Source organism: Tinamus guttatus, unplaced genomic scaffold (assembly GCF_059628265.1).
Source record: "Tinamus guttatus ecotype Peru unplaced genomic scaffold, ASM5962826v1 Tinamus_guttatus_pri_ptg000188l, whole genome shotgun sequence".
Taxonomy (NCBI): domain Eukaryota; kingdom Metazoa; phylum Chordata; class Aves; order Tinamiformes; family Tinamidae; genus Tinamus; species Tinamus guttatus.
Window position 1 is genome coordinate 1,755,375 of NW_028288722.1, and position 121,509 is coordinate 1,876,883.

Genomic DNA, 121,509 nt, shown 5'->3' on the forward strand with positions numbered 1-121,509 from the left:
GACAGGATATAGAGGTTCTACCATAAACGTAATGAGAAAGCTTTTAAAGTAAACAAAACCATCTGAGAAATTCTGTCACAGTCCCTGTTAACCAAAATAACACAACCTAGAAGTTAATATTGGTGATAAAAAACGTGGCAGATGTAAAAGGCTTAGTGCATTTTTGAGCCTCACTAAATGTTAGGAGTGGTTGTGCTAGTTTTACTGTATGTACTAGTTTACTACTGCATAGTCATACCACGCTGAAGGAAAAGACTACATAATTTGTGAAAACTTTGCTGGGCTGGACAAGGAGCGTGACCGTCGGTTAACGTTGCTGCTCGCGCAGCGCCGCGCCGCCCAGCGCCTCCGCGTCTTGCCGCTTCGCTGTCCTGCGGCCGGATCCTGGCGGAGCGGCCGCTGTTCCGGGCTGCCGGTGCTGGAAGTCATCACTGCTTCCTTACCTCGGCCCTTTTCTGCTGGGTTTTCCTTTCCTCTTTTTTGCCTGTTCCCATCTCTTTCCCCATTTATGCTTCTGTGTTTTCTTTCCTTCTTCTTGTAAGAGTTCTGATCCAAAATTTGATTCAGATTCTATGAATCTGGAAATGAAAACCTTCTCGTTATCTGAAGAAGAGTAGATTGGGCCCTTGGGACTGCACTTTGCAAGCATGTATCATAGAATCACAGAATGCTTAATAATAGCATTTATTATATTTTTTGTACTTAATTTAACAAAATTTTCTTAATAGTAGCATATCAGAGCTATGGTAAGATATATTAGTAGGTTATGCTCTGATAGTAATATATATTTAAATGACTTTGTAAAATATAGCAGAGGAGAGTGACTTAGCTCTCTGATGGCAAAGAAGCGTCTAATACTGCTGCAGTACTGACTTGCACTTGATTTTATTTTCAGTTCTATTTTATTTCAGAAAATAATCTGCTAGGCATAACTAGTCTGCTCTACTACTGCTGGCTTATTGAAGGAACAATGTAGAAGTGAAGGGGTTTATTTTTTTAATATTCCTGTTTGCTTTATTTTTACAGAAAAAAAAAAGGCAATGAGAATTTGGGCCGGAAAAACACATGACAAATATATTGACATACCAGTGCTGTACATTAACATTACATTAAGGAGTGTACATTAACAAAAACTAACTTTTTAATGGAAGAAAGTAGGAGGTAAAGAAAGTAAATACAAGTGTGGTCCTGCAAAGGCTTGTGTGACTTGGAAAATCCAAATTAGACTGACTGCACCTGTGTCCTTCTGCTTTGCATGGTTGTAAAGCCCAATACCTAAAAAGTTATATTCAAAATGCTCAAATGTTTAGACTTCTTTTTCCAGCTTTACATGGTATTATTGTGATAAACAGTATCTTGAAATTAGTGTTATTCCAAGGAGATTGATTACAGCAGACACTAAAACAGCTTTTTTGTTTGCTACTCTGTAAAAGGTTTCCTTTAAAGCTTGTATTTATAACATGTATTCAATTTGAATTTAATTCTGTGTAAACATAATACAGATAGTTGTTTGGGTTTTTTTTCTTTGAATTTGGGCCACAATGTGGTGAATTTGTCAGCCTATGCTTGTGACACTGGGTATTGTAATAGCAGAAAAGCAGGGTGATGGTGCTAGGATCCAGCTGACGGCTGGCAGATCCAGGCCTGGCGAAAGGGTGAAGAGCCTGAACACTTTTAATTTCTTATTTACTTTATTTATTTATTAAGGGGAGCGCCAACCCTGGGAGCGCCTCCCTGTCAAACGCAGTATCCGCCCTGCCAAGGCCCCGCGCCTCAGCCGCTCCCGCCGCGCGCAGGGGCGGAGCCGCCGCCGCCGCAGTCTTTGGGCCCGTGCGGCGCCCCGTAGAAGGCGGCTCCGGCGGGAGGCGCGCGGGAGGGCAGCGGCCGTTGCCACGGTAATGACGGGGGGTCCCCGCGCCCCCGGTTGACCCTCCCTCCCCCTCTCCGCCCTCTCCGGTGGCCCCGGCAGCGCCGCGGGGCGGGGGAGTGGGGGAGGGGCGCGGCGGGCCGCATGGCGGCGGGCGGGGCCGGGCCGGGAGGCGCCTCGGGGGGGCGCGGCGGGGGCTGCCCCGCGGCCGGGACCGTCCGTGACCCGCGCGGTGCCGCCGGCAGGGCCCGCCGCGGACATGGCGCTCGGCGAGGCGGAGGGCGGCAGCCGCGAGGAGGAGGCGAGCGGGAGCCTGGAGCCGGACGCCGTCGCGCGGGGGAACATCCTGGAGAGCTTCACGGAGAGCCACGAGGTGCGGGAGCTCCTCGGCGGCCTCCGCGCCGCCCACGGGGACCCGTCCGCCCGCGAGGTGATCGTGGAGAAGTTCGTCGGTGAGCGCTGCGCGGCCTCGGTGCGGGACGGGGGCCGCGGGTCCAGCGGGGAGCAGGGCTCGGGCTTTAGTGACTGCTCATTTAGCCACATGTGTGTATGTGTTTACCTTGATTCGTTTTCCAGGTGTATACTCTGTGCCGACACGGTAGGTAAAACTCAGGTCTTGGATTTAAGGAAACTGAATTTTGAAGCTTGCTTAGCCAGCCATTTCCTGTGCAACTTCAGGCAATGTTAATTCAGGGAAGGTTTCCAGGAGTGCGTGTAAATCACAGGCAAACAGCTCAGCGTGCAGAAGGTAGAAGGCCGGCCTGATTACCTTCAAGAAGAGCTTATTATCTGCAGCTTGTGTAGACTTTGACTATAAGTACAGCCCTACAGTGCTTCTGAGAAGCAAGCAGTTGTTTGTGATTCTGTGATCCGTTCAGTGCGCAAAAAGTCGGATTTAGAAGCTCTTGCAGAGCCAAGTGCTGGGACTGAACGTAGAAGTTTATCAGCTGTCAAAAGTTTCAGCTGTTCAAAAGTCCACAAAGGTGATTGAGGACCAAACTGAGACACACTGTTCAATAGAACTAGTAAATACTATGGTAAGTGTTAAAGTTGTGCGAGCAGAGGAGGAAGAAGGAAGAGTATATTTTTTTGTTATTTGCGTGTCTTTATCAAATTCAGTATCTAACTGCTTGCTAGATATACGTATGCTTAATATTTTACGATTGCAATTTACTATTATGGATTTTACATTTCATAGAAAAATATAAAAAGTAGTGGGCAGCATTCTTCATGCACTCTGAACAGAGGCAGCTCAGATGTGGCTGAGTAGTCCTGATCTTGTGTTGTGTGGCAGAGGCTCTGTGAGCACCAGGCTCCAGCTCCAGGACTTTGGCTGTTACCATCCCTACAGAACAGTGTCCTGGGTTGTTAGGCTGCTAGACCGTTCTCCTGTGGAACGACTGCGACATCCTGGCCAGCTAATTTGCAAAAATTCATTCAGAGTTTTGTGTATTTACAAAGCAAATTGTTTTGAATGGATTAGCATTTTGAAAATACTTTTGCAAAAATTGTGATGTTACAAAAACTTTTTGTCGACAAAAAAAAATATAGTGCTGCGCTCTCTGTTTTCACCAAAAAGAAATGAGCTAAGCAAATGATAAACCAAAGTGCCCCATGTCTAGAAATCTGACTTTGCCAAGGTTATTGGGTTGTAGTATAAATTCTAGCAGGAAATAGCCTCCGAAGTGCAGCTGACTGGAACTACAAAGCAATTCATAGACAGATTGCACAGGAATAAGGAAATGTGGAGGCAAAGTTGTTATATCTGCTGTTTGCGATCCAGTGTGGAGGAACTTCTTTCTCTCTTGCCTTTTCGAGGATAAAAAGGCCCGGAAGATCAAGAGTTGTAGATCTGAGGAAAAGAGGCAGCCAGTGCTGTGAATGGAAGTATCTGGTCTGGGTATTATCGCAGTCACGACATTCCCCTGCTACCACTTTACTGTCCATGGTTTTGGAATTGGATTGCTGATTTTTCAATACATTGTTCCGCTAACTTGTGATAATTATTAATCTGTCCTGTATCCGTGAATATTTAACCCATCAGGAGTTATCTGAGGAAGTTAACAGTGAACACATGACTGCCTATAAAGAAGTAGCAGTAACGCTCATATGTATGTTGATTCTTCAGTATTGTAGGTAGAAAGGCAGAATTTGATGGGATAGCAAAGTGTTTTCTAAAAAATCTCATGCCCTGCGAAGCCTTGTGTGCTTGTGGCGCTGATGATCCTGCCGTGCCTCACATCATATATACAGTCTCTGGGTATTTACCCTGTCTGTGTTTCTGATCTACCTGCATGCATCTCTCTTCTGTGTCACTAACAGGAAAATTCCTTGGCTAGCCACTGAAATGCTATCTTTGAGATTTCCTGGGAGCATCTCCTTTGAAAATGGGGGTTTATGACTCTATAATCCCAATGAGAAGCACATGTCATTGCCCAGCTAATATACACGTGTGTGTGCATGTGTGTGTACATGCACACACACAACTCTGGCACGGTACGAATTATTCAGTATCTGCTTGTAAGATTTAGTGTCATAAGGCATCATTTCATACTTCATGGGCTAAAGAGGATGTCCCAAACATGATAACAGAATAAGTGGGTGTATGAATATGCTGTTGAAGGTTAGGAAGTAGCTTAGTCTGCGTGCAAATTAGTAATGGCCAATTACAGAGGATTTTAGCACAGATCTTTGAAGCCATCTCAAAAGTCTGTGGTGTTCAACTTTTTAATCTACTAGCATAGTTTTGTAGGGAAATTTAGGAAGATCCCTTTTTTCTGAAGTAATAACATTACAAAAACTTTCATTTAGTTTCTTCAATCAACATTTTGTTTTGGGGTCTTATTCCAGATTTCTGGTTGAAAGCTCTTGCTGTGAGCATAGCGGCCCTTCTCGCATTTTCTAGTTCCATTATTCGTGAGTGGTTTAAGATATCATTAATTTCATGGGAAAGTTCATGGTAATTAGGAGCTGAAGCTTCATCTCCTGATAGTAAACAACACCTTGTAGACCCAGCAGAGCCATGTAGGCTGGCACAAGGATGCCCTTGGGCTGGCTGGTGCCTAGAAAGCAGTCCTGCAGTGTGGTGCAGTGGTCGGACATAGCTCTGTTGAACTTGTGTTTTAAATCTAATTCTGTGATCAAGACGAGAAGAGTAAAAGGGTTAGAAAGGAAAATTGTTGGGAGAAACAAATGCAGGAAAAGGAAAGTTTTAGAATATATTTAATTTGAAGTAAAAAGACATTTTCTGACTAAATATCTAAAAGGTTCCAGGTAATCATCAGTGTTATTTTATAACTGTGTTAACACTGGGTGTTTTATAATCTCTTCTGAAAACTAACTTTTATTTCTGTAGCTACTTTGCATTCACACCTCCTGTATCTTGTTTGGATGCAGGTCCTTAAATACGTCCTCAGCGTGGGAAAGAAGATACGCTTGTGGTGGCACTGTGGGTATCTGCAGGGACTTTTTCCCTGGCTGCATTAGCCTCAGGGTTGCTGCACTTCTTGCTGTTTAGGTCTTGTTGTGTATCTGTAAGAAGAGTTAGTTACTTGATGTGTTAACCTGTGGAATAGTGGGTAGAAGTTAAGTGGGAGTTGGGATGTTCAGGGAGCAGAAGTGAACAGCGGGGCAGAGTGGTGCTGGGAGGCCGAGGGGTAGCAGGTAGCAGTGCAGCGTGGACTGGCTTGCAGAGATGGAAAACAAGAAGCTGAGGGGCTGCCGGTTTCGTGTGGCTGAGGTTTGTCCACAGCAGTGAGAGAAACTCCTGGAAGGGAGTGTGGGATTCAGGCCCGGGAAGTGGCTGTGCTTTAGGAGCAGACAGGCTGTACAGTTACCCTGCCTTCTCTGGAGTCTTCTTACTTTGGACCTCGTTTGCACGTGGTGGCAACACTTCGCTTTAGGCTCCTGAAATTTTGCTCTAAAGCTATCTAGAATCAGAGGTGTCTCTCACAATTAATGCTGTTAGTAACCTCTAATTTGAATAGATTTTTTCACAAATATCTTTTCCCTTTTCAGTTATAATGGACAAGTACCAGGAGCAGCCTCACCTGTTGGATCGACACTTAGGTAGAAATCTCTTTAAATTTATTGTTTCTGTATGTATCTGTTGAGCTAGAAAAATCTGTAGTTTCATTTCAAATTTGCTGTAGCTGGTGTTACATATACGACTGTCACCTCCTTCTTTTATAGTAAAAGTATGAGCAGTTCAGAGCTACTCTATGTAGTCTCACTTTTTTTTTCTCTCATCAGAGTGGATGATGAATTCATTGTTGGATATAGTACGGGACACTGAATCTCCTCCCCCGCTAATCCACTTGGCTTTTAAATTCCTTTACATCATTACAAAGGTAAAAAAAAAAGAAATTCAATATTCTCTAATTAAAAGTGCACAAGTTTGCTGTATTATCTTTGTCGCTTAAATAATTTTAGCAATATTTTACTTTTTTAAAAACAGTAAAAAAAAATTATCAGAGTACTGCAATGAAACACAGAGTTGAAAGAGGGCCAAGAGGGACATGGAGCTTCTAGAGAGAGTCCAGCGGAGAGCGACAGAGATGATTAAGGGACTGGAGCATCTGTTGTATGAGGAAGGATGGAGTGAGTGGAGCCTGTTTAGCCTGGAGAAGAGAAGGCTGAGAGGGGATCTGATTAACATGTGAGGGGAGAATGCAGGGAGGATGGGACCAGGCTCTTCTTGGTGGTGGCCAGTGACAGGACAAGGGGTAACGGGTACAAGTTGAAACCCAGGCAGTTGCACCTCCATATGAGGAAGAACTTATTTCCCGTGAGGGTGCCAGAGCCCTGGCACAGGCTGCCCAGAGAGGCTGTGAAGGCTCCTTCTCTGGAGATCTCCAAACACGCCTGGATGCCACCCTGTGCCACATGCTCTGGGTGTCCCTGCTGGGGCAGGGGATTGGACTGGATGATCTTGAGAGGAAAAAGCAATGAAAAAATGCAGACACTGGGATGCTGAGTGATTAAAATGACTGTCATAATGTTTTTTATATGCATATTTATGGAAAATACATGGAGTGTGTGTGTGCATGTATGTATATCTATATATGGAAAGTATAATTAAAATAGAGATAGACTGTACAATTATATAATGGTTCAACAAAGCTTTTCAGTGGTCTGTGCCAAAAGTAAATGTAAATATGCCTTGAGCAGGAGCCGATTATCTATTGAGCCAGTTTTGGGGTGTTTGTTTTAAAGTTTTAAAACAAACAAACAAAAAGCTTCCTTTCATTCTTATTAAGCATGTAACAACTTAAAGACCTTGGACACATTTAAAAAATGAATTCATATTCTTATGGTTCTTGATACAAGGAAATTACAGAAGAAGCTCCTCAAGGCTCTTTTCTTTTCCTTCCATCCTTGAAGATGGCATATGGCTTACTAACTTGTGGTACTGTTTCTTTTGTAGGTGAGAGGGTACAAATCTTTCCTCCCAAAGTTTCCTCATGAAGTAGGTGATCTACAGCCTGTTTTGGATATGCTTGCAGAACAGAATCCAAAAGACTGTGAGGTGAGAACTCAATGTGCTTTCTGTTTGCTCTTACATTTCCTATGAAATTTTGCAAAATTCTGGGGCAGGGGGAAGATAACTGGATAGTTGGATTTAATATTGAAGTCACCTGTCAGAAAAGAAACAGTGTGTTATTGGGGGAGAGATCTTGTGTTTTTTTTCCTTTGTTAGATGTGTTCTACAGATTTAGATACAAAGAGGTGTAAGTGGAAGTGAAATTTGTATTGAGGGAAGAAATTAGTATAAGCAACAGTAAAAAGAATGGCAGCAAAAGATACTGAATTTCTGGAAGGTGTAACTGAAAAATATCTTTCTACTATGGATAGTGTTCAGTGGTTATATTAATTTAGCTTGAAGTTGTGGAAGTAAAATCACAGAAAACAGCAGTTTACTTTTGAGATCTCCGTTCCTGTTTCTTCATATCAGCAGGACACATTTTTAAAAGCATTGGGTTTTCAAATATGATAGGACATCTCCTCTTTTGAGGAATAAATGTGTGCAGGAAATGAGGAAGATGCTTTGTTTTTCTTGTTCAGTTTCATAATTTGTCCCCTCCACTCCTGTGCCTCTGTTCAGATGTTTTTCCCCTTCTCATTTTGAAAGAAAAGAGGTGAAAGTTGGGGAAAATTGAATAGTTTGGGCATGGATTTTTGCCTTTTGTAACATACTTTTTGCATGTGAAGAAATAACGTAGAATTTCAAATTTTCTGCTACCTATTTGTAAAAACAATGCAATACGATTTCATCAGCTACTCTGCTTATTTAAGCTTTATTTCTCTGAGGATGTTCTGGGCAAGAATTATGATTGGCAAAAAAATTTAGGTAAAGTCTTTTTAGAGATGGATTGTGATACCATATTTCATACTATTGTATTAGGAAAAGTACAATTTCTTGGAGGCTTATTGAGATGGATGTTTAAGAGGACTTCCACAAAACTAGTGTCATCCGTTTTTCTTACAGCTATCCGTGTAACAGCTATTCCTTTTATGCACTGAGAGCATCGATTTAAGACGTCTTAGCTTTTCTGGTGAAACCCTATCTGAGAAGCTCCATAAAAGTTTCATCCTGTCCGTCTGTCTCTAGACTGTTTTTTCGATAGCCCATGAAAACACTAAGTGAGAAGTGAGAAAGAACAAGATACTTCTAGGTCCAAGGGGAGCATCCCTTGTTCCAGTTTGCCTGTTTGGGATCTCTTGCACTTCTGTCTCCTTTGGTGTTTCAGAATATTCGGACTTAGTTTTCTCTTTGCCTTCTTGATTTAAAAGCTCCTTGGAACTAGTCGCAGGGCTGTGCTCCAGGCCATTTAGCTGCAGTACATTCTAGGATACGGAGTGTGTATTTTATTTTACCATTCTTGTCCAGACTTGGGAGACTCGCTACATGCTTTTATTATGGCTCTCCATGATATGCTTGATTCCATTTGATCTGGCCCGTTTCGATGGAAATCTTTCTGAAGAAGGGGATGCTCGAGTGCCAACAATGGATCGTATCCTCAAAATAGCAAAGGTAAGTATAATGCATCCCATAATGCATTCAAACCTGTGACTTTTTTTTTTTTTTTTTCAGGGTTAATCTTTCAGTATAGAATAAAATGCCCTGTTTTCAAATAATATTTAAGGCAATTTTCTGTATCTAATCTGTAAAGCTTTTTTTCCATAGCTTTAATGTCAGGTGAGGCTCTTTTTTTTTTTTTTTTTTTTTTTTTTTTTTTTCCTTAAAGTAACAAACTATCTTCTTTTATGACTATCTGGTATGAATGCATGGTTTTTACTATATGTTTACTACTGTAAAATCTTCTAAAATGAAAATACTAGCTGGTTTTCCTGAAAACCAAATTTTATGATTTATAGAGGTAATTACCATTTGATCAGGATGAGCAGCTCTGAGAAGCTGGGAATGCATGAAAAATTTTTGGTGAAGATACAAAACTTTCAGTGAGCATAAACAGAAATGGCTAATTTGTGGTTTATTTTTATCTTAAAGAACTTAATACACACATATACCTGAACCACCTCTCCTTCTCACAGTAGCAGCTCTTAGGTGACTCTTCACTTGTAGACATGTGCTAGCCCAAAAACAGCTGTAACTTAAGATTTCGGTAAATGCAAAAGTTTTCTCAAAGACACTGGAAGCAAGACTGTTGTCTGGGATGTGGTTTGTTAAGTAGAATATTTAATTTTGTTCTGTTTTAGGCTTAGTATCATGTTTGTAAGCATTTCATGCACTAAGTCGTTATGTAGCTGCATTATTAAATCTGCACATGTGAACTTTGATGCTTTTTTTTCTTTTTCTTTTAGTGTTACTTGGTTGTCAGTGATAAGGCTCGTGATGCAGCTGCTGTACTGGTTTCAAAGTAAGTCTCTTGTGCTTCGTTTGGAGTCTGACAGTAGCACTAATGATGGTGTTGGCAGAGCTGAAAGCTTGGCAATTGTTTGTGAGGTGCTAAACTTGCAAATAGTCTACTTGTCATTGAGAATGTTAGATTTTCTTCTGTTTACCAACAAAACAGGTGTGATCACAGTAATAGTTTACTGCTGACAGAATAATCAGAGTTCAGAGTGTTTTCCCTGGTTTTGAAGGACTTAGAAAAGAGCACACCATGAGTGCCTAGTTGAGGCTGGAAGGGACCTCTGGAGGTGATGTAGTCCAACCTGCTCAAGCAGGGACACTTCAAGTAGGTTGCCCAGGGCTGTGTCCATATGGTGTTTGGGTATCTGCAAGGATGGAGATTCTCTAAAATTACTCAGTTATGTGTTCAGACACCAAGAAACTTCCTTGTGGCTGAGGTGCTGTTTTTTCTGATTTTTTTTTTTCTACATCACTTCTGTAACTATGTTGCTAGGGTTATTATAAATTTGAAATAGTCATCTTCTAAATCTCCCATTTCCTAACATTTTAGGAATATTAGGAAGTTTAGAATTAGTGTGTTTTAGAAAATATAGTTAATTGCATTCATGGGAAAATATTACCTTGGCAGTTGGCTAGATTAGGCCGTTGGAATAAGTGAGAAGATGAGGTGTAAAGCAGTGGGGGACCAGGCCTTGAGTCTCACAGTGGTCATGAACTGTGACTTAGACCCCTTAGAAAATTTTTATATTGTACTGTTATTCATTCGTGATGCAAAGTAAATGATATAATGTATGATAAATGTATGAAAGTAAATGATAAAGGACCTGAAGTGTGATTAGTCAACATATCTTATTGCAGTATGATCTCTTGGAAAAGGACTTTAATCGGCGCGGTTCATGATTTCCCAATTTTCCCTTTTTTTGCCCCGTCCCGCCCTCTCCCGAGGCTCCGTGCTGGCCTGGCCGCCCTGCGCTCGCTGCAGCCGGTGTCCACTAGGGGGCTCTGCCAGGACAGTTTCGCCGATGCAGCTTTGGAGCAGACACTCCGTACGCTGCTTAAGACAGTAATAGGAGCAAAACTACTGTTTAGTTTAGATCTAGTTATTTATTGTCGTTGCTTAGTTAATGTGAAAACGCCTTTTTCAAAGAAGCCTAGTGCTTAAAACCCTGGAAAATAGAGGACCCAGGCCCTAGGCTCGAGTGCGCTTGAATTGCCTGCTCTTGTATCCGGGAGAAGCGCTCTGGTGAGCAGAGTGTAGAGGTGGGCTTGAGGTGACAGCCCTCTCCGTCCATCCTGCCAGTGAGGTGGGGAGGGAGCCGGGGCTGCTGGAGTCCTGCTCCTGGCACGGTCCAACTGCTCCGTTGAGTAGGAAACTCCCGAGGGAGAGAGTGAAAGAGAAGACAAAGGGGAAGTCTAGGTTCTGGTTCTTGCCCTAAGGAGTTTCTAAATTGTGTGGGGGGCGGAAATTAGGAACCACCAAAATCCAAGATTTGCCTTGTCCCAAGTCCTTCCCGTTTCATGATGCAGAGGAGCTGGAGTTCGTTCCATGGTTGTCCTCTTTGGTTGCTTGGGGACCTGGTGTCAGCAGGAGGAGGTTGGGCCTTTCCCTGTGGTGCTTCGTGCCCGGAGGCCTGGGCAGGTTTAACCCCTGAGAAGGGGTCTAGGCACCCATCACTGCTGCTACTGCCGGGCGCGCCTGCCAAAGGCAGCTCTGTCCTTGCTGCTCTCTCAAAGGGAAAAAAAATAAAGTAAAAAACCCCCTTAACCTGGCCCTCCTTCCTCATACTTACACTGCTGAGCAGAAGTAGTCATGGGCTTTGGCTCAAGTGATCCATGTCTGTCCACGCTGTCCTGCTTTTTCTGGATTTGGTATTCCTTGCTAACAAGCTCTTGGTGTAGCTCCCTATGTGAGCGGTCGGTGCTTGGAGGAAGCAGGTATGGGCTCTCTGCTTACCCTGTTTGTACAGCCTGGGGGCTGTATTTTGTAGCCTTTGCCATATACTGCTTGTTTCCTTTGATTATATTGAGAACAAAGTTCTAAGTTCAGGCTGGATCCCTCTGCTGGACCACAAACTTCAGGTGCTGAAGGATGGGCCCTAACTATGGCTTGACAGGCACTGCTGATGACTCCATTAAAGCATTTAGGGAGATAGTTTAACCATGATGAACCCTTTTGGTCCTCTGTAAGATGGATTAAAATACATCTTCTAACCCCTTCTGCCTGATAAGCAGTAAGTATTTGACCTTATCAAATATAAAAAAATAAAATAAATAATAAAAAAAAATCTGCTGTGGGTGATTGCTCTGAGTGGCCTTTGGAACAGATCCACGTGATACGTGTGGAGCGTGGATCTGTTACTGAGCAGATTGCAATTGCAGGACGGCTGTTCTTGTTGAGAATTATTGTGTATTTGTTTCAGCTTTTCACTAATTGTGATGGAAGTAATTTTATCTAGGAACTTTGTAAATTTTAAAGCTTTACAAATAGTGAGACACCTTTACAGTTCTAGTTAATAGTTTGGTATATTTATGAGTCAAATTTTGGATCAGAGCCTTGCTCACAAGCAGAAGGCCTAAACAGCTGATGTTTGAGCTATTTCCACCCCCAAAAGGTTTAGGAAAATGCCTAGGAGAATTCCCTCTGGGAGCTGCAACCAGTTTGGATAGTTGGAAAAATCAGAATTTAACTGAGAGTCGTGAACTTAGTAACTGCAGTGTTTTGTTTATGTTTTCCTTGTGACAGATTTATTGTCCGTCCTGATGTCCGGCAAAAACGGATGGCAGATTTTCTGGACTGGACCCTTTCAGTGTTATCTAAATCCTCCTTTCAGACCGTGCAGGGGACTGTCATCATAAACGGCATGCTCCAGGCCCTGGTAAATACTGCTTTTCCTTTAAAACATACGGGATTGTATTTATGGTTTTTTGGTTTGTTTTTGCTTCTTTTTTCCATTTGGTATTGCTATAGTACCACTCAGCACATAGTAAATGTACCGAGAGGCTCCTCGTTATTAAAAAAAAAAAAAAAAAAAAAAAAAAGTGATATAAAGCTTGAGTTTTCTCTGTAACACTTCTCAATGTAACCTCCACCTGTGCATGTTCTCTTTAAGCACACTTGTCATCAACAAATGCAATTTAGCAGTATCCATACTGACAACTTCAATAATGGTCAAAACAAGCTTTCAACATCTAATTTTATACATATATAGTAGTCATATCATAATTTTTTTTTGGCTTTGTACAAAACCCTTGAAAATTTAATAGGAACCACACAAATAGAAGTGTCTGGGCTGCCCTCTTTGGCTTCTCAGAGTGGATAGTCAAAATGTGAGAGAACTGTTTTGGCCATTCTTTTCCAGCTAAAATATTTGTTCCCAGAAATACGAAACGTACTAGATGGTGTCTTTGAGTAGGCTGAAAGAAATCACTATTTTTTGTGTTTTTCCTTGCTAGTCTGAATGGGTGCGTTTGTTTAATGCTGTTTACTGTGTGTAAAAGTTCATGACTCGAGCTGAATCCTTAGTTTGTGTTTTATGATTAATATACTACACAGGAGAATTTTTTTAATACATGAACTGCATGGTCATATAGTAGTAAGATCACACTGCTACATTCTAAAAATATGTTTATTTATAAATATCTATATTTTTATAAACATAATATTTTTATCATACAGTATTATAAGGCTAGTAATAGGAGGAGGGGAGATATTTCTTGTTGGTTTTGTTGCTGGGCCCAGCAGAGGGGTTGCAAGTGCTGCTCAGAGCGAGCGGCCGTGCACCGTCACGTGTTCACTGCCCTTGGTGGGAGTTTCTCTAGTTTGCATAAATGAGCAGCTCTTTCTAAATAACTGCTTTGAGGCCTTCTGTGCAGTGAGGTGCTAAGCACCAAAGCAAAGCTCTGAAAAAGAAGTGAGTGCGTGCGTGTGCGTGAGGGTGTTTTTGTTCACCAGCTCTTCCAGATCAGAAGCTGGGAGAAACTTTCTATATTTAGAATAACTTAGAACTTGCTGTTGAAGCAAGAGGAAGCGTTATTTGTATGCGTTGCAGTAGGTTTCAAAAGGCAGAGTGATGTTTCATCATTTTATTGTCAGATCTGGAAAGGAGGCTGAGTGTTTGCCGTTCGAGTGCATGATGAGACCTGCAGGATGTTTAATACATTAGTGTCATAATTCCTTTGACTTTGGCTTTGGCTCTATCCACCTGTTCATTAGTGCATACTAAGCGAAACAGGTGAATCCTGAACAAGTAGAATCGAAACTCGAACGTGATACAATATACCTGGAAGCTGCAGCCGGCCTGCTTGCTTTTGTGTGCTTTTATTTTCTTCCCCCTGGTCAGATAGGAGAATTTATTTATCGAACCAGTTTCAGTCGTGTCCTGGTGCTAGCGCTTCCTCTTCCAGGTGGTAGGTATGAGCAGGCTGAATTTTTAAAGCCTTTTCTTGCATTGAGTCCTGGATTATTTTAGTCTTGTTAGTACAATGCAAGCACAAATTGTATCATTAGAGATTTTTTTGGGGGGAAAAGATATATATGCAGGGATTTGTGTACCCAGCCGTGTTTAAGAGGAGTAGAAAATATTTATTTCAGGAGTTTAATGTTGAGGATTTTATAAAAATGTTTTTAATAGTTGCATGTTGTTAAAATATTTACCAAAACCAAAAGCAGTATTTAAAATAAAGAAAAATTTAGTATTGAATCGGAAGATTTTTAACAGCCCACATAGAAATGAAGTCAGTCATTGCTTACTGTATAAAGCAGGCCGTGTCCTTGTGACAGACAACTAAAATTTCTGCCAACAACTTTTAAAATCTTTAGCTAATTCCTCCAACAACTCTTTGCTTTAAGAGTCAAACTGTAGCCCTGCCTGGGTTTTTTGCTGCATGGGGGCACGCAGCCACTTTTGGGTCCCTGCTCAGAAAGGCAGGGCAGGGATGTGATACTGCCCTGAACAAGGGTGGAGGGGAAAAAAGTCCTGTCCTCTCCTCATTAGACCAATTTGCGGATTATGATTTTATGGTACTTATAGTCTGCAGGGAGGAAGGAGCTTGCAGTGAGGTGGCAGTGGCCAAAGTGCCTGAAAACGGCACGAAACCCCCGCATTTCAATGAACTGAAACTGCAGGTTGGGTGTGCGGCGAGCGGCGCTGCCCGGCTGCGCTTTGATCTGCCCCCGTGCGGCCCGGAGTCTGGGGGCCGGGACGGGATGGGACAGGATGGGACGGGACGGGCCGGGGCGGGCGGCGCTGCCGCTCCGCGCGAGCCCCAGCGCGGCGGCTCCCGTCCCAACACGCAGCCGCCGCCGCGCGCTCCCGTTCCGCCGGGGCGTTCTCCCTGCTGCTTCCCCCGTACACCTGTCGTGGGTAGTGCAGCCTTCCCCAGCAGGTGCCTGCGAGTTCCAGCTTCGCTTTTTCAAACTGCTGCTGCTTTTCTTGCAGCCCAAAAGAGTCGCGTTGCATTCGCTTTGCTCAAGCCCTTGGGTAGCTTGTGTGGCTTCCTAATTGAAAGGCTATAAATGCTGGATGGTGAAGAAATGGCCAACTTTTTCTCCAGCTTTTGTTTACTGGAAGGAAACATCTAGGCTGTTTCGAGAATCTGCATTTTAAATTCTCTTGGTCCGGAGGTTTGCTTTTAAACCTGCCATTATATCAAACAGCTTTTTAGTTATTGCCGCAGGGCGCAGCACTCCCAGTTCTTGCGTGACAGAGATGTCATCATGTTGAGGTAGCCCCGGGCATTGAAACTTATTAAACCTTATTTGTTTTATAAGTGATTCAGTATACAAGTGTGAGTAATAATTAAAAAAAAAAAAAAAATACAACGCCCTGCGCGGTGATCTGATGAAACTCGAGAGCCTTAAGAACAGGGCATTTCCCTGAGCTGTCTCTAATGCTTATGTAGCAATAGCTGCTTATGTAAATTTTGCTGCAGGGGAGAAAGAACTCTCCGAGTCTATTCTTCCAGACCCAGAGGCACAGAAATAGGACATTTCCAAACTGAGCGTTTCCTAAGTCTCCCCGTTTCTGGCATTCTCCAGTAATGTGCGATGTGGGGATTGTCTGTTGGCATTGGGGGGATTTATTTGTTTATTTGTTTTTGCTTTTTATTTTTCTGAGAAAGATGCTGTCGCTTCCTGGCTTTGTCCAGGTTGCACAAAAGCAGTGCGGGGGTAGGGAGAAGCAAGAGGCTTCTGCCCTTACCCCCGAAGATGTGGAGGCATGGACTGCTTTTTCCTACTCTGCATCTTTTCTTTCTCAGTGAGTAATCCAGTGTTGTGTTGTCACTGTTTTTTTTTTTCTTTTTCTTTTTTTTTTCTTTTTTTCCCCTTCTCATGAAAAAGTGCGGTGATTGTTCCAAGGTTCAGGATTACGGCTATCTTCAGGCTGCTTTTTTCTTCTTTTTCTCCCCTCTTGAAGCATTTCAAATCTGAGTATTCCTGCCCTGCTCTTGCTAAGACAGGCAGTAACCATTCTGGTCACTCTCCATGCATCATTCTGCACTTTTTGGGATTTCACCTGAGAAATAATGACAAGCATACAAAAGTTTACCTTTTCCTGCCTCCCGTTTCTCTGGTAGATTAACAATATTTAGTAAGAAGAGGGGGCCTTAATGCAGCTGCGTGGCCGCGGGAGGCCCATCCTTGGAGTTGGTTGTGCTGCCCGCGTGTCCTCCCGCTCCTGTCCCTGCGTCCTGCAGCAGGCAGGAATGGTCCAGAGCCTTCCCTGGGCCCCGTGGGCTGGTGACTACTAGGGGGTGCTCCAGAGTAACGAAAGGTCCCGTTTCCTTCTCTTCCCATGGCGCGGCCTCCCCTCGCTCGCTCACGACCGGAGGGTAAGGTCAGACCTGCGTCTCCGGCTCGGCAGGAAGACAGAGCTGCTCCCAGCGCGCCCGGCCGCCCTCCGTGCTGATTTGTGTAGCTTGGGGAGGGTGTCCCAGAGATGATCCTCGCTGATACCGCTCATAAAGGTCGGGGCTGTGCAGACAATTGGAAGGTGTGGTGCGTTTCTGCCGTGATTACTAAGAAACTAGGGTTTGTTTTCCTTGCACCATGCTATTTCTAAAGCAAAACCAGACTTGACAGTCGTCACTGCTTGCACACCGCTGATTTTCTCTAATTTGTAGGTGGCTTAATTATTTATAAGAGAGGGAGTTGCATACTTTTCAACAGGTTGGGTAGGTCGCTGTGTGCACGGTGTCCTCATTAAAGTGGGAAGACCGTGGCGCAACCCGAGTGCTCGGGGACTCCAGCAGACAGGCTCCTTACTTTCAGTCTTATTGGCTGTTGATGCTAAAATGTCTCTACAGGTGGCAAACCAAGCTTATTAACTATTTTGCTTGTATCAGATTTTGCTGAAATAAGTGTTCCTCGGATGTTTCCTTCCCTTCAAGGCAGGAAGTTTAAACTGAAGAGTCTCGTGCTGATTTGTTTTTTCTCCTCCTGTCTTTTTTGTTTTCTCTTCATTCCTGGTGGCGTTGTTCGTATGTGCCCTTCGCGTTCAGAATGACCTCTGTGTGCTGTGGGATTGCAGGCTTTTCCCAAGACAGTAACCTCACCTTGCGTGCGTGAGCTCCCGTAGCACGTGCTGGCAGAGCATACGTGACTGGCTTCTAGAGGCCAACGTCAGCTAAAGGGCTCCTTTTATTTCTCCTGGAGACTGTATCCAGTACGCCATGAGCTTGGCAAGTTAGGGATGGTGAACATTCCCGCATGCTGCTTTGACTTGCAGCCAAGTCATGAAAACTCGGCGTTTCTACATTAAAAAATGAAAAGTTCATGAGAGCTAGATTTTTTTGTTTTGATGAATATCTAAAGAGTAGGTTTCAGATTGGTTATTACCCGCTCACTTCTATAAATATATTTTTTTGGTAATAGTAGCTATTAAACTTTTATCTAATACAAAGAAATACCTAATGTATCACTTACCAAGACACTGATGAGCTGGTGGATTTAACCTGCCATGTACTTCAGTGGTTGTGAACAGAAGTTATCTTCTTTTAGATGTTCTTCATTTTCAGCTATGTTCATTCCAAAATCAGTAGGTAGCAGGTATTTTGTTTAACAAAGCCACGTAAATATTGGCTTCAAATCTTTTAAGTTTAGCTTTTAATTTATAACATGGTTGCTATAGCATACATCAGTTGATTTGCACTTCTCTTAAAAGCTTGCATTTTTAAGACTAAAACACTTAAATCCAGGGGTAAGGAAGGACATCTGAGCCAGGTACTCAACTCATCCAAAAAGGAAGTGGATACCTGTGACTTGTGTAGCTGCAGCTTTCAGATATTTGAAACTTTCATATATTTAATGTTTTTTATATGAAGAAAGGCTTGTATAGATAGATACATAAAGTCTATTCTTAATTCAGTTTATTATCTCTATTTTGAGCTCTCAAGTTACATAATGTAGAGCTGGTCTTATGTAGACCTTCAAAGCTGTCTTCTAAAAGTTGTCAGGGTTTTTGGAAGCGGTTAACGTCTGCTTACTGAATGACTGAAGCATGTAGGGAGGTATAGGCTTACAGTTTGGAGCAACCTTTTCCAGACTGCTTTGTTCTCTGAGAAAATAAGTAACTCGGATTTTTTTTTTTTTTTTTTTGAGTATTAACTGTTTTACAGAGCTGTTATGGTGTTTTTATCCTCTGAAAGTGTATTATTAAATACTTGATGCCTTTTTTGTGAGTGGTGGTTCTCTGTTGAAAAGCAGATCTGAAGATGGGTTGTGTAGTGAAACAGTGTAGGGAAAAGTGTGTTTCACCTTTTTTTTTTTTTTTTTTTTTTTTTTTTTTTTTTTTTTTTCTCAGAAAACATGATGCAGAGAAACATATGAGATGGAGTTGGCCAGCTTCACTCCTCTGCACTGGCTCGAGGGCGAGGAGTGTGCCGCCTTATTTCCCTTTAGAAAAGGGAAATGTCTTCTGAAGACATTTAGCTATTTCTTTTTTCTGTGTTTGATTTCCTGCTTGTGTGTTGGTTAACGTCTTCCCATGCCTTGCTCGGGAGACGATACCTCCTAGTTTTTCTTTCCCCGAGGAGTCAGGGCTAAATTCAAAGTTGGCCTCGAGGATGTGAAAACTGGAGGCAAATGGAGAAACACGTGGGAAGGTGCCAGAGCAGAGGAACTACAACACCCTGAGTGCTTCGGGGGCTCGGGGGCTGCATTCCTGCCGTGCAGGAGCTCCCAGACAGTCTATTGAGAAAATATCTGGGGGATGGACCCCAAATGCCGCACGCAAGGTGGGAGCGTTCCCGGAGCTGCGTGGAAAAGGTGCTGCCGCCGTGTGAGGAATTATCCCATGTTTTGTTTGACTGTGAAGGTAATCCTAGCAGTTCTGGGGCAGACTGTGTGTGCCCCAAGAACAGCGTTTGCTCTCGCCGAGGAGGAGCGCAGCCAGGCCCCGGCGGGCAGCAGCTCGCAGCAGGACACACCAGGGAAGGGAGCCTCACATTGCAGCAGCATGGCTAGACAAATAGAGGGGCACTTCAGATTTGTCAATTCTGCCAAACGTTTGCAAACTTTTAGTCTTGTTCTTCCGTGTTGGGCTGTTTTAGTACAAGTTTCAGTTTTCCTTTGCATCAGGGAGGTTTGGAAACACTGCTGTGGTACCTTGGAAAAAGCTATGGTATATTGGCACTATTTGTGTTGGTGCTTATTTATACTAGCAGTTTTTATAGGCCTGAAGTAGTTCTGTAGCATTTCTGCTTTGTAAATATATATATAAATTTTAAATCTGCCCTAGAATTGTGTAGTGACTGATGGAAAGTGTAAAAAATCTTAAACAATTCAGTATCTGTTCCCAAATGCGACTATACAGCTTTTAGTGTTGCTAGCCAGAAGCACTAATTTAGCATCCTAAAATGCAGTTTAGTAACTACATAAAATAGGTGCATAGCCCAGAGGTGTTTTTATTGCCTTTGTTGCTTTTAGCCACACCTGCAGTATCGGAGGCATCTGTGTAGTTGGTATTTGTGAGAAAGAACATATTTTTAAAGGCAAGTCTGAATTCTCATTTAAATCTTATGCAAGGTTCCTGGAAAGATTTTCTTCTGATGATACAAAGTTAAAGGAAAAATAAGTAGCTGAACACAGTAGTTTTGATGCCTAGTAAGAGAAGGGAGGAGGCTACTTCAACTAGGTAACGTGTTTATGTTGTGTTAATAGTGTGTGTTACTGCTTCATCTTCCTGGGATTTTTAACTGTAATTGTAAAATGGATTATGGAAGCTCTTTAAAAAGACTTGGGGTATTGAACCTTGCAAAGTCCCTCGCTGATGGAGGGATGTGTGCAGCGGGCTGGGAAGGGGGTAGCTTGGCTGAGCAGTGTGGGCTGCAGTGGGCCTGGGCTCCGGGCAGTGCCGTCCCGCAGGCCTTTGGAGCTCAATTTATCCCTGTTTTGCTGCTCCTAGAACCCAAGCAGGCAAGTTTGGTCCAGTTTGCTGTGGAATTTTCAACAGCTGTTAGAAGAACAGTGTAAAATACTGAGCCAGGCAGCCTTTGCCAAGTCTTGTGCTGCAAACTTGGTTCCCACAATAACCAAGGTCTCTCGTGCGTGTGCGAGTCCTGGCGGCGAGAGGGGCCAGGCAGGGTGCAGCCCCCTCGTTCCTCTCCCCTTATTCCGGTTCCACTGATTCTCTTTCTAGAGGTTCAAAGCAGCCTGGACTGGTTGAGATCATCGCTGCTGTGGTTGCACCTGCATGGAGCCTGTGTGACCAAGTGCTGAGCTGCGTGGCACGGGGAGCTGAGCTGGCTGAGGGCTCTTTATTTATTTATTTATTTATTTATTTTCTTTTGAGTGCTTGTTTGGGGGGGTAACTCAGCTCCTGAGGTGACTGCCATGATATGGAGGGAAGGGAAGGGCTGGCTGTGTAGCCTCGACTTGTATCCGCTTACAAAGAAGTCGTACTTACACCCTAGCACTTTCTTCTTTTAGTGCTATATAAATTAGTGAATGTTACATATTATTGCAAGAACATAAAAAGCTATTTTGTAACTATATCCATGATGCATATTCTGCTTTAGAATTTTTATAGTCTCACATTTCTTTTCCCTGTTCTGTTCACAGGCACAGTTATTTAAACATGGCAAAAGAGAAGATTGTTTACCGTATGGTAAGTCTGTGATTTTTCTGATTATTGTTTTTAAATCCATCCTAATAAAAATGGGAGGAGAAAGATTTACTAATAAAGAGAGCTGGTGTAAAGATTGAAATTGATAGGAAAATTATAAAGCATGAGAAATAAGAAAGAAAAAAGATGACAGAACTCATGGGACAGAAGGTGCATAGCGAAAACTTTAAAATGTGACAAACATTTTAAATAATAGACCATATATACTACTGCTGTTTGCAAAATGCTTGCAAAAAAGTTCAAGTTTTAACTGAAGCACAGGACTTCGGAAATCTGAAGATTCAAGAGCCTGCTGTGTAGCCAGGACCCTGCTGGAATGATACAATCTTATCCTTGGAATGGGAAAGAGATGATGATGGATACAGCTGGGGTGGACTGGCAGCAGCAAGAGGACATGCAATTTTCTGAATAGTGCAGTGGAAGTATATTCATCTCATAATGAATCCTAGGATATGGTTGGGAGTGCAAAATAACCATTTCCTTTTTACAGCTTTTTGATGGTCACAAAGTGAGGTAGGGATAGATGATGGTCAGTACCAAAACAATACAAAACATTCTGCCATTTTTTTTCCAAAACACCAAAAATGTGGTTTGTGTCATTGATAAGAATCAAACAAAGGCATAAACTCACTTTAAAATGATTATGGATTGACTTATGAGGAGGGGAAAAAAAAAAAACAATGGAAGGAGGTGGCTAGGGAATTGTTTTGATTTAAGAGAAGAAATTTTGTTGATCTTGAGTTGGGCAATGTACAGTTCTCGCAGATCCTGGGGATGATGGTGCAATGCTGCCTCTCCAAATGCCTGAGATGCGGATGGAGGTGGAGATAAGATAGTGAAGAGAAAGAGGAAAGAATGACAGATGGGTGTGCAGGCTGATCACGAGCAAATCTGAGCAACCGTGACAAAATATTGTCATAATTGATTTGAAAAAAAAAATAAAAGGCAGAAATTTTGGCTAATGACGTTAACCCTGTGGGTAAAATTAGATGTCTTGGCCTGTGGTATCTACAAAAGCAATATATTAGTTACAAATCTGGTAACATGAGCAAAGTCGTGGGCATATTGTGAGTGAGTTTATTACAGAAGAGACAGAATCCTTAGCGCTTAGAAGCAAATATTAAAATGGAAACTGGTGGGAATGAGAAAATGTGAGAGACAAAAACTATCAGAGATGACTAATTTTTACAAGTTTGTAATAGTTGTGAGGCTCAAATGGGGGGAAAAAAAGTAGAAAAAGTCAAAAGAAGGTACTGTTTTAAAAGCTACCTTTTGCCTTATAGAAAAAATAACATAAGTTCTGAATGTCTCAAGATGACTGTTAAATCCTTCATCTCGCAGTATATTTGTAAGCCCTGATATGCTTGAATGAGACGTTGTGTCACTTTTTGCCATTATAATCCAATATTTGCAGTGCTTGCAGTGAGAGCGATGGCTCTTTCAGAGCCTCTGCTGCTCGTCCGTATAAACTACCCGTCAGCCTGAGGCTCATTCTTTGAAATCGTCAGTAATTGCTTCAGGCTGCAAAGAGAAACAGGTTATTTTATATGTACTACAAATTTATTCCTGGTGAAAATTCTGAATTCTGTGCTTTTATACTCATTAATCTCATCCTTTCCATTAGTCCTGTGTTTTTTCCTTTGCTCTAAAACACCCTTGTCACCTTTAATGTATTCAGAGGAAAGGTTTTCTTGCTGATGGCTTACACATACATTTAGAGTGAGAAATGTTGTGTACATGGACATTCAGCCTCCTAAAATTTTCTGGGCAGAGGTGTTAGATTGGAGCTGCCTGAAAATTAAAAATGAGCAAGGTGGAGACTTGCTCAGTGTAGAGCGTGGCTGCAGAGTAGCTGAATTAGCTTTTCTGACTCCTTGTTCTATTAGATGAGCAGTGATAGCCCCTTTATTTTCTTTTACAGCTCCTACTGTACTTGAGTGTCTCGATAACTGCAGGCTGTCGGAGAGCAATCAGATGCTTCTTCGCAAACTAGGGATGAAACTTGTTCAACGACTTGGACTGACCTTTGTGAAACCAAAAGTAGCCAAATGGAGGTTAGTTTAAAACTGAAACCGATGCAAAATCTGGAAGAGAAAAGTAAAGAAAAAAAATAACCTAGGCTCAGAAATAACTCAAACAACCACCACCAAAAACAAAGCCCAAAACCCCACCACCCGAGCTCCATCCCTTTGACTGCCTGATCCTCATTTAAAAGAAGAAAAAACTTCCCTTCTTCCCTCTCACCCCCACATGTTATTTGAGAATAAAGACAAGCTTCATTTGAATCCTTGGGAAAAAGGAGCATTGTTCTGCTGTATTTAGTTTCCTGTATTTTCTTTTAATTTTGGTATGGTAAACCAATGATGTGACAAGCCAAGTCTCTTGACATTTTGTGTTGCACATTATGCAAGCAGAAGCCTGTTGGTATATAATGTATAACTTGGTAAAGATGGGAAGAGGGTGACCTTTGTTACTGAAGTTGATGTCGTTCAATTCTGTAAGAGGGAGCATAACTTTCCCATTACATTGTTCTGCCCTGATTCGATAGAAGGTTCACAGGGGAAAAGTGGTTTGCAATCCCACTTTAGTTTTGCATATTAGTCAGGTTCTGGTGTCTGGTTTTACTTATTGCTGGAGGGCAAACTCTTTTTCAGATTTCTCGCACTGATATTTTAAAATTGCAGGCTTCATTGGTGACTTTTTTTACTGTATTTCTGTTTCCAACTTTTGGGAACGTCCTTAGGCATAGCAAATTCTTTTTAGTTGAAGAATGTACCTTGCCCAATGGCAAAAGTCAGTTTAGCATGTAAAGTCTACCTTTTGTAAGAATGCATCTGCACCACAGGCTGGATATCTGCATACAGCATGTTTAGAAAGGACTGAGCCAGCTTTAACATTTAAACATTCTTAGTAAGCTTTTTCTTTTTGTTTTCTTCAATTTTTGGACGGATTTTTAGGGGGAGGTGAGACTTTTGCCTGTATTTCTTTTATTGCCAGTGGTGGAAAGTAGGTTATTGAAACCGGACGGGGAGGGAGATGATGAAATGTATGAAATAGGTTTGCACGGGAGCCACCTTTTTCTCCTGGAATGAGCCAACGAGGTCAGGAAGGAAGCAAATGGGGGATGCTTTCCCCTTCCTACACAACAATTGGGAAGTAACCTTCCTAATTTAGGAAGGTGTGGAAGGAAATTAGGAAGGGTGTACGTCGGAGACTGTCCAGAATGTTTCATGGCCGTGTGCGCCCATTTCAGATGCACTCGAATCAAGAAGCTAAACTAACAGTGTCCTCTCTCTGTGCAGATACCAGCGTGGCGCTCGGTCCCTGGCTGCCAATCTGCAAGCTCAGAGTTCGGGTGTGCAGACTCGGAAGATAACAACTGCTGCTGCTGTTGAAGCTGATGATGAAGAGGAATATGATATTCCAGGAGAGATTGAAAATGTTGTAGGTGTGTTAAAACCAGACAGAAATTACTGTTGTGCTTATTAACTAAAAATATACTGGAAAACAGTTATTTTCTTAGTATCCAGAAAATCGTGGCTATGCTGTAGAATAGTAACTAGCGTGAGGAATTCGGAAGACACTGCAGTGTGTGTAAGTGGTTAGGGTCCTAGTTACTTGTTCTGTGAGATGTCAGTGTTTCCACGTGTCAGAACTGCAGTGCTCCGTAGCATTTGGGCGGGGGGAGGATGGAGCTACTGAAATACATTTGACTAATTTTGTCCAATAATAAGAAAGAGATTACTTGAGAATTTGACATGTAGAAAGACGAGTTGAAATTAGTAATGAAAAATGAAATACATTTTGTTACGTGAAAGCTAAAGCATTACTGTTGAAAATTTTAAGCTAGTAAAAATTTTTAGTGGTAGTATCAAAGGCATCATTTTCTACTAGTAAGCAGTGGGTTGGCAGTTTCCCTGCTAGTTTGGCGGTGGATATGCTGTAAATAAATATAAATTACCCCAGAAAACTTTTATAACTGAATTATCTAATAAAGCACTGAAAAAAATCACTATTTTCCATGTTGAATCTGCCAAATACTTAAATTTTCAAACCGATGCCTCTCTTAGAGACATAAAATTGTTAGAATTATATTTTTTTCTTCGATGTCAAAACATACTTGTGGTACAAATGTTGGAAATCTCAATACAAGTGTTGTTTAAACTAGGAGGCAGTTATATTAAGAGGGAAGTGAATCTTGAACATTTTAAGAAATCTTTCTGTTGTTATAGAAATGAGAATAATCTGTTTTGTTTGAATAAAATTATCTGCAGAGCAATTGTTGGTTGGACTGAAAGACAAAGACACTATTGTCAGGTGGTCTGCAGCAAAAGGGTAGGTTTTTTGTGCTTACTCTAATAAACTAAAGCAAATAAGTTAGAATAACAATCTGATGTATCCCATGATTGATAAATTATGTTTCTCCTCAGTATTCACAGTTATTTCAAATAGCTCCAGCACAGTTGATGGTATGGAGCCATGATTGCTACTATTCCTGGGTGTATATGAAAGTGGGGTAAAAAAAAATCTGTTAGGTTTGGGGATAGACGTGGTGGGTAAAACTTGGGTTGAGGAGGTCAAGTAGCATTTCTCTGAAACAGTTTCTCTTCTACTTTTTTTTTTTTTTTTTTTCCTGTGTTAAATTTGCAACTCTAGCTTTTGCTCCAAGCTTGGGATCGGTGTTTTAGGGTGGCAGTGCTAGAGTAGTGCATTGTGATCTTGGATTAAGTCATTTTATTGTAAAATTCCAGTAACTAATATTTTTATTTGACTTATCAAATACAGTATTAATCCCCCCCCCTTTTTTTTTTTCCTCTCCTTTTATAGAATCGGTAGAATAACTGGAAGACTTCCAAAAGAATTAGCAGATGATGTGGTTGGATCTCTGTTGGACTGCTTTAGGTAAAAATCTTACTTCACATTTTCTGTGCATCTTCAGTGTGTTTGCTCCCAGAATAGGAGGGTGGCAGTTAGGAAGGCAGGTCTGAAATTTGGTACATTTGTGAAAAGAATATTTTGAATTTTTTTTGCCAGTTTTCAAAATCTTCTAAGACATGAGTATGCTAGGAGTGTTCAGTGAAGAAACTGTCCCTAATGCCTTGGCACTTTAAAATAATGCAGAAGGAGTGAAGTTGATTCTTGCAAAAAGAAAAAAAAAGAAAAAAAAGGAAAAAAAAAGGCAGTCATCAGCTTGTTGCTTTAAGACCTCCTTCCATGGCTATGTCTTGAATGTTGTGTGCAGTTCTGATACCTTCAGCTTTAAAAGCATTGTAGAACTGGAAATGGTTTCAGAAGGGTGCTGAGGAGCAATACGGTGCGAAGGGCGGCGTGGAAGAGTCACGAATCAAGGGGTGTAGCTGAAATTTGTGAAGCTGGGAATGGTGTGGAGATTGCTGCCTTCTGGGTATTGCGTTATTAGAAATATCCTAAAGCAGGAGGTTGTTGCTACAGAACAAACAAAAGGAGTATTTTTTCACACAACACATGCTTAAACTACAAAAAGTCCTTGCCACAGGACATTGAATGCTAAGATGCATGTTCAAAATTTTTTTTTCTGTGAATTTGTCCACAAATTTGGAGATTTGTTGTGGAGAGTGTTGCCGTGTGCTTGTTCTTGCACTGTGCCATAGGCATCTACTGCTGACCTGTGTCAGAGGGAGGTTTTTGGGCTGGATGAGTCTTTGGTCTGATCAGGTACAGCTGTTGGGATGTTCTTTCAGCATGATTTATTGTTGCATGTCCTGCTTCTGAAATAAACTATTAAACAAGTATAATATGCTTATTTTACATTAAGTTAGTCATCAGGTCCTCGTTAAGGACTTGAGCTTTAAGATCTAAACCATCCCTAGCTTGTGAAGAACTGTCCGATTTTTTCATTGAGCTATTAACCAAAGGTTTAATTTCTTAATTTGTAAAAAATATTAACAGTATTCCTTTTGCCACTAAAATGTATAATTTCAAAAATGTTCTCATGTGGTTGAGAGTAAAAACTAAAACTATCAACTCAAAGAACAAGACATTTAAAAAAATGAAGCTATAAAGTCTTAAAAAACTTGCCAGGAAAGTATGCACTTAGACATGATATTTCCACTGTGCTCCTGTGATTAATTTTAGAGGTGCTGCTGATCTCAATTATCCCTGGAGCTTCAAAGGCCTCTACTCGCTGCATTTTCTTCCCTTGTTTTTCAAGTCATGGGGATGAGTAATGCAACTGGTAATTTAGTGACCTGCTTTCTTCAGAAAGACTTGGGAACAAATGTAGGCAAGGACAGAGGGAATCTGCTCTCTATTCTTTTCACTAAGTATCTAGTGAACAAAATGAAAATAAGTCAGTCACTCATGATTTTTAATCAAATCACAGACCAGAAGGAAATGGATAAGTTACTGTTTTTTGCCACGCAGAGAGGTTATGAGCATGGTCCCACGGAGATCTGAAGGAGCCCTGTGCTCTTCAAGATGGTCATAAATGATCCAGAAAAAAAGGTGAACAGCAGGCTGACGAAATCGGGTCATCCTAAGTTAGCTAACACAGTGAAAACGGCGGGTAGCTGTAAAGAGAAGGTCACATAAACCTATGTTAAGTGGGTAGGAACAAAACCAAAGTGCTCAGGGTGCTCATGTGCTGTTCTCGGATGCTCTCTGTGAGCAGCTGAGCTCCGTCATTGAGGAGAAGATGCACTAAAACTGGTCAGAGCACAGAGGTGCGACAGGATGATGATAACATGGAGTGACTGCTGTGAGAGCAGCGATTAAACTGGTGACAATTCTTCTGTCGCAATGAAAAAACTTGAGTGGATAGAATGGAGATGGAGAAAACAAGAAATAGGAACGCAAGAGAAAGCGAGTGACTGCTTCCTGCCTGCTGTGAAAGACGAGAAGCAGGAAGCGTCGGGAAGGACGTTTCACACGAGTGTAATTAAACTGTGGAAGTCGTTGCCACAGGATGTTATGGAAGCCAGAAGTGTAAAGGGAGTTCAAAAAGGGATTATACGAGTTAATGGAGGAGCGTCCCATCGGTGGTTATTAAACATGACCTTGTGCCTGTTACGTCTGGCTTGGGAAGGCCCTCGAGTGCTGGTTGCCGGAGCCGGGAGGAGGCTCCGGGGAGCGACCCTGGGCGCTCCGGCTCGGCCGGCACCAGCCCTGGTGCCTGGCAGACCCCGAGACTGGGAGGGAGCCGCTCCTGCTGGGGCCTGGCTCGGCCCTTTGAGCTTTTGTTCTTAGATTCCCCCTGCTGTTTACATACAAAATGAACTTTTGGCGTGTTTTGGCAAGGAATATACAAGCTTTTCCCTTTTCCATTTGCCAGTCCCCCAAAAATGAGCATCGTTTCTGGTTATTATTTCTTGTGTTCACTACAAGTCAGTCTTTTGCTGTTTTTTTTTTTTTTTTTTTTTTTAAGGCTGCAAACACCACTACTGATTTGCAGTGCACAAATCTACATGATATTCTTACTGCAAGCTATTGCTTGAACATTCTCTGCTAAATTAGAGATGTGAATATGGCATTAAATTCATTAGCTCTTCGGGAGTGTTCTGTAGCTCTATATCTTATGCCAGTGTACTAGAAGGTTGTTCTGTTTTTCTGGTTGAGTATCTTGAATTGCCCTAATCTATATTGAGGCTACATTTGTAACTTTTTGTTCGTTTGTTTTGAACATTTCTCAATTGTTCATTTTTATAGCAACATTAACGTTACACAAAATGAGAAAGATGCCCAACCAGTCATTCCTATAGTTCAGAAATCTGTCAGAAATAACAGCAAGATTAACATGTGCTGATTTTGATTTTGTGGCTTGCAAAATGTTAGGAATTCTCCATGCCAAGTGAAATCCGAAAAGGGAAGGCCAATCTTATCAAAACTCGTCTGTCTTCTCAAATCAGCTTCCAGGAGACGGACAACGCGTGGCACGGCGGGTGCCTGGCGCTGGCGGAGCTCGGCCGGAGAGGATTGCTGCTGCCTTCCCGCATTGCTGACGGTGAGTTGTTGCTGCTGAATGTTAGTAAGTTTATGAATTAGCTTTTTATAATATTAGAGATTTAATATGTGGCAGCAGACTGGAATTTGCTGATGTGAAATATGAATAATGACTGTAGTGTTGAATTCTGGAGTAAAAATTATGCCTATAGGGATATTTAAGATGCTTCTGTCAAAAGCATTGTCTTGGGTGTGCCTTTTTTATACTTAATAAATTTTGCTTTCCAAAATGAAATTAGTTTCTTGGGGTTTTCTTTTTTCCTCCACCCACCTCTTTTTTTTTTTTTTTTTTTGGTGCAACTGTATAAAACTGTTGCTGTAATGTGTCTGTGTCAGTATTTACACAGAATATATTAAATAATTGATGACTAACTTTCACTTTAAACCTGCTAGCTTATGCTGTTTGCCCCTGATGATATTGTAGAGGCTAATTTGAAGTCATGTATATAGTGGACTGTTTCAAGTTTTTCACAGGTTTGTGAAGTATTGGGATGGAAGGGAATTAATAACAGGACAAGGGCTTGTTTCTTTGTATGTCCTGTATTCATCAAGCCATGCTGAAGCATGGAGGTGCTAAGGTGCAAGCAGGAGCTCTCTCGTGTGATTTTGGTCAGCTTCTTACAGAACTGAAGCGACAGCAGCGGGACGTAGCAGTGCCCGTCCGCGACCGGACGCGCTCGGGGCAGCTCTCGGGCTAGGTGGTTCTTTGGATGTTGTCAGCTGTTCTTGTGCGAGTTGAGAGGCCAAACACAAATTGCCATAGCTGATAATTAGCATTAGTAAGTTAGGTTGCTGCGACTTCTCTATTTTGAAGGTCATTTGTTTTAGAAGAAGTGGAAAATACGGTATTTAATACAGTTTATTAGTCAGTGCCCATGAAAAGGTGCACATGTTCTGAATGAGGTAATTTCAGCACAGACAGCTTTCAGTTGGTTTTCCCCTTTCTAATTACTTTGGCCTCTCTACTGCGAAGAGGAGACGGCTGAAAAACCTCCTTTTTCTGCAGAGGTGCTGTAAAAATGTATTGCAGCCTGTGAAAGTGACTGTGGAATGCATAAGTAAATACGGGTGTATTTTTAATTTGTCAGATTGCTTAAGGATTAGGTTTTTGTAACTATGGTACAAGAATAGAAAGCTGAGGTAGGGGAGGGAAGTAGCAAACACCATCATGGCAGCAAAGCATTTCTGGGAAGGAAATCAGTGTAAAGGTGGGGAGAAAAGTTCAGGTGAATTGGAAGGTTCTCAGGAGAACAGGGCTGTGGGTTCACACTGTCCTCGTGTCACCCCTCTGGCTGCGTAGGACACCTAAGCACAAACTATCTTGCCTAAGCTGCAAACCCTTCCATGGCCTGAGTCAGGAATGAGTTGTACAGAAGGCAGAAACTAACTAGTTTATAAGGGGTGAATAAAAGAGAATAGTCTGTGTTTGTCAGGATAAGAATTGGAAAGACTTTGGATCTTAAATGGGCTAGTTGTCAGCTAGTGCGGAGTCTAAGTGGATGAACCACAGCCCATGTAAAACAGCGGTGCCTTTTTTTTTCCTTTCTCTTTTGATTCATTGGACCTTATTTTCCATTAAAATTCATTTGAAGAAATAAGTCTACTAAATACAGTCTATTCCAGTGTAACTTACAAGTCTGCATTACTTTTTGTTTTACGTAAGTCATCCAATCCGCTGCTGTTGCAGAAATTCAAAGTCAGTTATAGAAATATGGAGCTCAGATCCTTGGAAAAGAAGCCGGCCAACCTGGCAAGTCATAGAATTATAGAACCACAGAATGGTTAAGGTTGGAAGGGACCTCTAGGGATCATCTAGTGCAACCCCCTGCACACGCAGGGTCACCTAGAGCACGTGGCACAGGACTGCGTCCAAGTGGGTTTGGAAGATCTCCAGAGAAGGAGACTCCACAACCTCTCCGGGCAGCCTGTTCCAGTGCTCTGGCACCCTCACTGCTAAGAATTTTTTCCTTAAGTTCCTGTGGAACTTCTGATGCTTCAGTTTGTGGCTGTTTCCTCTAGTTCTGTCGGTGGCCACCAGTGAGAGGAGGCCAGCACCATCCTCCTCACTGCCTCCCTTGAGGTACTTCTAGACACTGCTCAGATCCCCTCTCAGCCTTCTCTTCTCCAGGCTGAGCTGAGTCAAGGTGGACTCTGTTGTGCTCGGTCCAGATTGTCCTTACAAAGCGATGGAAGGAGTTCGGAGGATGCTGAGCACTGTTCCTAGCCCTGGCAAGGGGCGGCACAACCCGAAGGGGAGGGCAGTGACTCTCTAGGAAAGGACTGAGGAGTCCGTGTGGGTCCCCCACACCTGTCAGAGTTTCCCTTGTGTCACGATGGTTGCAGAGGAAGCAACAGAGTGTGGTAACCTTCCCTGATACTGAAGTTGTGACTCATGGTGCTCTGTCGTAGACAACAGATGGGAAGAACGAAGGTTTTGTGGCTGAAAGAAGAGAAAGTTGACGGTTCCCTTTTCCCTTAAGGGAAAACTCTGCTGTATGACAATTGTTTTCTGTTACCCGTAACCTGCAGTCTTGTTCTGGTGTAAGATGCAGCAAGAGAGGAAGGCAGATAGTGTCACAGGACAGAATTTCTTCTTCTAAAGAAAGTGATGCTCTGGAATAATTTGTTTATGGATATGGAATTAGCAGAAATGACAGAAATGGAGCTACTTATAGGTATGGATGGTGGCTCGAATAGGTGACTTTTAAGGTTCCCATCTGCAAAATTTTAAACTATTTTGAGGCATGCTGAGCATGTAGACTTTTCCTTTGGGGCATATTATATGAACAGGATTTGTATAGAGACAGTGAAGGATAAATTCTGTAATTGTTTGGAAAACCCCTGGGGCTCAATTTTCATCTTTCTTCTTGACTTAAATTCAAATTAACAGGAAAAGAGATATATGGAACCTTTGGAAATTATGGAACTGTGGAAACATTTTGCTTTGCAAGATTAGTGAGATAGATAGCTTGATGTAGTTAAAATAAAGAGTACCTTAAACTCTGTACTTTCATGCTCAGAAATGGTGAATTCAGAAACATTTGTTTTTATGCTGAAAGCCTTAAAGTTGGCCCAGACAGTTAGACATTCCTTTCATTGCAGACTGATGTACAACCTTCAACCTCATACTTTCTTGCTGCCCAAATTATAGAAGTATCCATAGTTAGAGATAAGCTTTTACCATATTCCCTCAGTTCAATCTCAGATTGATATTTTTATCTCTGTGGACTCTGTGGAAAGCTTTGTTCTATGACAGATTAAATTCAAGATCAACACTGTTACTCCTGGTTCCAAAACAATTCAGAAACTTAATCCCCATAATTTTACTTTTAAGGTGAAATTTCTCAGCACGCTGCCTAGCTGAGCTGCTGCTCCAAGGGCACAGGAAGGTTCCCGGGGGCTCTGCAGGGAGCAGGAGGAGGCAGCAGTCGTGTTGAGGCCCCTGGGGATCCTCTCCTCCGCACGGTGGCTTTGCCGGCCTGGTGGCGCGCGCCGCTCTGCGGCTTTGGGAGCTGCGGGCAGCGCAGCCGGGACGGTCCCTGTTTTATGGAGGGCGCCTGCACAGCAGCTTTTGAGGCAGGGGACATTCCTGAGGCTCTCACGTACAGAAGAATTAATCAGCTTAATGACCTTCCTTCATTGGATGAGGCTTCGTCCTTAGAGCTGCCTAGCACGTTGTTCCAAATTCCCCCTATAAATTGAGAATTCAGCTAGCTGTTCTTTGCTGGTTTCTTCTACAAAGTATGCATGACAGACAGGGCAGTGAATGTATCTGTGTTCATTAATGACTTTCCATGTATTTTAAGTACAGGTCACAGATTTATTTGAAAAATTACAAGTTTATATACACAGTTGTAGAAGCAGAAAATAGTTCTAGGACATATAACAAAGTACATGGAAGCTAATAATTAGTGATACATGTGTACTGGAATAAAACCTTCACCAGCTGAAATAAATTATTATATAAATATCCTTTTAGGTTTGGAGTTTCAAGGTTACCCAGTGTCTAGCTTCAGAGGATTAGGCACCTAGAGCATTTAGATCCTAAAATTGTCAATATTGTTTTCATAGTTGTTCAGGTAAAGGTGCACACAAAGTTGTTTCTAATTGGTGCAGATTGATAGCGCTAGTGCTACATCAGTTTGGGAGGCTCACTTTGGTGTAAATTTGAATCTTCTCCTTAGCCAATATAAGAAGGAATTACGTTTACTGGCTTTTGTTCAGTTTGCCTAAATGTGTGTCTGCTGCTGAGTGCCAAAATTTGGACTGTTTTGCTCTAATGGTGAATTGCAATCTCACACAAAACAGTTTTTACAGTAAATTCTAAATAGCTAGTTTTAATTTTAAGCTTATTTAAACTACTGCACAGTGAAACAAAAATAGTTTTTCAAGGAAAAATAAACAACTACTAAATGAAATAACGCCTGCAAAATACTATGACAATATGTTACTGAACAATGTTGTTTCTAGAGCTTAAACATCTTGTAAGAAAAGAACTTGGAAAAGTTATTTTACAATAATACAATTGCAAAAAAACCTTAAAGATTCACCTTGTGTACTTTGGTTTTAGTAACAAATGCAAAAATTCACTCATCAAAATCTGAGCTTATACAAGGGAAAGTTCAATTACTTAAAAATATTAATATAAAATTATGAACACTTTCTATTTACATGACAGCAGATGAATATATCTTCTCATGGACCAAATCTAGTAAGAGATGGAATGTTGAATTTTCTGCTGTAGTTGGTAACTAGATTAGAGACTGGGAACTCATTGGCAAGTGAATTATTATGACACTCTTGTTCTCTTCCTCAAAGTGAAGACTCTGCTACAGTCATTTGGGCGCACTCGTTTAGTGCCTTGCTGTGACTTTGTGGATTCTTTTTGATTTGTCCTTTTTTGTCCTTTTACTTTTTGATTGCTTTGAGTATCCTGAGTATCTGCAGAATTAAGAGCAGCTTCTGTGCCCGAAGCTTTACAATCCTGAGGACTCTGCCCATCGTTGCCCATCCTGACTTTGCTGGGGCTGTATGCGGCCAGCTGGCAGAGAGCCACTGCTGCTGTTTGCTTCTGTTCGTCACAACTGTCAATTATTCTCAAGTCTTGGGCTTCATTACGGGCAGCTGAGAAGGCAGGTTTGTCACCGGCACCACTAGTAGGATTCTTGGGGTTGCATATGTCTGCTGCAGCATTTTCATTTTGGGGTTTTGGAGAAGTAGCAGCACCGTTTTCATGAGCTGGACTGTGCAGTGCAGCAGTCTTGAGGCTTCCTGCGTTACAGGAGTCTCTTACAGAGAGGTTCAGAGGCACGTCTTGCAATTCCAGAAAGTTCTGGCTTTCTGCTTTGGAAGTGTTTTTGTATGTGTGTTCATGAACAGGTCCCGTGTTTGTGTCAGGCTTCTTTGAAAGATTAAGAGGAGCTACCCCTGTGTCGTCTTCAGTGTTGGACAGGGAGCCCTCGTTGTTACGGCATTCGCTGGGTACGAAGGAGTCTTCGTCAGTGACATTAATGCTGAAAGAAATAGGGAGAAAAGAGAATTGACTATCAGGTACTCTTAAAATGGAGGCTGTGAGGAAGTAGACGGAAAAAGAAGAAAAAAAAATCGGGTCTAAGTGTCTGATAACGTCATGTCGCCCTCTCTCCCCCAAGTCCCTTTGACCATGCATTATCACTCTGCTGCATGTATTGTCCTGAATTGTTAGAGATAGTCAGCATGCTTAAGCAGAAGGAGTAACATCATGTAAAATAGCTTCTGGGGTTACATGTGTCTTCTGGGCCTTTGCTATCTCTGTGTTCTCCTATAGGAACAAAATGCTGTAAACTTAATTATATTTTAGAGCTGTTCTGTGAAATGCACGTGCGTTATCTATATGTTTCCTTAGTATATTTGACCAGAATTTGTGAAGTAATTTGTCATTACGTTACCTGGTGGGTGAATCTCCTCGCTCCTGCTGCGCGTGCGCGCTCGGAAGTAGAGCGGGTTGGTCAGCGCTCTTTCTCACAGGTCTGAAAGCTGTGAAATTCTCCTCTGGCTGGTCATACTTGCCAAGCAGGGTGGAAGATGCCTTGTTGGAGAGGTCAAATAAGCCCTCGCAAGCATGGCTCGTCTGAGTGAAGTTGGTTGGGCTGGGCCTGCCCGGGGAGCCCGTCGCTGCGCTTCCTGCAAGAGGGCTCATTTTTGCGTTCTCTCTTTCGTTTTGGTCATCTTTGGAATGACTTTTGCCATGCAACAGTGTAATTTCTTTTTCATAATCTGTTTGTTTTTTATGTGAGTTTAGAGGGTATTGTTGGGATGGACTTAAAGAAGCAGGATACAGCAGGCTAGTTTCTTCCATTAGATGAGAACTCTGCTCTCTGTTGATACCAGCTACGTGTGAAAATCTGTAAAATGGAGGATCTGTTGGCCTACAAAATCCATATGGTATCGGAGGAGTGGAGTGATATTGTTGGAACAATCGATAGTGTTCATATGCCGATGGATTTATTGGTTTTGGAAGTGGCCCAGGATGGGGAAGAAAGTGTCTTTGATCTTGTGTGCCATAGACGGAGAGAGCAGAGGTTTCACACTCTGAATTACCAGGAAGCAAATAAGGTGCATAGATAGCCAGCCTGTGCTCATAGAAGTGAGGGGAGTACTCTGGAATCATCGGCTGCACATAGGGTGAAATGGAACCAAAACCTTTTGCGGGAGCAACTTTGTGGGGAAACTCTGGGAGAAAAGGAGAACCTGCTTTCCATGGGTGACTGGGTGCATGAAACGCCGATTTAGCATGAAAAGGTGAACTTTTGTTAGTGAGGGATATCATTTCAGATACTTCATTACCTTCTGGGCCTTTACTATCTCTGTGTTCTCCTACAGGAACAAAAGCTGAGGGCCTTACAATGCTGTCCAAAAGGGGCTGCATGCTGATGGCAGCTTCTGTTGTACTGGCTGGAGCTAATTCCTTTGGGATTGCAGGTTTCTGTCCTTGAATTGCTGTGTTTGTTGCTTGGTTTTGTAATTCAACATTTTCCTTGGCATCTTCTTTTGCAAAAGGATACTGAGGCTTTGAATCAAGATTTGACAGTCCGTTTGCGATGGATTTGGAAGATGTTGGTTTGACTGTAGGTTCTAGCTGGTTGATCTGTTTGGGCTCCAAGGAACTGGTCTTTGGGCACTTGATAATGCGATCCTGCTCTGATACTAAAGTAATAGAGTTTTTGCAGAGACCATACTTCATATGGTTAAAAAGATGGGATTTCTCATTGCAGGTAAAGGGACACTGAAAGCACTTATATTTAAACGGCTTTCCTGGGGGCCTTGGGATGTAGTGAGGCTTCTTCGGCTTACGTTCTTTGAGGAGACTCATTGTTTTTCTTCTTTAAATGATTAAATATAACACTTCTTTATAAAAACTTCCTTGTGGGTAGCGTTCCTCAGTTTTAGCCTCTGGAAGTTTCCAGTTTTTCCGGTTTCTAGAATCCTTTTTCCCAGGCGGAAAGAGGGCGCCAACTCCTGAGGTGTTGCAGGGCAGCAAGGGGTGCCGGAGAACACTGCTGCAACTGGTAGCACGGCAGCTGCAACAAAAAGGTTAAAATTAGCTGTACTGTAAACTGGAACCAGGTAAACACTAATACCATCTTTCAGCTCTATTCCCCCTCGTATTACGTGTGGTTTGAGATAGACGTGCATTTAACTTCATCTTCAGCACCTCAACACAGTCCCAGAAGTGGGGATCTGCAGCAGTGCCAGTTGTCTGCAAATCGGATGGGGCATCAAGGAGTTGCCTTTGCAAAGGGAGGGAAGGCTCATTGAGAAGATGAAAGTAGAAATGTAGGTGGAGCTGTTGAGAGGGAGAAGTGGAGGTGGGAGAGGTGAGAGGAGGCAGGTCCTGGCAGCAGCCGGCTCTGGGACAAGCCTGCCCGGCTGGTCGGGAAGGAGGGCAGGGAGCTTCCTGCTCCCAGCCGGGCTGGAGGGCATTGGCTGCACCAGGGGAGCCGCCTGGGCCCTTGGAGAGAATGACCAACCCCCTGCTCCAGCCGGCGTTTCCCAACAGCCTCATCTCAATGGATACCTCAAAAGTGGCCAATCTCTCGAAGGATAAAACCACACCAATTTTCCTCCTCTTCCTAATTCAATTAAGAGAAATGAGTCCTGCAATGCCTGACTAACACCATCTTCTATTTGATAAACACTTCATAGACACATTCAGCGCTGTTCTGCTGCGCGGCACCTCGTGTGCCGCATGCAGTTAGCACCTACATGCAAGTGCCTTAATTCGGGTGAAAAGCGGCTGCCGACGATTGATTTATAGGGGAACAATCCATCTGCCTTTCTTCAGAAAACCTGAGGTTGTGGATACTTCACACAGCCTAATGATTTGCTCGGGAGATAAGTCAGGAGGGCTTGTATCGGCTTGTCCCATTATGTTCGCTGATTCTGAAGGCGTGAGAAACTCTCAGAGTCAAGTTCTCATGATTTTATAGGATGTGTTATGGCAGAGATCTAAAAACCGATGATTTCATCATGAACTAGAAGCATCATTATCAAAATGATGACTGTTGCAAAACCACGTACTGTATCTATTGTGTTACCCGAAACTACAGGAATACTAATTGTACGAGTGACTCGTATAGCTTGATTTCTTTTTAAAAGGCTTTTTTACATAGAAGTTTGAGTTGAAAGTATTAAAATATTAAGTTTATGAAAAGAATTGCTGCTAATTTATATGCTGTGAGGTTTTTTTTAGTTAAAGTGGAGATGTTTTGCGTTTCTTAAGAGATTTTTACTTAATAGAAAATGACACACAACACATTATGAATGCTGAAGGCAAAGCTACAGAATTGCTGCTTGTTTTACCAGGTACAGTAATTCCAGCAAAATATATTGCATATTGTTTCTGATGTCATAGAAATATTAATTCTGTTAAAATAGTAATTGTGATGACATCTTGAAAAATGCTAAGCTTCTCTGTGAATAGAAAAGACTATCAGATGTTTTCTTAAAATTAATGAATCATTAAACATGTAACAGCCTAAACAATTGGAAGCAACGTGTAGAGGAGTAGCTTTGTATTCCTCACCTTTTATCAAAGCTATTTGTTTATTATTATGAGAGTCAGAAACTTATATCATTGAAATAAAAATAATTACATAAGGTATACAGTAACATGTTAAGTAATTGTCCTTGGTGTTTAAAATTCCTGTTCAGTAAATAAAAAATATTTAAAAATGATATCCAGAATTCCTCTGAAAGAGTAAGATTAATACTTTTGCATGAAAAGAAATGAGGAAGAATATTAGAGGTGTGGGAGGGGACCTCCAGATAGGTAGCTGGTCCTTGTTTTTTGCCTTAAGTAAATTTGCTGCATTTATTTTTGACTAATGATGTATAACTAACATGGACAGTTTGTAAGGGACTTGGTCGAGTCAGTTTGTTCCTGTTGTTCTTGGTATCTTCTTGGAAGTACCTGTACTAATTATTCTTGAAAAAAGATATTGTTGTCAAAACTCCTCTGCATTCTTAGTTTAGCCATTTACGATAACAGTCTGAATTTGCATTCAGGTGCAGCACTTTATTATAAAGAGACGTTAATTAGATTTTCTTGTTCTGCTAGCTTTCCTCTGCTTAATAATGCAAATTCCTGTGTGTCCTGTTTCCCTCCCCAACTTTGTACTTGCTATTTCACTTTGATTCAAGTTATTCCTGTTTCTCAATAAGATAAAATGCCTTGTTGCACTTTTAATGTTAGAATCTAGAGCACTGGCAGCTTCCTTGCCATGTGTGTAACAGGCGAGAATTACAATTATTATGGCTATTTTTCGCTTTTGGTTTGTTTTGGTGGCGCGCTCAGCCTATCGCAGCGGTGCTCCCGGGGCCGCGGTGCTCCCGGGGCCGCGCTCCTCGCTTGCGAGAAGGAGCCCGAGCAGGTTGTCCTGACGGATCTCTACCCGTACCAAACTTTGGGCGAGTGTCAGCCAGCCGAGCCCTCTGGTGCTCTCTTTTATTATTTAATCCCTTCTTTTTCTTCCCTTACAGCTTAAAAATGCCGATAGAAAAATACTTCTCAGCCCAGCCAAGAAGGATAATTTCCCTTCTCATCTCCGAGTAAAGCGCCAGAATATCTGGCAGAGATGCATATTTCCTAATTAAAAACATAAAACTGTTTGCACATATAGCACAAACACTAATGGCTTAAAATACATGCAACCTCTTCAAACCGTCTCCATAGAAAAGTCAGTTACCTATAGTTGCACAATGTTTATTTTGTACTAAAGAAATTATAATATAATATTGCAAAGAAAAAGTCAAGTAAGCCGTGCTTTATCCTTACATATGAATGTGATAAGTTGAGATATCCTTTAAAAAGGAGGAAAAAATTTCAGTAGCAGGACTTTTCAGGCAATTAAAGAACAAAAAGAGAAACTGAAAATTGTTTTCTAGATAGCTGTTTAAAAGTTATGTTGTTCTGAATTTGTCTTGCTAGTTTTGAACTGCACTGTTTTATTTATAATTTTATGGAAAACAGGTTGTTCAGATAATACTGATTAAACTTGAGGTACTTCAGTTGTGCTTCCAGTTTACCAACCTATAGCTCATTCCAGCTTGAGATTCAGCTAGCTGTAAGTTTTCTTTGTTCCATTTTTTAAAAGCACACATTAGTGCTAGCTCCTTGCTTTTAGAATATGTGAAGTCCAGAAAGTTTAATGTTGTCTCTGTGTGTATGTGTATATAAAAACAAAAGTGTGTGTGTACACACGCGCATGCACGCACACACACCTATATACACATATACATATGTAGGCAAGTTGCTTCTGTGTGTTTAAGCAGTGTAAATTGTTTAAGGTGTCCAGCTGATCAAAGGGGAAATTTCAAAATGTCTTTTATTAAGAGCAGGAACGGTAATTACATTTCTTTTTAGGACACCGCTCTAGCAACCGACGTAACAGTTTGTCATGCACCCTTCGTTATTATTGCAGGAGCCTTTTGGTGATGTTGATCTCTCTGCCCAGGAGGACTCACTGGGGTGGAACATTTTGAAGGACATGCTATAATTAAAATATTGTGATGTGGCATCGTTGCATAACTCAAGGACATGCCATTGTCACCTACCTAGTGTGTTGCAAGAACAAGATTTGTGAGTTTAATTCTAGCTGAGATTTTCCCGTGATTAACCACCACTCCCTGCTAAACTTCCAGTTCCTTTAAGCTGAGCGATAGGTTTTTAATGCAAGGGTTTGTTAGCAAGGAGGAAAGCGGGGCGCGGGGTGGCGACGGTGCCGCGCGCCAGGAGGAGCAGAGCGCGCGAGCAGGGGCTGCGCCACCGCCCAAGGGGTGCAGTGAGGATGAAGAGAAGATCCCTGGAAATATTGGCTGGAAAACTCCAAATTGGATTGTGGTTGGATGGACTGGAGGGAGGAAGAATCAAAACAAGTTCAATTTTCTATACTGTTTTCCCCGGAACTGGAAAACTAATAAATCAAAACTGAAGCAGGATGCCTTATTTTCATACAAGCTTTTACATTAAGCTGATACTATTCTTTATAGAATAGTTGGCAGAGAAAACACAGCAGCATTAAGCAACATCTCATGTATGGGAGCTTTTGTCCTATTACGATCTAATGCCTTAAATTGCTGAACGACAAGAGATACTTAAGTGCTTTTCACCAACAGGACTAATTACTGTAAAAAGTTGCAAGAATTTGTTTTTTTCCCCTCTCACAGACTTAAAGAAAAGCCTCCTCTCCCGTGGAAAGCGTCGGCCGCAGCGCGCGGCGGAGCCCCGCGTGCACCTGCTCAGAGCAGCCGGGGCTCCACAGGCGGCTGCAGAGCCACTGCCTCCACCTGCCTCCTCCTGTGGTAACGCGAGCACGTTTCCTTCTTAAAAATAGCAAAACCCACAAAAACAACCCCAAAAGGCCCTTACCAGATACATAGGTGTGTGGAGGCTCCGAGGCGAGCGGCGGCGCTGAGCCGTGGCTGTCACTGCTGCGAGAGAAGTACCTGTTCTCTGCCGGCTGGTGAAGTGAAACTGCAGGAGGCTGTTGCAGGGGGAGGGACTTAAGAAGTGTAGGAGTTGAGCCCGCGGGGTGTAGAGATGCACCTGATATTACTCCCGCCTGAAGCTACGATTCATTTGTTTGCGTCCACCGCTTTCGTGCGGCGTTGCCTCACAGCGGCGCCGGGACGGGAGCGCTCGCTGCCCCGTGCCCTCCCGCGGCCCCGCGCGGCCCGGCCCGCTGAGCAGCCACCTGCACGGGGGGCTCAGGGCTCTGCCCGTGTTTAGCTGCCTCAGAGTGACTCGGGAGCAGCAGGAGACTGTATGCGGGGAGAAGCACAGCTTTGAAATAACAACTTGTCTTTTTTAATAGACTTCTTATTTGCTTGAGTACTTTGGTACCTTTAATACACTTGCCTTCCCGTTTCCCCCCCCCCCCCATCCCCATTTTTATTTAAATCTTTCTGTCCTTCATGAGTCTCCGCTCTGAAGGCGGGACCGAACTAACTCCCAACTTGCTTGCCACAGGAACCTGCCAAAGCTTGCCTATAATCAGCAGTCAAATGCACGGATCCTGCAAATGGGAAGGAGTCACCTCTGTAAGGAATTGATTATTGTCGCTGTACAAACGTACAGCTCGAGAGTCATAAAACTGCACGGTGAAAGGAGAAAGTTGCACCTGATCAGTGCTAGTGCCTGCTTTTAGCTGGATTTTAGGGAGAGCTTATAAAGGACAAATGCATCTATGTATTTGACAGGTTTTAATAATACTGCAAAGCTGTAATGTGAAATAATAACCTCTTGCATGCTGGTGCTTTAAAAGGAAAATCTGTTGATAGATTGAGCTGTTTCTAAAATACATTTCTGATATTTAAAATTAATTTTTTTTTCCGGCTACTATTTCTGATGTCATCGAGACATTTAAAACTGTTAAACTCAGCCTCCTGAGCAGGATAATCCTCCCTTGTCTCCCCTACTCCTCTCCAGCTGTTAGAGTTTGTTGAAGCTTTCACATACAGAAGTGTGATGAATTTTATACTTTGAAAGTTGTTAAGGAATTTTTAAGATCTGTTTTAAATAGGTTAAAAAGGCAGAAGGCAAAAAATTCTTTCAAAAATTGCCCTCTAAAGCACTGTCTTAAAAAGCATTTTAAAGGTGCAGCCTTTATCTTGATGCAGTGACTTACAGGCCACAGCTTTCCTATCTGCGGCTGCAGGTCACCTTCCTTTCCTGTGCTGCACCCGTGCATCTTGCTTGCTGATTATCTTCAATGCAAACTATTTCTTTTAATACAACCAATCACTGACTGACTTCAAGGTAAAAAGTATTTTTTTTTTCTTCCCCCTCCCCCCCCTTTTTTTCCTTTTTCTTGTAATGCAGCTTAGTCACATAGCATCTTTACGTGCTGCTGTCTAGTAGCGTGTCAGTCCTTTGGCTATGGAGGTGGTGGAAGATTGGAATTTATTAGGAAGACTTGCTCTAGGTGACCCTGCGTGTGCAAGGGGGTTGGACTAGATGATCCCTAGAGGTCCCTTCCAACCTTAAGCGTTCTGTGATTCTATGATTGCAACTGCGGAGAAAGTTCTTGTAATGTCTGTCTGCAAAGACCTGAGGGGAGAAGTCCTTTGCTTTATCAGCTGGGGATGCTACTGAGCAGTCCTCACATGCTGGTGAAGAGCTTTTCTTTCACCTTGGCACGTTTGTGTGTTCACCGTATCGATCTATGTGTAACTGTGCTCATTTTTCTTCCACAAACGTGAACTGCTTTACGTTTACTGCAGCACAGGGAAGTGCAGGTTTCTTTTGCTGTCTGCAACAGGTCTACTAATTTTTGAGAGGCAGATCAGATATTTTGTTTTGAAAAGGATTCCAATTTGTGATAGCCCAGGAGGAAGCTCTTAAATGGTGCTTTTAACGCAGGTGACTGAACTGGGGTAAGAGGGGTCAGTACTCCAAAGTTTTGATCTCCTCACCCCTCCTCTCCTTATTTGGTGGAAGGAGATAAGGAATGTCCAGCCACTGCCTCGATGCAGCTGAACGGTGGAGCCTATTTTACACCGAGCCACTCCCTGGAAATTGCTCCTATTGGGCAGCTCATCTGAAAGCAGCTGCTGAACAGAGTCAAGCTGCAGAAGGAGAACAGCTAAGGGAGACGGTGGGTTTCTCGGCCCTGGGATGGGGTCGAAAAGCCAGATCTGGGAGAGAAGGTCCTTCTGGACCCCAGGAAAGGAACGTTGTTGCTGCTGTTTTGTACGCTCCTAGAGGTAGTAAATCCCGATTGCAGCGATGGTTGTTTCATCACTTCTGCCAGCTCGCTGCGCTTCCATCTTGCATGAGTGTTAGATAAATTGAACCCGGTCACCTCTTGGTAACACCCATTTTAGCTTGAGTGCAACAGTCGGACTAATTGAACACCAAGGGATTGTCATAATAACGCTTGTGTTATTGATATTCTCCCTCCCTTCCCATTCCTTTTGTACTGTGATTATTGTGTATCTCTGGAGGGCTGTAGCTGTTGTTTTATAGCTTTTCCTTGTGGTATGGAATATAGTGCTGTTTTCTAAACTCTATTTAAAATTCAGTCTCCTAATAGTATCAAGTCAGTGTTACTTAAACTTGGTTGCATTTCATAGATTTTATTACTGTAACATAAAACTGCCATTCTTTAACTATTAAACTCCGTGTCCATGTTTTTATATGATTTTTTTTTTCCTTCATCATGAGTTTTAAACAGAAAAAGAAAACATTAGTAGCAGAAACTCTCCCTATGACCAGGAAGAACTTAACCTGTTCTTGATAAGCTGGTTTATCTAATTTTTATTTTCGACTTACACTTCACAGTTCAGGTCCCAGGCTGCATGAAGCTGTGCCTAGCAATGCTCTGGTCACTTCTCCACCCCTCCATCTCTGAGAATTTTTAACTTTCTGTGCCAAGTTTGGCCTGGTTGGTTGCCTTGTCCTGCTGTTTTGCCCTTCCCTCAAGTCTGGCCTTCAGAGGGCATCCACTGGTGGTTGATGGTCAGTCGTAAGCAGGGTCTCGAGGTCTTTCCAAAGACATCTTACAAATTTGTGAACTAGTTATTACTGAAAAGAGTAAAGGGGTGTGAGCAAAGATAAATGTGAATAATCTCAGAGTTGGTCAGTGAAGCTTAGAGCCTGCAGTATAAAAGGAATGTCTGAAAACTGCCCGACTGGCAATGTCCCCTTCTGTCTTTGTCACGTTGCCTCCCTATCTAGATGAGTGGCTTTGAGCTAGCAGTCCAGAGAAGTCCCTCTTTCTTTCCTCTCTAGTACCCTGAAGTTGTTGACAAATTCTGCTCGGTGTTAGCATATTTGGACGAGGTATTCTATAGCAGTTGCAAAGGGGGCAGATTATTTGAATGCAGTTGGTAGAACTCATGCTGTGCCCCAAAACATTACGTGATTCTTGTACAGTATTCTCATAATTATTTTCTTCTATCCCATATGAATAGTTATTAGTCTTAATGCTTTTCAAATAACACCTTTGAAAGTGCCTTTGTTTTTCATAATGATTCCAGTCCCTGGCTTTGGAGATATGTCTGGGCAGATTACCCTCCTGATGTTTGTGAGCCACTTGTTCATGATTACTAGAGCAAATTATTTGTTTGGGAAAAGAATAAAAGCTCAGCAGTTAATAGCAACTGCAGATTGTATTTTTAGATATTTATTGTGGCCTGCGTTGTTAGTGTTTGGCCTGGAACTAGGCATCTTCCTTCTGGTTCCCATCCTCTCCCTTGGGCAGTGAAACATCTTGGGGGAAGTAGGGAACATCAGAAATAGAGACTGTAGGCAAGACTGTAAACTGCTTATAAGAAAGGGTTTTTAATACTCATTCTTTTCATTACTAGTCATTCTAACAGAAAATGTGCCTTTATTGACTTTCTGCTTGATATTCAGGTTATAATAATTATTAAAGTGGTTTTCATGTGATTTTCTGTTCCTTTTAGCTGTCGTTTCAAGACTTATGCCAGAGATTGAGACAGTTCTCTCACCTATGTTGTACAAAGATTTTCTAATCCAATAGTATGGATCTGAATTATGCCATGTCCCATTCTAATAAATGTAAAAACAGTCTCTCTCATTTTTCCCTGAGTTTTTGATCAATTTTTAAAATGATTATATGTATATTATGTAATTAATTTATATTTATATGCTTAATATATTTTGTCTGCTGTTTACATATTTTTTAAAAGCAAGTCATGTAAGGCTGCAATTAAAATCTGATACTGTGTTCCTGAAAAAAGACTTCTAATGCTGAATTTCTTAAACCAAGTTACATGTTACCATGTAGCTGTAAAGTTTTGATTGTTTTTAATATGAATCATGCTGCTAAAATTACATACAGGGAAAACATGCTGTTAAGCAAAATGTCTAGAAGCCATTTAAAATCTTACGATCAGAGAAACTACCGTTGAAGTATTTCTGTGAATTTCTACATTTAGGATTGCAGCACTCTTAAATGAAATATTTCTTACTCTGCAGCATGTCAGGGCCAAAAACTTGCATTTTAGTGCGGTCGATGATTTCACATCTCTTGTGCTGTATTTGTGGTTTTGTAGGCTTCAGACTATTATTTATAATTTTTTTTTTATTTTTTAATTGGGTGGAGATAAATACTAAACAAACAAGAGAATCCTAGTTTACTTGAAATTCTGGTTTGCTTGTGAAAGGACATTATTAAGATTTCTCTTGATGACAGCGCAGTATAGACTTTCTAGTTAATAAGGTGTGTCACGGATAGGAACATGAGGCTTCCTAGGTGTTCGCAGCATGTCCCTGGTAACGCTCTATTCTCAATTGAACTCGCTCAGCAGCTTGGTGACCACTGCCTCTTGTCACAAGTGTGTCCCTTAAATACCTAGGGGCCTAAACCTGCTCCATATAAAGTCAATGGCAGTTTCTTAAATGAAATCAATGGCAGAACTAGTAGTGTTTTGTGGTCAAAGATAACGTAGGGTTTTTGTTTGTTTGTTGTGCGTTATGTGGTTGTGCTTTTGCTAAAAAATTTATGTGTTCCAAGTTAAGGTTGGAAGCATTTACATCTCTTCAATAAGAAGAGGAAGGGAAGTAATTTGGAAGAGTTACCTGGGCAAACTTTCAGTGGATTGGTGCTTTCTTTGGTAGGATTCCAGCCAGGAAGACATTGCTCTTGATCGGCCTACGTGCTTGTATTCCCTTACTCATTCACAATGGATGGATTGAAGCAACCCCCTCCCCTTATTTAACTGCGGCAACGCTGAAAGCAACTTTAAACTGCAGGCAGTGGTGCTGAGGAGATGCACAAAGAAAAGGCAGGTAGCCCAGAAGCTACTAATGCTGGTGGGTTAATGTGAGTGATCTGTATCTTGAATTTGATTTCCTGCCCTCAGAATACTAGGAACTGGAAATGTTAAGTGTGTCATAAATAGAGAGAGTAGGGGACAACCTCAGCTTCAGGAGAAATAGCTTTTGTTTGTTTATAAGTTACCTTCAGAGTAAAGGGAGTGTGAAGAAGGCGAGCGTTTGAAGGCTCTTCTCAAAGGATACTACTGGTGAGGGAGCTGTGGTAAATCTGAGACAGTAGGTGACGGGCCTGCTAGATTATGATGTCTTGGGATGCAGGATGAAAATCACTCACTAAAGAAGTGTAGAAGTTCTGCTTTTGGGATGTTTCATCCAACTCTGTGCCTTGCTTTGATTAGGAGAGTGTCGGCCTTTATTTCTGTCTGCGGTGCTCCTAAGAGACAGAGCTCATGAGACATCACGGATTTCCAGAGCTTGTCTGTGAGAGTCGTTTAAAACCTTACCCGTCCATGCCCCGTCGTGGCTGACATGGGAAGGCGGTCCTGAAGGTCTCGCTGCGTCTCTGGGGTGTTTGCTTTGCCTTTGCAGACAAAGAGGTCAGCCACATTGCTACGCGTATCCAAGACCCTGGCTTAGGGAAATACTTGGCATATTGTTCCTGTTGAATGGTAAGCACCTTGTTTAAAGAGGAAACAGACTGGTTGTTTCAGTTGATGTTCTTCATTTAAAAAATATATCCCATGGTCTTGTACTTTTTGTGCCATTATACGTGAGTGCAGAGATATTTACATAAGCCTGTCGCTTTCTGAAAAGCTAAAGGGGAATACTTGAGTGAGTACTGATTGCTTAGGCAGATTCTCAAAAGATTATTTGAATTACTGGGGGTACTTTTGCATTTGAAGGTTGGTAATCTCTTTTTAGATTTGAAGAGTAAAAACAGACTTCTGATAGATTGCTTTGTGAACTTCTATGTTAACTATAATATTAATCTGAATATTTATATGGTCTTTCTTGGATCCAAGCTTAGAAAGCTTAGAAATGTCCAGGCTTATTTCTGAAAACTGTAGAAAACAAGTTTAAACTATCCCCCTTCAGCCCTCCCCAAAAGTGACAACACAAAGTCCTCAGTGACGGGCAAAATTAATTACGTGTGACTTAAAAAGATTTTGAAGAATCTTAAGGATGTGCCTCTAAAACAACAAAAACCTGTTTGTTGATAAACTCCAAGAAACAAACCCAAAAGTCTGAAGTACTCCCCATGCCATAGAAAAAGGGGTGTTTTTTTCCTGTGCCATTTTACTAGGCTGCTTACTTTTAAAAAAAAAAAAAAAAAAAAAAAGGGAAAAAAAAAAGAAATAAAACCAGTTCTGGGTTCTAGTGTGTTCTAGGAAGAACACTCTTGTGGTTTGAGAAGCCACTGAATTTTGATATATAAGTTGATCTCTCTAAACATGTATTGTTAACTTACAGATGGTCTTGTGTAAACACAGAGCTGTTCCATGTTTACAGGATAGAGCCTACCTCTACAGAGGTAGATCTGATAGTACCAGTGCTGTTTTCCTGACAGTTCCTATTACATGATTCGGGTCTCACTTGTGCCTTTAACCTTCCTGTATTTTAATTCTGTGTATTCGATAGGGCCGGACCATGATAATAAGGACAGACTAGAGAAGGAAGGGGGAAATGGGCTGAGGGTCGGACTGAGGTTTGCATAGTCTTACAGAAATCCATTATATAAACTTATTTGCAAGCTCTGTTTTTCATTATTTCCGTTTGCATTTTTGTTTGCCAGGAAGTAGTAGCTTGATACAGATTTGCCACTGCCCGGGTTGTTGGAGGACACAGCAAGAAGTTAGGCTTCTGAAATGCCCTGGTCTTTTTTATGGTGGTAGTTAATCGTGAGGCTTTTGGCAGGTCTCCAGGTACTTTTCATCAGAGATACAGGAAGAAGTGAAAAAAGATCTTAGGTGGACTCTTAGAGAACACCCAAACCTGAAAGGCTGGTTGTGGAAGAATTTCTTTTCTCTAACTCCCAAGTGAACTTTAAAATTCGTAAGTGGTCTTGAAAATATTTATAATTTTCAATGTGTATGTTGTTGCATTCGTTTTCAAGTTAGCAAGGAAAATAGAATATATTTTACTAGCCAGCAGGGATGAGCAAGAAGAAATGAGCTGGAGCTCCCCTGCACCCCTCCCAAGCGCAATTGGGAAGTGGTATAAATACTAGGCGGGGAATAAATGACAATAAATTGCTTCTAGTTTTTTTGCTGTAAGGTTGCACAACCTTAGCCTGAAGGTTGGGGTTTCTGTGGCGATTTCTCTTCCCTGACACCTCCTGTTAGAAATTTACAAAAAAGAAAAAATTAATCCTTCAGACTGTCATGCATTTGCATAGTAGGACTCATTCTCCACGTCCCTAAAATGCAGTTTACTCCTGGTGAAGCTGAAGGAAGAGCTCTAAGGATGAGTTTAGCTGCGACCTGTGCAAAGGTGTCTGCTCAGCCCTCATGGCCTTTGCCATGAGTGGGTAGGTAAATCCTCAAAATAGCAATTCGGCATGGAAAGGAAGGCAGATCCGTCCTGCCTGGGCTCAGCTGTAGCCTCTTCAGGGCTGTCAGGTAGGGGTGCTTCCAGACTTGAAGTTCTTATTGGCTGAGTCACATAATAATGTTCAGATTGCCTGGCCAAAATCCGGGTCTGGGTCTGCTTCCTCGCTGGCCCATGCCACCCTCCCGAGCCGACGCTAACGTGCACGCTGGGGCGCTCCTGCGAGCCGGCCATTAGTGCACCCAGCCGGCGCCTGGGCAGGCAGAGCCAGCGTCCATCTCCCTAAGTGCTCTAGTTAGGTGACGCGACTGCTATCAGACAGCCAGTCTGTGGCAGGGATGTCGTTAGAATTGCAGCTCTTGAGGGCAACATGCAGCCTCACCAGCAACCCCTTCTCTCTCTGCCCCACAGCCAGGCTTTGCATCACATATTTTCCACGCTGAGCAGCGAGGCAGACAACCATCTCCTCTGCTGCCTGCCTGTGATTCACTGCTGGAGCAGGTCTTTCCTGTGTGCTGGCTGAGATGGGTCCATGGAAAAAAATAACACGTGATCATATAATTAAAGACTCTCTTGATTCATTACGTAGTGAGAGACTGAACTGAGACTGCAACCAGACAGGCACCGTCCTCCCTAGCTGTGGATTTGAAGGTGCTCGTTTGTTCGGCAGCTATGCAGCGTGCATGTACAGGGCCCGGCATGCGGGGTCAGCGCTGAGCGTCGCGAGTGGCTTTGGGCACCTTTGGAAGCAGCTTCAGAGGCTTTGCGGATGGGTCGTCGTGCTCCTCACCCGGTGCCTTGCAGGTTCCCAGGTGGGCCAGGCCTGGCCACCCCGGACCACGCTCAGGCACTGGCCTGCCGGTGGCAACATCAGAGCGTCCCCAACACACGAAGCACCGCGCGCGTTTCCCATCCTCGTGGCAGGGGTTTTCCTTCTGAGTGAAATCTCCTTTTAAAGGAGTCAGTTCTGACTTTTTCAACCCAAGTTGTCTGCATGAGAACAAATCATAGATGTTTGGCAGGGCCTTAAGCAAATATTTATTTCTGATAATGAGTATAATCTAAAATTATCTATGTTTGCATCTGTGTTGATATATTAAATATTAGTATAACAGCCTGAATGAAGTTACAATTAGAGCCTGCCTCTTTTTCTAAAAGAGGTTGCGGTGCTGTATGAGAACACGTGGTCTCAAAGCTGAAGTTCTTTACAATGCAAAGCCCAAGTTGTTTTTTTGGTACATGAATGACAGAGATAGGTATGCTGCTAAAGGCACGGGAAGTTGGCTTACTGTAGATAGGGCTATTTACCTGTTTCCTGCTGCCCGCGGCTCACAAACAGGTTGTACCCAGCAAAAGATACTTCTGCAATGAGTTTTGTTCAAGAACAATTTGAAAAATGAAATTCAGAACTCATTCTTGGTATTTAGGCTTCACATTGTGATTTAAGCTCCATAATTCATTAATAACGGTAATGTTCTCCGATGTCCCTTAAGTCACTTTGTGCACACTGGTAATCGTAGCCATCCTTTATTTTAGTTGAACAGTATTTTTCTTCTATTTTCTCATTTCCAAATAGGTTTCCAGTATCTTAAGTATGAATTGCAAAAGCTTCTCTTTACAAACAGTTCATAGCAAAGATTTATCTAAAAGGCAACTCTGCCTTGTTCTAAGAGTGGCAGATTTGAATCTTAAACTAAATTTAGAGCAATTTTTAATGAACTTGGGATCCACTGAATAAATCTAGTTTAAATAAAATAGAGTTGACATGGAATTTTTCAGTTTTCTCGGGTAGAGCAGACCCTTGGGCTAAGGAACAGGTTTTTGTTGTTTGTTTAATTACTGTAGTTGTGTGTGTTGTGTGATAAACATTGTAATAAAGAAAAAACATGGCAATGTGAAGTACCACAGGACTCCTCGTGCGTGTCTTGTAGGCTCTGCCTGTGCCCGATGCGTTTATAAAGCCCCTTTCGTTAAAGCCTCGCGTGAGGCATTTCTCAAGCAGCTGAGCTTGGCCTTTGAGCCCTCTCCACCCCTTGTAGCAGCTTCGTTCCCCTCCGCCGCCCGCGCCCGAGGGGCACTGGCAGCGTTGGACTGAAACGAGGACTCCCGAGGATCCCCAAGAGCCGTCGCCGAGAGCGGAGCTGGGGTGCGTAGAGAGGCCGCGTAGAGAGGCCGGCGGCGGCTCTGCCTGTTCCCGGGGCTCGAGCACGGGGCCGTGTTGCAACCTGCAGCCATGTAGTTAGGTAAGGCAGGGCGGAGCGTGGCAGGTGCTTATTAATACCTCTAGGCTACAGGTAGAGGTGACTGCATCTCTTGAGCGTTCGCGGGGCTGAACAGGTGGATATTGGTTCCAGAAGTGGGCTGAGAGCCGGCGCTGCTGACTCCCTGTGTGGAGCTCGGGCAGAAATGGTGACTCCTAAAGCTGAGTGACACTTCAGCCCTTCTCCTTTATTTAAGGAAAGAAGAGACACGTTTCTGATTATAATAAAAAGGACTCATTTCTGCCCTTCCAAACAAGTGTTGCTTTCTTCCAGTTTTATTTTTCCCTTTTTTATTTGGAGGAAAAGGAATTGGTTTTAAGTTTGAATTAAGCATTGTTTTACATCTGCAAAACAATGTAGAGGAGCACAGTACAACGCTGACCACACTGACATGAGAGAAGCTGTTATTATACTGAGCAGAGATTACACTGCAGATATAAAGTGCAGAAATTGGCTGCAAAGCCCTGGATTTCACTGGCGCTTTGTGTATCAAACACTCCTCCGGAAGCGCCTGAACATGGGCAGTTCAAATCTGGTTAACTCAAACTGAACTCGTGTTTTGTGTTTAGGCTGAAGACAAAAAAGTTTGTGTATGTGTGGTAATGTGAACAGCCTCCATCCAGCTGTGGGTTCGGAAGGTCTTTTACAAGGCATTTCATTTCAAGGGCATGTGGCCCTTTTTGCCTGCGTTTCTCCCTCGTGTCTGCGGGCTGGTGCCTCAGCCAGACCAGGAGAAACCTGGGTCGTGTGTGAAGAGGTGAAAGACTGAAGTGAGGACTGAATTTGTTGGTTGAATTTTCCATTTGGGAAATTACTGCCCTCAATTAAACCCCACCTGTTCTTCCTTTGTGCGCAGACCACGGGCATGTGTACGTTGTTTGCGCAGCTTTTTCTGTGTGTCCTCCCCGTGCTGCCATCGCTGGGCGCGGGGGCCGAGCGGGTGCCTGCGGCGGCCTCAGGGAGCTGCCATGATGGCCGCGCTGAGGCAGGCGTGAGGCAGCCCCGCAGAATGGCCCTTGGCGGCTCTTTTAGCGTTCCTGTAGAACCAGCTAATTCCCTTTTTTTTTTTTTTTTTTTTTTCATCAGTTGATGTAGCATTTTTCAAAACAAGCTAGTCAACATTTTTGAAGATTTTTATTGCAGTTTCTTTCAAAACTAAAAGGTGACAAAATATCCATCTGTCTTTGCTGTATCGTTATTCCCGAGGGGGAATTGTATTTTTCTTTCCATGTAGTGCTTGTGATCCTGAGTTGTGTTTTGACCATTCCTCTGATTACTGCTTTCTTTTCCTTATTAGGTTTAAAGCAGTTTATTTAAATGGCATTCTAACAGTTCCCTTCTGCATGTGTGCAACATTTTATTTTTTTTTTCAAGGTAGTACTCATATAGTGATAAAATATACATTGAATTTTAATTATTTAGTGGTTAGTCCCCTCAAATGGTCACCGTTTGAAAAGTCATGAGAGAAATGCAGCTTTTCTTCAAGGGGCTCATTTGTTGGTAAGTATTTTCTAAGGAGGGGAAAAAGATGCATTAGATTAATGCAGCAAAAAGAAATTTGAGAGAGACTGTTTCCTTTTTCTAGAGGCTGTTGTTACTGCAGGCATTATTCATGTATTAAAGATAGGCCATCTAGAGAGAGATGTATTCAAATTATATTTCTGGGTTTGCAGGTGCCAAAAGGAAGCCCTCCAGGGAGCTTTACACATGATGTTTTTTCAGCTGCGGCAGTGCTGTGCAAGGGACTTCTTTAAGTTTCTGCATATTCTCTTATTTTTGCAAAAACTGTTTTACTGCAGTTTTCACTGGGCCACAAGTACTGAAGTAGACATTTTTATCTCCTTGCTTTCTTGAGTGACAGATTTTACTCTCATGATTTACTCACAGATTTACTCCCATGCCTTTACCCCCGTTTCACTCCTTTGCTTGCTCCGTCCTCCCTGGTGCAATTCTGTTGCTGTCATTCACGTAGCAGCTGATTTTTGTGTTGCAATTTGCTTCATGAACACGGTTGTGGCTGCTTTTGTTATGGAATGATGAAGCTGGGTGTTTTGGAAAGCTCATGTCATGTCATAGGAGACATCCTGACACTGTCAGTTGAGGATGATTTTTCTAGGTCAGTAAGTAGAAATAAATAAGAACACTTTCAAAAATACACAGTATATTATTTCCATTCAGAAACAGAGTGTATTTCTTCTGCTTAATTTTTTTTCCAGGTCCTGTAACTAATTGGAGGCATCATGTATAACTTGAGTAATTTGGGGTAGTAAAAAGAGAAAATATTTTTTTCTCATGAAAGAAATCATACCCAGCTTCTTATCTGAGTTCTTCCTACTAAGAGGAATAAACAAAAATCCCACTGCTGAAGTTTAGTTTCTGTTAAATGTTTCCCTGCAGTTTACTGCCTCTCTCTGTTGCTACTACCCAGGATAAGCTGAACTGAGATGGAAAAGGCAGCTACGCTGGCGGCTGTTAGCTGCTTTTGCCTTGGATCCGACACTTGCTGGCCTCAGGAGCCAGCCCTTGGAGATCTGGGGTTTATAGTCAATGCAAATGCATCATAAATATATTAGGAAGTGTAGTAGCTGATTCCCCATGGCTGTTTGAAACGCAAATATCTCCATCTTGTTTCCTTTGTGGTCTGACAAAAAATGGTATTTTGGCAAATTTGATATGATGGCTCATGGGAAAGTGGGAGATGTTGAAAGTGCTCTTTTTAGTAAAGTTTTTCTGTATCAAAGGGATCTGCGTTTGCATTCTATACATCATATACATCTATATTCATCCTATACTGCTTCACAGTTGTTTTGCATTCATATCTTACCTGTTTGCATCTTGAGCACATTCTTTCTCTATGATCAAAACAACAGCTACAAGTGGTAAAAATAGAGCAGCTCCCTTTTTTTAGCCAAAGAATGATGACCCTCTTGCTGTGATTCAAGAGTTTGCAAGGCTGTACTCACCCCAGTCCTTATCCATATTGGTGTCTTGATTATGGCTATTGTTAATTAAGAAGTATTGGCTGTGTTAACATTTGTGGTGTTACAAATGCTCACAGATTAATTCTGATACTTTTGTGGTATTTACAAGACTGTATTTCTTAAGAATTTTTTTTATTGATAGATACTACTGTTTCAGTAAGCAGCAATACTTATGGTCCAGCACTACTTAAATTGCATTTTAATTTGCTTGTGAGCACATACCGATAAGGAACAAATGATATCGTTCTTCCTTAAATAAATTAACACACGCTTTGAAATTTCATCTGTCAAAAATGGCCTGTTTGCTAGGGGACTTCAGTTTGCTGTATGCTTCTAACTATTGCTTCTGTGCATCTTTTTATTTCTCAGTTGTTCCTGTCATTTTGAAAGCACTAACATACGATGAGAAGAGAGGGGCCTGCAGCGTGGGCTCCAACGTGAGAGACGCAGCGTGCTACGTGTGCTGGGCCTTCGCTCGCGCCTATGAGCCCTCCGAACTGATCCCATTTATTAATCAGATTTCAAGGCAAGTTGCTGAGTTACTTGGAGTTAATTTTTTAAAATCTATTCAAACGGAGATAGACGCTAATAATTAGTATTCAAAGGCTGTATCTTTAAAATATTGAAAATCAGATATTGGCCAGCAGTGACGCATCCATTTAGGGGTACACTTAAAAAGTAGCTTGTGTGTCCCATATAATTTAGGGCTGGACATTGGTAAAGCAGTTTCATGTTGTTTTAATCTTGTTTTATCCACAAGAAACTAGAGACTAAAGGAGAGATGTCTTGATGGTCTCATCTTCTGACAAACCTTGATGTTACAAGTGCTCCTCGGTGGCTTCCAGAAGGAGCCTGTGGAATTGCAGAAAGGATCTGCTTAAGTTAAGAGCGCCATGAATGGTGATATTTTCCATAGTAAGCTTTTCAGAAATGGTAGCATCAAGGACAGTGGCACCTGTGACCAGCATGTTCCCAAACGTTCCTAACAGCCTCCTGCCAACTGGGCTGAGTTATGTACTGTTATCTTTAAACTGGCAGGAACGGATTTGTGCTTATGCTTCCAGCCTATCTTCAGGATGAGTTTAGCCATCCAAATGCTAAAGTATGATTCAAAACTGTTGTTTGTTATAGATTCAGTCATGAGCTTCAGGAAGATAAATCTGCTGCTTCCATCCTCTCACTTAATCAAACAGCTCTGAGGTTTCTTGTAATGTCCAACAAGCTTGTTTGTCAAGTGAAACATGAAAAAGTGAAGCTGGAGTTTGGAAGGCATCTTTTTATCAGATATTTTTCTTCTGTTTGTGATGCTTTGTGCAATATGTTGCTTTTGCACAGTTTTTTTTTCCTTTCTGTGCTGCGATATGATGTCCTCTGTATGCTACGTGCAAGCTCACCGTTTTGGTTCTGTTTGATTTGTGGTGTTTTGTTGGATGCCGTGAAACTGCTGGGAGAGGTTGTGTACAGTTCAGAAGGAGACTGTGTTGCTGAAGGAGCTCCTGGCTTTCAGCGTTCAGTTGTTTGGAAAGGAATTCTGCTTCTCTTTTTAGGAAAATATCAGATGCAAATAGTGGATATCTTCTACCTATGGTCATAACACCAACTCCCACTGAGGTGCTGCCAGCCTCGCTTGTCGGGAATAAGTGGGTGGCGAGGGGAGAAACACAAGGTAGGGAGGAAGCTGACAATTTCTTATACTCAATTGTAAGTTGTTCAGCTTTGCAAATACTTAATTTTCTAGCAAATCTGCACAGTATTTTAGCTTATAATAATGCCGCAGTAAGGCTCTGCTTAAAAATTCTTAACGTTGGCTGTAACTTTTCTAAATACAATCCACTCTTGAAGGTAGAATTGCCACTCTAGAGTGAAACGGGTAAAAGAAAACCTATTCAAATACAGTATGACACACAGTTTCACCTATTGTGTCAGCAAGCCGATAATTACATACGGCTTTTTTTTATTATTTTTTTAAATCTAGCCTTAGGTGTGTCACTGTTTTACTTAAAGAAGAGTCATACTTCTGGCCACAAGCAAATTGTTGCTGCCTAAAAAAAATGCCGAACTCAGCACCTTGCAGCAAAACACATGCTGTTGGCTGTAAGCTGCACTGCCCAGCAGAAACCTCTGCATGCGGGAGCTACCGAATCCCTACAGGAGAAATGCTGCACCGTTCACCAGAGAGGAAGGCTACTACCTCTTTAAATAAATGTATTTTTGGCCCTGCTCTTGGGTCCTGGATCTGGTTTGTCCTCCACAGCCCTTCGCAGCGCTGTTGAACTGGCTGGAGGAGCTCAGATAATGCTGAACTTGAGCGTAAGCAGCCGCTTGCTTAATAGGAGCCCTGGGGCTCGACGGGCAAGGGGGGCACGGCGGCGGAGCGAGCGGCGCGGAGAGCCCGAGTGGTGCACGGTGAAACAACCATCGGCTTCACGTCACAGCCCTCGGCAGGTGGTCGTGTGCCCGCCCGGAGCCTCACGGGAGCGCCAAGATCTCCAACAAGCGTGGGGCAAACTGCGTCTTGCGCCACAACTGCTGCAGGCTGTGGTGCAGCAGTTGCAATTTGAGACAGTGGGCTTCTGATTTTTTTGTTTGTTTTGTTTCTTTTTTTTCTTTTTTTTCTTTTTTTTTTTTTTCACCTGCTTATCTTCACGTATCTTACAAGTCCATATATCTTTGCAGGGAAGGTAATTGGTTGAGCAGGCGCTGTCCTACCACTTGCCAAAAAAGGGAAGTAGTTTTTTTTAAGTAAGCCCTTCCTACGCTGACATGTTCAGTGCTGAAATGTAGGCAGGTGGCATAAATATTTCACTTTTTGCTTGTTAAAAATCACCTTAAAGTGCATAAAAATCATATGTTGTTAATAAAGCTTGGAGCAGTGCTTTGAAAGAAATGCCTCCCACTTTGCTCCTCGCTTTCTCAGGACTATTTGGTGGCAAAGTAGTAAAACTGTCAGAATAGTGATGTGACAACCCGAGGCAACAGCAGGTCACACAGCTACCTTCCTCCTTCCTTCACGGACCTTAACCCCTTGCCTTAAAAAAAGGGATGTGTGTATGTATATGTAGATAGATAAAATATCTACATCTATCTGTACATATGTAGAGAAAGAGGGAGAAAACATGCATTAGAAATATTTACCTCAAAACTTTTAGTTTTTCTTACTGTTCTGCCAATCTTTCCCTGTCCATATGGCAACAAGATGCAGACGGTTGCCTTTTTTTTTTTTTTTTTTTTTTTTTTAAAAAAAAAGAAGTCCAGTTAAACTGGTTTCCAAAACCTTTGCTATCCTATTCAAAGTGCAGGACCCCAAGAAGAAAAAAATTTGGCCAATCCAGGGAGACATCAGCTTTCTTGCAGGATGGCTCTCCTCTGGCTGGCACAGGCCCTGAAGCTGCCGTTCCCATTTCCCCAGTGCTGCTGGATGGAGACTTGTCCTCTCCTGCTCTGCTCTCCCCTTCAGGAGAGGACAAGTGCTGTGCTCTGTTTAGGGGGAGCCCAAAACCTAATTTAAGACCTTGAGACTGCAGGAGATTTGATTTCTGCTCCCTGGGATAGAGGAGGTATCGTCTGTAGAGTGGCAGGTACGCAGCAGGATCTGTCGCAGGCCTAGGCAGTGAATAAAAAGGAAAACCAGCTGCTGCCCTGTCAGGCAATTAGTGTGATTAAATTGTAGCGCGCTATCTTAATTATGAGAAACTATTGCAGAGTCTGCAGAGTCTGAAGGGAGTTTCATTTTAGCTTGTGCAGGACATCAGTAAAGGAGCCGGCCGGGAGGCGCGAGGCAGCCGCAGCGGCCCCGGCTCCGCGTCCCCTGGGGGCTGGGGCTGCCTCCTCCGCGGGAGGCCGAGCGGGGAGGTGCGGCCCGCGGAAGCGGCGCCGCGGGGCACGGGCGTCCGCGCGCGGGGCTCTGCAGCGGCGCTCTGAGCTACGTCTTGTGCCGTGAGGAAATCCCCGGAGGAGCTTCTTGGTTTCGTTTTTTTTGCGTTTTTCTTTCATGTGTTTGAACGTTGCCTCCAGAAGGCAGCTGTGTGCCGCCCGCGTCTTGTGCTCTGTATAATTATTTCCTACAGGGGCATCATATATATATATATATATATATATATATATATATATATATATATATATATTTGTGTGTTTTTGTTGTTTTTTGTTGTTGTTGGGGTTTCTTTTGTTGCAACTCCCCTTCCAAGTGTTTTCAATATTGCACTTTTCAACACGAGTGTGTATATGAAACATCGGTGTATTTCAGGAGTTGAAATGTTTGTATGGTGGTACTCTACCAGCTTTTAAGCTCAACAAAACTTGTACCCATCCAAGTTTATCTTTTACCCTTTCACTCCAAACCTGGCATTGAAGAAACACTCTCAAAGTGCTCAATTTCTGTATAACTCCCAGGTAAAATGAGGAGGTGCCCCCCACGCAGCCCCTCTCCTGGCCCTCAGTGCTTCTGCATGCCCGGGAGCGTTGCCCAAACCTTCGGCCTCAGTGCCGGGCCGGCCTCCCCTTCCCTGACGCCAGAACTCAGGCGCTGCCCTTTTTTGGGCTCAGGAAGCAGGTCCTGGTCTCGTGCCAAGTTGGCAGCGGCTCTGGGAGTTTCTTTCCTGCTTCCCACAGCTCCGGGGTGGTATGCTTGGCTTCATGGGAGCAGCTTCTCGCAGGCTGGCAATGGGCGAAGCCGCCCGCGTCCAGCGCCGGCTCGGCCGAGGGGTCGGCTCTGCGGCAGCAGCGAGGCCTGGTTTCTCCTGCAGCCCTTGGGAGGCCAGGCGTCCCGGCGGCTCTGCGCCCTTGGGCGTTGGGAAAGCTACAGCCCGCACTCGGGACCCGCTCAGGAGGGCCGGGCGGAAAGCAGGAGCTGCCCCCGTCCGCCAGGGCTGCAGCCTGGCTGCCGAGACCCTCGTGTGCCGCCGCTGTCCGCGGAGCCGCTCCGGCGAGGCCATGGGCGAAGCGTCGCCCCGAGGGCGCAGCCGCGCGCCTCGCTCGGCGCGGCCGGCTCCAGGCAGGCGTGGGCCGCGGCCGGCAGGCCGGGACACGTCCCGCAACCAGCCGAGGGAAGAAACACAGATCCCGCTGCCTTTGACATCAACAGCCTCTTTGCGTTAGGAAATCCTGGTGGAGTATCACATAAACTCCCACGACAGAAGCTGCCAGGTGAAGACACCTTAGACGTGTTTCATCCCAGGCATGTTGCTCTCCTGGCTAAGCCATGTGTTAGGGCAGGCTGTGCCTGCCTTGGAAACTACTCAATTAACTGGGAAAAAAAACAGGAAAGCACTTGGATAATTTGAGAATGCTTTTATTAAAAGGCAGAGTATAAAAGCATCATCACAGTTAGATTTATGAATTTAAAGGGAGGGGGAAGATGACCAAATTCCTTTTCTCTCTTCTTTTTTTCTTAGCTTAGTGTGGAGTTAAAGCACCGAGTAACTTGGGTGGCATCACCCAGATATTGTGGTGTTGTGCTGTTCCCTTACATGGGTCTGTCTTACAGAAGAAAAAGAAGAAAAGATCGGAAAGCTTGATTTGATTAAAAGCCAAAACCTTGGCCAGGGACTCTTGTTGTTCTTAGTAACCTGAAACTGGTTTGCAGGCTAGTAAATGAAGCACATTATATTAAATTAAGCAAATTTTAAGTCTGAATACAAAGTGTAAAGAGCAGGCTTTATTTTCTGGTGACAGCCCTTTTTAACCATTTTTGCCATTTGAAAAGACCTATACAACTTTTTAAATCTGAAGACTAAGGGAATTGCTTGTGCTGAAAATACATTATGCAAACTGTGGGGTGGTTTTTTTTTTTTTTTTTTTTTTTTTTTTTTTGGTAAATGGTTGTGCAGGTCTTGCTTTCAGTGAAAATATGGCCATTATGGGAGAAATTAAGGACAGTGGAGAAATGCCACAGTGCTTATGCTGAACCACAGCATGCTGAAGCCGGAGGGCATAGGCTGAGGAAATAATGTGACATACTTTTCCTGTCCTCCTGTCCCCGACTCGCATGTGTACGTGTCACTTTGACCACTGCTGGAGACGAGACGCTGGCTTGGAAGGCTTTAGGCGTGAGCCAGACCAGCTCCTGGGATGTGCTCTGCAGCACTTACCTTGCTCTTCCTCCAGTGCAATCTGGACTTGGAGTTTTCTGCCTTGCTAATTTTGTTCTCTTTCAGGTTTTTGTTTGTTTGTTTTGTTCTGTTTTTTTTTTTCTTTTTTCTTCTCCACAGAAGAAAACAGTGTTGAAAAGTTGCGTAACTCATAAAATAATTTTTGCCTTGCGGTCTGTCTAATCTGAAACCTCAGGCAGAAGTTGGCTTCTTCGTGCTTTCCAGCATGACTTCCAACCACTTCCGTAGTTTTGAATATGTTCTCTTCTATAATTAAAAGATTTGTGGGAGCTTTCCATATCATTAAAACTTTGTACTTCTGAAATGGCCCTTTAAAGTGATTTTTAAGTTTCTCTGTATGCCAGAGAAGCAAATGAGCAGACATCGCATGAAGATGACGTGTTTGACCCAACACTTTTTTGAAACAGCCTTGTTTCAACACTTTGTAAGCTGCTCCCTGTATATTCCTTCATAAATATTCTCTCTTCCAAGCTCTGTCATATGGATTACCTTCCTTTGTCTTATAATCGCATAATATCTTTGTGGCAAGGACAAGAATTGCTCACGCAGTTAATGCTAGGAGAGCATGAACTGCCTTTAGAGCAGTTTTTGTATCTGTTTGATAAAATATTAAATTGGCAGACTTTTAGTCTTCCATGCGGTCTTGCTTTCTGTCTCTGGTTTTTCTGAGATGGGAATAAACTGCAATTACAGAGGCAATATTGCTTGTGCATTTCAGTGAGTTTTAACAACATAGTCTTCTGCACTGTAGGAACCTGACTGCTACTACCCAGGGAAGGTTGATATTATCAGTGTAATTAATATCTTTATGCTCAAGCAAAGCTCTCTCGAATTTACTTTTCAGGCAGTATTTATTTCCTGGTTTGCCTGGAGTCAATAAGTAATGTAATGAAGAGTTTCGGGGTTTGAAAGGAATAATTTTCTGCTTAAATGATTCTCCTGAAGTGATGTTTATTTGTCACTGAGTTAATTGAATGCTGGGGTAGATTTCCAGAGCTGCAGACTGTGTCCTGGGATATATTTTTTCTCTCCAGTTGTGTGGCACATCTTACAAACCTGTTCGGTTGAGGTAAAAGGAGTTGAACTTGCAGGGTTACCTGACTTGGTGCACAAAGAAATGTTTTTGTGCAATCAAGCCTCAGGATCTCCATGTCACCTTTTAAGAAACTACTTTGTGGTACTACTTAAAGTGCCACTCTTTTTTTTGTTGTTGTTTTTTTGTAGGGTTTACATATGTTTTTTCATTTTTGTTACTTACAGGATATTACAGTTCATGTACAAATGAAGCTAAAATTTCTTATTGCTTAACTTTTAGTTTTGCTTAGGTCTTAGTTGAGCCTTGCTGTGAGTTGCTACTGGGTATTTCCAGGTTTTGAGTTTGAACCTCCCATACAGAGATAGCGATTTTGTCCAAGACTAAGTTTTCGACATGAAACCTTGTTATGCAGTTTCATGGATGTGTTCACTTCTTAAATTGCTTTGATACTGTAAGACATTTCCCACTATTCCAGGGTTTTTGTTTATACTCATTTTTTTCTCTTCTCAGTGCGCTGGTCATCGCTGCAGTATTTGATCGCGATGTTAACTGCCGAAGAGCTGCTTCTGTAAGTTGTCACATTCTAACTTGTGCTTGTGTTAGTTTTAAGACCATAATTTGCAGTGTCATATGAATATGTAAATTTATTGTATATAAGCAAAATATTGCCCTGTGAGCAAGAGTGCTTTTTTATATCCTTAAAGGTACGTTATGAATATAGGTTATAAATAATATAATGCACATACACATCTTGATTTGTGGTCACAGTTCAGAATCCACTGTGTTGTTGTCATATTGTACAAGATAAAGTATCCAAGAAAGAGTTATTTAGCAATTTTTAGTGACAGTGCAAAACACAAAATGATCATAGCTAATATACAAACTAGATCTTAATAAAGCCAACAGAATGGAGAATGGTAACTTGTTTGAAATTAACTTTCCTAATATTCTAGTATTTCTTATTCTTTAATGGAACAGTCTGGATTAATCCATGTCTTTCAAGCATGTCTCCAGTTATTTTACAAAACTCTACCATAGAATGGTGGGTTTTTTGTTTTGTTTTTTCTTGTAAGAAAGTGATTATGCAGGAACTGCTGTCTGTTTAATAGAATTGACTCTCCAAAGTCTGTTCCTTTGGGCAGAGTATGTCTCTGGTGTTGAAAATGGAAAAGAAGACTGTTGTTAGGAGAAGGGCCTCTATGGAGGAGAGGTTATAGGAGTTGAGGGCAAGAAAGGACAGTCTTGGAGGATGTAAGTCAGTGGGTTGGAATTCATGCCTGGCTTGGATAGACCTGATAGATTGCACTTTCTTTAATATAATAATAATAAAAAAAGACAAGAGGTAAGTTACATGTTTCTTGAACAGATAAAACAGTTATTTCATGCAAATTAAAAAAAAAGTAACTATATTAATAGCGATTTATAATACACAAACACACGGCTCTTTTCACAAATACTGCTGGTCTCATGTCGCTGTTCCTAATACCAAACTTCCCTCTGAATGCCCCAAAAGAAAGGCACTTGTTCCAGCATGCAAAGTTAATTAACAGCTCTGGGTCTTCCGTTTGGGTGGAGGCTTTGCAAGCTCGTGCCTTTGCAGTTAAGGAGGATTCTGCGTGGTGCCTGGACAGCATCCTTGTTTCTTTTAATCCCCGCTCTGCTCTAGAGCGGGGCTGCTGGAGGGAGCTGCAGGAGCATTGCTAGGGGAGCGGGGCAGCTCCGTGGGTAACCGTAGCGCAGGTCGCTTGGTCCAGATAGGCTAAACCCGGCGCGGGGAGGATGCTCTGGATTGCCAAGTGCTGATACGGCGTGTTCTGTGTGTGACAGACAACTAAGGAATAATAGCAATGCTGTTCCCCTCAAACGAAAGCACCTGAAGTCTGGAAACTATGGAATTGACCATTCTTGGCCAATTCTGTTCACTTGAGAGGAAAATGAAGGGGCCTTGGCTATGTTGAGAAATGTGTGAAGCATTAGCGAGAGCAGCTGGTGAAAAGTGAATGGTTTGTGTGATTATCTACTTATACAGGTTATCATAAGAATCAGTGGTAATGTGGATAAAAAAAATACATTTATAGACAATACCTGTATTTTTTAAAATAAAAATACACTGGTTTTACCATGATTGCCACTGCAAGAGCACTTGCCTTTAGTGATGTTCTACCTGCATTTTGTAGTCTTTATTATGGATCTATGTTTAAACATGCATTAAACATGAAATATCACAGAATCACAGAATGGTTGAGGTTGGAAGGGACCTCTCAAGATCATCTAGCCCAACCTCCCTGCTCCAGCAGGGACACCCAGAGCACAGGGAACAGGGTCACATCCAGGAGAGTTTTGAAGATCTCCAGAGAAGGAGACTGCACAGCCTCTCTGGGCAGCCAGGGCTCTGTCACCCTCATAGTCAAAAAGTTCTTCCTCACATGGAGATGGAACTTCCTGGGTTTCAACTTGTACCCATTACCTTTTGTCCTGTCACTGGCCACCACTGAGAAGAGCCTGGCCCATCCTCCCTACATTGTCCCTCAGGTGCTTACACATATTGATCAGATCTCCTCTCAGTCTTCTCTTCTCTAGGCTAAACAGGCCCAGCTCGCTTAGTCTTTCCTCAAATATGGTGCTAAAACAGATATGTTTAGCAATGTGATGCATAATGCAGATTGCACTTACGTGTTGAAGGTTAGTATAAAATATAGCATTGTTTTCTTCTCAATTTAAATAATGTGCTATCAAGTGTTCTGCAATTTGATTAATTCCAGTCAAATTAGCTTTTCATTACTACATTTTGTTTCAGGATTGGAAAAATTTGAAACAGCTGAGTGGTTTTTTTTTGTTTGATTTTTTTTTTTTTTAGTGGATTGTTATTACTATCTAGAAATTTTTATTTCCTATTTTGGGAAGGAACGCAGGCAAAGAAATATTCTGTGTTTACCAGGTATTACCGCAATTTTAAGTGGTAGTTATTCCCAATCATTACTATGGTTGAACACATGTTTAAACAAACAGCATGTTTTATTAGGTTTTCCATCTATTACAGTATGCAATATGGAGCACAAATGAAACAGAGGCGCAGAGAGATTCCGAACCCCGGGGTCAGGGAGAACAAGCCAGCGCTCCTCTCTTGAAGCTCATTCAGAGGCTGCTTTTGCAACTCTGCCATGAATAATCATTGCAAGGGATAATCGCACGGATAAGTCACCCTGCATTGGTTGGTGGTTTCTAAAAACATGGCTTGGAGAATGATCCAGTGTTTTTAGAATGATCTAGTATATTTTAGCTTGCTGTGGGGACAGCAAAGTATTCAGGTTAGGGAATGACACTGGAATAGCGGAGGCTACCTGGGCAGCTGGGCCCTGGTAGCATTGTGTCCTTGACTTAGAACTTCTCATTTTTTCCATCTCTAGAATGTGCATGATGCAAAAATAGCGATTATAAAAAAACTGAAATACTTAGATCCCTTACAAGCTTGCAGTTCCATTTGTGATATGAAAATATGATTGAAATTGCTAGTGACGTTTTCAGTGAATAAAAATCCTTTTTAAAAAAAAAAAAAAAAGATGAACCTGTGAAGCAGCTAAAAACATAGGCAGCTTTTTTCGTTGAAGGTACTCCTTCACATCCAGGAAAAGTAATTTGCAATGGCAGTGCGTGTGTGGTTTTTTGTTTGTTTTTTTCTTGTTGCTGTTTTTTCCTTTAATTTTGCTGCTGAAGTGCAGGTGAGATGCTTCTCTTCCAGAGCAGTAACATGTTTTAATTGCTAGGGCAGTGGAATGTGCAGTGTCTTTCTGTCTCTCTGTCTTTCTGTCATTGTTGTAACATTCCTCATAAATTTGTCAAAGCTGATTTGTACAAAGAGGCACTAGATGAAGCTCAGAGAGGTTTGTTGTGATTCATGCAAACCTCCCTCAACCTACCTACTCTTAAAAAAAAAAAAAAAAAAAAAAGAAAAGAAAGAAAAATACGTTAAGGAAAATCTTCCTACATAAAAAAAAAATCATATAACTGCTGTACTAGAAAGAACATACTAGGTGCAATAATCTGTGTACAGGAGCGTTTTGGTTCATAGTTGTCTACTGCCCCTTGTATACCAGCACAGACTGATTAATGATATTGCCTCGGAACATTTCAGTTCCGGACCTACATGATAGGTAAAACAAAACTTTGGCTGATTTGAAACCAGAATTACATTATAAGGAATTCTGCTTTGTAATGTAATATATGCTTTGCATCCGTAAGGCACTTGTCTGAGCAGAACATGTTTAGAAGAAACTGCAATGCAGGGATTAATTCATTTTTAAATCCCTTGGATATGAGAACAGGGAGTCTTATGCTTGCCCAAACCCTCTAATGCTGGACAGGGAGGTCTAAGTAGCATGAAATGGGCACCTAAAGCAGCATCTATGCAGGAAGAACTAAAATGATGCAGGTGGCGTGAGAGGAATGCCCTACCAAAGGTGGGTAGAGAGGTGAGAACTGGGGAGAAAATGCTCGGCCCCGACAGCCGGTCCAGAGGCGCCGTGCGGTGCTGCTTGGCGAGGCCACAAGAACTGGGGAGAAAATGCTCGGTCCCCGGAGCCGGTCTGGAGGCGCCGCGGGGCGCTGCAGGGCGAGGCCGCCTCACGCCTCACCCGGGGCGGCTCCACGGCCGCCACAGAGAGGCGGGAGCCCGAGGGCAGCGCTGCAGCGGGGCCGCCCGCGACGCCGAGGGGCTGCGGGAGCCTCTGCCGGGCGTCCTGCAAGGGCCTCGCTGCCGGCGGGAGCTCGACTAGCCCGGGCAAGTCCCCAGGAGCAGCCGTCGCTGCCCTGAGCAGATGCAGCCTCGGAAACGCGTGACGAGGCCGGGGCCGCCTCGGGCCTCGCTCCACCCGTGCGCTGGGAGCGCCGGCTGCATGCGGAGAGGCCGTGGAGCTAACATGCCCTCCCTTCGAACGCGGGGACTGCCGCCAGTGGGCTGGATTTTGTACTTAATACAGGAGCCTTGTCTGTCAAAGCTCCTGTGGCATTTTCTGTAACACAATTAAAATGCAGAGTGCTTTATTAATACTTATTTACATTTGTATATCCTTTGTAGGAAAAAATCCTTTTGGGAGACAGCAATTCCAAGGGCTGGCAGATAATTAAGGGCTGTGGAGTTGATTATAACCTAGGTAGAGATGTTAACCTCATGGCCTTATTAGTTGCATTTGACAGGATTTTGACATTTACTTTATCTAAGGCATAAGAAATCTCCAGTGATTTTGTCCTCAGGTTTTACAACTTCAGCACTTGAATATACTTTCACTTCTTTATCTTTGAATTAAGTATTTCTTCTTAATATTGTTCATCTGATGACTTTATCCACAAAGATTTGAACTTTGATCTGCCACAAGCCAATTAACTTGAAATAAAAGGATGAAGTAAGCTCTCCCAAAATCTCATCTGCGCTTCTGGACATCCCTTGCTGGTGCGAAGCCCCACGTCGCTGCTCAGACACTCGAGCTGCTGCCGTGCGGCTCGAGCTGCCGCCGTGCACCAGGCAGCCCTCAGAGCGCGAGAACGTAGAGAAATAGAAACAAAAAAAAAGCCCCATGGGCTTGTCCTGCTAACAAAGCTTACTTTATTTAAAAAAAGAAAAGCCATGGGTCATTTATATCGTTGTGTGTGTTGAATTCATCATGGGGTGTTTATCAAAAAGCAAACCTGACTCATTTTGGTATGTTTGTTCTCTGTTCCTCAGGCTGCCTTCCAGGAGAATGTCGGGCGACAGGTAGGGTGACTTTCCCGAAGCTTCGTTCATTAGTGGCTTGTAGATGGCTGTAAACGGGCAACACCTGCAATCATTATTAGACATTTGGGCTTCAGAGGAATGGAATAGAAGGATCTACAAATCTTGAAGACCTCTGTCACAGCATATTTATTTTCATTATCTGGAACAGGTTCTTGTGATATAGTTTTCAGAGATGTGAGTTTTACTTCAGCGTACCAGATCAGAAGGATGATGAGCTTTCTAGTAAGGTTAAGTGATCCCAAAAAACAAAATCAGCATGCATAGCAGCCATCAATGCAACTGCAGTGCTCTTAAAACTAGAATGGTGCCATTTTGCTTATTATTTTGCTTTTTTGACTTTCTTGTTTTTAATGGAGGGAGTCTGAACAGCATAAACATGCTGCACAATCCTTGTTGTGGTTTGGGCACATAACAATGAACAAGGCTCAAGAACTGTCAGCCTATTTGGGCTTTGTCTGCTGTATCACAATCCTACTAGCTAATTTTTTTTGAGAAATCTTGTAATTTTGGAGGTGCCAGAGATGTTTGGGAAGTAGTGTGCTTTGCTCCTATGTAACTTAAGAACATGTAAGTAGCTAAAAGTTTTGTATTTCCTATAAAAATTTGACTTGCAACTTTGTAGAATAGCATAGGGTCATGACTCTGATTTCCAAGGACTTTTTTCCTCATTTCTCATCTAAGTTGGTGAAGCTGAGTGTGCAACCTGAAACAAAAATGTGGGAAGAATGGTTCAGTTGTGAACTTGAGTGACAAAGCAGTAGCGGAGTTAACATAATGGCAGAGACACAAACTTTGTGTCTTTGATAAGCAGTTCTTTGGGGGGTGGGGAGGGGTCTTTGTTAAAGCTTAATAAAGCTTCAAGGCTAAAGATGCTGTGTGTGGCCTTTCCTGATGTAATTCCTGAAATTCTCTTGAGTTATGGGCTGGGATTTTATTCCCTTAGAGCTACAGCATAATGTATCCTAAACAAGTGTGTGTATATCTAGATGAAATTAGGCTAATAGCTGAGAAAGGATGCAAGAAGATTAGGAGGAAGAGGGTAGGTGTTTATGGTGACCTGACCTACCTAGGGCTGTGATATGAGAAGCCGAGTGAATTCCTCGCTCAGCCCGTGGTTAGAGCCCTGGAGGGGTTAGTCATCCCCGAGCGACTCGCGCTGGGGCTGTGGTCAAGGCTCTGAATGAAACATCCTCCGTGCTGCCGCCCGAGCTCCGGGCGAGACGGGGCTCCTGGCCGCTCCAGCTCTGCATGGGCTTCATCTAGCAGAAGTTACGGAGCAGTTGGAGCAGTTCGCTGCTAGGTTAGCTCACAACTGCAAATTTCCTTAGTGATTCTGTTTCAACACGATTCAAATCTATTAATGCTGACAGAACACATGATTTTGGCATGAATGTTGTCATGGTAAGGAGGAGTTTGCAGTGAAATACCAAGTAATTGTGTCACAAAAAGCCCAATCTATCTTGGACTTGATTCCTGTAGAAATATGGGGTTACTTGAGGAGCTTCCTTACTGCCTAGGAAAAATGGTTACTTACTCAGCAGATCCACCCTCTGCAGCTCTTTGCCTGGATATAATGTGTTGCAATAGACACCCTTTCTCTGAATTGGAAGGAGCTAAAACAGACTTTCAACTGCTGATGTTAAGTAGGTGGAGAAAGAAGTTGAACTCGCTCCCCGGTGCAGGGCTGCTTCGTCCTGCTGCACGCCGTGCCCTCACCCTGCGAGCCTGTGCTTACGGCCACAAAAAAATAAACTATTGCAGCTCCATGCAAACAAAAACCTTGTAGGAAAGTGCACGCGATTTTTCTTTCATCATAAATCATGATAAATGCACTTAAGACAAAATTTTATAGAATAAGTTTTAGGTGCTTTGCAAGAGTAGACTTAAAGTTTTGTGTCCCCCATCAGCCATGAACTCTGTACTCCTGAAATTCGTTCCAGGGATTTTCCTGTCTCAAGGACATGCACTGTGGCAGTGACATGTGGGGAGACAGCATCAGGCTGGCACACTTACAGCCATGTGATGTATAGCAAGGGCCGTCCAGGAGCTGGAATTCAAAACATAGCTGTGATTTTCCTTGTATACCATAAACATTGTATTTTCTATTTCATTATATATCTTGCTGGTTGGCCACAGATCATGCTTACTTAAATTTTGCTCATGCATGTCTTCCTCCCTAATCAGTGTTTCATTAGGCTTTTGGGGAGTGTGTTTTTTCCACATTTGAGCTATTTTAGAGTTCGTAAAGTAATGCCAGGATAAGCCAGATATATTCTACCTTTCTTTTTGGTTCAGTCAGATTAAAAGCCTTGTTTCCTTGGCCTCCTGGAATTATGCTTCCCTAAATAAGAGTTCCATGGTAGCTGCAGCTTCCCATCTCTTGCAATATCCACTTCTCTCCGAGTATTCAGGTGTAGATCTGCTATTTTTGCACTACTTTATCCTAATGTGGCAGTGGTGGCTGAACTGTAAGCAAATAAATCGTATTATAGTCAGAACCCCTACTTCCACATAGACTTATTGTTTATATATCCTCTGATTTTTTCCTTTTGTAAATGGATACAGTGTCTTTCAGTTGTTTGAAGTTTTCTATTTTACTTAATTTTAACTTGAGGCTATTCTAACTCCATTCCAAAACAGCCATGCTGTGTAATAGTACATTAAATTAGTATTAATCGGTCAACATTCTGAATAAATGGCATTTTATATATATATTATATATACATATATATATATAAAATATATATATAAAAGATGACTACTGGCAATTTTTAGCTGATGATTATTTAGAATGATGATTAATCTTCTAAAGACAGAGACTTTGGAGTAGCAATGTCAGAAGTGATAAGTCTGTAGTATTCAAAATGTCAAGCTTTGTTGGGAACTAAATTTCTTAAGAAAATAAACAATTCCTTAGTTCATTAATAAGTAAATCATAAATTATATGCATAAGTAGAAACAGATAGAAGTAATTAAAGTCCCAGCTCTGTGCATGTGTTGCATTTCTTGGTGCCTCACCTCTTTTTTTACTTCATAAGACTTGCAGTAAATGCTTGTTCCTACACATGGTCTGAAAACGCATTTACATTTATCTGAAATTTCTGAAATATTTTATTCTGTGCATATAAAACCATACATTCTTCAATGTATAGTTGGGTATGGCTTGAGTAGAGTAAAGTAACTGTTGTGCAGTTTATTATCTGCTGCTGTTTATCTGAGTCCTTATCATTGACTCCTAAGTGGAGCAGGGGATTTTGCTGTTTATATATCCTATATTCTATGTATTTCTAATATACTGTTTTACTATAAAATAGAACTGCAACTGTATATTTTTTTCTGAGTTTGTCCAGTGTAGATGATTATCTTCAGTGATGTTGCTTATTCAGAAAATATTTAATGTATGTTTTATAATATTTCCTTCTCGTTTTTTTCCTCCCGTTCTTCCCTACCGTGTCTGTAGGGCACTTTTCCCCATGGCATAGACATCCTCACTGCAGCCGATTATTTTGCTGTGGGTAACAGAGCTAACTGCTACCTTACCATAAGGTGAGTGTCCAAATAGGTGTTTTCGTAAACATGAAGGTCCTCTTTTATGTGCAAAGAAATCTGATTTCTTTTTCCACTTCACTGAAAACATGCTAACAAAAAATGTAGGTTTGTTGTTGTTGGTTTTGAGTAGGGGAAAGGTTGATTTCTGCATCAAACTGCTGGTTCAGCCGTGGTGCAGTGTGACCGTGGGGTTCCTCAGCCATGTGCTCGTGGCCTGGTGCTTCACGGATGTAGTGAAAGTGCAGGGAGCGACCAGGAGGCAGCACTCGTGGGTGGCGCGGAGCTGTCCGGGCTTGTCAAGATTAGCCAAGAGCCGGGGATACTGAAGGGATGCAGCAAAAAGGCAAGGGTGGTAGGATGGATTGACTCTTAAGGGGGTAGAATATAAACGAATGCCTATTTAAAGAAATACTTTGCTCTCGTTGAATATGCTGTTGAATTTGTTGCCTGAGCATAGACTCTCAACATGAATGCTCATATTTTTCATAGATAGCTCAGTGAAAATCTGACCATGATATGGAGCAAGAGGTTTGAGGGAAAAACAGAAACCCCAAAGAACCAGAATAAAAACTGTGGAGCGTTGAGAGAATTTAATGGGCAATAGCGAGAGCAGTGATGTGTTCTGGACTGACCCTGCGTCCTGTGCTGGCAGCCACCAGAACGCGGGGTGCTCGGGGCGAGCCGAGCGCGCCGGGGCTGCACGAGCCCCAGGACGCACTTCCTCCTGCGCTGAGGAAGACGGCCAGGGGCTGGGCACACCGAGGGCACCCCAGGAGTCTGGCCTCTCTCTGTAGTCAGCGCAGAGACAGGCACCTCCAGGAGCTGAGTCAGCCCCGTCTAAGATGGGTGAGATAAACTGCCCTCTGGAGTTGGGTGTTGCTTTTGGAAACCGAAAGGTTACAAAGGTTCAAAACGATCAGACTCCAGGGAGAGCAGAAATAGCAACCAGGGTCAGTCTGGGCTCCAACAGCAGCCTCCTAACTTCCCAGTTTTCTGAGAGGGTTTTCACTGCAGTCCTCTCTCCCCTCCTTTTTCTTTTCTTTCTTTCTTTTTTTTTTATTAGTCCTCCATGTGAACCCTTTGGGGCATAATCCCGTCCTCCCTCCCCGTTCCAGCCCCGCTCTCCCTCCGCGTGGGCCGGCAGGATGGCTGGGAGCACCGCTCCGCTGCAGCAGGGCCGCTGCGAAGGACGGCGGGAAACTCTGGCCATTTGTACCAGTGGAAAATAGAAAATGCTCAGAATTGACACGAATGGCTTTTTGCTGTTTTTAATTTTGGTTTGGAGGTTAAGTGTGTTCTCATTCTTGAGAGCTGAAGTTTTATTTTTATCAAATTCTTGCTTTCACCTATTACTCCTGTTGTTCCAATTTCCAGAGTTCATGTAGGAATATTAGTTAAAGAAGAAAATAATTAATTTGTTAAATCTTTATCAAGAATTTATCCAGTTAATAGTGTGATTCCTTGAAACCATATTCAGTGTTATTTGTCAGACTCTTCTTTGTGATGTATTTGTCATTCACTACATTGCTTTTAAAAATCTTCCTCTTTGCTCTCTGGCACAGTGTAATTATTTGGGTCAATACTTAATTATTTCCTTATTTTTGTCTGAGCAGCATCAAAGCAGAAGAGCATAAGCTTGTATTTGGCTGCACAGAGAGCTTTCACCATTGGGATGTGGTAGGAGGAATGGGCCGTTTGGATAGGAATGCCTTGAGGCACTATAATTGCTGATGTAGTTTGAAAAAAAAAAAAAAAAAAAAGCTTTGTGAGCTTCCTAGTCCGGATGTGACTACCCAAAGAGCAGGGGCTCTGTGTCCCCTACCCCATCCCAGTCAAACAGTGCAGGACACTTGGTGGCCAGCACGAGGACACTGCAGGAGTGGAGGCTATGGAGGTACCAATGTCTGCGCTGGTAGCTCCCCCTGAGTGCTAGAGACTCGATAATTGTGCATCAATGTGCCTTTAAAGAAGCAGATTTTACACACACACACACACACATATATTCCCTTCCTCCCTCCACCCAAGAAATCATCTGGATATTGCCACAATCCAAAATTCTTAAGTGGTGTTAGAAATCGTTTTTGGATTGTTCTCATTATAATATCTTGGTATCGGTAGCTTATATCCTTCCAGATATTTTGATGGATGCCTTTCACGACGGCTTTCCATGCTTTTGAAGTACATTCTTTGGACATTCTTTGGAAAATTGAGCTCAAACATCTTAATCTATTCTGAGGATGAAAATAGAGGAAACCTCTTTTGTATGAACTGTGAATAAGGAGACTGTCAGGACTCTTGGGTAGGATAAAAGTAAGATTAAGGAAGAAGCTTCTTGATCTAAACAGGGAGGTGGACAAGAATCTCAGCAGAAGGGCTGTCAAGAGGGCTATTCATGTATGAAACACGCAGCAGCGTTGTTTGCAAACACCCATCGTTATGTTTGCAAATGTAATCACTGAAAAGATCCAAAAAGGTGAAATTGAGGTAATGCACGTGGCCTTAGTTTCCTCCCTTTGTCTGCGTCAACTTGCTGCCAACACGTGCTAGCCACTGGCTACCTCACTGAGAATATTTTGTGCTGAGAATATGAAATGAATGGAAAAGGCACCGTGCCCTTGGCTTCCCGCAGCCGCCTGGCGAGCCGTCCGGTGGTGGGGTGGCCCCGCTGCTGGTGCAGGTGGCCGGCCCAGGGCTTCTGCTGGTCCCTCACTCCGAGGGCTTGGCTTGGCGGCTTCAATGTGGTTGTCATAAAGGGCTTTTGTAAATATTTGATTTTTCCAAATAACAAATTGAAAACCCATTTTCAGTTTTGGAAAGTCCTTTGAGACACATGCCCATAACTTAATTTTTCCATGTACAGTGAATTACCCTAATAGCACGTTTCTTTAGTCCAAAATAATTACGTACGTGAATATAACACTTCCACATTTCTCTAGAATTTAGCAATAGGAATTGATTATTTAAAGTGTTTTTGCTCTTGTTGTCCGTGTTTTTGTGTATGTAGTAATTTTTATAGAGAAACTGCAAGTTTTCCAAAGCTGATTTAAATCTTCATAACAAATGTAAAATGTTTTGTGCTGTATCCTGAGTCAGCTGCATCTCACTTGGTAGAAGGTATTTTTGTTGCTTTAAAAACAAGAGGATTGAAATGATCACAGTGGCTTGTGTTAAATGCAGAGATGTTGGTCCTGTTCTCCCTTCCGTTCTCTCACATGGCTGTGTCTTCCTCAGTGTGTATATTGCTGGTTTTCCTGAGTATGCGCAACCAATGATTGACCATTTAGTTAACATGAAGATTAACCACTGGGATAGGTAAGATGATGCAGTCTAATTATATTAATATCTAGGAATTTACTGTTTTGTATGCAATACTTTCCTTGATTTATTTGTGTGTGTTTTGCTTAAAAAAAAAAGTTCTAGTGTATTTTTGTCACTGTAGCAACTAAAGGTATTACTCTGGCAGAGCAGCTAGATGAACACTACTTAGGTATGTTGTTCTTGGACACTTAACTCATGGGCAATTTTAGAATGATATCACCTTATGACTATGTTTGGAGTAATTTTCTTAAATTTGGGATGACTATTTTCCACAAAAGATAACAGTTTAAAATGCATTAGTGTAATAGAAAAGGAGTAATATTTAATATGGAGGAAACTGGACAAGTAGTAGCTGATGCCACTTCGTTTGTGAATTTCTGATGACCTCAATCTTTTGAGAGATTAACAAAACCACGTTTATATACTACCTAGCATATGTGAAGGGTAAACATCATCACCATATAATTATCATAATTAAAGTGGATTTCATGCATGGAGATAGAGCTTACTCATATTCAGCATTCATGAAGATTAAAATGTGCACCTATAACACCAGTGAGATTGTATCAATGCTGATAATAGTTTGCATCACGAGAAATAATAACAGTTTACTGTGGTGTCCCTGCCAGTGCATAGGATGAGCCCTCGGGTTCTACCGTCCCCACTTGTGTTTTTCTTTGTCTCTTTCAGCAATATGTTCTGTTCCTATAGCCAAAAGCTACTTGTAGGCTGCTTGCTCTGCTCCTCGATTTGGTTGGCTTTTTTGCCAGGAAGAAGAGCAGAGAATGCTGTGTTCTTTCATAGTACTGGGGTCTTGGTTCTCACTCTGGACAGCAGTCCCTTCCCCATGTTATATTTTTAATGCATTAGTTCCACTATAATTCTACAGTTGCTAAAATGGTTTTGCCATTTGCAGCGTTATTCGAGAACTTGCAGCCAAAGCTCTACACAACCTCACGCCACGGGCTCCTGAGTACATGGCCCATGTGGGTAAGTGCAATAACCCGTCCTGCCGAGCCAGCCCTGTCAGGATTCTGACTTCTGCTACCCAGGTGTTTCAGGAAGGAAGGCACCAACATGCACTGGGGCTTGATTAAAACATAAGACTTCCCCCCCAACCTCATACAGCACAGCACCGTGGCTGTTTTTAACATTTTTTTTATTGTATGCAGTACGATAAACATAATACCACATACATTTCTCTGAAGGCCTGGTAGATGTCTTGCTGCACTGGATCCTATCAATGGAGATAAGAATAATTGGGTGCCTTCCTGTTGCAACAGTTCAGTGATGCTAGTTCTCAAATTCCTGCCTTTGTTGGGTTGATGTGACGTTCATGTGGCCATGGTGGAGAGGGATAATCTGTTTCGTCTCATCCACTCTGACACCTTCAGAATTCCTTTCTGGCTGTTCTGTGGTAATCGAATTCCGATCCCTTCTTGTCCCACTCAGCTAGGAAGGTGGCACTTTCCATGGAAGTGCCTACTGGCCTCATTTCCCTGCTGCTCAGTCAAACCAGTGCTTAGCAAGCACTATTAGCAAGCTGCTAGCAAGCCTGCTATTTTATTTACTCCATACTGGGAACTGAGGAGAACAAAACCAAAAATCCTGCTTTGGTTTAGTATGCTTTGACAGGATTTGCTTGTATTTTTAAATGGGTTTTGATGGCCTAGATATATTTCTGCTTTACATCCTTCTAAAGTAACACTGAGAAAGTTGACTTTCTAGAAATGGTTTTACCAGGCAGACATCATGTGCAGCTGTCATTTGTCAGTAGCTTTTGTTTTAAAAAAACAACTATTCTTTTTCAGTTTTGCCAAGACTTCTTCCTTTATCAGTGGGCACGGATCTGCACACACGCCATGGGGCAATTCTTGCCTGTGCTGAGATCACCCAGGCACTGTGTAAACTAGCAGAAGAGAATAACAGGTATAAGTGCATTATCTCAATTATGCATTTTCCTTCCGTGTGTGATCTATTGAAAGCTTCTTTAATATAATTACAGAAATCTCCATTTTCCTGGAGAAATTCTTTCCCTTTGAATTGTTGTTTGGTTTTGATCAGTAATGTCAGTGCTTCCAGTTTTACTGGGTAACGTTGCAGACTTGAGATCTAAACTGAAATAACCAGGAAGGGGAGGTCGGTTGTTGCCGCACTGGGATGGACTTTCTCGGCAGGGGACAGTGTTTCTGCAGCGGTTCCTTCTGCAGCTCCTCAAGCTGGACTGACACATTTATTACTGTTGAGTCCTGCTGCAGAGATAATATGCATATGTATTTGTGTGTATAAATGCATATGTATATGTGGGTGTGTTCATGTATATATAGATATATTTTTGTATGTATATACAAAATTATTATGCTTTGGTAGTGTATTCTGAGTGACAAAACTATTGAGAGAGACCTCTGCTTATGTTCCAGTTAAAGTAGTAAGTTTACTTCTTTGTTTACCTCTTGCTCCTTGTGAGTGATCCTGATATCTGTGAAAAATGGTGAAAAACTAGTACTAAATCAGAATTTAGAGGTCAGGTTAGCAGTAGAATTTCATGCTAGCTTGACATGTGTAGGAGTGAATAGCTGTTTAGGGGCAAGGCAGTGGAAAACAAGATCCTAGATTGCAACCTTCACTGACAGTAAACAAACAGTTCAGTAGGATTCACATATATATTTGCATACATATATATGTACACATAAAGACATATATATGTATATATGCACATACTAAACAAATCTGTTTTAAAAATCTGGCTTAACTGGTCATTTTTCTTCTAAAGCTTTTCTTCTACTCCCGGAATAACCTTTTTGTTTTACTTTGGAAACCATTTTAATGCAGTTGCACAAAAATTCTGAAATGGTCACATTTAATTTAGTCTTGTCATTTCTTGTGCAAGTTAAGCATATGGAAGTGAGCTCAAATAATAGATATCAAAGTCTAGTTGCTGTTACGTTTTCTGAACTTTTCAAAGTTAAATATTGCATATCTCTTGAGAATAATCTGGAGTGAAATAGCTGCTGTTCTGTTTGAAAATACAATAAAGTCATGGAGGAAGAACTATCTGTAGGAACTGTAGAAAATGATTAGGAAACTGGTCTTCCAAACTCTGCATACCTTTACAGATCTGTCACACACTACTTGAGCGACACAGCCCTGGAGGGACTTAAACAAATCCACCAAGAGGTTGGTATGCAGCGCAGTGCAGCATGTAGGCTGCCCTGCTGTGTTTTCCCGTGCCTTTACGCTGAGCAGTTGCTGTTTTCCCTTTCGCTCCCCCAGCGCCAGAGCGGCCGCTGCTGTGACCAGGGTGGTGACACGGGCCTGGCCGCCCGCCCTGCTCCGCGGTTGTGTTTGTGCCTCTCCTCTCTCCTGCTGCCTTCCCAGCTATGCCACTTTCTCTGATGCTGTCGCTTACACTTCTGAAATACTCTGTGTGCTTTTCCTCTTTTTTTTTTTTTTTCCTTCCCTTTTTCCATCTTTTCTGCACATGCATACGCATGTTGTGGCTGTATGGATAAATGTGTGGCTGTTATCTTAAGGTAACCAAGCCCAAGTGAGAGCTTCTGAGGAGTGGAGAGCTCCTACAGTCTTTTTTACTTATTTATTTATTTTCTTAAAGCATGATCGTGTTGCTAAATCCTTGCATCCTAATTACCTGTTTATAAAGCTTTAATTTCCTACTCTTGTTTGGATAAGTGTATTTTCTTTATCTCTAGGCAAGACTGATGGAGTCTTGTGTTGTTCTTATTGACATAAAAATGCCTCTACAGAGATAATTTTGCCTGACTTCTCTGCCTAATCAAATAATATTTATTTATTTATTAGCTCCTATTTCTTCACCACATCAAATAGATGTTACATCTGTGTTGAGACTCTTGCTCATTTTCTGTAGTACCTGTTGTCCCTCCATCCCATTTTGGTTGCTAATGCTCCTTTATTCACCCACTGTGTTTCCAAGGACGTTCATTCTCACTTAATTCTCTGTGCAGGTAAAAAATGCTGTTACAGGCTGAATGAGTCTTTGTCCTTTGTCCTTGATTATTTTTTTTTCTATGTTATGATGCCCAAAAGTGACTCTAATTTCTTATACTCTCATCCAGTTTATACTGTTCTCTCTTCTTAGTTAATTTACAAATTTTTGATGTAAATTCTTTTTTTAGAAAAATCTTTTTGCAGTGATTATTATAGAAAAGTCCTATCATCTCTGATTTTGGAGATGATATACCATAATGTTGAAATTTTTTTTTGCTAACTGATTTCCAATTTTCAACTAATGAAGTGTATTATGTTTTAAAAAGGGCCAATTAGGGAAACCAAATGTATTTTAAAAAGCAAAACTAGCTTTTGGTGACCATGAAGGCTTCGGAATAACAAAAATGTCTCGTTTATGAATGTATTGCACTGTGTTATATGAATGCATGCTTTGAGTATAAAGTTCAAATGGATATATAGCATTTTTATATTCAAGTAAATGATTCACAGAATAGCATACTTCAAAAAAAAAAAGCTTTCTCCTTTGAGAAATCTTACTATTTTAAAAATAATCCTTTTTGTTGAAGCAGAAAGTATAGCACACAGTATATAGCCATTGCATGTGAGGAGGGGAAGCAAAAAAAATCTTTTCAGCAAAACTTGGCTAATTTTATTTTTTCTTTGTTTGTTTCTTTTGTTTTTATAGCTTTCCAGCCGTCAGTTGTACAGGTAAGGAAACAAACTCAAGAAATCCTTTCCCTATATAAAGCATTGCCTAGAAATAAGCACGTTTCATCACATGGCATCCCTTTAGTCTTGCCCACCTAGTACCAAAGCTAACATTGCCTCGTAGTGGCCGGGGGGTTTGGAGCGTGGGACGAGCAGGTGTGTTGGGTTAATGAGCAAGTGGCCAGGAGTGCTCCCAATGTTGTGACAGAGACTGCTAGAGAAAGGGGCGAATGTGAAATGCAGTGTGTGCACTAATGCACAGCCTGAGTAACAGGTAATTGCTCAGAAGGGCATTTCTTCCCCTTTATTTGCTTGTCCTGTAGTCATCGTGTGGTTCAGATCAGTCTGCGGAACTGATCTGTAACTAATAAATTAATATGTCCAAAAATCAAAAAAAAATGAGAGGAAAAAGAAAGAAAGAGAGAGAGCTTCTAGTTAAGTTATTTAATTACTTTCTTCATCCTTTGTAGTGATTAGTCCAGCAGTATTGCAAGTAGCTCAGTAGAGTTTTCCAATTCTTAAGCCAAGGAAAATGTAAATGAGCTTTCCCCAAGTTGTTATTTGTTTCCTATTTATTGAAGCTTCCAGGAAATAAAGGGAGCTTGCCTTAAGTAACTGTTAACTTAATGGGAATTAGAACTGGTATGTGACTTCAGGGTTTGTTCCTAGATTTAAGGAAATCAAAGCATAATGAATGACCCCTATTCCGAAACAACTATTCATGTGTACGAGTGTTTTTCCCTCTGATTAACCAACTCTTCGGTCTTCTGAGCCATTCTGTAGTTGACTTCTCTGCACATTGCATAGCAGAAGACAATACAACCTTTCATGTCGTGTGTGTGTGCGTGTGTAACTTTTAATTAAATTTTTAATTTTTAATGTGAATTTTTTTATATCCTGAAACCTTCTGAAAAAAAAGTGGGGGGATTTCAAGGGTGGTAACCTGCTGATGTGGAACTTTGCTTTGGAAGTTAGCTTCTGCTGGCGTATAGTTTTAATGCTGATACTGTATATTAGTGTCTTTGTGGGTGGCTGTCTTGGCTCCCATAAATTCTTTAATGTCAGGGTGGAGCTTGGGTGTAATTTGTTTTTGTCATAATGTGCACTTCTTGCACTTAATGGTATTTATAAGATGCCTACAGAAATGTTTTCATCCTAGATAAGACTTCTAATTCAACTCCAAGCAAAACTGATTCACTGCTGTTTACTCTAATACTCAGGCTGAGACAGAGATGTCAACCGGAATCCATATTTTAAAATATTGGTATGCATAAGATATTTTAAAATTGGACTAGAAAAATAAACTAGGCTATAAAAACAAGCTTGCAATTTGAGTGTTGCTGGGCAAGCACTTAGTGAAACAAGCCAAACTTGTTTCATGATGAGTAATTATTGCACATAATATTCCAAAGATTTCCATTTGAGAAATTGCTACCGGGAATTTTCAGTGTAACAACAGCTTATAGGAGTGTTGAAAAGCTGCATGTTGAATTTGTCTTTCTAAATCGGTGAAATAAAAAGGCTTCTGGCCACGTATCTCAAAGGTTTGTTAGGCATTTTGCTTTCACTTCTGGCAATAAAATAGCTATCTTTTCCTGCACCAAATGGATTTTAATGTTTTGAACTACCTCTTCTCATAAATGGCTTGGTTTCCTGAAAGGAAATTGGAACTAAAGTATAAAAATTCTCTCTTTTTTAAGTTGTAATTTGTGAATTTTAACCTGTAAAAATGGCCTGTGAACTCCTTAGTTACGACACCTCTAGGAATTCTTTAAATGTGCATCAAATCCAAAGAGCAAAGCCCTAGTGCTGTACTGGAGCCCTTCGTTGAACTGGGTGCCCTGTGCAGCAGCTGCTGTGCCTGTGTGTGCAGCCGGGGTGGTGGCCGCGACGCTGCTGCGGGCACCGCGTGCTCCCGGCGTTCGCGGCGCTCCCGGAGCTCCGGGCGCGTTTGCAGCCTCGCCGGGCGCCGGAGCGCCTGCCCTCTGCTCCGGGAGCAGCCCCGGCAGGTCGGCCGCCTGCTGCCTTCCCGGGCAGGGGCTTTTCCGGGTTTACCCGAGTGTGCCGAGAAAGGAGGAGGCAGGTCCGGGCACATCCCGGCTCCGCTTCCTTCCAGGAGTTCGGATTCGGGCACATTTGACAACTGGTTTGTCTTGAGGAGCTGGTTTGTTAAACCATTTGCATGTGCACTTGCAGCTGAATTCGTAATACAGGCCTCATTTCTCGGGATTAAATGGCCACTAATTACGGTATGTCAGTGAAACTGTGCCCCTCACACAGCTCATTTGCCCACTGTGCATAGAGTTTCACAGAATTACAAAAAATGGGCTATCTTTTATGCACTTTAACATTATTCTTTATGAGTACCTTAAGACAAAATTCATACGGCATCTGTTGCTAGAAGCTGTCCTTTTTGGCATGAGAAGTCAGTCTGCTGCTTTGAGCACAGTGATGATGGTCCCTGATTTATATTGTGCACTGGAGCACTGCAGTTAGTAGCTTTTTTTGTGCCAGTTGTTCACAGTAATTCTCTTGAAGTGTTTTAAAGTGCAATATCTGAAGGAAGATTCTTAGGAAAATATTCAGCTAAATAGATATTCAAAGCTTTGTTTCTTCTTTCTTGTGATCCTGAATCTCACAGTATGTGAAACAGGCCAAAGAAAATAGGCATAGATACGAAGCACATAGGAATGTGGGGCTTTTTCCAGGTAGCTGCCCTGCACATCTGTGTTTCGTGGGCCTCCAGGGTTCCCGTCGGTGCGTGAGATGGGAGGATGCCGCTGTGTTTGCCGGCAGCTCCCACGCTCCCCGCGCCGAGCACAGGAGCTGGCTGGAGTTGGGCTGTCATCATCCGAGTTCCAGCCTCGCCGAGTCAGGCAGCCTGTTGGTGCCAGGCAGAGATCAGCTTGCCTCATTTCAAAGACCTTTAAGGTTGCAACAAATCTCGATGGTTTCAGGACAAATGTGTTTCCTGGCAGTCACCTATGCAAAAGTTTTTTTTTTTTTTTTCAAGCATAGAAACATCATCAGAGAATGATTCCAGCCTTGCAACAAGTCCATCTTCACAGCCGTTCCACATATAAATTACTATTTGCATCCAGTAACACTGGTGACCTAGCTGAAATATGTTCTGAAGGGTTTGCTAAATAGCACAGAGCTGTCAATTTTGTGGGGTGTTCTTTTTCTCTTTTTTAACTGACATCAAAGTTTTATCAACGTAATAACATCTTTTGGGTTGGAGAAGGGAGCCATTAATAAAAAGATTACAATTTTTTACATTTATTAAATTTTAACATATATTACAGTTCTGTGGATAAGCCATTGCTTAGCTTTTTTTTTTCAAAATAATTTCAGGAGTATTTTTCATGCACTGGAAGGAGCTTTAAGATCCAAGTCTGTTGCTATTGGAGTCACTGGGAGAACTCTTAGCTCTTCAGGACCCATAATTTACTTGCAGTCTTGTGTTGGCTAAACGCAGTGAAAGCTGTGCAAGGACAACAGAGGAACTGAGTAATTCAGCGAGTGAATAAAAGATCTTCAGCTTAAGCACCACGTGCTCCCTACATCTTTAAGGAGCAGCCCTAAGAGCTTTATTAAATCCCCAGTTTGTTTTCCCTGTGCTCAAGCGCCCTTTGGGCCACCTCTTAGGCCCGTTTGTGCTCCAAAGCCGCTGAGGGCAGAACCTGGACCTTTCCGATGCCCCGATCCAGTGTGGGACAGAGTTCTTGTGGAAACTGGTCACTGGATATATTCAGATAAATCAACTTCTTTGAGATGAATATGCTGCTTCAGCCAGTGTTCTTGGCTTTCTTGGAGTTGAATAGTTGAAGTTGAATCTTGCTGGATATTCCAGTAATTTTATCTTTGCTCTTCAGATGTTTGTGAAAACATGAATGCTGTTCAGTTCTAACTGCTTCAATGAAAGTGATTTTATAATCCTTAAGATGAACCCTGAACATCTCCCCAGTATCAGGCTTGAAATGAAAAAAGAGAAAAGGATGAAGGACCTTCACCTCTTACATGAACAGGAAACGGCACTGCAGTTTGTTCCAGTTCAGGCCTATGTAATTTGAAAATGCATAATGGATCCCTTCTGCAGTGGCTTATCTATTCAGATTGTGTTTTCCACAGTGAGGTGTAACTCACCCTAAGCAGCTGCGGGAGGGCTCAGAGAGCAGCAGCGTTGCACTGGCAGAACGCACGGGAGGAAGGCTGGGAGCTGCATCTATCCAGTCACAGCCTGCATTAACCATCCAGCCTGGAAACAGGCACATCTGAGACTGTGATGTGATCTGTGATGTGCCTTTGAAAGGAAAAACAGAGAATTCCAACCATGCAGCACAATTCAGAATCTCTGCATTAGATTGATATCTTTTTTAATTTAGAGAAATACAGCAGAGAGAGATAAAGTCGATAGAAAGATGCACGTTGTGTTACAGAAACTACACACTGTCTGAGGAAAGATCCAGCGTGATGATACAACTCCCAGTTCCTGCGTCAGAAATATGTATGTGCTGCGGCGGGGGGAAAATGAGAGGTATGGACAGCCGTACTGGGATGTCTAGGCAGGAGATAACCAGAGAAGTTGTGCAGAGCAGGAATGCAGAGTATCGCAGTGCCTTCAAAGATAGGCTTAATTATGCTTTTTGCATGATGTGGAGATCTTATTATGCAAATCACTGTCCCCAGTCTTCATTCTTCTACCGGGCCAGCAGTCTGCAGAGGCGCCCTAAACTCTGACATTAACTTGAGTTGATGCATTGCCAAAGGAAGGGATAGCTGTCAAATTATTAACATCAGAGTAGCTTTAAGTGGCCTGACTTCCTTCTTGGCAGTGTGAAGAAGAGGAGAAGAGAAGCCTTTGTGAGTCAGTGCCTGCTTTGTAGTCTGAGCAGAAGTCCATATCTGAATCCTTGCATCAGCAGAGTCTGCTGCACACCAAACAAATTCACAAGATTGTTATTTTGCACTCATTTACAACAAGACAGTAGACAAAAAGCCAGAAATGGGTGAGGACAAAATGAAGGGCAAGAAACGCTGAAGAGGAAGCAAGCCTTGCCACATCAGTCATCTATTTTTGCCACTGTCTCGACTCCTTGCATCATGGCTTTGTTTTCCAATTTAAATTATTTTAGAAGCTGGAGAGCAGACAAGCCAGCAGGAAGGTGGGGCAGATCCTACCAAGCGCTTATCAGCACAGGGAAGTGCAAGCTCCGCTCGCTTCCTGCAGTGATAAAACTGAGCCTGTTGAGTGCTGTGTGGAGCTGCATATAAGAGTATTAAGTGTAAGAGCAGGATATTTTGACAATACCTTTGTCAAAAGCTGAAGTTTTCCAGTCGAAGGAGCTGTTGCTCCATGGCTGTCCATGGCTAATGAGAACACTGTGGAGTTGGCAGCTCTGTATTAACAGGAAAATAACCTTGATAATAACCACTGATAACCTTGACAGCCAAAAACCCCTTGTGTGCAAGCGGAGGCACCTTCTTGTGTGAAATGGAAGAACTTGTTTAAAATGTGTAGGCTTTTGAAGTTTGTATAAAAGAATGAGTTGGAGAATCAAATAAAGGCGAAAGCCTTTGTTGTTCCTGCCCCGCTGTGGGAGTCGCTGCCGGGGCCTGGCCGCACAAACGGGTGAAGCAGGGCTTGGCACGGCCCGGGGAGGAAACGACTGCAGCACAGAGTGGAGACAGGAGCAAGGCGTAAGGAAATAGCCAAAGGAAGGGCAGGGGTCAAAGGTTCAGAAATGGGAAAATGAAGCCATGGAGGGTGGCACCGAGCAGAATGCCCCAAGCAGCATTGGTGGCACCTGGGGATATTCACAGCGCCAGTGGCCAGTGCTCCGTGAGGCAAGGAGGCACCTCTCTGCCTGGAGACAAGAGGATAAGGACTGTAATTCCTGGATCCCTGTAATTTTCAGGATCCCCCTTCCTGCTTCCTGCTCAGTTCAGTAGCCAGCTCAGTGCCCAGTGAAGATTCTGGGCTGGAGAGGTCACTCATTTCATGAAGGTCTTTACCATCCTAGCCCACATATTTCTGTCTCCTTTTTGATGTGTCGGCTCTTTCACCACCTTCCCTGTGCTGCTGAATGCCAAATAACCTGTGGGGTGGCTGTAATGAGAGGAAAAGGTAAAAGGAGGAGGTTGAAGAATTTCCTTGGAAAAGTAAACCAGTGAAAATGAGACCTGGAAAGCAAAGTTTGCACTTAACATCCCAAACATGAGGATTTTGTTAAAACATCGCTGTTCACTTGTGAAGGTCAACAGCTCGTAGGGGCTGCAAGACTGAAACGGCCTGTGGCAAGTTCCACAGATCTGGGGAGCTTGTAAAGCAGGACAAATGGACCAGGAAGAATGGTCTTTTATTTTTCACATAAATCTTAGAAAATCAGGTCTGCGATCTTTGGAAGAGCAAAGTTAAATGATCAGAAAGGTCTTTTACACATCACGTAGAAGTCAAAAGAAAAGTTGATTTAAGAAGTATTTAAGTGTTGGTCAAATACAAAGCTGAAGGCGTTGCTTGCCTTCTGTAAGGTGCTTTAATTCTAAGATGTTTGTAAGTCTCTTTATTTCCCAGTCTGCTCACATTGCTCTGCTTCTGCTTTCCAGGGGTTTAGGAGGAGAGCTAATGAGGCCAGCCGGTGAGTATCACAGCGTGGTGTGCATGCCCCAAACCTGCCTGCCCTCATGAATTGCTGTTTACTTTCTTTCAGTTTATTTTGAATACACTGTATTGAATGCATAAATAGGGTATATGCATGGTAATTAAATTTGCAGGTCTTGTGTGTTTTTTTTGACGTCACACGTTCTTTCCTTCAGTTGGTGCCCAGAGGGAGCTTTCATTAGGGCTGAGTTGGCCTTTGTTGCTTTACTCCAGTTCTTCTCCAGAAGAGATGCAGTCTGTCCGCCAAGACAGACGCGATCATGTAAAGAGTGATCTTATCCTCGTACATGTGTGCACAAAGTCAAAGGATGAAGGTCATCTAATCACCAGCAGTGGTTTGCGGAGGGGGATGCATGACCAAAGGATGGGGGTTGTTCACCAGGTGTTAGACGATCGTTGTATGTGGAAGCACTGTAAGAAGGAAGGGCATCACGCGGAGGAGGATGCGGGCAGGCTGCGCGAGGAGAGGGATGGCAACGACAGCCTCCTGCTCATGGGCTGCTTCAAAGAAGGGCTGAGCACGGGGATGGCCGAGGTGCTGGCCCTGCCTCTGCAGGTGCTGTCCAGCCCCAGCGAGTGCAGCAGCTCCAGTACCACGACAGCAAGGTGATGAGGGACACGTGGGAGCTGCCCGGAGGATGGCACCGGCTCTGAGGGAGTTTGGACACGTGAGGAACAGGCAGGTGCATCTGCGCATTACTGGAGTGGGTTTGAGCTGTTAGGCAGCTCGCCGTTTCGTAGCACTGGAGAAGTAAAAAGGACAGTACTTTGGCACGCTCCAGGTGTGTAGGCCGAGTAGGAGAACTCAGGATGTTCCACAGATTGCGTGCATGTCTAATGATGGTGATGTGCTCAACCACAACAGAGCACAAAAGAAGCAGCAAGAACTAAGGGGGAAACCTAAGAAACTTGGTTTTGGTCACATTGTACTTCACTGTCTGCAAAGAAATGCTAGAACAAAGCGGCTGGCATGTAATGTAGCACAGAGCTGGAGCAGAGGAAGCTGCCTGTGGGACATTACCACAGGGAGGACTGAACTCCAGCCTCCTGCAGAGTAGTCTGGGAGGCCAGTACGCCGATTGTAAAGGAAGAAGAAAAGGAACTGTGTACAGAGCCCGGAGAAAGATCCAGAGATTACGTTGTGGTGGGGGAGGAAGGCAGAAGGTGGCTTTGTGGAGGAGCTTGTTCTGTCCTCTGCCTCCTCCCTGCCAACCCCCTGCACAAACAGCAAAGCTGTCAGAGAGCGAGTGCGGATGTGTTTGATCTGGGTCGTGTTTGAGCGGATCATGAGTAGGTGAAAGAGACTGTGCTCCCTCTGCACCAGGTTTTCATGGGATCACTGCGTTCAATCTTGTATAAGGAAAGCTTGCAGTGTTTGTTACGTGAATATCTCTTCCTGCAAGTAACCTTGGAACACTGAAAGAATACTATTCTCAAAGTGCTTTTTACAAGCTTACAACTCATTTATAAATATATAAGTATAAAATAACAAACAATATTTTTTTTCTCATATTCTGAATATCAAATGAAATAAAGCTGCTTCTCGTTATGTAGCTCTTGGCTATGTGCCGTGAATGGATATCACTCCTTGAACGTCCAAAAACTGCTGATAAGAAGTAGGAAAGCCTTCCAAAAAATTACAGTAGTTGTTTTAGTGGCTGTAGCCTTGACATTGGCTGCAGGATCAGGGCTGTAAGAGGTTGCCTTTTCCAGATTAGCACAGGAACAGAAGCAAGACCAGCATGGGCACATGCCCTTTTCTGAGGGGTAAAATAACACCAAGCAAAACATCTGCATGAATGATGGGGCTGGTGAGAGAACAGTGACAGCCTGGTAGCTTCCTTGGTTGTAAGAATTACAAGTGTAGTTATGTTTTAATTCGTTAATATTTTCAACTTTTATTTGCTACATTTGCTTCCATTTAAAAATAATACTGAAATAATGTGGTGTGTCTGTCTTCCAAATTGCTGCAACTTGTCATGTTTTGTATTTATCCAGTTATCAAATTTATTTTCTTACAGTCTGCAATTTAATTGAAAAGCTGTCACTATCGAAAATGCCGTTTAGAGGGGATCCAATAATTGGTATGTGATATTTTGAATAACCTTTCATTACCTTAATAGTTACTCATTAAGATAAAATATTAGTGAATTATGTTATTCAAAGAAACAGCAAAAAAGAACAAGGTTGTCAAAAAGATGCCCAGATAGTGAAGCAGATGGTAATGTTATTTGAAGACATGTTTTGTGGTAATCTGTTAAATTGCTGGGGGGTTGGTGGTGTTTTTTGTTTTCCCGTGAAGTTTTCAGCATTGCCAGACACAGTGTGTTGGGCTGGGTACTGTGTAAACAGCAGCACGTTAGCTAAGCTGCTGCCATCCGTGGCTTTGTTTATTGGGGGGAAAAAGGGAAATGCGTAAATGTGGGTTACTGTTCATCAGATTAGCATAAAAGAGAGGATGCCGGAGCTGAGAAAGTAGGAAGGCTGAACCCGAGTGTTCCCTGTGATTTCAGGTGGCTGGCAGTGGCTAATAAACAACACCCTGAGGAGTCTCCCTCACATTTCAAGCACTGTGCGGCAGCATATAAAGGTACAGCAGTTCTTCCTGCTAAATGCAGTCATACTATATACAGGGTATATAGATTAGAAATATATTTTGCTTTCTGATAATAGGCTTTTTTCTATGGAGTCTGATCGATTCTTCCATGTTTGTTTCTTAGAATGGAAAGGAGTATTTTTTCTTGTTTGTTTTTCCTTTTTTTTAACCTTGAAATCTCCAAAATTCAAAGGGACTTTTTTGTTTAAGACTTAAACATTTGCTGTCATCGAGGTGATACTTGTACATATATTTGGGCACAGTAAGTGATGATCACTTGCTTTGGCAAGAGACTGGCAGCTTCAAGTTGATGGTTGCTTGGAGCTGAAAGCCACTTGCTCTCTCCCACATGGCTCCTTTGATAGGATATTTTGCTTCTACTTTCGTCTGTAATTTTGGCTTGCCTGATATACTACTGCGATTCCAAAATGTTTATTACTCTTAAGCCGCATACTTCGGTTTTATGTAACAAGATTTTGAACTCTGCCTTTCTTTCACATAAAATACGCCACAGATTGTGCCTGTTTTAGTCTCCCTTTTTAATATTAAGCAAGTCTAGTGTTGCATTGTGTATTTATCTGTAATCTGCACAGGGTATGCTGGGTTGGTATGCCTAAGTGGTTGGAGAATCTTTTTGAGAAGAATAAGAAAGCTCCGTGGCTGGTGCCCTGGGGCCTGCGCTCCGCAGCGCTGGGGAAGGCGGGAGGCGCCGGAGCTGCTCATCGCAGTGGGCAGCAGCAGCCTCCCACCGACCTCTGTGGCAAATGTTCATCAAACTTGCACTGGGATCTCGAGCTACTCTCATTTGGAATATTAAATCCATTTATGGATGCTTCCCATGTTATTTATGCGCATGGTTTCAACACCTCCAGTTATTTGTCTTATTTTTTTTCCCTGAATAACACTGTGCAGGTGTGATTCTGCACTCCGAAAGGCTGTCCCAAATTAGAAGGATACTTTTTGTCTGCTCTTTAAGAGCTTATAGCCATCACAGAGCTGAATATTACGTGCTCTGTTTCTCAACATAAGATAAAAAGCCATTGTAAGGTTCTGAGAGCTCATCTTTTAGAACTTTCCTTTGGAGACAGAGAAGATGAGAAGGTCTCCAAATTACTGAGGAACACTTAAAAGTTGAAATCTGAATTCTTGGAATTATCCATGCCTGTTAGAAATTTTCCAAAGGGTTTGCATGTCTTATAGCTGGAACATCTAAACCTAGGTTAGCAAAATTAATTATAGACTTCAGAGAACTTTGGTCTGTTTGGTTAACATAAATTATCATTAAGTAAGATATGTTTAATAAGGGTCAATTCTTATTTGATTTGTATCTGTTTTAGAGATGGATAATTTTAAAGGCAGCCCTTGAGGCACTGAAAAATCATCTTTTTTTTTCTTACATCATGTAAACTCTTTTCATATAATGTAGCTTCATGCATTTAAGGTGAAAACTGTTTTCTTTAGTAAGGAAACTATTGCAATTAGATAATTATGTTTTGCTGCTATAATGCCTATGGTAGTTGCGTTATTTAACTGGATACTGGGTTTCTTTCACGTCCCTGCTTTTGGATAGAGAACAAGTCTGCAAAGTCTTTGAGAGCAGAATTCGGAGACCGTGCAGCCCCCTGGGTTACCAGCTGAGATTTCCTGCACCCTGCGAGCCCAAGTATGAGCAGGTTCCGTGTTCGCAGTGTGCAGGGAACACGCACCGCGTTCCTTTCGCCTGCTCTCAAGCTTAAACGTTTGGGCAGCGTTATGTTATCAGCTGGAAAGTACAGTTCAACCATGGATTTTGTCACTAAGCGTGTTATATGCCTCCGGAAACAGATTGTGTTAATTTTATCTTCTAGTTTGGTGACGGAAACCAATGCAAAGTTTAGGAGGTTCAGGAATATTCCACATTATAATATTAGCCCTTTCCGAAGTGGTTAGGATTGAGGCACTGGTGCTCTGATGATGGATATTTTGGCATTTTGTTCATAACCTTCAGTCCGTGTATTACTGCTGTTTTCTTTGCCTAGCTTGCTGGAGAAATACAGTTTATTTTTATCATATAACTGGCATCAGTATATCAAAGATGAAATAATGAGTTTTGTGTTTTATAATACTGTATTGTCCTTCAACTGAACTGAGAATACAGCTGATAGGTTATTAATAATGTTTTAAATATCGATTTAGCTTATTTGTGCTGTTTTAAAGAATTCGAGTTGCCATGAAGGGTGCTCTTAGCACGTATACCCAGGTCCCAATTGTGCCTGTCTTTCAGGACTCTGCCGTCTCCGCGCTGACTGCTCTGTGTAATGAATATTACATCAATGAACAGGGAGAAGCTGATCCAGCTCTACAAGGTAATGATTCATGGTTGAGTCATGGGCTGGACCTAACCTGCAAAGCATTGGGGGATGGAGTGGGGACAGGGAGAAACACAGACATCACTGCAGCTCCGATGCTCTTTAAAATGCTGCAGAAAAAAAAAAAGGGGAGATAAAACCAACTGAAAGTCTAGGAGATGTCTCAGGGGAGGGAGGGACTGTTTGCTTTGACAAAGGCAATGTAACATAATAATATATGTTAGGAAAAAGTGTGCTTTTCTGTTCCCTGCTGTAAAATGAAGAAACAAAGCGGATGTGTAGGCTTTTGTGCAGGAATTCAACAGCCTGCAGATCCGTATGCCAGAGGTCATGAGTGACTTTAACAAGAAGAATTGGTAAAGGGAGATAGCAGAGGTACACAGAGGACTCGTCACGATGAAAACCCCGATGAAAATTGGGATTTAGGTCACTGTTAAGGAAGCAGAGTTCAACTCTTGTTAGGGGCAGGTGAATTAACATCCGTGTTATAAAGGATTTTTTGTACCTTCCTTTCTTTCAGTTATCAAACTGTACAATGTTTATCAGCGATTACAAGGTTATATAAATGAATTATTTAAAGATAAGAACATTTATGTTTTTATATTTAACTAAGACAGTGATATTACATAAACTTTACAAAATAACAATGTATTTTCCTATATTTTGTCATTCCTAAATCATGCGTGTAATGGAATACTTTATTCCCAGAAGGAACTAGATACCTACCACACGCACAGTAATATGCAGTCCCTGCCCTGAATAAATTATTCATATATAGAAGCAGCCTGTCTTGATTTTTAAATTGTTTACATATTATACATATCTCTAGTTTATGTTTAAAAAAAAAGTGCAAAAAGCAAAAAGATAGTCCTTTCATATAGGTTATTGCCACATGTCTTCTGATTCTTTCATGGGCAACATGGAAAGAGGTGAAATGACACTAAGGCAAATTAAAAAGAGAGATAACATGTACTGAAAAGGATGGTGAAAGTCAAAGAAAGGAGGGCAGCACTAGGGAGCTGAAAGGTTAATGGGGCACGTGGCAGGTAAGCATGAAGTTTCAGGCTTCTGTAAACGAGGAGTGGAGCAGAAGGCTTGGCCGGGTGTCAGAACGGAGAGGTAGAGAGGATGCACTGGAATAACATGAGGTGGGTGGCTGTGTTTGGATGCCGTACTCTGGATGCCTGCGAAGCTTAACTTTATCCTGGATTCCAGGTTAACTCCTCGCCTGGCTTGTGACTGAAGGGTTGAAGGAGTCAGACTGTAGCCAAGTAACCGTAATGGTCTAGAGGAATAAGTAGGACCAGATTTGTAAATAAAGGCAACATTTTTCATCAGACTTACTGGTATCATTTGGAAGATGTCATTACAACCTGGATAACCTTCTGTTCAAAAAGTCTCTAGTGAGCTTTATTTGGCTTCTTAGTTCTCTAAAACCTCTTCCAAATATGCAAATAAAAATTCTGTCATGAATGTAAATACTTTCTGTCCTCAATACAAAAAAGGGATATTTTGGTCTCTTTGCTAGTTAAAACTATCTATTTTATGACAATTAATATTTCAATGTTGTGGGTTTGAAATCTGTCACTGAAGAACTTCCCCATAATGTCTGATGTCTGATGTGTGCATGCGTGCGTGGAAGTTGTTTTGCACAGGAGATTCAGTGCAGATGCAGGTGCCATAATCCCCTCAATTGCTTTAATTGACCTACTTTAAAAAAAAATTGCAATCTAATGCAAACTAAACAAATATTTAAAAAAAAAGTTTTTGTAGATCAAAGTGAAATACAAAACAAAGATAATTTAGTGATTCAGAATTCTGAGTATGTCTGTATTCGGCCAGATCGCTTTATTGCCTCTGTTCTTCTGTTTTCCACTTCAGTTTTGATGACTTTCTTCTAATATTCATTCCGTAAGTTTTGAATTAATACTGTAGACACTTCACAGCCTATGCTGTTTATGAAGCTCAGGACATGTAAGAGAACAAGCACATTTGCATTACCTCAGGTAACATAATTAGTAAGTGATTATCATTAGAGCTGCTCATTTGCTGTCTGTCGTTTTTCTGTCGTTTTGCTGAAATTTCAATCTTAAACTAAGCACCTCGGTGATGGCAGCGCTGCAGCAGTGGCACTGGCGAAGGTGACAGCAGCACCTGAGCAAACCTTGCATCTTCTCATGGCCTCGAGGCTCCATCCTGCGCTCCAGCGGTTTGGGAGTTTCTCAATCATAGATGTGCTTGTCTGAAGATATTGCTAACCTCTGGACAAGGAGCTAGTTCCCTGCTGTCTGAGGAACTAGTTGGGGCCTGTTGATTGCATAGGGATTAAAAAAAAAAAAAGTCATGAGTTATGATTAAAGTGGAGTTTCTTATGGTAACTAATCTTTCTTCCTCTAGCAAATATTGCTTCATCATGTAAATCTTGGATGACAACAAGCAATGGCACAGTTACGTAACCTGCATAGTCTGATTCCTTTGTTCCTTTTAAGGATTAAAAAGTGCATATTCAGTAAAGCTAATTAGGAAGATAACCTTTTCTTTTTTTTTTTTTTTTTTTTCTCTGGAGTTGTGTTTATCGCTGTTATCTCAGTTGGTCCTAGAAGTTTATCTGAATTTCTCCCGCACTTAAGAGGTTAGCACAGTGACTGAACCAGCTGCTCAATGAAGGATCATCTATGAAGTCTGTGATAAATCTTGCAATAAGGAACACAGTTTCGACACACAGAGCTTCTTTCCTCTTAGTGCTTGCTATAGGAGTTTGAACAAAAGGTAGTAGAAATATGGAGATAAATACATTCCCAAGTCTTCCTTTTTTAAAAAATTCATCCTTATTTTGTTCTTAGTATTGCTTTACCCTATTGCTGAGCCTCCTGTTTTTTCTTTTTTTCTCTTTTCCTGGCACAGCTCAGTTTATTCCTGAGTGGTACTGTGCATAGAGCCACTCTCTCTGTTTTGTTCTGTAGCAATTCAGAGAATTTGAATGTTGGATCCCTGCATTGAAACAGTGACTTTCTGAGCTGTCTTCTGCAAAAAACACTTTATATTTGTCCGTCTATAAAAAGTAACATGAACTGATCTCATTGCTTAGGTATGATCTGTGGGATGTGTGTGTGTGTATGTTTGTGTATGTAAATCCTCGGTGTAATTAAGATGTTAGGGGGGAGGAAGCAGTTTGAATAACAGACCTTTCTAAATCCAGAGACCCAACTCTCTCCCAACCTGTCTCGTTACAGAAACTGATGACCTGAAAATGCAGGAGAATTTGCCTGAGTTTGCACTGAAATTCGTACTTAGACTTGAAAAAATGATAGTTTCCTAGGCTGAGCAGTTGGTATTTTTCTGTCTGAATAGGGTAGTTTCTCTATCCAAAAATCCAACCTTGCACTGAGAAAATGAGAATTCATTCATGTAACAGGGATATTTTACATTTTTTCTCCTTTTCTCAATGGCCAGAATTTAAGGCTTTCTGTACTTAAGCTTAGTGAATTTCTGTAGCTTTCTGTGTGTATTTTTTTTTCTGTAGCTTTTCTGTTTGTAATTTTTTTTCTTTCAGTTAGCAAATTATGTAATAATAACGGTGTGGTGGCAGCTTTTCAATCTGCAGTTGTATTCTTTCTAGATGAGCTGGTGACACAGTACATCTCAGAACTTCAGAACCCAGAGGAAATGATTCGCTGTGGCTTTTCACTAGCTCTTGGGTCCCTTCCAAGATCCCTGCTGAAGGGCAGGCTCCAGCAGGTGAGAAGGTGCCACCAGTGCCGTGGGGAGAGGCTATCGGGTGTTTGGAACGAAACTCGTGATCATAATCAAGCAAATACGAAGGATCCTATTTAAAGCTCGTTGTGAATTTGGAATTCTGATGTACAGAAACTCCAGAAAATCATCATGAATTTAGCTCCCCATAGATTCGGGTCATGGAAAATGAGTTCTACTTTCGTAGTCTGTATGGAAAAGCCAGAGATTGAGTAAAAACAGGGAGCAAGTGATGCCCTTGGGAGGGAAACTTTGTCCAAGAGAAGTGGAAGGTTGGGATGAGGAAACGACCACTGCTTTCCTGCCTGGTCCTCGTATGTGTTTAATATTACTATTATACTCGTAGCTAAATTTAGCAGGAACTCACCATTGATGTTGTATCATCTTTTGATATCACTTTTTTTCTATTTTTTCAGGTTTTGGAAGGCTTGAGAAAGGTTACCCTCGTTACCCACACAGACACGAGCTTTGCAGAAGCCAGAAGAGATGCCCTAATAGCAATTGCAAAGTCTGTCTATCATCATTATTTTTCTCTGCTTTTAAAATCTTTCTCTAGAAGTTTTCTAGTGTTGCTGCTGCTTTGGTTCTGAGCAATATCAGACATTTGTAGATGGGAATGCGACTGATTTTTTTTTTTTTTTCAATCAATGAAATGAACAGCTAGAGTGTATTTGAAAAATTTTCCATTCTCGTGGACTTTTAGTGAGCTGAATTAAGGATTAATGTTTATTAAGGAGGGTGAAGATAGCTTTTTTTTTTTTTTAACTTATTTCATAAGGAGGTAGAACTGGTAGAAAACAGTAAAAGTTTTCTCCAAAGGAATATTTTCAGTATTCGCATGCACAGATATGTTCTCAAACTGTTACAGTGCGGAAACGTTGTTTCTTCCCATTTTAATGTTGTCTTAAAATTTAAGAAGGTGGTTAATATGAAATTCAGTATATATGATGTTAGTCGCTTGCTCTTCCTGTTTGCTTCATTTTGATAAGTGCTCAGGAACTGATGGATACAATAACCATGCTCTGATTTGGTGGTATTAGAGAGCTTATATACGTGTGTGCGGGTGTGTATGTGTTTAACTGTTGAGTTTCAAGCTTTGGCAATATTCCTTTACAGAGGAACGTGGATGAGGAATCCTCACAGTATCCAGTAATCTCTGGATACAGTGATCCAGTAGTCTCTGAATTGTGTGTGTGCTGTTTGGGGCAGATATCATAGATGTTTAGGATATCCAGTAAAGTTTGTTAAACAACCAAAAAACCCTATGATCTTAATTTCTTCTTAGTTTCTCTCTTTTTTTACTCTGCAATTCCTCTTTTTAAAGGGTTTGCCAGACAGTAGGTGTGAAGGGAGATGGATCCCAGGAAGAATATGTCTGCAAGGATAACATCACCCCGATCTATGCCATGCTGCTCAGTGGGGTGACAGACTATACCACCGACAGCCGCGGGGACGTGGGAGGCTGGTAAGATGCCTTGGAGACTTCAGTGTGAAATTTAGCTCTTGTTTTTGATGTCTAATGAAAAATGGATGTCTATCCAAATACTCTTAGAAATAAATAGATGCCTCTAAACTTTTGCAGAACTGGGTATGGGGAGCAGGGAGAGAAATGGATAGGAAAAGGAAAAGCAGAAAGAATTTGTCCCTTGTCTTAGAAGAAAGACGTGGTCTGTTGTGTTTGAAACTAGAGTTCAGCCTTATTCTGACTTCCGAATGTCATTCATTTCTTCTAGTGAATATTGTGAATAAATCTAGTCATGAAAAGTACAGTGGTTTAAACTATTGCTTCTAGTTTCCTTGAAATACTACATTTATTCCCACTTCCTGAGCTCTTGTTTGTTCGTCTTGTTTTGCCAGGAGAGGGAGCAGTTGTATAATTTGTTAGTGATTGCTGCGCTGTGACTGAAATGGCCACATTTGGGACTTTTTTTTCCTATTGCACAGTCACTTTATTGACTCTTGAAAGTTTGGGGATTTCATGATCTGAGTTATTATGTTGCAGTAATAGGTAAACGTTAAGTCTGTAGGAATACATCTATTATTGCTGTATCTAGAGTAACAGATACAGGAATACTTCCCATCTGTGGCAATCACAGTTTTGTGATGTGCTTCAGTCTTCGGAGTTCCCTTAAAATATAAACAGGATTTGGGATATGAGACTACATTAAGCTGAATGTTCTGTATTGTGCCAGTAACACAGAACTGGAAATGCAATCCTGATCACCAAGATGGCAAAAAAGCCTTTGCTGTTCTTTGAGTTTGTCTTTAATTTCAAAAGAAGCTATAACTGGGGATGTAGCAGCACTTGTGGATTGGAAATTCCTGCAGTCTTTGGAGTAAGGGAAGTTTCCCCTTATTCAGTTCATCCAGCAGAATGCCAGAAGGTAGCGATTGGGCGGGAAGACCAGTGTGCAGATCTTGCAAGATGAGGACACGCAGAGCAAAAATACAGGCTCTCTTGTCAGGTTCCTTTTTTGCATGTATTTATAAGCACAAGTATGTCTGGCCTGGAGTAATGCTCGTTAATATTAAGTATTGAATTAACCCCATTCAGAAATAATCTGGCATCGATCAACTTCAAATATTTAGGCCTTTGGCCTAAAGCCTTTGGCTTTCAGGCTTCTACACAGTAGCAAAGGCCTTTGCTGCTGAATGATAATCCCTGCAGAGAGAAGCCACAGACTAAGTCAATGAATGTGGCAGCGTGCTTAATTTTTCCTTATGCACGATTTGTTGGAAGCCTATAATGAGTAGAATGCGTTTTTGGCCAGTCTGTTTCCATGGCCTGATTTGGAAGCACGTGAGCTTGTGGAGATGGCTCCGTGGAGGCAGGGACGGACCCTGGTGCCAGCCCTGAGCTCGGTGCTGCGCGGGGCCGTGCGGCCGGGCCCCGTGCCCCTCACGCCGTCTCTGGGGGAGCGTTTTCTTCGTGCCTGGGTGAACCCTAGGCCTCCCCCGGGCAGGCTGAGCACGGGAGCGTGGTTTGGAGCAGCGCTGCCGGAACGGGGCCTGTCGGGGTGAGGTGGCTGCGTCACAGCAAAGCGACGCTCCGATGGCAGCCGTGCACGGCGAGCTTGGCGCGGGCAAGAAATGAGAGCGGCGAAGAGGTGGTGGCAGGGACTAAATTTAAGGATTATGGCAAACTTGGGCTCCTCACCCCAGCTCTAGGCACTGTGTTCTCCCCGCGGTCTCTGTTAGACAGATTAAAGCTCATGCAGAAACACGCGCCTCGGTGGCAGCTCCACGACCCATCTGAGAGCAGAGATGCATGTTCAGGATGGTAGATGAACCACCTGTTGATATTTAGAAATAGTATTTGGTCCTGTATTTATTGCACTTCAGGCAGGAAAGGGAGGGCCTGCAAAATACCATTAGGGAATCAAGCAGAGGCTGCACACGACGAGATTTGTTGTCGCTGCAGTGAAGCCAGAAGAAGAGCTGACTTGGGAAGGCTGAAGCGGGCAAGAAATGAGCTGTGCCTTGCAAGGAGGGGTTGCTCTGCTCCTTCCTCTTCTCACTTGTTCTGCGGCCAAAGCAATCTCAGGCACTTGCTTCCTCCTCCGTGCTGCAAGCAGAACGATCCGCGTCGGGGGCGCTTGCTCCGTTGAGCTTCCGCGGCCACGCGGAGTGTGCTGATCTCTGTGCAAAGCCACCTACAACACACGATGCCAAGTACGCAGCGTTTGGGAATTTCGCATTTACGCTGGAGTTTCTGGTTAATTCTGTGTTTTAGGATTCTGTCCCCCTGGCCCTTGGCTTTAAGGGACTTGCTCTGTTAGGTGCTTTACTGCACTATTTTGGAATGTGTTGGAAAATGGCTCAGGGGAATAATCAAAGCTCTTCTTTCCAGCCCAAGTTGATTTCTGCATGTTTGTGTGTATTGCTTCCTTTCTTTTGTCTATTTTGTTTGTTTTTTTTTGGGGGGGGAAGGGGGTTCTTTTTTTGTTTGTTTGCTTTTTGTTTAATGCTGCCCTACAGTAATTGTCAAATTTGCCATCTGACAGCAAGGCTGCGCGGCAGGGGGAGTGCCCGGAGGAAATGGCAGCACAAAAGAAATCGTAGGGAAGGAGGGAAATAACACGGGGCAAGAAACCAGAGAAAAAGAGGTGCGTCTGACGCCTCCAAGCCTGGGAGGAAAACGGAGCCGGCAGATGCGAGGAACGGATCCCAGGCGGCTCGTGCCAGCGAGCGCGAGGGAGGAGGAAGCTTGGCCTTCCCTCTCCTCCTTCCTCCGCCCTCCACGGAGCGCCAGGACAGGGAGCGGGTCCCTGGCTTGGAGAATGTACTAACACAGGTGTAGGTAAAGGGAACACAAGAGCAACCACGGAGGGGGATGAGTCAGTAAGAAAAAAGGTAGTAAGCTTTCTGCTGCCAAAATTAGGTTAGATACTGAAGCAGATAAGGAAGAAGATGGTGAAGTGTAGATGAGTTATTCACATTAACTTCCCCATGATCAGCTTTCACTTGTGTTCCCTGTACCTATTTTTCATCCTCCTGCATATGTCTTAATTTAAAAACTAAACAAAACTCGAGAGAAGTGGAAACTTCCTAAGAAATCCCAAGGAAATGCAATTCCCCACAGCCGTTAAAATCCACATGCGCTTTGAGCACCAAATTCCTTCAAGGCTGCCTTGACAGCGCCAGCCAAAACCAACAGTGCGAAACATGGGCATGAAAGGGAGATGGGAAAGCTCTTCTCATAGCAAAACTGTCAGCTGCTAAATAGTTTTGTGGCTTCTGAAATACAAATCTTTTCTCCTTCTCTGTCTTACAAACCACTGACTGAAACGGGAAGATGTGGGGAGAGACCTTTCCATTGGGGTGTGATTTTTGTCTCTTATGGAATCGTGGGAAAGTTTACCCAGCTTCACTTGCCGTTTGCAAACTTGACGTTTCTTACGACAAGATTATTTGCTGGGACTTGTCCAATCTGTCTACAGGTGTTAGACATGAAGATCTACTAGGCAGGTATTATATGTAGAAGCAGAAAAATATCCTTTATGAAAGACTGCCAAGCTTGTATTGAACTACTTAGGAAAAAATGATGTAATTTGACTTTTTTACCACTTTAATAAATGTCCCACCCCATTTTAGATTGCATAGACAACAATTTTCAGTTTATTTTGGAAATTGCACAAAAACAGGAGTATGTCTTTTCACAGTAGACAGGTGTACACTTTAAAATATTTCAATAAGATTTTTAATTATTACAGAGAAGAAACAATATAAGTTGCTCATGTGATGAATGTGCTGGTGCTGGTGTAGATTTTTTATGGAGTCATGTAACCAAGTGAGACTGTGCCATAGTATTGCCCGTGTGTTCAAAAAACAGCTATTTTTGACAGCTCATATTTTGATAAAGTTTTTGGTTTAAACCTGATGTATAGACTTTATTTTTCAAGTTGTAATTACATACTTCATATTTGTTTCTTTTATATTGAAATTATTTTTGACATTTTGAGGACAGAAGATGTTCACAGTGTAGTTGAGATGCACTGCAAGCACAGTGTACTGTTACTTGAGCTAAATCTTTTTCACGAAACTCTTACCTAGGTATTCTTTAGCATAGGGGTTTAAACTATTATTAAACTATTCTGAGTCACAAATTTTTAACATTGGAAGTATGAAGCTTGAAGAATTACAGTGCTTAAATGTCAATGTCAAAATGCAGATTAGTGTTTTCAGAAGATGGTCTGAAGCAGACAAAGCACATAGGTGCTTTCAGGGTTCAGTTTTTGCAGGGTTCTGCACTTGTTTGATTTCTCTGCCAGTGCCTGTTGTGTTAACATGCTGATGAATTTACTCAGATAATTTTTAATGTCCCCACTCTAACATTGTCTGTCTGTTTTGGCAGGGTACGTGAAGCTGCTATGACAAGTTTAAAGGAGGTGACACTTTTGCTGGTACAGAAGGAAGCAGAGTTAATTAATGCCAACATGTACGTTACTGGTTTTGCCTCATCTCTTCTAATTGCATCCCTGTCTATACAGGAAAGCGTTGCTTATGTGCTCTGTACTTAATCCGTAACGGGGTATGACAGAATTTTTGACAGAAATGCCTCAAGTTTACCTCCACATAGATGCTGAGAACGTTTTGTCTGTTTCTTAGAGAGACTAACACTATTAACTGAGCAACAGTGGGTGTCAGTCCTACCTTTCCAACACGGTATTTCCATGAGATTTGGTCCATGCTTGCCTCCTCCTCTGAGCTTGCCAGTAGTGTTTGCTTAAATGGAAAGGCAACCTGCTCACTTCTTCAAAGTGTTGCTTCACTAAGTTGGAATGCGTTCCAGTGAGGGTGTTGCATTCATTTCTGTCTTTTTTATAGAATTCTTAAACAACCTTCCTGCTAGATAAAAATGAATGAAAGATAGTTCTTGAGTGAGGCACTTGGAAGGACAGTGTTGACTTCAGTAGGAGACGCTACTTGCCTGGTGGTCTCTTGCAGAGATAGACCAGTCAAGTGGGACTTAGAACAGGATTCCTGCTGCCAGGACCCAAACACAGAAGGTCAGGCTTGCTAAATATTCCGGATCTTGCTGTAACTGGAGGAATGCTAACATTTGCTGCTGCTGTTAGTTGTGCTGTCAGAGGGTTTAAAGGGCCTGTTGGGCAGGTATTTTGCAGCTGAGAATTTAGATATAAGTGTGAACAAAACAGGAAATGGTTAAAAACTGGCAAAAGGTGAGAGTGTGACTCATTTGGGATGGATCTTCACCACTGGTATGTGTACAGTTTTCTTTTTGAATATGCAATTTTCTCAAGGTTCCTGCTGTATTTCCATCTTAAATATAGCATTTTTTCCTATCTATTAATAGTCTTTATATATTAAAGGTGGTATGTAGAAAATAAATACTGTGCAATATTTATGTCATGACTTCTTTTGTTAGAAGCCAGAGCCCTGAAGATACTTCAGGTGCCTTATGATGCACTACTCATTACAATAATTTTGTAGTAGGATATTTCTGATAGTGTTATCATTTGAAAAATGTAGATGTAATTATATATTTCGCTTGTTTTCTTCTTCATAGTTGCAGGCAGATTATGTGCTGGCTGGCCCAACAGGCAGCTGAGAAAATTGATAAATTCCGAGCTCATGCAGGATCTGTGTTCCTTACTCTTCTACATTTTGACCGTCCTCCAATTCCACACATACCTCATCGAGAAGAACTAGAGAGGATATTCCCAAGGTAAGCTGTTAAAGAAAATATCCTGAACTAGTGAAAAGAAAAGGCCTTTCTTGGAGTCAGCCCCACTGGCCAGTTTCGGCTGTGCTTGCTGAGGATGGATGTTTTGAAGGTACTGAATCCCTGCAGGTTTTGTGAAACTCTTGACTTGGTAGAGATTCTGTAGCGCTAGATATATGGGAGGCCATAGGTGAGACAGGTCAGCTGGGAGCTGGGTTTTGTAATTGTGCTGCTTGTGAAAGGTCTGCTTTATAATCTCATTTTCTTCTCATAATGTGAGAGCTTGAATTTAATGGGAGTCCCCCTTTCTGATTTATTCTTTCTCTTCAGTAAAATGCAGATTGAATGGCAAATTTTTACTGAATTGAGTAGTTTTAAGTCAAACCCTACTTGCTGCAAGTTTCCAAAGCTGGAATTTCTAGTTAAAGTTGAAGAGAGGCAAGTGAGAGCAACTCATTTCCGAATGGTGACTCTAACACCCAGCCAGGATGGAGAAGATGCAGTTTCATTTCCCCGTTTGTTTTTTCTTGCAGCACAGTCTTAACTTCTGTACCTCCAAAGTGCTTTGTCTGCTAGGCTGCTGCATGATCTCTGCTGGGGAAAAAAAAACCCCTCTTTATCAGCTGGGTGTGGGAGAGCTGGGCCTGGCGTGCTGGAGGGAGAACTTGTCTCCACATGGAGATGATTGGCCTGAAACAGGTCTAGAGACTTTCCTGTATTTGAGCAGCAAGGCTAAAGTTCTTGAGTTTTCCCCATAAGCTTAAAGAGCAGTGAGCAATTTGACTTGTAGGTAGGACAGAGACTTTCCTGGCGTCGGGGGAGGCCGTGTGCTGGGGCCGTGCAGACGTGCCAGCCGCACCAAGCGCTTCTGCCCTCGCTTTCCCCAGGGCAGAGGCAGGGACTCTCAACTGGAATGCCTCCGCAGAAGCGTTTCCTCGCATCACGCAGCTCCTGGCTTTGCCTGTGTACCAGTACCACGTGCTCCTGGGCCTCACCGTGTCTGTTGGGGGATTAACAGAGACAACGGTAAGAAAGCGGAGTGTCCTTGCAGCCGGGTCGGGAAACGCGTTACCCTGGTAAAATTGTTGACCGGAGTGCTTAGATTTCTGTCCTCTTCTCTTCTTTTGCTTTCTTTTGCTTTCTTTTCTCCCAGTAGATCCAAATAGTTAATTCATATGTGTTAATGCATATTGACAGTATGCTTTGAAATTTCTGGGTTTTTTTCTACTTGAGAGCTGTCAATGTGATTTCTTTAAAAGGGAGCCAAGCAGTACCAAAAGGTACATTACAAGGAGCTACCACTTAGTTGTCTGAATGTTTTTGAGGTTCACGGTCTTTATTTTATTCTTCTATATACGGACAATGTCTTAATCACAGTCTGTAATAGACTGTTGTGCTGCTCATTATCTTTGAGACTTTGTTTTGTTTAACTTAGCCGTCTCTTACAGCCTGTCCTCTTGTTACCAGAATTCTTGGGTTTGAGATGTTTGACTTCTAAGAATTTAGTTATTTGATGTAGTCAAAGATATGCTGTATATGCAAAAGGGTATTGGGGTAAGGACATAGTTTGAAGTGATACTGCAGAGAAATATTAGACAATTTTGGATTGTAAGTCTTGAAATTGCCAAGATGCCGTAACAGACTTTGATGGTCTAAAACATAAGCCGGCACCCAAGGAGTCTTTAAGGGTGTTTCTAATTGGGATTTCTGTCCCTAATTAAGATTAAGAATGCTGGTGGAAATGTGGTAGGAAATCCAGCTTTTTTTTCTGTTTGTGAGCCAAAACAAGTTGCAGAAGGAAGGAGTAAGTCATTCAGTTTGTCTCCCATTTTCAGTCTTACTGTCTGCTGTTCAGAATATGTCCATGTGCCATCTTGGGTGCCATAGGTGCCCCAGGTTCTGTGCTTCTAACAAAATATTTCCATGTGCCTTTTGGTTTTCTGTCACTGTGGATTAGGCTGCTGTGCAATCTCATATATTTAAACCAATTCTGAGACTTGTTCCTCCAATGTAATATTTCTAAACTGACAAATAATTATGTAGCAAAGACCATTTCAAGAGTTTAAAAACATACATGTACTGCTTTGTGACAGTGCATATTGCATGAATGATGCAACTCTTGCAGACTTCTTTTTCAATAGCAGACATGCAGATGAAATCCAAGTTTTAGTCAAACAGCTAATTATAGGGGGCTCCTCCAAAGCCAACGTTATCCGTATAAGCACAAAAGGGGAGGAAGGTTGTGGAGGGACAGACATTCTGGCTGCTAACTGAGGTCACAGGAAAAGGTTCAACATTTTCATATCTTTTTTTTAATGTTCTGCTTGTCCTTGATTTTTGAAAACTGTAAACAGTGCAGTTGCTTCTAGCTCCCTTGCCTTGTTACCATCTGCCAGCACATTTAAGGAAAACCCTCTGTAACGTTTTCAAAATATGATTTTGGCGTGTTAACTTTTTGTGACCCTGCGTGTTTCTTTAATGCTAAAAGCTTCTTCCTGTTAAAATATTCTCAAGGGATTTGGCTTTAAAAAGAAAGGGGCCTAATTCTCTTCTGAGCCAGACAGAAGTGCAAGGGAGGCTTCTAGTATGGGCACTTGGGCTTGGATTATACAGTATGGGGCAAATTCAATTTAATGTTAAAAATGTGATATTCAAATTAGGATTCATGTCTCTTATAATGACTTATGTTTCAGACTATTCTAACAAAGCCCAAAGTGTGGTTTGCTGCCTCCAGGGACTGATTTAAACATTAAATGAAAATGTTAGGCACCCTTTCTATTAAATCCATATGAAAGAAGCATATTTTTGAGAATTTGGATAAAGAAAAAGATGATTCAGCTGTGTTCTTGCAATAAACTGTTATGTTTTGTGATCTCTCCTTTCTTCCCTGTATCTCTTAAAAGTTGTGTCCATGTAAATGCACACGTGGATGTGCTGGTCAGGAGCTCCTCTTGCACGCGGGAGGGCGCAGATGGGGGTTTGTGCTGAGGTCCCGCGGGGCCCCGTGGCTCTGCGGGGGCAGCCAGTCTCCCCTCACCAGCATTCCTCAGCAGTAAATATAGCAAAAATATCCCTTTGTTTGGCTTTTTCAAGAGCTTTGCCGAAAGGGCTGTGTGGAGCGACTCGGAGACGCTTTGGTGGCAGCCTGGCCGCTGAACACATCCGAGCTGGAGCGCTGCAAGTAATCTGGAAAAGCAGAAGATGTCATTCCGTTCAGGATCTGGCATTCCGCTACATTCCTCTGGTTCAAAGGGGGCTTTCTTTGTATAAAAGAATCTTCTAATTATAAAACTGGACTGCAGCAATGCATATTTCTTACAGCTGCCTAATAAAAAATCCTCTCAGTAGTCAAAGATCAGAAGTATAAAGCGGTTCTTTTTGCAGTTCACAAGCCCTATATTTTTAAGCAAACTATTTGATATAATTTCCTGACTGTTCAACTGGATCAAATTTTGTTAAAACGCAGAATGCCCTGTGATTTCCAACCCCTCATAAAGTGAAAATTATATTTAAAATATTATAGCAATTATAGGTAAAATCTTTTTTAAAAACCTGCTATTTTGAAAATTAACGGTCAATAAAACTATTCTAGAATAATATGTCGAAGAACTGTAACAACTTATAGTAGCCACTTCCATATGAGTCATTGCATATGTTCAGTCCTGTTCCAAAACCAAAAGCCTTTGCCGTACGCTCTCCGTGTGCCAAGTGGGTGGCTCCTCAGAACTGCTTTTCCACTTGCCTGGTAGACTCCTGCCTTTCTGTACTGTTTGGAGAAAACAAATGTGTGTTAAACAGTTGCATTAGTTGTTACAAATCAACATTCATAGATAATGTGAAAAATGAGAAGAACATAAAGTTCTAAAACACTCAGTTAGTGTGGCTAGTTGTATGGAAATGAATTCCTATGTGGAGCAGGCCCACGACCTCAGCTGACAAGTTTGCAAGCAAACTACATTTGAGAATAATTTCTGGCATTCATCTTTAAGAAAAAAGCAATGACCTGAGTTGTTATATTCCTGCTTTACGTAAAATACCACTGACTTGAAGCCTAGAGGTATTGGCCTCCAAAGACCTGACCTGAAAAGGAGTGTTGCGAGCAGAACAAGGGAGACATGGTTTCACTTGTGCTAAAACTTAAAATATATGCAATTTTTTAAGATATTGGGAAAATAAGCTATTGCCACTTCAGTGCTGTAAATTTGTCAGGACTTGAAATGATCCAAAACCTGTGTTTTTTTATTGAGCGTAGCATCACCTCAATGTGCCTTTGTCCTCCACATGTTAACGTGAGTGTTGCAGATCTGCAAGGAGGTCTTTCTCTGTTGAAAGCTTCTATCAGCACCGTCTCCTTTAGCAATTACCTGTATCCAAAAATGCTCATTTTGTTTAAGCTGTTTCAGTAGTTACTCACTGGACTTTTGCTTGTGGTGGGGTAGGCACGATGGTGACTGCCTGAATCCTGCAGCTTGGGGCACGATGGCTGGAGTGGGTCAGTCCCTGGTGCCATCCGTGGCCGAGAGGCACTGCAGTGTCTGCTGGCCTCTCGAGCTCTGCACTAGCAATGGTTTAACAGCAGCTTTACGCTGGTTATTTCATCTGGTTACATCGCAAAACTTCCAGGATTTCCCTCAGGTCACTTCAGAGAGTGCTTGACCTAATTAGGAGGTCTTTGCTGCAGGAGAAGCCCAGGTCTATGGCCCAACCTTGTAGACTTCCTCCTGTTTAGAGCCGAGATTCCCAGGCCCATGAGCAGGCCCTGCAGGTGAGCAGAGCGGCTGTTTGCCCGCTTCCCATCCTGCCTTTTGGCTTCTTGGCAAATGTTCTTCCCTTCCCTGCGTTCTGAAGCCGACGGGTGTTTCTGTTGGTCCTGAAGCTACCAAGGACTCTGAGGAAACGCAGGTTAGATGTGAGACTGATGGCCATCAGGAGGGGTCGTTGATCTGCAGACCACGTCCAGTGCAGTTGTTCCCTTTCCTGTCTTGCTCCACTCCTTATTTAAACAGTGTCCACCCATCTAGAGATACATTGCACTTCTGAAGAGGCTCGTTCATGTGTTTCTCCTGATTCTGGAGGTTTGTTCCTGAGGGTTTTTGTAATTTTATCATCAGATGGATGGTTCCTTTGAATGCTGTCCCCCATACCATGTATTGCCTCTCACTGAAACACCTACTATTGGCCTAAGTGTTTCAAGCCTTGGCAAACTCTGGTTTTACTGTTTAATAAGAACAAGGTCATTCTCGGGCCTCCTCTCAAATTCTTATCCAAAGCTGTCTGTTCCAAGCCATTAACCTCCTAATTTCCTTTCCCAGTCCTCATGCAGCCCCAGGGAAAGGTAAATGTTGCTCGTGTGATAAAGTGGGAATTCTGCACTCTTGCATAGATGGGGAAAAAAACTGAAAATGGTCTTCTCTGCAAACACTCATGAGCATTTGAGGGTTATAGCTCAGATATGCTTAGATGTTATTTGGGAGAACAGGGAGTGTCCACCTGAAGAAGAAATACAGATTTAACTTGTTTGTCTTGCGTTATCTTGTTGTGTTAGGGTTTGTTCCGGTAACATCAGCGGGTCTGTACTGGCTATTTGGAAAATGTCCTGGTTTTAAATTTGCTGAGCAACTATGTGGGGTCTGTCCCAAAAAATGACCCTGTTCTCTTGTAGAACCTTTTGATCTGTCTGCTTTCTTGGGTAAGGCCATTTTTTTGAGAGTTAGTAAGACTATTATCCACTTCTCCAAGTAGCAAAGGAAATGTGGAATCCCCTGTGTACGACAGGGCACAGAGGATTCTTTATATTGCAGACATAAAGATTATTTGATTTTTCTTTTTTTTTTTTTTTAAATGAACGCTTTTGCTCCCTATTCTGTCAGTATTACTAGAAATCTCCAGTCTTTACGATCTTTAGCAGTGGATGAACTAAGACAGTGCCACCCCGATGGGAGATTTGCGCACAGTCCCATTTCATGCCCAGTCTTACAATAAACCTCTGGATTTTTGTAGCAGACAGCTCAGTGAGATTCACATCACCAGGTTACTTAGCCAGCATCTCAGTAGTTGCTAATGAAGAAATGCTGCCCTCGTTATACAGCTTTTCCTATTATTTTGCTACTTTGTCTTGCTTTTGCTCAGCTTTCTCTGTGTGCAGGAGATATTAGCTCGCCAGTTCCTTTCATGCCCCTTCTTGCCTTTTTAATCTTTTGAATCTGCAGGAAAAGCACTGAAGAATTAAGCAGTCTTTGGAAAATGATGGGAGAGAACCATAAAGGGCTGTGGAAGTCTGGAGATGTGGGATTGAAAGATTCAGGATTAAACACCAATGTTCCAAGGTCTCTTCTGAGCCTTGACATGGGGCAATCTTCTGTTTCTAGTTGAGCTCTGTTGGTATTAAGAAAAAATATTTCTTTGTTATTCAGAATGGTCTTAAATGCATATTTTTTAAAAAAAGATAGTATGAAATAAGCATAATTAAATATTAAATACTTAGTTTCTCTTCCTTCTAATTGTACCTCCTATGAAGACCTTCAAGTGTAAGGATGCAGCTTATGTTCAGTGCACAGACAGAATTACTTTTGGCTCATGAAAGAACCACACTTGGTTTGATTCAGAATTTCGTTGTAGTGCAGCTGGAGTTTGCAAATATTGAAATGATTTTTACTGAGGCTCGACTGTTGTGAAATGCAGACTATGCAAATAATTTATTTAAACTGCTTGACTATTTACAGAAACGTTTCTGCTTCTGCCTTGCCCAATGTATTTCAGCACAGAGCAAATTGTTGAACGACTGGCCTGTGCTTCTAACCCATGCAGAACAAATTGCTGTTATTTATAAGCAGGCTAAAGCTTTTGAAAACTCATTTTGTGTTTTCATTGGCGGCTCATGTGTTCATTGCTCTTTGCACCCAGAAACGCTTTACAGAAAACTACTGGGCACTTGCAACCAGCGTGAAGGAAGTTGACCCTTGAAAATTCATTTGCCCCATCTTTGCCTGCACGGCCCTGCGAAGCCGGGGCTGCAGCAGCAGCAGGCGGAGCCGGAGCCAAACCGCCTGCTTCCCGCGGACCGGGAACGCGGGCATGGAAGCTCCTTCCCACATCTCGGAGTAGCCGACTGATAGAATGAACTCAAACCAAGAGCCCTTATTCCGAGGTGTTTCTGGCTTTCAGTCTGAGCTCACTGCTGCTTTGTGCGGCCTGCCGGGAGCGCCGCGCGCCCCAGAGCCTGCCCGTGCCCTGCCCTTGCAGCAGGTTGTTGAAGCAGTATCACCTCGTGGGCTGCTCCGCGCCCCAGCCCTCCCAGCCGTAACGGTGTGACTGGTTAAAGCAAAGCAGGATGATAATAGTGGTTTGGGGTTGTTTTATTTTGAAAGATGGAAAATAACAAATCTTTAACGTGGTCTTTCCTTGCTACAGTGGCCAACTTAAAAAGGATGAAAAAAAAGATCCCGAGAAAGGTTTAATAGTGGGAAATAAACGGTTTTCCAGCCGAGCGGTGCCGCCGGCCGCCAGGAGGGCGGTTGGCGGTGCCGGGCGCAGCCGGGCCGAGCGCGCGGCTGCCGCCGGTGTCTGCGCGGGCGGCGGTGCCCGGCCTGCCCCTCACCTGCCCTCCCCTCCGCAGCTCCGCTACTCGGCACAGAGCCTGTTCGACCACATGAAGAAAGTCCAGAGCGACCCCGGCGCTGTCGAGAGCTTCTGCGAGACCTTGCTCAGGGTCTTCGAGGACAACCTGCACAACGACCGGTAGGGGTTTGTTCTGCTTCTTTCTTTAACGGAGTGACTATTCGAAGTCAGATATAGGGGCCAGGTCTTTCCCAACCTACCAAGCCAAAGGATGCCTGAACCACCCACCCTGGCTTTAGTACAGTTTGCTTGCTGCTCTTGAATAATAAAGGAATGATGGTAGAGTATTTTCTACTTACTGTAGCTTAACATTTGTCACAGTGTGGTGAGAATCAGTATTTTATGTAATGCAATAGTGGGGATTATGTATTGCAATATACTTTGTAGTCTAGTCCCATCTGCATTTCATTTAAGCAATGCTTCTTCCAGTGTGCTTGAAACCTAGTTCTGATGTGAATGTTCTTCTCTAAAGGTGACTCAGTTTGAATGGTGAGGTATGGCCTCACTTACCAAACATATGTAAAATAGAACATATTTCTCAGGGGGGAAAAAAAAACAACCACAACAATAACAAAAACACCTGTTAACAGAATTTCAATTTTGTTTTATTAAATTTTTGACTCAGCCTTTGAAATAGAAAACGTGACTTCGGCCATTCCAGCTGCCGCGTTGTGTGTTGGTTCATTGGGTAAATATTGCAGTGAAGTTTTGCAACTTCTCATGCGTTTAGTGGAATATGTTGCTCAGATACTAGAAAATAATTTTGCAGATACTAGAAAATGCATTCATAGTTTCTACCACTTTTAACTGTGTTTTCAGGATGCTGCAAGCTCAAGCCAGGCATGCTGTTAGTTAGGGGTTTTTTTGCTCGTTTGTTTTCTCTTTTTGGCTGTAATGCTGTGTCCCTCTCTCACCCAGCCAGGCTGATTTAGCCAACACAAAAGTTACTGAGCAACTCTCCCCTGAGTAAACTAGTGCTCTGATTTAAATATATGTAGGTAGATAGGAAGTTTCTTTCATTGTGTCTAATTAAAACTGTGTACCTGCATGCCAAGAAGTTTATTTACATTAAGTTGTTTGCTTTCATCAGGGTGTCTGTACCTCTCCTGACGATGCTGGACCAAATGCTGGCCAATGGCTGTTTTGAAATCTTAACCACGCAGGACAAGTAAGTTGCCATGAGGTTTTTTTGTTTGTTTTCCAGTATGCAACAGGCCTCTCAAATCTTACATGCGTGCTTCTGAATGTTGCTATAGATGTGGGTGCAGGAGCCTCTATGGTAAGGATGTGTGTACGTGATACACAGTTTTGTTTTAATTTTCCTGAAGTTGCATCAGTTCGGTGGCACAGCCAAGATAAACTCTGGACCAAGAGCCTTGAAAATGTCTTGACAAAGTTCTTGGCCTCTGATCTCGGTGTAGACGTTGGTTATTGGTTCATTGCTTAATGACCAGTAAAGTAATTAAATTCAACTCACATATTTCACTTAGTGGGTTTGGGCCAGGTTCAGATCCATTTGGCTGTTGGCTCCTCCTAGCTTCCCAAATGCCAGGGAACAGGCTTTTCTGGGGGATGCTGTTCGTGTGCTGTGAGCCTTTTCAGTGGTAGTGTTCTGCTGCAATGCTGCAAAACACTGTGCCTAGGAGCTATCGCTTCCCAAATCCTCTTGCTTTTGCTAATGTGAATTATCTCCAGAGAAGTTAATTAAGGTTGTAATAAGAACAGCAAAGACACGTCCCAGCTTTTCCAAGTTTCGTATTCTGGAAAGTGTTTAGTTCAGGAAGGGATAAGCATGAATAAAGCATTCCAGGATGAAATAAGTGTTTTTTTGCCGATGTTTCGGGCGAGAATGCTTTTAATTTAATTAAGATGAAAATGTGTTCCACAAAGTCCTGCAAGCAGCATCTGGGCACGTGTGTAGACACTTGCAGATCTGTACAGCGAGTGTTCCCCCAGCACAGAGAGTTGGTGTGAAATCTGCTCATAATAGAATTGCTCACAGCAGATGAACTTGAAAAAAATGTATCAGTCTAAAAGTTTTAATCGATTCTAGTCTTATTGTCGAGTGTGTGTTTAGATAACCCGTCTTAAGTCAGCCTCGGTGGCCCCTTTTTGCATGGGAATTTGAAATCAGTTACTAAATGTTCATTTGACAGAGCCAGTAAGACTTTTTTGGCTCAGTATCATCGCAGCTCCAGCCATCACCACGGGGGAATTTGAGAAATGATGGGGGTTTGGACTAGATGATCTCTAGAGGTCCCTTCCCACCTCTGCCATTCCGTAAGCGCCCGCTGGAGTCTGTGTCCCCCATCACAGGTGGCTGGGCAGGAGGCTGCGTCACTGCAAGCCCATTCGCTCTGCAAGGGACACTCCAGCTTGGTCCAGGGGTGCCACCGTAGAGTTTATCCAGAAAACCTAACATGAAACTGGAAGGGAGGAAAAACAGCCTTATTCTGTGAAGGTCCCGAGAATAGTGCAGTAGTAAATGTGTGACTTAGAGCCTCTTCTCCTGAGGGGTCACTGACGCTCGCTTCAAAGCCCTGTGGCTTAAGGATGCAGAAGCGGCGTGTGGAGCGTCCCGGGAGCTGCAGGCCGTGCACGAGTGGGAGCTGGGAGCAGCTTTCCTGCTGCTTCATTGCTGCTCTCCACTGCGTGGCCTGGAGCAAACAAGAAGCTTTTCCAGGAAGCTGCACATGGAACACTTGTACTCTGTGGGGTATCGGGCTGCCGTGTCTTTTTTCTTCTCTTTTTTCTCCATTTTGGGTGGGGGAGTCTTGGCAAGGGAATTTAGGTGGTAGCAGGTTCAGCACCGGGATTGCGCCTGTACCCAGTGCTTGATAGTTAGCTGCTACGTTATATTTAATGTATATATTTAGTAATTATTTGCAAATTAATTTTTGAAATTTAAAATGGGCATTGTGCACTCTCCTGGACTTCTTTTTCTAAAGAGACATTAGCTCTCCAGAGCAGGTAATACCCTGAAGTGATTAATTTGACCAGGATAAGCAGCTCTCGACTGAATCAGCCTGGCACTGCTGGAGCCCAAGGTGCCTGTTGATGCCCGTTGCCACAGGGTGTCACTCCTGCCCCGTGGAGGTGTCCCTTGGGGTGCATTGTCCTGCTTCTTCTGCCCCGGAGCGCCCAGAGCCACATTTAGCAGAGCTTCGTGCAGCGAGGGCTCGTGGCGAGGGGACCCTGGTTTGCTTCCCCGCCACGGCCTCCCCTGCGGGGCCGTGCACTGCCCTGCGCTGGAGCCCGCAGGCCGTGGATCCGCGGCGCTTTCCCCGAGGTGGGTGCGTGAAGGGAATCGCCTCTGCGGGACGGCCGGGCTGCTGCAGCCACACGTAGGTTTAGCCGTAGCCACTGCGACGGGGCCATGGACTAATGCCGGAAAGGAGAGCGGGGCCGTAATGCCGCACATACGGGTCCCTGCAGCAAGTGTATTCCAGGTGCTGCCGTTCCCCTCAGCCTCTCTGCTGCGCAGCCAGGGCGAGAGGGCCCCGACGCTGCGGTGTCGCCGCGCTGCGAGCCGGGCACGGCTGCATCGCGGGTGTCTGGATGAGCTGTCCATAAACCGGCTCTGTGCACCCGGGGCCGGGAGGAGGGGACGTGTCACCCGCCTATGGAAAACCTTCGGCACGCGTGGACCTGCTCGTGGTTTTCCTCCCGGAGCTGGCCCGTGGGCGTAGGGTTTTCCGCAAAGGAGCGCATGGAGCGGCGGGGACGCGGACTTGGCTCCCGCACTGTCTTGTCAAGGTGTTTCAAATCAGCCCCTGTTGGAGTCTTCAGTCCTGAAAGCCTCGCTCAGCTCTGCAGAGTTTCCAATAGAGCCTCGACAGCAACTGTGAAAAACTTCATGAAACGTCTTGTCATGGCTAGGAACATCTCAAGTTCTTGTTTTAAAGGCTTTGTTTTTAAACAGATGACACTGCACAACTTGTGTTTTTATTATTATTTATTTTTTATTTGAATGCTTTATTGTCACAGCTTTGAAACGTGGTAGCAGAGAATAAATCTTAGGGCTTTTGTGTTCTGCTTTACCTAGATTTCCCAAATATGCAGTCTAGAAGTTGATTGGGTTTGCTGAACAAACAAGAAATAGTTTCGTTTGCATCTATGACACTTCAGATGGTTGGCTTGGTGTGTGTTGAGTAAAAGATTAAATAATTAGTCCTGAAATAAAAGTAGTATTTCCTCTTTAGTGTTCTCCTTAATAGCCCCTTGGACTATATTAACGATACTTGTGTTTGCATGAGTGTCTGGGAAAGAGTCGTGAGAATCCCGTTTCGCAGACCAAGATGGGGAAGGAACTTGCTAAATCCATGTAGCGATGGCTTCAGGATTCAGCCCCTCACCAGAGCTGCGACCCGTGTTTAGTCACGGTGTCTGCGATCACGGAGACAGTCGGGGCTGTAAACAGTAGCATCTTCATTTACTGAAGGCATGGTGGAACTTACATGATTTGTGTTCGGTTGGAGAACGTTGTCTTTCCAGGTGCAGTGTAGCTCGTCCCACCCCCTCTGGTTGTACTAGCACAACCACCCAGCTGACTGTCCCACCCCCTCCGCTTGTACTAGCACAGCCACACAGCTGACTCTGTGCTGGCAGCCTGTGGCACTGTCCTCGGTGCGCGGGTGCCACAGCTGTTGGTGACAGTGTCTGCCCGCTCCGAACGCAGCCAGCGCCACCCTGGGTCCTTTGCAAAGGCAAAGCAGGGTGTGCTGAGGCAGGAGAAGGACAGATACCCCTTGTTTCGTTGTGAACTGTGTTTGAAAGTGTGCTCACATCCAATTTCTCATACCTTTTCTTTCTCTTTTTCAGCCATCCATTTCCACTGAAGTTATTTGCTCTGTGTAAAGAAGAAATCAAAAAATCCAAAGACATACGGAAACTTCGCTCCAGCATCGGAGTGTGAGTTGATGAAATAATGTCATTTTGTGGCTGCTTGTAAGGAGTGAAGCAAACTTAACATTAGTACAGCCCAGATAAAACACCAAGGGCCTTTGGGTACAAAAAAAGAAGTGAAAAATACATAAAAATACATGTGACATAAGGTTGTGTGAGTTTTAGGCCTTCCTTTTGGGTGGTGGGGGTGAAATTGTGTGAAGGCTTCATAAAGTTTGCAGCTTCTACCATGTTGTGGGCATTCACAGCAAGGTACAGAGTGTTTGGCTTTTGCAGAGCTTGACTTGAGTGAGATCCCCAAAGGATACATAGATGTGATCAGCTCTTGTATGTGTAGCAGAAAGAGGTAAAAAGTGCTGGCAAAATTACAGTGTGGCTCTAGGGAAAAATTCTCGGTTCAGAAAGCAAAGCAGTCAAAACAGAAAAGTAGGGAAATGCAATATTGGATGGGAATGAGAGACAAAAATCTGAATGAAGGTTCACAGACTCTTCTAAAGCTACCTGGCAAAATTAGTTGGGTAGAAGCATGGTATGTGAAATAAATTTCTTTTCTTTATTGGCAGTAGATTGAGTTTGAGGAAGTCTAAAATGAAAAATATCCCCCATTTCTGATCTGCCCGTCAGTCTCAGCTGCATCACACGAAAGCCCACAGCACGCCCGGGTCTGCGGGGCAGCTCCTTTCAAGTGTGATTTTTAGCTCGGAGCCTTTGGTGCTGCCCCTCAGGAGTTTTCCCACCCTGTGGGTGTCTGGCACAGACGGTGGCATCTCGGTGCACTGCAGCAGCCCTTAGGGCTTTTGCTGGCGGGTGTCCGTGTTTGCTTTCCCACAGCACTCGCTGTGGAGACGCCGCGGGGCCGCCCCGTGCTGCCGCACGGCTTCGTTCTGCTCTGCAGAAGGCACTTGAGCAATGTTGACCAACAGGCACTTAGACCTGTATCTTCTTGTTTCTCCCTAGGTTTTGTGGCCTGATTCAGTTTCAAGGAGACATGAGAGAGAAAGTTTTATTTCAGTTGTTTATCCTTCTTTGCCATCCCTTTCCTTTAGTAAGTATTGGGTATATTTATATACATATACTGCCGAGCAGACTTGCTGGATTACCAAAATGCAATATATAAAATATTCTTTAAAAAAATATATTAAAACAGCATTCTTTTTACCAGAAAACATTGTATATAAATTATTAGTAGTATTTTAATCTCAAGGGTTGGTTATTTGACATTTCCTGCTTGCCAGGCTGCCACCTGAAACCGGTTGCTGCATCCTGACAGAATAGCTGGCTGTTCCACATATTGTTTTTACACCTTCTGTCCATACAGTTTTTAATTAGAGTTTATTTAGGTAAACAGTTTGCTGCTTTTATGGAAGACCGTGAGGATCTTTGCACCACTTAGGGCTTGAAGACCTTTATCATAAGAGAAGTTACTGCCTGACAGTAGCAACACACAAGTAGTTCTGGTTCATGAGAAATGTAATCAGATGTCTGTCTGGCCAGTACATATCCACACTGTTTCATCTAACATTGCTTTTGAGCTCAGGTGAAAATCCTGTGCTACACAGCAAGGTTCAATGATTAACAACACTTAACAATTTTTGGTCCAAATATTTTCATGTTGTGTTTACTTACTGCACTAAGGACATTTTGCAGGAGATGCCAAGGACAGGACAGTTTTAAATCTGCAGTGTTTATTCCAATTTTATGCTCTGTTGGTGTTTTACGTGATAAATAGATACTGTTTTTTACAGCTGAGTCAAACTGAAATATCATTGGAACTCCAGAAATAGGCTGTCTCTATCTTATTTCCTGAAAAAATGAAATCAAAATTTGCTTGTGTTGTAATTTTGCTGTCTTTTCTTTAGTGTCTTTTTATGTGTAAGAAATGAGCCGAGGCAGCTGTCTCTGTAGATACAGCAGCATCACTACTAAACAGTGCTCTGGGGAAGATACTTCTGGACACTTCTGGACAACTTCTGGTCCACAAAACTAATTTTGCTTTTGCATCACTGTCTGCCTCCCAACAGTTAACGTTTTGCTGATGCTTCTGTTCTCCCGAGCCGGCCTAACTAGCTCTACAGCAACCAAAGTTAGAGCCAGACGCTGCCCCAGCGAGGCACTGCAGGATGCTGAATGCTCCTGTTGGGCTGTTCTCAGACATTTTAATAAATCATTCCTTGTGAGGGACAGATGTGAAAAACAAAAGCTTTGGAAAATGTGCTTTTCTCAGCCTCATCCCCTTCTTCCTCAGTCTGGAGGCAAGTACCAATGTGAATGGAAGTGCCCATTCGTAGGACCACGCAGGTGACACATTCACCCATATGAATCCATAATTGACTCTTTTTTAAATTATTATCTATAAGCCATGATAAGCTAAGATTCATCCATACGCTCTTTTTACGAGATTGTCTGTAAGGCCAGGTCAGCAGCGCTCTCCGCACACAGAGTGGGTTGGAGAAGCAAATGGCTAATGCTATAATACTCCTCAGCACTTGGGTAACAGTAACTCACTTACATACTTCAATGTTTCTGCCTCCTGAGTAACAGCACAAACTTTGCTGTAAGGTCAGAAAAGCAGTTGCAAGGTAGCAGTGATTGATGACTACTCTCTAACGAGAAAAAAAAAGCTTTGACAAATGCTGGTTCACATTCAAAGATGGTTTCAGTTTGCAAGCAGGTAACTTAGTAGGGTTTCATCTAGTCTGCTGGAACATACTGAGCAAGAACAGTCAAATAGTGATGCTTATTCTTCACTGGGGCTCTAAATGTGCTGGTGCTGTCACTGAAATTGTGACTTGGCCTGAGAGGACGTTAGAAGAGAGTAGGATTATTTCAGAGTAAACAAACTGATAGAACTGCTGAAGGATATCTGCAGCCATTGCAGCCAAAAGCTGGTTCCCACTGAAATGAAAAGATCAAAGTGCTGTGAGGCACTTTCAAAGTATCCTGGTAGAACACAGTATTTTCAGCCGCAATCATCACAAGTTGCATCTAAAGCAGTAATAAATGCTCTCATGTTTCTGTTGCCCTCCTTAGCTGAAATTCTGCAGAAGGTTAGTGCAAACAGCTCTCGTGGCAGCAGGAATTGCGCCGAGGCGCTGCAGCGGTTTGCGCAGGGGCAGAGCCTGCAGGGAGGGTCTGCAGGAGCGCGGAGCGGCGCCGGCGCCTCCCCGTGCAGGGCTGCAGCAAAACCTCCTCTGCCCCTTTCTCTGCAGGTAAGGAAAACAACTGCCAGTCAGATTTATGAAATGCTGATAACCTACAGCGACGTGGTTGATCCTGCCCTTATGGATGAGGTTCTGACCATACTCAGCGACACCAACTGGTGAGTGTGCTTGTCCACGAGTAATAAGAGTTCAAAGAATTCTTATACCACTGATGTTAAGAAGAAGGTCCATACCTTGGAGAAAGGGTGGCAGGGAGCTTGTAGGGAATGATGCCCTAGTTTTAGTTAGTTACTGCTTCTAGGCCAAAAAGCCATTCCTGAAAAGAACCCTTCTGTTCTCAAGAACTGTGTGTTTTATTGTCCCACCAAAAGTGGTGTGAGCTTACAAAAACACCGCTGGATAAAGTGAATACCCGTATTTTTCTAACAACATAAAAAGGGAGGAGATCTTGGAAGTTCTCCATGAAACACAGAGGGACTGGGCTGTGCAAACAGACAAACTTCAACTGCACAGACAGTTTCTTGGCATTTGTGAGCCCTGGCAAGATTTTGGAAGAAGGCAGGATCTCTGCAAGTTGGAAAACAACAGAATTAGCAGAACAGCTCATATTTCCTATGTAAAGTAATGGCTCAAAAATGCTACAATCTTTGTATTCAGACAAATATTATGAGTTAGAATAGTTCTGTCATTTCCTGAACCTATGACTGTATCAATTAAAAAAAACACTTTTATCTTCTTCTTTTTTTTTTTTTTTACTTACTGCAATCTCTACTTTTAGCTTCTTCTAAGGGCAGAAAAGGGTCCCCCTGTTCACGACCGTCACCGTGTTAGTGCAGTTGGATGCGTTTCTGCTGCGCGTCGCTGTTTCCACGGCCCCAAGCATCGCTCGGGCGCCGGCTGCAGCCCAGCCTGGGGTCCCTGCAGCGCCGCAGTGGGGCCGTGGGGCAGCGGGCTCCTTCTGGCAGCATCTCCGAGGCCACTAGCACTCAGGATGGGGATCGTTTTTATTTATTTATTTATCTTAGAGCAGATTTTTTACATCAAAGAAAGTAATTGAACAGAACCATAAAGTGACTAGAGAAGGGACAACAATTTACCACATTTTTGGCAGGGGATTTTGTTTTTTTCCAAGGATTTTAGCATTGTGCTCTATAATTACCTGGAAATGTTTATAAAAGTCTGCATGCCTGAGATATTTGAAGCAATAAGAGGTTTAGGATACTAATTAGTTTATGAGTTTGGCTGCTGTTTTAAGCTTTCTTCCTCATTACATAAGGATGTACTGGGTCACGGTTCCACCAGCCCAACACCCAGATGCAGCCAGATTTCTTCAGCAGGAGTTTAAAGATAGACAGATACGGAAAAACATATTAGTGCTATTTAATCATTATCTCAAATGGCTTTTTGTTGTTCCTTGAAATTTCAGACAACATGTGTACCTTCATGATGGTGCTGTACATATTTTTGGCCTGTCCACTCACATTATTTAAATCTTAGTGAATTTCTAGTGTATTTCTGGGCATAAGCTTAAATCATTTCCTTTTCCCAAAAGTCAAGTTACTTTGTCATTGTGCAGGGTGGCTATTCCTGTTTTTCTTAATCTTTCAGGACAAAAATTACACTCATCTCAGATTTGAAGCATGAGTATTTAAAAACTCTTCTGCTCAACTTCAGATTGAGGTTTAAGATTGTGTTTAGTGTTTGCTCATTAAATGTGAGCTAATAGCAAGTTTGCGGAGAAGTTAGAAGTTGCTCTACTCCCTAAAAATGGATTTTTTTTTCCTGAATTCCACCCAAAGCATTCAGAAATAAACTACAGAGGGATAACCAAAGAACCCAGAGTCGCATTAGCTTCCCACAGTCACCAATAAAAGGATGCTGGCAATACACCATACTAAGAGTGGCAAACACCAAATTCTGCAGCAGCAGCAGTCCTGCTCATACCGCAGTTCCCTGAACACGGCTGTTCTCAGTTTTAAGCTGCAGACGGCTGCCCATTGCATTCCCCCCTAGTCCAGGGGTTGCTCCGAGTTGCCAGTTGCAGAACGTCTGTTGCTCCAAGATTAAAGCTGAGGGGCAGTTTACTTAAAGCCTAATTGTTTTATCTGGGGAGACTTCAGCCGTTTACAGAAGAAGATTTTTTGAAGTCGTTGCTGAGTGTCAGGGAGAGCTGCTTATAAATCCCAAGCGCTCTCAGTGCTGCAGCCATCTTAGTAAATTCTGAATTAAAATAAGCATTAACTTCAGGAAGCCACAGGAGATTTAAATATTTGGGGCAGCTGACAATTACCGGGATACACATTTTTGAAACTTTTCTCCCTTTGGGAACTGCAGAGAGTTTATCATCCAATTGTGTAATTTAGTGTGTAAACAAATTACACTAAAAATAATAAATTTTGTTTAACTAAGTGAAAGTTTCCAGCATTAAACCTGATGATTTGTCCCATGTGTTTTTTTAAAAAAGTAGTTATTTGTAATTAGCTTGCACTTTGTGCTTTTCTCCATAGTTCTGGAATGGGTTCATGTGCAGGAACCCTTCCCAGTTGTTCTTTATCACAGAGCTCGGCTGCAGCAGCGCGGAGAGGCCGGCGCTGCATCCAGGGAGGTACCTGCAGCACGTGAAGGGCAGCTCTGCCCGAGCCCTCCTGCCCTCTCGGGGTTTGCAGGTGTTGAGGAAGGTTCTTGTGAACATGGTGCCATTTCAGGAGCTTTTAAGAAGGCTCATAGGATTTAAGGCTGGATTTTTTTATTTCAGCATAAAGCTTCTCAAGATAGCAGGATGTTTTCCAGATCTGCTGACATTTAAATTCTGTGTGTGATGTTTTCTAGCGCAAAAAAAAAAGGAACTGTCAGATGAGAGAGTAAATTAGTAAGTTTATAGTCAAAACGTAGGCATAAAAATGTGTTAAGTTTTAGATTACATGATCTAACAATACAGTCTTCTAAGTTTTATTAGTCACTGTCCCTTCCAGGAGACCCCTTGTGTATTTATGGTTTATCTGGCTCAACACATGGCAGAAATGTTGTGTTCTCCTTAGAATTTGACACACCAGAAAACTTTTCTAGTTTGAAACGTGCATGAAAGAACAGACATGTACTTTTGTATTCATGCAGCCAACTTCAAGTCTTTAGTTTCTCAATTAACTGAAAAATATGTCCTCATGCAGGGAAGCTGAATTAACGCTAGTAAGAGCGAAACGCAACTGTCTCTGTGATCTGCTGCAAGTGACCAGACCACAGCTGGTAGCCAAGGTAAAGCATGGGATTGTGCTCTTCATATATATACATATATATATATGTATATATATATATATTTTAAGAAACATTGTTCCACCACACACACTGGGTACTTCTGTGCACCACATGCTGTTCTTCACCAGTTCATGAATAAATGAATGTGTGCCCAGAGAAATGTCCTCAAAACTAACTACAGGATATATGGAGTTGCCGAAGACCGTGCTCTTAAACCCTTCCAGTTTTATTTCCCAAAAACATTCCAGACTTGTGGTGTGACATCTTACTCAGACAAAATGGAAGAAAGCAGTAACACAGCACAGATGTTTCAGTGACCGTTTGTCTTGTCTTTTTGGGCAGACACTGCCCAATGGTGCTAGGATGCTCCTGAGGAGAAAGGCAATATATTCATAAACAGATCCTTTTTCCTTTTATTACAGGTGTTTTGGATTGCCCATAAGTGAAATATTTTTTTTAAGACTACATAATTTTCTGCTTTGATAAGAATTCCTCTGAGAGGTTCCTGTCTCCTGTGTTCAAAGAGGGGAAGGCTCAATAAGCAAGACAAACAGCATGGAGGGAAAATAATTAAATAGGTTTTGCCACATTTCATCTCTTAAGCCCTTAATAATTCTTAGGAACTGGGTGTGTTTGGTATTACATTACATGAGACTTCAAGGTCAGTCAGTTCTTCCTGTTTAATATTAATATTCTGATAATCCTTTAAAAGAAAGATGTTTCCTAATGTAAATCCTATGTTTTCCCTTATCATGGCTCTAAAAAAAAATACATACAAAAAATATATGCAGTTAAAGCCATATATGAATAAGCTTCAAAGACAACGTGTTCTTCAGTTTCTTCACCTCTCTTCCCAGTTCTTACAGGATCATTTCTGCAGTTTTCTGGTTTTAGTTTAAATTTAAATTAAAAAAAGCCCAAAATCTGTGCCTGACATTTTTAATTTTATGAAATAAGAAACTTCTCACTCATCCACACCATTCTTATTTAGAGCAAAAATTGACCTAAGTATTCCCTCTCAAACTAATAAAACCTAGTTTTTCTAGTCAACTAATAGAAATATTATGTTCAAAATGAAGACATTACATGATTATTTCACTGATCTCAAAAACATATTCCAACACCTTAATCTTGAAATGGAGACTGAGAAAAAGCTGACAAGTGAAAAGAAAATGATAAAATATATAATACATCTTAATACCTATATATAAAATACACCCTAATAGCCATACATGCAGGTATTTTGGATGGAATTGTTACTAATAATGAGAAATCTGGGAAGTTCTGTGGCTGAAGGTGGTTCTTGACCTTTTACTCCTCTTTCAGCATGAGCAAACAGTAGTAAAGTGCTAAAGCCAGGCGGGCCGGGACCGGGCCCTGCCGTAGAGGGGGGACGCGGAGCCCGGGGTGCCCCGCGCTCGGGTGCCCCGCGTCGCCCCTGCTCCCTCGGGAGCGCAGGTACCCTAAGAGCAGAGGAGAAGCAGCAGAGTAGAGAAGACCGAGCGTAACAATATGAAAAGGTAAATAGAGCTCGTTTCAGCTGAAATCAGCACTTACAAAATTCCTTTAAAACTTGCACAAATAGAATTTATTTAGGGGTAGTAAAAAAAAGAAAAAAGGACTGTAAAAATAACTT

The 121,509-nt window shown here is 42.5% G+C and overlaps 3 protein-coding genes across 3 annotated transcripts in view; 2 read left to right on the top strand and 1 right to left on the bottom strand.

The window, feature by feature from the left end:
* The window catches only part of LOC104571856 (fructosamine-3-kinase), a 5,389-nt gene extending 5,314 nt beyond the window's left edge, over positions 1 to 75 (top strand). The window contains exon 6 of the mRNA XM_010218993.2: positions 1 to 75. This exon is cut by the window's left edge and continues 287 nt beyond it. Within this exon, the coding sequence (XP_010217295.2) occupies positions 1 to 52 (52 nt within the window). The 3' untranslated portion in view covers positions 53 to 75.
* A 2,051-nt stretch (positions 76 to 2,126) lies between these two features.
* Positions 2,127 to 113,450, top strand: TBCD (tubulin folding cofactor D). The gene is made up of 34 exons (XM_088523440.1): positions 2,127 to 2,319; positions 5,885 to 5,935; positions 6,119 to 6,216; positions 7,293 to 7,394; positions 8,757 to 8,900; positions 9,692 to 9,747; positions 12,487 to 12,619; positions 20,803 to 20,848; positions 22,788 to 22,920; positions 24,169 to 24,314; positions 25,141 to 25,201; positions 25,694 to 25,768; positions 28,750 to 28,844; positions 54,286 to 54,442; positions 61,573 to 61,630; positions 66,782 to 66,811; positions 70,293 to 70,378; positions 73,613 to 73,693; positions 74,616 to 74,689; positions 75,511 to 75,628; positions 76,816 to 76,876; positions 78,372 to 78,394; positions 85,001 to 85,032; positions 87,077 to 87,139; positions 87,569 to 87,645; positions 89,915 to 89,996; positions 93,619 to 93,737; positions 94,169 to 94,260; positions 95,077 to 95,217; positions 99,607 to 99,690; positions 100,783 to 100,941; positions 101,826 to 101,964; positions 109,646 to 109,723; positions 113,377 to 113,450. The coding sequence occupies exons 1-33, from the start codon at positions 2,127 to 2,129 to the stop codon at positions 109,700 to 109,702; spliced, it is 3,066 nt and encodes a 1,021-aa protein (XP_088379566.1). The 3' UTR covers positions 109,703 to 109,723; positions 113,377 to 113,450.
* On the bottom strand, positions 33,633 to 36,194 carry ZNF750 (zinc finger protein 750). The gene is made up of 2 exons (XM_010218992.2): positions 34,771 to 36,194; positions 33,633 to 34,356 (listed from the first exon to the last, which is right to left on the bottom strand). The coding sequence occupies exons 1-2, from the start codon at positions 36,192 to 36,194 to the stop codon at positions 33,633 to 33,635; spliced, it is 2,148 nt and encodes a 715-aa protein (XP_010217294.2).
* Positions 113,451 to 121,509: the final 8,059 nt, after the last annotated feature.

Excerpts from the sequence above, each read along its gene's own strand:
- TBCD (XM_088523440.1), top strand. The coding sequence starts at position 2,127 with ATGGCGCTCGGCGAGGCGGAGGGCGGCAGCCGCGAGGAGGAGGCGAGC. Across the intron at positions 25,769-28,749 it reads TCTCTGTTGGACTGCTTTAG|CTTCCAGGAGACGGACAACG; the intron begins GTAAAAATCTTA and ends TTCTCAAATCAG. Across the intron at positions 61,631-66,781 it reads ACTGCCGAAGAGCTGCTTCT|GCTGCCTTCCAGGAGAATGT; the intron begins GTAAGTTGTCAC and ends TCTGTTCCTCAG.
- ZNF750 (XM_010218992.2), bottom strand. The coding sequence starts at position 36,194 with ATGAGTCTCCTCAAAGAACGTAAGCCGAAGAAGCCTCACTACATCCCA. Across the intron at positions 34,357-34,770 it reads CGAGGAGATTCACCCACCAG|CATTAATGTCACTGACGAAG; the intron begins GTAACGTAATGA and ends TATTTCTTTCAG.